This window comes from Solanum dulcamara, chromosome 11 (assembly GCF_947179165.1).
Source record: "Solanum dulcamara chromosome 11, daSolDulc1.2, whole genome shotgun sequence".
Classification (NCBI taxonomy): domain Eukaryota; kingdom Viridiplantae; phylum Streptophyta; class Magnoliopsida; order Solanales; family Solanaceae; genus Solanum; species Solanum dulcamara.
In genome coordinates this window covers 54,937,441-55,077,721 of record NC_077247.1, presented here as the reverse complement: position 1 = coordinate 55,077,721, position 140,281 = coordinate 54,937,441, and the positions used below count along the sequence as shown (strand labels likewise).

The 140,281-nt window shown below is 33.9% G+C and overlaps 17 protein-coding genes and 1 pseudogene across 25 annotated transcripts in view; 7 read left to right on the top strand and 11 right to left on the bottom strand.

The window, feature by feature from the left end:
* The window catches only part of LOC129872155 (LEAF RUST 10 DISEASE-RESISTANCE LOCUS RECEPTOR-LIKE PROTEIN KINASE-like 2.1), a 3,491-nt gene extending 1,385 nt beyond the window's left edge, over window positions 1-2,106 (top strand). Inside the window, exons 2-3 of the mRNA XM_055947033.1 lie at window positions 734-775; window positions 861-2,106. Coding sequence (XP_055803008.1) covers window positions 734-775; window positions 861-1,975 — 1,157 coding nt within the window. The 3' untranslated portion in view covers window positions 1,976-2,106. The remainder of the gene's footprint in view (window positions 1-733; window positions 776-860) is intronic.
* A 143-nt stretch (window positions 2,107-2,249) lies between these two features.
* Window positions 2,250-10,496, bottom strand: LOC129872153 (chloroplastic group IIA intron splicing facilitator CRS1, chloroplastic). 6 transcript variants are annotated; one of them, XR_008762477.1, is made up of 11 exons: window positions 9,501-10,496; window positions 8,413-8,887; window positions 7,295-7,425; window positions 5,807-6,145; window positions 5,566-5,722; window positions 4,788-5,077; window positions 4,636-4,695; window positions 4,159-4,476; window positions 2,974-3,125; window positions 2,784-2,904; window positions 2,250-2,655 (listed from the first exon to the last, which is right to left on the bottom strand). XR_008762477.1 is itself a non-coding variant. In XM_055947032.1 (8 exons), exons 1-8 carry the CDS (start codon window positions 10,425-10,427, stop codon window positions 4,435-4,437), a joined length of 2,421 nt encoding a protein of 806 aa, XP_055803007.1. In that variant the 5' UTR covers window positions 10,428-10,496; the 3' UTR covers window positions 4,158-4,434. The 6 variants fall into 6 exon arrangements, 1 of the variants encoding a protein (XP_055803007.1); XR_008762478.1 differs by having other exon boundaries at window positions 3,037-3,125; XR_008762476.1 differs by lacking the exon at window positions 2,974-3,125.
* Window positions 10,497-11,194: 698 nt separating this feature from the next.
* Window positions 11,195-14,659, bottom strand: LOC129873167 (delta(7)-sterol-C5(6)-desaturase). The gene is made up of 3 exons (XM_055948201.1): window positions 14,224-14,659; window positions 13,057-13,362; window positions 11,195-11,682 (listed from the first exon to the last, which is right to left on the bottom strand). Exons 1-3 carry the CDS (start codon window positions 14,438-14,440, stop codon window positions 11,390-11,392), a joined length of 816 nt encoding a protein of 271 aa, XP_055804176.1. The 5' UTR covers window positions 14,441-14,659; the 3' UTR covers window positions 11,195-11,389.
* A 4,506-nt stretch (window positions 14,660-19,165) lies between these two features.
* Window positions 19,166-22,046, top strand: LOC129872725 (uncharacterized). The gene is given in 6 exon segments (XM_055947644.1): window positions 19,166-19,186; window positions 19,264-19,323; window positions 19,325-19,495; window positions 21,047-21,107; window positions 21,230-21,419; window positions 21,646-22,046. Coding segments are annotated over 6 exon segments (546 nt in total). The 3' UTR covers window positions 21,689-22,046.
* A 586-nt stretch (window positions 22,047-22,632) lies between these two features.
* LOC129873070 (plastidic glucose transporter 4) lies at window positions 22,633-31,239 on the bottom strand. 2 transcript variants are annotated; one of them, XM_055948072.1, is made up of 14 exons: window positions 31,029-31,239; window positions 30,513-30,790; window positions 29,333-29,447; window positions 28,710-28,777; window positions 28,312-28,444; window positions 28,129-28,228; window positions 27,929-28,041; window positions 26,654-26,747; window positions 26,385-26,538; window positions 25,567-25,713; window positions 25,410-25,483; window positions 23,877-23,965; window positions 23,598-23,712; window positions 22,633-23,054 (listed from the first exon to the last, which is right to left on the bottom strand). In XM_055948072.1, the coding sequence occupies exons 2-14, from the start codon at window positions 30,766-30,768 to the stop codon at window positions 22,872-22,874; spliced, it is 1,641 nt and encodes a 546-aa protein (XP_055804047.1). In that variant the 5' UTR covers window positions 30,769-30,790; window positions 31,029-31,239; the 3' UTR covers window positions 22,633-22,871. The 2 variants fall into 2 exon arrangements, with proteins under 2 accessions (XP_055804047.1, XP_055804048.1); XM_055948073.1 differs by having other exon boundaries at window positions 31,204-31,221.
* A 4,868-nt stretch (window positions 31,240-36,107) lies between these two features.
* On the top strand, window positions 36,108-40,126 carry LOC129874901 (chloroplastic group IIB intron splicing facilitator CRS2-B, chloroplastic). Its single transcript, XM_055950285.1, has 9 exons — window positions 36,108-36,297; window positions 36,402-36,606; window positions 36,748-36,832; window positions 36,920-36,987; window positions 38,652-38,702; window positions 38,869-38,942; window positions 39,104-39,162; window positions 39,298-39,374; window positions 39,767-40,126. Exons 2-9 carry the CDS (start codon window positions 36,406-36,408, stop codon window positions 39,881-39,883), a joined length of 732 nt encoding a protein of 243 aa, XP_055806260.1. The 5' UTR covers window positions 36,108-36,297; window positions 36,402-36,405; the 3' UTR covers window positions 39,884-40,126.
* A 471-nt stretch (window positions 40,127-40,597) lies between these two features.
* Window positions 40,598-41,840, top strand: LOC129872349 (uncharacterized). Its single transcript, XM_055947329.1, has one exon. It carries the CDS (start codon window positions 40,767-40,769, stop codon window positions 41,442-41,444), a length of 678 nt encoding a protein of 225 aa, XP_055803304.1. The 5' UTR covers window positions 40,598-40,766; the 3' UTR covers window positions 41,445-41,840.
* A 201-nt stretch (window positions 41,841-42,041) lies between these two features.
* Window positions 42,042-47,507, bottom strand: LOC129872348 (uncharacterized). Its single transcript, XM_055947328.1, has 5 exons — window positions 46,581-47,507; window positions 46,420-46,481; window positions 44,476-46,299; window positions 43,000-43,129; window positions 42,042-42,866 (listed from the first exon to the last, which is right to left on the bottom strand). The coding sequence occupies exons 1-5, from the start codon at window positions 46,735-46,737 to the stop codon at window positions 42,160-42,162; spliced, it is 2,880 nt and encodes a 959-aa protein (XP_055803303.1). The 5' UTR covers window positions 46,738-47,507; the 3' UTR covers window positions 42,042-42,159.
* A 5,242-nt stretch (window positions 47,508-52,749) lies between these two features.
* Window positions 52,750-54,106, bottom strand: LOC129873694 (uncharacterized). The gene has a single exon (XM_055948832.1). It carries the CDS (start codon window positions 53,924-53,926, stop codon window positions 53,255-53,257), a length of 672 nt encoding a protein of 223 aa, XP_055804807.1. The 5' UTR covers window positions 53,927-54,106; the 3' UTR covers window positions 52,750-53,254.
* A 16,263-nt stretch (window positions 54,107-70,369) lies between these two features.
* LOC129873828 (uncharacterized) lies at window positions 70,370-74,058 on the top strand. 2 transcript variants are annotated; one of them, XM_055949017.1, is made up of 10 exons: window positions 70,370-70,791; window positions 70,908-71,003; window positions 71,884-71,968; window positions 72,177-72,298; window positions 72,431-72,455; window positions 72,550-72,633; window positions 72,708-72,737; window positions 72,818-72,923; window positions 73,008-73,072; window positions 73,441-74,058. In XM_055949017.1, the coding sequence occupies exons 1-9, from the start codon at window positions 70,699-70,701 to the stop codon at window positions 73,069-73,071; spliced, it is 705 nt and encodes a 234-aa protein (XP_055804992.1). In that variant the 5' UTR covers window positions 70,370-70,698; the 3' UTR covers window position 73,072; window positions 73,441-74,058. The 2 variants fall into 2 exon arrangements, with proteins under 2 accessions (XP_055804992.1, XP_055804993.1); XM_055949018.1 differs by lacking the exon at window positions 70,370-70,791 and having other exon boundaries at window positions 70,914-71,003; window positions 71,879-71,968.
* A 465-nt stretch (window positions 74,059-74,523) lies between these two features.
* LOC129874156 (elongator complex protein 5) lies at window positions 74,524-80,147 on the bottom strand. Its single transcript, XM_055949400.1, has 9 exons — window positions 79,899-80,147; window positions 79,715-79,807; window positions 79,457-79,623; window positions 79,312-79,358; window positions 77,361-77,430; window positions 75,852-76,078; window positions 75,626-75,715; window positions 75,379-75,454; window positions 74,524-75,232 (listed from the first exon to the last, which is right to left on the bottom strand). The coding sequence occupies exons 1-9, from the start codon at window positions 80,063-80,065 to the stop codon at window positions 75,039-75,041; spliced, it is 1,131 nt and encodes a 376-aa protein (XP_055805375.1). The 5' UTR covers window positions 80,066-80,147; the 3' UTR covers window positions 74,524-75,038.
* A 5,200-nt stretch (window positions 80,148-85,347) lies between these two features.
* On the top strand, window positions 85,348-89,839 carry LOC129872288 (mannose-6-phosphate isomerase 2). Its single transcript, XM_055947218.1, has 5 exons — window positions 85,348-86,047; window positions 86,248-86,415; window positions 87,154-87,366; window positions 88,496-88,762; window positions 89,140-89,839. Exons 1-5 carry the CDS (start codon window positions 85,682-85,684, stop codon window positions 89,446-89,448), a joined length of 1,323 nt encoding a protein of 440 aa, XP_055803193.1. The 5' UTR covers window positions 85,348-85,681; the 3' UTR covers window positions 89,449-89,839.
* A 314-nt stretch (window positions 89,840-90,153) lies between these two features.
* LOC129872289 (uncharacterized) lies at window positions 90,154-93,843 on the bottom strand. 2 transcript variants are annotated; one of them, XM_055947220.1, is made up of 8 exons: window positions 93,411-93,839; window positions 93,052-93,096; window positions 92,758-92,887; window positions 91,891-91,972; window positions 91,759-91,807; window positions 91,393-91,490; window positions 90,678-90,816; window positions 90,154-90,547 (listed from the first exon to the last, which is right to left on the bottom strand). In XM_055947220.1, the coding sequence occupies exons 1-8, from the start codon at window positions 93,747-93,749 to the stop codon at window positions 90,386-90,388; spliced, it is 1,044 nt and encodes a 347-aa protein (XP_055803195.1). In that variant the 5' UTR covers window positions 93,750-93,839; the 3' UTR covers window positions 90,154-90,385. The 2 variants fall into 2 exon arrangements, with proteins under 2 accessions (XP_055803195.1, XP_055803196.1); XM_055947221.1 differs by lacking the exon at window positions 90,154-90,547 and having other exon boundaries at window positions 90,677-90,806; window positions 93,411-93,843.
* Window positions 93,844-95,895: 2,052 nt separating this feature from the next.
* On the top strand, window positions 95,896-102,205 carry LOC129873041 (uncharacterized). Its single transcript, XM_055948032.1, has 11 exons — window positions 95,896-96,168; window positions 97,894-98,086; window positions 98,193-98,278; window positions 98,598-98,682; window positions 99,022-99,100; window positions 99,225-99,358; window positions 99,501-99,587; window positions 99,678-99,781; window positions 100,329-100,459; window positions 101,415-101,525; window positions 101,856-102,205. Exons 1-10 carry the CDS (start codon window positions 96,110-96,112, stop codon window positions 101,522-101,524), a joined length of 1,068 nt encoding a protein of 355 aa, XP_055804007.1. The 5' UTR covers window positions 95,896-96,109; the 3' UTR covers window position 101,525; window positions 101,856-102,205.
* A 377-nt stretch (window positions 102,206-102,582) lies between these two features.
* Window positions 102,583-105,850, bottom strand: LOC129873042 (protein ABA DEFICIENT 4, chloroplastic). Its single transcript, XM_055948033.1, has 6 exons — window positions 105,636-105,850; window positions 104,644-104,875; window positions 103,846-103,946; window positions 103,460-103,588; window positions 103,288-103,376; window positions 102,583-102,867 (listed from the first exon to the last, which is right to left on the bottom strand). The coding sequence occupies exons 1-6, from the start codon at window positions 105,681-105,683 to the stop codon at window positions 102,717-102,719; spliced, it is 750 nt and encodes a 249-aa protein (XP_055804008.1). The 5' UTR covers window positions 105,684-105,850; the 3' UTR covers window positions 102,583-102,716.
* Window positions 105,851-107,966: 2,116 nt separating this feature from the next.
* On the bottom strand, window positions 107,967-112,842 carry LOC129873700 (caffeoylshikimate esterase-like). Its single transcript, XM_055948836.1, has 8 exons — window positions 112,582-112,842; window positions 111,489-111,518; window positions 110,952-111,075; window positions 110,721-110,867; window positions 109,640-109,770; window positions 109,425-109,562; window positions 109,065-109,163; window positions 107,967-108,331 (listed from the first exon to the last, which is right to left on the bottom strand). The coding sequence occupies exons 1-8, from the start codon at window positions 112,723-112,725 to the stop codon at window positions 108,113-108,115; spliced, it is 1,032 nt and encodes a 343-aa protein (XP_055804811.1). The 5' UTR covers window positions 112,726-112,842; the 3' UTR covers window positions 107,967-108,112.
* Window positions 112,843-118,950: 6,108 nt separating this feature from the next.
* Window positions 118,951-122,790, bottom strand: LOC129872724 (caffeoylshikimate esterase-like). Its single transcript, XM_055947643.1, has 7 exons — window positions 122,534-122,790; window positions 121,441-121,470; window positions 120,904-121,027; window positions 120,673-120,819; window positions 119,592-119,722; window positions 119,377-119,514; window positions 118,951-119,115 (listed from the first exon to the last, which is right to left on the bottom strand). The coding sequence occupies exons 1-7, from the start codon at window positions 122,675-122,677 to the stop codon at window positions 118,951-118,953; spliced, it is 879 nt and encodes a 292-aa protein (XP_055803618.1). The 5' UTR covers window positions 122,678-122,790.
* Window positions 122,791-131,395: 8,605 nt separating this feature from the next.
* LOC129875083 (uncharacterized) lies at window positions 131,396-136,214 on the bottom strand (annotated as a pseudogene).
* Window positions 136,215-140,281: the final 4,067 nt, after the last annotated feature.

The window sequence follows — 140,281 nt, the reverse complement described above, 5'->3', positions numbered from 1 at the left end:
TACATATTCGAACGTATACCTAATTTAGAACGTGTATCTTGATTTAGTTACTATTTCACTCTTTTCCTTAGTTCATGTATAAACCATAAATGAATCCTTATATCAATTTAATGATACATGAACTACGAAATTGGCATACGATGAATCTAGCTTATAACCAACATCCCCCTTTAAACTATATTCATCACTTCCAAGAGAAATAATTCGATCTTCAAGATCTTGTGAAAGTATCCAAAACTTGGTCTCATGACTTTCGTGATCAACTTCTTTATTGGAATTTTCCCTGCCTCATTCATGTCCAGTGCATCTTTGATGAGAGCCACAATTTCCATTTTTCTTTCTTGAGAAAACCTTTGCTTGGAAAGCATATACGACATAATGGTTTTGGTTTAATCTTTATTAATGGACTTGCAACGATCGAGCAAGCCCATCAATGGTCATGGTGTTCAAGTCCTTGAACTCTTGTGACATGAGAAAGCAAAAGTTCATGGCGACTCTTCTGGATTGTGAATGACCACTGACTAGTGATTCATCAACTCACCCTTTTCTTTTCAATTCTCTCGATCTATAGGTTTTCCTTCATTCTTAGTTTCTGTGAAAGACAACACCTTTTACCACATTTTGAAATTGTGACGTGGTTCACTTGAGTTCATTCATGATAGACCTTTGTAGTTGCGCTCAGTGGAAATCCTGAAATGAATGATAAGTTCTCAAACTTTGGCACATATTGCAGATTCAGGAAAAAGGCTTAGCATTTCGAAGAAAGTTGGAATAGGTAAAGCATCCCTGTGTGGCTGCATCATTCCCTCAATCTGCTTTTCTGCATTTGTACTTGATCTATTAACAATATCTATATGCAGTTGGCTCAGTTGGTATCGCAGGGATGGTCCTAATATCAGTTACAATGATCTATTGCCTCAGAAGTCGAGGGTCATGCTGTAAGCCACTGATTTGCTGGAAGATCGAATCACAAGATTACAAAATTGAAGAATTTATGAGAAACAACGGATCTCATGCTCCAAAGCTGTACAGCTATTCGGATCTAAAGAAAATAACAAGCTTTTTCAGCCATAAAATAGGACAGGGAGGATTTGGGCAGGTATACAAAGGAAAACTACCTGATGGTCGTGCAGTAGCTGTAAAGGTCCTGACGGAAACTAATGGTGACGGAGAAGAATATATAAACGAGGTAGCCAGTATAAGTAGAACTTCCCATGTTAACATAGTAGGGCTTTTGGGATTTTGTTACCAAAGGAATAGGAGAGCCTTAATCTATGAATATGTGTCCAATGGATCACTGGACAAATTTCTTAACAGTGGACCATCTAGCACAAATTGTTCTTTGGAATGGACAACATTGTACAGTATCGCAGTTGGAACTGCTCGAGGTTTGGAATATTTGCACCGAGGTTGTAGCACAAGAATAGTGCACTTTGACATAAAACCTCACAACATTCTCTTGGACCAGGATTTCTGCCCCAAAATATCTGACTTTGGCCTCTCCAGATTGTGCGAGAGAAAGGAGAGCATTCTATCAATGTTGGGTGCCAGGGGAACTGCTGGATACATTGCTCCAGAAGTGTTCTCTAGAGCATTTGGACACGTCTCTCACAAATCAGATGTCTACAGCTATGGCATGCTTGTTCTCGAGATGGTTGGAGTGAGAAACAATGTTGACATGAGCCAAACTAGTGAAGTATACTTTCCACATTGGATCTATGAACATCTCGAGCTGGGGAAGGACCTAAGTCTACAAGGTATCATGAACGAAGAAGATGAAGAAATAGCAAGGAAAATGATTTTAGTTGGCTTGTGGTGCATTCAGACCAAGCCGTCAGATAGACCAGCAATTGAGAAAGCAGTTGAAATGCTGGAGGGAAGCCTTCACTCCCTACAAGTTCCACCAAAACCTGTCTTGTTTTCTCCAACAAAATCCATCCCAGAGTCGTTTAAATCAACATCCACAACGACCTAGGAAAGGAGGTTCATTTCTGGAGCCAAATATCGCTTCCGAGTAAAAAACAATTGATGCAAATTTGTTAGTATATTTACTCTAATTCAAATGGAAGTGTTGATAAAATTAGTGGGAATATTATCCCAAGTTTGATCACCATTGATAAAGTTTTGGACCCAAGTGGTCAAAGATAACTAAGAACGGAGGCGGGGTATCTGGTTCCCTGAATCACAAAAGTAGCCTCAATGTTGATAAAATTATTGTCAATTGGCACCAAACAGAGAGAGGACATAAATTTCAGATTTTTGTTGGCCTCACCAAACATTCTAACTTATTTAGTTAATCTAGTTGAGTCATACAATGCATGTGTCAACGTAAACGATGTCCAAGGCTGGCGTCCAAATTATATCTGTACTGTCTCCATCTGTACATGAGCAGCCACAACCTGACCACACTTGTTTTGATAAATTACACTAACACCTATGTCATAGTCTTGTGGTAAATGAAGGATAAAGCCATAGGTGCACTACGCCCTGGATTGATGATCACCAAATAACAATGAATCCTCCTGGTAACACCCATCTCATGCTGCATCAGAACCACCTTTTACTGCAGTGTGGAGTAGCCACTTGTCGATTTTGCTAAAGTGAACTTAATTTTACAAGTCAATAAGTGATAAGAACAGGACCTTGTAATGCAATCTGCCATTCAGTAGAAAATATAAAACATGTCAGCAGTAGTTCAAGCCTGGAATTGGCAACATCACAAAGTTGCTGCAGGAGAGGAGGAACAGTGCCCTTAAAAAATCAGCAGTGCAATTAATGTTTACCGATTCCGTGCTGTATGGAACAAATCCCTGTAGTATGTTCATCTTCTCCCTCCTCCAAATGTCTGTTTTGTTGCTTTCAAGTGTAGAGGTGACCCTACCTAATGCTTCAACAGGTATTTTCCTGTAATACAGGTCATGGAACTTGAGGTCTGAGTTCTGGCACCAAATTAAACTAATCTTGAAATTTTACCAGATCATGCAACAAGTAGCAGTTCTTTGAATTTTGTCTATGCTGTAATGTTAGCAGTATTACTCTATCAATCCATTGCTCAAATGCAAGTCCACCACACAAGATACAGATAAGTGAACTACACCATGGTTGAGAATTCGACTGTTCCAGTTCTACAAATATGAAAACGTTCAGAACTATTAAAACCCAAAGCAAAGCACCTTGAGCTAGCTGAGGACATAAATTTTGCTGATCAAATGAGAGTGACAGGAAAAGAAAGCAAGAGAAATGATGAATACATTTATTGAATGACACACCTAATCCAGTAAAAAGGCTACCAAAGGATAAATTAACTAGAAAGTAGCAAATTCTTAAAATTTCTGGAGATTCTTTCAACACCGTGTAACTTTGCAGGCCAAAATGGTTCTACAGTAGTATTTTACAGAAGTCTCACTTTGGAGCATCAAAACTTCCTAAGCATCCGTGTGTACCAGAGCCCAGTGCATGGTGCACTAGTGCTAAGTCCCATGGTGTGGAAGGATTTATCAGCTCTCAGCTTCATTAAGAAGGTGCAGTCCTTGGCATCTTACCATCTACTTGCATTATTTAACACATGGTCACAGGATATGTAGTATCCGCGTTAAACCTTGGGTCTTCTGCTCAGTTTTAGGATTCTAAAGCCACTGATATTATAGATCTCAGACCTCAGTACAAAAGGTTGGAAGCTTAACTGACAAAACTCAAAAATCATATCTTAGCCTCATCAAAGGCATACTTTTAGTAGATCAACACCTCTCCAAGTTTAGATGCGGCTGCATTCTCATATTTTAGAAATTCAAACCTCCATATATCAGACCAGATTTTCCAAATCCAAAATTAAGACGAAACATTATGAAGCAGCTATATCTCTAACTTTAACCAAAAAAAAAAAACAATATTAGGCAACTACATTGCAAGGTTAAGCCAGGATGTATTGGGTCATTGACAGCCAAGGGAAGATGCGAAAATATCCTTCTTATGAGTGGAAGGAATAAAGATGCATGCATTAAATCACTTCCTTTTAAAACAGTTTGGTATTGATTTGAAATGTCAACAAGTCAATAATTTTTTCCGTGCTGCAAACCATCGGTCTAGAAGAGAAATAAAAACAAAGCTAAAATATAATGATACTGACAGCATATCTTTAAAGGTAAGAAAATAAGATACCTGAAAATCTGCTATGTCTCATCAGGGGAATCACAAAGTTGACGTTGAATGCTTCTCCAAGTTGCACAATTATCCAAAAAGTGAAATCCCAAGATGCACTTCCACCTCAAAATTTAACAAGTTTAAGGTCATTATTTAAGGGCTCTCAAAGCAATAGTCCTTACTTACCCATAATACTCAGCTAGCTAATGGGAGAATTCTCTTCGCGTTGATGTATGTACACCATGTCAAGACAGAGATCAAGAGAAATAGTAGTTATGACGGCGCCACAAGCTTTTAGATCTCCTGCATTTGGCCAATTTTTACTGTATATTCTACCTGCAAAAGACAATTATCCATCAAATTTCAGCTAATAAAACTGGATAAGATTCACCTGATATACCATTTCAAAACCAAAGATAATAGTCAAGACTAATTTTAAAAATGGAAGGCAAAGGCAATCAGTAGACAAAGAACTTTAACAGAGACGGAAATTACCAACTTGCACTTAAGATCAGAGATTGCCTGCTCCGTTTGATTTGCATAAAACTTCAATGACTGAAAGAACAAAATAAATCAGAGATCCAGGATTTATAACAGTCACAAAACTAAGGACTAAATAAACTAGCCATAAGACGCAGAAGACTCACTCCAAGTCTCTGCATTTCAAGGGACCGACATAAAGCTTGTCTTTTGTTTAGAAGATTTTGAGGAACCAATTCCGGTCGTCTGTAGTTCTTTCCCCGATAAATTATTATCGCATGGCCTTCTTTAAGTTTGTCTACAGAAATCAGTATTCCACCACTTTCTGCTTCCAGGAGCTTAGCAGTATGAATGACCTGAGAAAAGATTTTCTGCATTGTGATCACCTTAATAACTTCTCTGTGCTTCCAATGCTGATGGAGACCAGCTAAGACACCATCAAAAACACCACGTCTCCCTGAAGCCAAATTGAGAAAGTAGATTTGAGGTGACTGAGTGATCACAAAATAGTTTTATCATACAACAGACTCCAAACTTTCTCAATATTTAAAGATCCTAAAATTTTGAGCAATTAGTAATGATCAGATAGAGGCATTGTTGTCGAGTATTGGAATGAAATGGACCTGAATAAAACGGAATCGATGTGAAGGATTCATATAGTTGGCTCAACTAGTTCGGATTGAGGCATTGTTATGGAGTCGTGAATAATATTGAGGAAAGCAGTTTGTTTATGCAAGTCCAACTAGGGAATATGACAAATTATAGTTCACTTCTTTTTGTGGAACTATTTAAGATGTGTAATCATAACAGAAATTTCAGAATCCGGGTAGATAACGGACAAATTATCAGAAGAAGACTCTCAAGTTTTCAATCGCAACTCAGCTACAGTTTTCATAGTTTGACCAAGAAAGGGAAGACAGGAAAATAGCGCAGAAGTCTGCTAACCAAGAACTAAACTCCTGTCCATCTTCAATCCTATCTGCCTAAGAGATCGTCTCTCTTCCTGTATTAAGATTTCTTTATCTTCATCCTGTTTCGCAGGTCTCCACGCAGCATTTAGCTTTCCCAATGCTATAGATGATTTTTCAATCTTCTTCTTGAGCTGCATGATAGAGTAGGAAAGTGTTTCATTTGCTTCTTAAAACATTGAAATTTGAAAGTGAAAAGAGAACAGCTGATATCTTACAATGTAAAGGCTGTGCTGTTGATTCCCCAGTTCTTTTTCTAATCTTTCCTTTTCAGATATTAATTGAACTTCAACCTCAGATTTCTCCTTTCCGTGTTCTGCAATTGTCTGGAATTCTGATAAAGTCCCAACATTACTACTGCTCCTTGATACTTCAGTAGTGATTGGAAGATTTTCAATTGCTTTGAATCGTGCAACTTCTTCCTCAAGCTGGCATCTTGTGAGCTCCACCTCCCTCTCAGCTACAAGGCTTGCAACTTGAGAAGGAAGAAAATCCTTGCCTCTATATAGGATTATAAAGAACTTATTCCGCAATAAAAGGACTCCTCCTGTAAGATACTGCAAAAAAAAAAATAGCCAGTCTCTCAAGTGATTTGTCAAATATGTTTAATAGATACCAATTATGAGATCATATCAGTCAAAAGAAACCAAAACCCACCACCACCACCCGCTGGCCAAAAATTCAAGTTTTGCTTTCACCACCACCAATTTCCAACATCAATCTCTGAAGCCTGAATCACAGTTCACTGAACACCATCCAGACACTTGGGCTTTTTCCAGTTGTCGAAGAGTTTTCAACACCACACAATTGTTTACTATGACACACTCCCAACATTCATAATCACAATGAAAGTAGTCTTCGCTGAAACATTCACCACCAAGCTTCCTAAGCTCAACTCTGGCAGCAGTACCCTGACATATTCACCAACAAAGCTTTGATACTATCTATATTAGCTGCTTAAGTCCTCTTTTGTAGTTTGCAATTTTGGTAGCTAATTCAATCCTAAATTATTTTTCTCTTCTGCAAAAGAAAAACTAATAGCACAGGACAAGGCCCAATCATGGTAAATCCTTGCCATAATCCAATGGGAAGAAGTGACCTAGCACATTTTCACTCCACGGGGATATGAACCCTGGTCAGGCCCTTCCCCGGACCCCGCGCATAGCGGGAGCTTTAGTGCACCGGGCTGCCCTTTTTTTTGGGGATATGAACCCTGGTCTCCAAGATTTTCACCCAATTCATTGGCTTCTAGGCCGCACCCTTGGTGCACTAGTTAAATTTAATTATTATGTATGAATAAGAAGAATTGAGAACATTAGAAGGATGCAAATGAGTATTAAAAGAGAGCAACTTTAAAATTGAAAAACTTTAAGCCTCGCCAGACCCTGCTCTGCCCTACGTTCATCCCTAATTTCACAGAGAATCAAAATAGGCTTTCAAACTGAAGATGAGTACCTATTTTATTCTACTATAACTAACCACAAGATGAAGCCAAGATAGTTATATGAAACAGAGGGCAGTTTTAACAGCTCTTCTCCTCCCATTTTCTACTCTACTAAAATGATTAGAAATATAACTGATGTCATATAACCATAAAACAAGCTTGCTATCTATTAGAACATACCCATCTATTGCTCAAGAAGTTGACTGTGATTGATTGAGAAAATATAAGGATGTTAAATACAAATTGCTCTGACCAAACTTACCTTCAATTCATTTGCCATTAGCTCATTGCTAGTATTTGGAATTCCCCACTTCAAAGCTATCTTTGCTATATGACATTTCTCCCACAATTTTACGATTGCTGCAGCCAAGCCTTGCAGTTTTCTGTTTCTCCCTTCATGTCATGTCATGAAAAATAATTACTATCTCAAACCGGGCAACACAGTCATAACTCATAGAGTTGCACAAGGTGCACAACCTATTGCATCAAAATGAATGCTCAAAACTTTCATCAAATCATCCACGGTAAAAATGTCAAATCAGTACAATTAGCTAATTTATTATTCATGTGCAGCAAGGACCTAGCAACAGTTGAGAGTGCACATGTATAGTATTCTAGATACGAGGGTGGAAAGGAGGTATCTAACTTGTTTTCTCTTTAACCTCAAGAGGTGTAAAAGGTATATCCTTTTGATATATTTATCTACTATCTCCATGCAAATTTGACCATTTTACTCCTAGGGTCAATTTGACCAGATTTTGGGGGGAAAGCCGAGTTCAGGGAGTGAAATATATAACCTCTGAGAATTACATTAAAGTAATCACAAGTCACAAACTCTTACATCGAGAATATGTAAGAACCAATATGAAAACAAGTCTTGGGCAAAGATGATTCTTTTGACCCTCATACGCAGAAGTGACAATTCTATAGAATAAAAGGAGTTCCTTACAATAAAAGGCATCACATACAAGAACTTGCAAATGACAAGCACCGTCAAAATTCTGATTCAGATATCCTGTTTTCTTTGACGAAAGAAACCCACTTTCCTAATTAGTTTATGATGTTACATGTCCACTTTTTAAATGTCTAGACAATCAAACTCGGAAGAAGCATATTCCACTGTTAATGCACCAATTGGAAATTTTTCTTTCATGACATGAACATAAATGGCATAATATCACAAATAAAAACATCAAACAACAAGCAAACTACAGTTACATAACAGGAATAATGTCAATGATAAAGATGACTCGAGTCCAAATAATCAGTAGAGAGACAGTATAGCAAGCCAGGATATACACAAGCAGCAAACATATGCATAAGAGAATTCCCGGAGCATTCGGCTGCATAAGATATGCATCATCAAGACGAGAAACTTACCAAGGACAAAATGAGTTGGCAAAGAACGAGCAAGTTTCCTCAAGTGTGTAAGTTCATCATCTGTCAGCTTTGATCTTGAACGCGGTGGGCAAAGTCTAAATGGTGGCTTAAATCCAGGAACTACTTCAGGAAGCAAATCTGCATCCACAGGCAAAGGCTTTGGCCACCACCAATCAACATAACGAGGTCCTAAGTCATCCAATAATCTATTAGCTTCCCTCTCATAAAGGGACTCATTCATTGCTAGGCTATCCTCTTCTGAGTTTTCACCACTTATCATTTCATCCTCACTGCCCCCACTTGAGTTCAATGGCGAGAAAATACTTGTCTCTTTAATATTTTCAGTAAATGAAGAGTTCTGTTGACTACATAGAAAATCATGCTGTAGCTCCTTCTGTTGTGAAGTATAGTTACATCCTCTATAAACAACCAAAGCATTTTGATTCCTCCAAACAACAAAGCCTCCAGTCTTCATCTGCAGTACAAGAGGAATAACACACAATTCTATCAAAAAGGACAGAAACTTGACAAAGTAACCTCTACACTTATGATAAATAACTACTAGAAACCATGTTAGTATTATTTAGGAACAACGAGGACTGGTTTATTAGATACAATAGAGAACTGAAACAACATAAAGAGGAACATCTGAAAGGAAAAATAGTCCTGTCATGCCTAATATAAAGAGTAAGAGCAAGTTTCCCTGAAAAAGGAAACAGTTCCAAAGTGAAGTTACCAACTTGATCGTTGTTTGAGGATTCACAACTATGACCCTTTGGACGAACGAATCATAAGAAGTTTGAATACAGAAACAGATTGCATGAAGCAAGCACTTTTACCAGCATCCAAGACAACATGAGAATTCTTGACAACAGATATTTGTTTGATAATGAAACCACACCAAAACTATATACCATTATATATCTCAAACATACAAATTTGTTACAGCAGGATCAGAAAACAAAATATTATAACATCACATACTGAAAAGGTACCTCTGCAATTTCTTTTCACCCCACGAAGCACAAAATATAGAAAGCTTATTTATGGACATATAATCATAGATAAGACGGTGTTTATACACAAACCTCAACAATTTCTCGAGCTCTGTCCATATTACGGCATAAAGGCAGGTCAAATTTGAGCATTGCAAGTTCATTATTCTTCCAAACCAAGTGTATTTGGTCTACAACAGCTCGAGTAACTCCGGCTTTCTTAACCTTAACCCACTTCTGAATCCCTGCAGCCTCACCCCTCAATCTCTCAAGGAACATTGCATCAAGATTTGACTCAGCGGCCGTGAGAACTTTCTCCTTCTTCATTTTCCTATACACAATTCTCTCCTCACTCTCCCATGGCATTTTCACCCCAATTTTTCTATTCCCCTTTCCTTCACTCTCTCTTGATAATATATCAAATTCCACTTCCTCAAGGCTTTCCATATTGCCCTCCTTCCCATATGGGTTTTGCTCCTCAATTTCATGGCTCACATCTTCCCATTCAGCTAAAGATCCTGGTGGAAACTGAAATTCAACCTTTGCATCAGTTTCCTCCGGTGTAAATTCCCAATTTTGCGTTTCTTGGAGTTTATCAATTCCTTGATAAATCTTCTTCATTGCTTTTTTACCTCTTCCTCCACTAACTTTACCAGAAAGTGCATCATTAGGGTTTTGGGTTTTAGCAAAGTTGGCATCTTTCTTCCTTCTTGATTTGGATAAGTCCAAAACTTGATTAGGTTCAAGAAGAAGAGGACCCCTCATCCATGGAGCAGTAGGGCCTTTAATTCCTGAACTTGAATGTGAAATGGGGTTTGATGATGACCCAGAATCTTGATTTTCAAATTCAAGATTGCAGTTGTTGGTGGGATGATTATTAGCATTGGATTTGGAGGAAAAGGTGGTAATTTTAGAGTTGAAAGATTTGGAAAAAAGAAGAGTTTTGTGGTTGATACTACAATTGGAATGGTTAAAATAGAGAGTATTCGAATTGGGAGCCAGAAATGAAGTGGCAGACATGGATATCTTGATAGGAATTTGCTAAGCTCTCAGCAATTCTCCACACATTTAACACTTTCTTTTACATTTACTAATTTATAATGCTGATTTTATTTTTTATGATTTTTGTGAATGTATTTATTCAAGTTTGCGAAGTCAAATTATTATTTTTTAAAATCATTTTCTAACTTTGAAATGCTTGTTTGTTTTTTTTTTGTAATTAACTTTTGAACATTGCTAGCAATATCAATATATGATTTAAATATCACTTATATATATATTGAAATTCATGTGATCAAGTATCTTGTAATAAAGTTGGACGAAATTTTTTTCATTAATTTGAATAACTACAAAAGTTTTGAGGGCCTAATTAAACCAACCAAAGATATTACATTGTTGCATATAACGTACTTTTGTTTGATAGATGCAATATATCATTTACTAACATTTCTCGTTAATTCAAATAATATCAGAAGAGTTAGTGTTTAAATAAATCGGAATTTCTTTTATGGTGTTAGTCTTTAGTATCGAAGTAGGCTGTTGATACTCTCAAATTTTTGACTATATGAGATTTGTAAAATGATTATACATATTCTTCTCATCAAGTCTCGAGCAAATACTAAATAAATATTTTTTCCAGTAAATTCTCAATCTAAAAAAATAAGTTACATTCTAGCAGACTCAACAACCAGAACCTAGATTATTTATGTGCTCCCAAAGTATGTGTAGAAATCACAATGAGTTATCCCAACGAACATATGGGCACCATCAAGAGCTGTGGCATGAAGTTAGAATTGAAATTTTCTTCCCCGTAGATTTTATTGCTTATTAAATATAAGGGAAGAGAAGACATAAGAAATTGTTTTCAGTTTACAACATAAACTACAACCATCAAAATTTACATCCACCAACGATGGAAACACGAGACAAATTACTAGGACAATGAAACAACAAGGAACATCCTTGGGTGCAAATCATGCACATTACATTTTCTTGGCATCCTCTTCAACGGGATCACGAAGAGTTCCAAACATCCAGTCCATCCATATTGTGTAATGACCATAATTATGGCGGTATGTCGTGTGGTGAATGGTATGATAGCCAGCACCCATTACAGGCCACACCTTCCCATGTATGCAGTCGTGAATATTAGCCGTCCATAAGGCTTCAAGAAATATGAGCGCTATGTGTGTAGTGAAATGCATTGGCACCACAAATAGAGCTACAACGTGCGGCACTGCCTGCAGTATTCCATCCAATGGGTGGAATGCCAATCCTGAGTAACAGAACACGTTGATCATTATGAAGCTCTTAGTAAAGAACGATGATTATGGCCAGATAAACCATAAAAGAAGCTAAGGATTTTGGAGGTCAAATTATCTTGAAAGAGTATCAGAAAATTACAACACATAAGTGACACATAAAGAATCATAAATTCAATGGACACCATGAATTAGTTAGCTTGCAATATTTTGATGATTTAGCAACCAATTTCCTAGAATGGGATATGCATTGCAAAGAGTTGAGGCTTATAAAGAAAGTTCAGAATGTCAGATAATAGCATGGTTACAATTTACAAAATGTAGGGAAGAGAAGATAGGGAGGGCTTATGCTGCTGTGCGTGGGTTAGGGGCTGTTGTGCAGAGAGAGTCAATTTAATAATGGAGCTGAACGCGAATGCATGTTGTGGGTGTGATTCGAAGGACCAATCTCATTAGTTGTAACATACATTCTTTTTCTATGTGGTGGAAATATAGAAAAATACCTTTTACCCATTTTTGAAATATTTCCACATTTTGAGATATTTGCTTAAATATTTTTCTGTCCTCAATCCTTTCATAAGTTCTAGTTTCCAACGAAATGAAAGGAGAAAATAAGAACAAAAGGGAGTGTTACCAAGTAAACCAGATTTTGCACACAGAAAAAATTAAACGGTAAGAGACGAAATTCAAATGAGTTGAGTTATTCCCTAGAGCCCGTTTGGATTGGCTTAAAAAAAGTAACTTTTATGTATGAAGTGCTTTTAGAACTTTGAAGTGCTGAAAGTTATTTTTATAAATAAACAGTTGAGTGTTTGGATAAAAGTGCTTATGATGTGAATTTTAAGGTTAAAAGAATAAAAAAAGGTAGTTTAGGAATTTAGTTAAAATATAAGGGATATAAAAGTAATTTCCATGGTCAAAGAAAATGACTTTAAGCACTTTGGAAAAAAAAAGTTAGGAATCTTAACTTTTCATTTTTGACTGACTTTAAGAACTTTATGGCTTAAAGTCAGCATTAGGCAAACACGTTCAAAAGCTAAAAAGAAGCTTTAAGTTGGTTTTGACCAACTTAAAGCCAATCCAAACTGGCTCCTAGTCTTAATTTCACTTCAAGTATTATTCGTGAGGGACTCTCATAGTAGTCCTGGTAAAATGAGTCTAACCAAATACTTAAGTCAACTCCCCTGACCAATAAAGAATGTTAAAATTTACACATAATTTGTTGTCCTCGTGGCTAGCTTCTCAACATTTTAGTCATCACACAGGAGAAGTGCTGTAGTTCAACAAACTATCAATAGAGTATCACAGAGAAACCTAACTGCTCCACCAGCTAGAAGTTGTTATCAGAAATAAGCACCAATATGGCATGACTAGACTTAAGAGCTTACCAGCAAACGGGGAAAGTGTGTTTTGCTTGTTGTAAATATGATGCGTAGCATGCAGATATTTGTATAGAGGCTTTATGTCATGCAACAATTTGTGCATCCAGTAGATTCCAAACTCCACTATTACAAGATAAATAGCCGCATTGATGACGTAGGTAGGCCATCCAACGTCACTTATTCTTGCAAAACATTTTGTCCATCCATTTTCAATCATGTACTCTGAAAGTGATGGAAGGGCACAGTACCACGGCATAGCTTTCATGGCAACTGATATTTGCAAGAGCATTGCTTGCTTTGATGGAATGGCATCTGCAATCAAAATGTTCATAAGCCCATAATTTCTCCTTTGACCAAATGAGCATCACCGGAGAAAATATAAAGCATGAATTACTGCTATCTTTATCGAAGCATAAAAAACTGGAATTGTTACATTCATTGAGATATTGACATCCATGTTTTGAACTAAGAGGACCATCAATTAATATATGTAAACTGCTCTGGTGAAGAAGTATAACAAATATACCAAGGATGTGACCTAGTGGTCAATCAAGAGGGCTGAGCACCATGAGATCTAAAGTTCAAATCCCAACAGAGACAAAACACTAGTGATTTCTTCACATCTTTTCTAGCCTTAGTGGAAGATTTAATTCAGATCCACAGTTATCAAAGCAAAAACTCCACCTTAAAAGGATCTTCTATTGGCAAATTTTTGTTTCCCAGAATTAGGAAGTTCTCTTGAACTTGTTTCTTTCTTTTCCCCTTTCTAAGAAAGATAACTCTCTCTACCTTGGAGGGGCAATGGTAAGCCACTTTGTGACATTTCACTGGGTATATTGTTGTTGTTGTATCCTACACGAAAAAGTTGATAAACAAGAAGTTCTAATTTTTTCAAGGTTTTAATTAATTGATTTACACATCTATACACAATGAAATGTGAATGAATGCTGGGTCTTTTCTTTTACTCTTTACATACTTCCACTACTGTAACACCCAAAAAACGCCAAATATTCAAATCTGAAGAACGAATATTCAGAAACCAAGCTTCAAAAGCTTTAGTAAAATAGTCAACGTTGATTCCATTAACATGCAAATTTTTATTAACGGAAAGAAAGCATCTATACATAAACGAAATTCAAAAAAAAAAAAAACTTAAAGGGGAAAAAAGCGTACCTTTGGGAATATAGACATTGCGCTTCAAGTGATAAATGTAGAAGCACCAGAGGAAACCAGAGATGAAGTAGAGTAGAACACCACCAATGTAGTTACGGAGCCATCCTTGAAGAATGTGAGGAAGTGGTCCCCACCATGATTCCGGCAAGAATGTACCCAAAACCAACCGATTGTAAAACGATGTCTCCTCCACGAACAACTTCAAGTAATCCTCCATCTCCGACGGTATACTCGGGAAAAAGAGAAATATGTTCGGGTCGGGCTTTACCAGACTCCGACGGCGATGTTCCGCCGGAGGAGATGAAGAGGAGGAACTATGGAGCGAGAGTGAGAAGATGGAGAGAGAAGAAGGGCGATAACACAATGTTTGTTGTGTGGTGGCAGTATTTAATGAAAATAGATTCCGTCTGAGCTAATATTGACAAGATTGTAATAACAAAATATTCATACACACTAATATATATAGTGTATAGTGTAGTCTCATAAAACGAGATAAAATATATATATAAATTTTTATTATTATTTCTAATAAATTTTCTAATAAAATATACGTAAATTTTATTAAGTTATTTCCTAGAGTAAATTTTCTGCTCACAAAAAACAATTCAAACTTTAAAGCAATTCATGAAAAAGATAAACGGAAGTCAAAGCATCAAAAAGATTCTAATAAGTGTCCTCATGCAGCTTTAAATGGAGTACTTATGATTTGGAAGATCTTTTTACATATCTAAAAAGAATTATTTTTAATATTTATTATTTATTTTTCAATTATAATAAAATATTTCTATTAATTAATTTAAAGTAAACGGAAATAGTACTTTGTATGTTGTCCAACAAAAATGTATATGAAATTTACTTTTAGGTGGCGTGGTTAATTTCTTTTTAGTAGAAATGTGAAGTCATTTTGGGGCACTAGTAGTAGAGAGGGCAGTGGAGCGGCACTAGACGAAATAGGGCGGAACAAGTCTTGTCTTGTCTCATCTCATTCAGTTTATTTTTTTTATTTAAATTTTCTTTATTAAATATTTTTTACAGAGAGATACTTTGTTAGAGAATTAGTGGTTGTCCACTTTATATTAGTGGATGTTTTTGTGTAGAGCCCATTTAAAATGGACAAGTTGCCCAATATAATTTTTTTTCCCCTCAAACTATAAATTGTCGGATTTTGGCAATAAAATGGAATATACACAGAGTTATCTTCTTTCTTTTTCTCTTATGATTTCTATCTCTTATTAAATTATGTCGTTAGTTCATAACACGTTATCAGTACGAGATTTCATCGCTTTGAACTATATTTTTAAGAAGGTAACAAAAGAAGTAAGAATTTTATTTTCTTAAAATGTCTAATATTTTTAAACTTGAATTTATTGCTCTTGACATATCTAGAAAATGCTATTCATCATGGGCACTAGATGCCGAAATACATCTAGAATCGATGGATCTGGCAGACACCATCAAAGATGACAATACGGCATCTAGTCAAGACAGTGCCAAAGCCATGATACTTCTCCGCCACCATCTTGGCAAAGGATTAAAATTACAGTACCTTACATTAAAGGATCTCCTTAAACTGTGGAATAATCTTAAAGAAAGATATGGCCATCTGAAGTTGGTCATTCTTCCACAGACACGTCATGATTGGTTAAATTTGAGATTAATAGATTATAAAAATATAATCAACTATAATTCTGCCTTGTTTAGAATTATAGCTTAGTTAAATTTATGCGGAGAAGAAATCACTGAGCAAGATAAACTTGAAAAAACATACTCCACATTCCTATTCGCGAATATGCTCCTGTAGCAGCAATATCGCGAAAAGAATTTTAAGAAATATTCTGAATTACTTTCTCACCTTCTGATTGCTGAACGTCACAATGAAAAATCATGATAGTCGGCCCGTTGGACAATTCAAATAAAAGTGAAATTATTGATGAAATACAATTACATAATAAATACTATATCATTGTAAAATTTATTTCATGTACTAAAATCTACTACCCCTAATTCATTTTGAATGAAAAAATTTTAAAAAGTAGAAAAATTATTAATTAGGAATTGAAGTAGTATACCTGTCAATAATTATATTTTTAGATGTTTTATTACATTAGAAAATAATTTCAATTATTAGAGACTTATTTAATGGTCTTATATAATATAAATAATATTAAATTAAATTTTAAATTACATATTTACAGTGATGATTTTTTAAAAAAGAAATAAAGTAGAAAAATTATTAATTCGAAATGAAAGTAATGTAGTTGTCAATAATATATTTTTAAATGTTATAATAGATTTGAAAAATAATTACATATAGTAAACATTTAATTAATGGTCTTACATAATAGAAATAATATAAAAATAATAAAAAAGTGAAATAGAAAGTATAAATAATATTTTTTTAAAAATTTAGAAAATTATTAATCTCTCAATAAATAGAGATTAAAGAATAAAATAGAGATGAATCGAAAACGGTCTAAGAGATTATTTTTTCTCGTTCAGAGTCTCAGACTTGTGTTAAACTGACCTGCCACTTGTAGCAACTAGTGTCACAAATTAATTTTGAAGTTGACGCTCGACCACATTTTAAAATTTCAGAAATTAAAATTTGCCTGTCTTATTGTATGGATGATAAATGTGGCCTTGGCCTTCTTCATTGGATCGTCTGAGGTAAAAGATAAATATAAATAATTTTATAATAAAAAAATTATTTAAAAATAAATTTAAATGTCTTTGTTTGATTAATAAATTTGAAATAAATTATTTTATAATTTATATTATAGTAATAAAATAAGTAATTTCATATATATAATAAAATAAATTATTTCATTTTATCTTAAAATAATTTATTCTTAACGACCCTAATGGTTTGGCCTATTCTACCGTGTCTTTTTTTGTTTCATTATCATCTCCATGATTGATCCTTGTGTGGTTTTTTTTTTTCCTTCTCCATTCCTATTTTCACGCCAACCACCCAAAAAAACAAATCATACAGATGTAAGGAGTCGCTGGGTGTGAGGTTTTAAAATACAAAATTATTTTATTTTATTTTTAGTTGGAGATATTAGACAATTATCAAATTATTTATTTTATTATTTCTACTTTGGTGATAAAATAAATTATTCATATACTTAATGTAATAACTTATTATGTGATAACTTATTTTGAAATAGTTAATCCTAAGATAATACGTTAACGCACATTCCTTCTATGAAAATAGTATCAAGAGATTATTGTTTAAACTTTAACGTAAAATATGTTATGAGATTGAATTAAGTAATTTATTATATCAAATTTCGTATTAAAAGATTATTGTGTATCAAAAATATCATTCTATTTTTACAAGATAAGGATAAAATTATATACACATCATTCTTTCTTAGACTCAATTTATGAAATTATATTAAATATATTATTATTATTATTATTATTATTATTATTATAATATTAAATTTTGTACTTCTCTCTCATGCTAACTATGTCTTTGATCTATAAAATTTGTTGTCAAAATAAATATATATTGTTTATTTTTGCTGAGGGGCTATAAAAATCAATCTATCTTGGCTTTTGCCACAAGGGTCCACCAATATAGCCCGGGGAAAAAACGTGGTCTAATGTCCTTTCCTTTCCGTCTTTTTGTTTTTTTCACTTCCTCCTTTGATTTATTATCAAATTTATTTGACACTTAAATTTTAATTTATTTTAATTAAATATTTAAATATATGATAAAATATTTTTATTTTTATTTTTAAAAAATTATATATTTACTTATTCATCTATTAAATAATTAAATTAATTATATATAATATATCATATTTTAGAGTTATTCGTATTTCGTATAAACCTCAATAAGTAGTAAGACTTTAAGCTTCTTCCAATCAAATTTGATGTGTGTATATATATATATATATGTTAATTTTACGTGATTAACTAAGTTATTTAATGGATACTTGAAAATATATTTTAATAAAAATATTTTATTATTTATTTAGGTGTTTATTTAAAACATGTCTAATTCGAACATGGATTAAGCCTATATATTGTATCCCTCGAATTTTGTGTGCATGTGATGGGAGCAGGTTCCTTATATTGTTTTATTTTAAGTAGTTTTTAATTTTTAAGTTTATTTTTATTTTATTTTATTTTTAAAAATATTTGAAAAAATACAAAAATAAAGTAAAAGTCAAAAATTGAATATGATCAATTTATGATTTTTAATTTTAACCTAATAAGCTACTTTAAAAAAATCAATTCAAACCCCTCACCAAAACGTAATAAGCCTTTCCATGTTGTTTGTCTTTTGTAAATATACATTATTTGTTAAGTATATAAATATATTGGGTGTAGAGAGAGAGAGACTGAATTCTCCTTTTCGGGATCTCAATGTCTTCAAATGGAAATAAATAAATAATGTCTTCACATGGAATGGTATCGGTCTTACGCAACTTTCAACTAAAACTAGTGAACCGGTAATGTCAAAAGTAATTAGAATTTAATAAAAGTTGAGGAAAGTGGATTATGATTTATTTGACCATTTCATTTATTAACTCAATTCAGTTCTAACTTAATAGTTTACCACATTATTGCTTATTGTATTAGAGATAGGTATTATACATTGATTTCTATTCATTTGTCACTTTTAACTTATTGTATTAACAATAATATGTATTAATTTTTTAAAAATTATCCTTTATTTTATTTAATAAAAGAAGAATTTCAGTGACTTCAAAAGTTTTTGTCATGTTGTAATAAATACAATAGAATTATGCCCAAACGCCCACTAAACATTTGGGTACCTAAGATCAAATGTCCAATTCATTTATTTTTCTGGTATTCAAGCAGGTTGTCCAATTTTCAATTGAGTGACTTCAACACTCTATTGGTTTCACTTTTTTTCATGACCAAACGCCCACTAAACTAAATATTTAGGTACCTATTAAATAGTATGGTGCAAACTGAGTGCACGGTAAAAATAAATAAATTATATTGGTATGAATCACAAAAGGTACTAGGAAATTACACTGATAGCCCTGCAAATGAAAGGATCTTGAAATTACAAGGCCCGTGTTGTATATCCTAGGCCCATTCTTGTCTCTGGAACCTAAAGGCCCAAATAAATTGGCACAGCGCGAAACGGGTCAGAGTCGGGTCTCCGGCTGGTTCCATGGAAGAGGACGACGGGAGGAGAGAAGCTGCTATAGCATCAGCACCATCTCTGCAGCCCAATTTCACCACCAAAAATGGTGTCAACCCTGCTCAAATTTCCAAATTTCAAGTAATCTCTTTCTCCTCCTTTGACATGTCTAATTGAACCTAGTTTCCTTGTTTTATATTTCACTCTGAAGAAGCAGTAATTATGATAACTGTGAGTTGAGGAAATGGAATGAAATTGGCCAGAATAGAGCAAAATGGTTATAGAGGATTTGTCTAGATGATATATGTTCTCTATTGTTATGCTAGAGTTTTGGATCTCCCATTTGTTGCACTAATAACCTGCGTTCGCGAATTATAGAGCTATAAGATTTATGGTCATTGTTAATAAAATTTATTACCTCAATTGAGTCTGTGGAGATTTCCAGAGGCATCAATTTGGAATAAGAGCTTAATAGTTATGTGAGAGTTTTAGTATTATTTGGAATACCCTTCATGAAGCCCAGCATCTGATCACCTCTATTATTAAGTAAAACTCCTCCAATATTCCCTACACCGAGGTTACCTAAGGAAGAATCATCAGTATTGGGATTGAGGAGTAGTTGATTGAATATGTCGAGGAAAACCAAGAATTTTCGCTGGTTGTTTGTCCAAGCTACATTAGAGGTTAATGTGTGTGAATTTCACTGTTTTCCAGTGGAGTTGTAAAGCATATCACTTTGTTGTGCTTTGCAAGGACGTTTGATTTGTTCAATCCCCCAGAGAGAAAAAACAACCTTTGGTTGTGTGAATGGCAATTTCTCACTAATATCATGGTAGGTTGATGTGTTTTGGCATTCACATGAACCTACAATGATAAAGCATGACACATCATGTGACTTTCTAGTCACATATATATTAATAACTGATGTGTGGTAGGGACTAGAGGAAGTTGTAGGTCGCTTTAATGGAGGTCCATTTTCTTGTTTGTAGCTATAACTTATAGCCTATAAGAAAGGATGCTTAGCTATCACTGCCATACGTCCACATGTCCGATTTACAGTTTTCCCAACAGTAATATCTAAAGCATGAATTACAAGTTGGAAAACATTGAGTTGTTATTCTTGAAACAGTAGAATTAATTGAAGGACATCTGCCTCACCTAATAAGTATTAGGTATACCAGAGCACACAATTATTTGCGAGCTTTATGTAACACGTGCAATTAAGTATTTGCAAGCTATTTCAGAATATGAAACTATAAGTTAAAACATAGCATGTTATTATGCTCAGAATGATGAGTGACAGTTGGGCACTCTTAAAGTTCTCAATCTTTATCCACATATACAAATTGATGTTCCACTCTATGATCCCTTTAATATTTTTCTCTAAGTCATGGAGTAAAAGTTATTTTGATTATGGACTGTATAGTTGGATACCTAGTTACGAGATGATAAAATCGCTCTGACAAAGTGAACATCAAAACTTTGAATACTGAAGTACAGGCCAGCAACATCATTGATTAAATATCCTGACAAAGGAAATTCAAAACTTGCTTGCTGAGCTACGGGTTAGGGACTACAATATTGAGTGTATGACATTTGGATATAAAGATATGTGTGCGTAGTTGTTTTAGTTTTTTCCATCTTACTTTGACTGGATTGATTTTTCAATATCATATTCTTTGGATTTGCCAGGAGTTGCACCGAAGACGCTTAAAAACAAAAACAAAATCTAAGGTTAAGGATAAATCAAAAGGTATGTAGTTTGATTTTTCAGCACTTTGTTTACATTTTCAATGTTTATTTTTTCCTTTTTTGTTTATATTTTCTATTGAAAGTGAATTTCTAGTTAACATTTTGATGAGGAGAGGTTTTCAGGAACTCTTGTGGAGTCTGAAATGTATAATGGTAAAGATGTCAATGCCAAATGCAAGGAGATCATAGATGAAAAATTAATTAAAACAGCTAAAGATCCGAGAATTACTTTGTCAATAGGCAGTACGACGGACCTTTCATCCTCTCAAGAAGACAACACACTGTCAAAAAAGCGGCAGAAGTTGCATTGGGGGTATGATCCTTCAAAATGTTTGCAATCATTATTTTTAGAACGAACCATTAGAGTTTTAGTCCCCCCCCCCCCCAGCGCGTGCGGAAAAAAAGAAGTAGGGCCAAAGCACATTTAACAGTAGCTTACCTTTAGTATTGTATTTGGTTGGTTATGTTTCTTTCTTTTTGATATTGTGATTTTGTATGCTTTATGTTCTTATGAATCGTGCACTTTTTACCAACTGTAGGCTCGACACCAAGGAGAGATGGGAAAGGAAATCCAATATGTAGAGATATCAGCCTCTTGAGTATGAATTGCTGCTATCATGCCAGACAGCTCCAAGGAAGGCCAGCGTATTTGATCTAGATGTCATCATAATTGATCTATTATGAATTAAGATGATGTCTGACTATATCATCTAAGCTTGTAAACCCAAGGTTAAGAGTGTGAAGATGTACACTGATCCCTAGGTTTATGGGGCGATAGGAACTAAGCCTCGGCTCAGGCGTAGATCAACCAATAACTGATAAATAACTTTGATTCTTATGGCCCTTTCACTTGTAAATGCACATGTTTCATTTGTTAAGCAGTACTAATATTTTTCTTGCAAATAAATAAATAGATCATGTAGTTTGGAAATTCCAGCAAGTAGCTCTTCTTATGCTCTAAAAACTGGTTTGTCTGGAACCTAGACAACCTATATGGTACTTTTGATTTTCAGAGCACTAGCCCCTCTAACACTTGATTAACATTCGATAGATTATACAGCCCGAGCAATCTAAGTTGTAGATTTGGGTTTAGTTTGTTGTCTGATACTTGCTTAGATATTTATTTTGTGATTGATACTTTCTTATTTAGCTGGACAGTACACACATTCGAGGATTTAACTTGTGATGCATCATCCTAGAAGGATTGTCCAAGAGGTTCAAACGGTGTGAACTAGATTCGGGGATTTCACATTTATTAATGGACTCACTTGTATATCAATTTATGGTTAAGTGATTTAATAATTTGAGAATATACACGAATTCTCAGTCATGGTTTATTTATTTATTGAACGAAATCTTGCATGATTACCAATTCCTACGGGTAGAACATAGATGAAAGTGATAAATACATGATTCTCTTGCATGATTGTTTGCTAAGGATTTCCTATTGCTGGACATATATTATCATCTCATCTTGCATGCCTGCGCTTCATTGCCGTCCCAAATAATTAACAGCTGACAAAGACTTCTGAAAATGGGTTCCGAAATACTCATTTATCGGATCATCTTCCATAACAGTTACATGATTTTACAATGTTGCATGATTCATGTTGCCGGAGTACAAGAAAATCAAAGAGACAGCTAAAGCGTAAGTGATACAACTCCAGTCTCGCAATAATAGACTCTCAATGTGGAGAATCTCTTCTATATCAGACCACTGGATGGCGGAAGCTGAAATTACCCTCAGCTGTTCATGTTGTGACACTCAAATTGCTGGACTCAACTCACGTTCTATCTCCTCCAGTGACCGCCCCTTTGTCTCCACAACGTTACCAGCTATATACATGACAGCAAGAAGACAAACGGATGCAAATCCCATGTACACCGTACTGATTCCAAATTTATTTACAACACTCAGGAAGTACAGGCCAATAAAGAAGTTTGTTATCTGTTCAAAGAGAAATACGAGTTAAGAGACAATAATGAATGAATGAACCTTCAATTAATCTTCCAGTGCTGCAAATACCACCACAGTGAAGGGCAACAAATCAATTCCTACCTTTTCTTATTTAGCTTCTTAGAGCTCATGCTGGGAACATATAATAACAATCAAAAGCAAAAGATACTTCTTAAACAAAAGAAGCAAACAATAATACTCAATATCAGAGAACCAAGGGACTACTGTCTCTGGTGCTTCAATAAAATGCATATTCCCCTAAGCACCCTGACATGTCATGTTACCCAAGAGCCGTGGCATTGAGAACTATGCTCAAAAGACATTTGAGCATTACTTCTGTCAGCACACAATTCAGCTTATTGTGATATTAGAGACTGGGGCATAAAAGTTCGCTTCCAGCTAATCATGGAACATCATAAGTGATGTTTACACTAGTTATAAACTTTTATTTGTCAAAAAAAAAGAATGAAATATAGACTGTGTTAACATTTTTAGCAGCAAAAAAAGTACTAAGGTTTCCAAGCAGTAACTCACCCAATGCATCCCCAACGAGAGAGCCACCGCTTTTGCCCTAATTCTGGAAGCAAATATCTCTGGAAGTAGAAGAGCAGGCACAGGACCAGCACCAAGTGAAAAGGACAACACGTAGCTGCAGAGAAAAAAGGTAACCACAAATACATTTCATTTGCATTCCTTACAAAAAAGTTCATTTGCATTGACAAAGGGGACAAAGATGCTGCCTAAAATAGAAGAAATTGCTTCAGTGGAAAAAAGAAGTTATGATCTAACAGCAAGGACGGACGTGATACTTACAGGACAGTACCAAGAACAGACAGTGTGCCAGAATATGGTGTCAGGACCTTCCAAGTGAATGACAAGGAAAGCAACATCATTGATGCAGCCTGTGAAAAGAGAATACAATGAGAATCGGAAACAAAATGGATAGAACAAGATAAAGCTAAAAATAGATTAAATCAGAAACAAGCCAAAAATCAAGAGGATAACACCTAATGTCCCCTCAGGCCTCATCATATGCATGCATGGGTTGCAGCTAAGGAACCATCTTAGCATTGACAACTGGATGCATAAAAGCACGAGTTCAACTGCCAAGGATAATTAGTATAAGACGGTACAAGTCTCAGGCAAGCTATCCCAGAGAGCTTCAGTTGAAATTTTCTCTGCTAGATGATTACAGTTAGGGAGTATTTCAAAGACCTCCATTCAAATTTACCTTTATACCACTAACTTCTCTTCTGGTTAGGAATATTACACTCACTCCTTTATTTTGATTTTTTCATAACGAAACTTGTCTAAATGATATAAGATTTTTATATTTTTCCAAAAGTGGTCTTCAGTGATATATTAAAGTGGAGAAAAGATGAAGATTTAAACCTGAAGGAATATAACCTCTGGACCTTAGCTTCTAATGGATTTCCATCTTGCTTCTATGAAGAGGAGAAATCCAAATTGTGTGAACTACCACACTCAACCTATTTTATTCATTCACATGCTTACAGTTCGTCTATTAATTAGGAGAATTATATGTTTCTCCATTTTATCAGTTAAGGGTACACAAGGACATCTTTGGAATATTACAAATACTTTTATCATGTACATCAATCTTGTTATAAAAGAATCAAAATAAGGGAGGTTAGTGTAAAATCTTGAACTATGAGGGAGGTTAATGTTGCAAAGGTATACCTGGAGAGAGGTCTGTGAAATTTCCCCTTATGGTTAAGATTCCATGTTTTTACATAATCATCTTAGAAGACTAAGACTTACAAAGAGAATAATCAAATTCCATGTTTGGATTAGAAAACAGTTTGGTCCTGTATAGTTTGGTCTCCTTCTAAAAGAAAACAATATTTGTGTTGGGATTTTGCATTTGGTTTTGGTTTTCTGGGAAAAAATAAACAGTGGCTGTTTCTTTTTTCAAATCAAAACAGTTATTTCCGAACATCCCCAAGTAAAGTGATTTAGGTATTGCTCTAGGCAAGGATTTAGGTTTTCAATCACTACTACATAAATGATTTGCATCACATTATAACAGGGTATAGGATTGCTACTTGCTAGTGCTAGAGATAGAATTTCTGGAAGCACAAGGTCGTTCAACAAGCATAGATTTGCTTGTTTCTTTTCCCATGAAGATTTTGCTGTTTTTTCGTAAGTATAGATACATGTGTGTGCGCATCCAAATGGCTACCAAAACCTTCAAATAGAATACATGTAATTTATCACCTAAAAGTAAAAAAATCGCATATTCCTCAAAGGATGAATGCCGATCAGTTGCAAGTTGTAATTTTTTTTTGACATAGTAAACTCCATCTAGGACTAAAAACGACTTACCATTCCAGTATAGCTTATGAGCAAGAGACTCTTCCTTCCTTGTTTGTCCATCAAAGAGGATGCCACCGTTGTCCCTGGATGAATATGTACCCAATTAGAATAATATATTCTATATTTAGCCAGAGATGTTACCAAAAACCTTGAGGAGATGACTAACCAAAGACGTTGGCTGCTCCAACCAGAGCACTGGCTGCTACATCAGATGAAATTCCAGCACTTCGGAACACTGCTGTGGAATAATAGACAACAGCATTTATCCCAGCCAACTGCTGTAACAAGAACATAGCTGCACCAATGCTAACAACTGCAATGATGACAACAATTAGACCATTTTGGTTGTACAATATGGCACAGAAATATCAGGAGCTCAAAATATCACATATATTTGGAATGATGGAATGAGTGACCACAGACTGATATTAGCACATTAGGAACAAACTCCGGTGGAGAAATGCGTGCGCACAAGCAAAAACCAGACATGCTTTTATTCTTTGTAGAACTAATTGAGTTGTAAGTAATAGTTCTCTTCCAACCAAGGAAATTATGAAGTTGACAAATTACGGAAGACGAGAATTAAGGTCCATTGTTCTACATATTGACCAAAAAAAACGAAAAAACAAAAACAAAAAACAAAGAAAGTTGATTAAGGAGTAAAAAGGAGACGCATACCAGACTAAAACCTATGCTTCAGTGATACTCAAGGTTTTGGAACTTAAGCAAAATAACTGACACGTTTTTCTTTATTGCAGCAGAGCAGAACTACACACCACTGTCCGAAATTCCTAATGATGGTGGCGCAGGATGACAGCCAAAAGGCAGATGTTAATAATTTGACGACATGTACAGAAATTTGAGTTCGTTCTTAAAACAATATGTAGCAAACCATTAGACCAAAGGATATAAGAACTGAGCTTCAGACGCTTATTAGACATGCAGCATCAAATTATCTACAACACTGAATGATCAAAGATATACCTTTCCAATAACGGCTACTAAATAGATCAAGCCACCCAGCATCTGGTTCTGAAGAACCCCGAGCAGAAGCTTCCAAATCACCCAATACCTCAGCAACTCTTTCTTTACCATATAGCCTTTTAATAGATGTCTCAGCTTCAGAAATTCTCCCTTGCTGCAAAATAGAATTGGATAGTTTAAGACTACAAGTCTCTAACATGGATTGCAGCAGTAGACAGGATATCCACAATGAAGATTTCAAACTAGAAAAGAAAGATCTCATAAGAAACCTGATAGAGCCACCGAGGACTTTCTGGAGAAAATGCCATTCCTAGTGCAAGTAAAACAGATGGAATAAGTGCGATACCAAACATTGTTCTCCACCTGACATATGAATTGGAGACATGTCATGGATTTAAACCCAACTATTTAATCATTAACACGAGAACTGCAAAGGTTGGAAAAATCCATGCTCGTTAGAGTTTCTGAAGTCTGGAAACTACTAGTTGTAGAACCTCATTCATTTGTGAACAATTTAGAAGGAAAAGTATCATTTAGAAACGCCAATAAGACATAATAGTCATTCAAATGGCTGATGAAAGATATGGAAGTAGAATATGCAATAAGCCCAGAAACAAGCAAATAAGTAAATAAAATAACATTAATGGGTAATCCTGTGAGGAACCACTTGCTCTGGCGTAAATTAGAAAAGTTAAAAGAGCAGGTATACAACTTGATTTTAGTTCTTCCCAATATAATAAAAAATGGTTGATCAGAAAATATTCCCCAAGCATTAACGGTTTGGCATCTGGAACATTCAAAAAGGATCACTAAATGTTAACACTACAGAAACAGAGTACTGCTATTTGCTTTAGAATCCAAAAATTGGAGTACGGCACTGGTTATAGAAATTAAAACCCTTGGGGATAAACAATTATCATTTTACTTCAAATTCTTTCTCAAGGAAAACAAAAACTCAATTCACAATGAAATTCCCTGATGAAAAAGATCATAAAATTAATGCAAAAATTATAAAATTTAAAGAATAATAAAAAAACCTGAGTACTTAATTAATTTTAAAACAATTAGAAGACTGCCAGGTAAGCATCTAAGGGGCAAAGAAAGACATAACGACTTTCATCAAAGAACCAAATAAATAAACTTAAGCTTAACTCACCCCACCACTTTATGAAACAAGAGAAATACACCAGTAACTGAACTAAGGTGAATATTGCATGTAAGTTGTAATAATCAATAGAAGATTCATGAACTACAAAGAATGAAAACATAAGCAGACTAAAGAATCAGGCACCAAAGTGCTAAACTCTGCCATCTACCACCACTTTAATCTCAAACTAGTACAGAATTATGTTAGAACCACCAAATGGGTACCCTATTGGTTCTGGACTAATCAGATCTAGATAGAACCATTCGTGACATCTTGTTGGAATCTTCTTTTGTCAAAATCTTTTGAAAGGCCTATGGCTGACTTCATGTACCAATCATTTAAAATTTACAGAACTCTAAATTGTTTTCTGCTATGAACATACTTAATGAGAAATTACCACAAAGGATTTCCAGACAAAGGCAATCCAACCACTAGTGCAGCAAGAATTCCAATGCAAATGAATAGCTGATTGACCGTTCCAAGTGTGCCGCGAATTTCCGTGGGCGAGATCTAAGCACCAAAAGTTTGTTGCAGTGAAAACGATAGTAAAACCTTTGCATACTGTCTAATAGGTGTAACATTGAGTAAGATATACACCTCAGATATGTAAAGTGGCACAATAGCAGATGAGATTCCAATGCCAATTCCAGTAAGTAGCCGTCCAATGATCATAGCCTGAACACTCTGGGCAGTGGTACTGAAAGTTTTGACATCATATTAGATGCTTGTATCAATGGTAATGGCCTGACATTGTATCTCTGACTATTGTAAGGTACATACCATAGAAACGCACCAACTGCAAGTGGAACTGCATCCAATATAAATGTCTTTGTTCGGCCAAATTTATCAGCCAGAGCTCCACCAGTAAATGAACCAACAAAGGCGCCAGCAAGAACTGTGCTAACAATCCATCCTAATAAAAGCAATCAAATAAAAAATTGTTACTCCTATATTTAGATAACAAACCAAAAGAAGTAAACAGTAAGAAATAGGACATCTGAACAAGGCTTGCCAAATAATTGTTTTCCCTAATACAGCCAAAACATTAACTCTGGGACAGAGCAAAGGCTTCATAAAGAAGCTGACCCTTTTTCCAGCAGCTCATAAACTAGTAAAATAGGATAGTAGTCAAATGAAGCTATATTTCACATTAAAAAAACCATTCAATCAAAACTTGCCTTGTATAACAGTGTTCTCGGCAATCCCAAGATCCTTAGCTAGGTACTCAAGGGCACCATTCACCACCCTGAACCAGAAAATTGACAGTTATCGTGGAGCTTAATAGCACAGTATAAACCAGAGGGTTACATGTATAAACTGCAGGGCTTCGAATGTACCTGAACTAAAATTGCTTATGGCTTAGAAATGCCTGAACTAGAAATGTTTGGTCAGTCTAACCCACAAATTGAGCAGACCGCCAACCAGAACTGAACTAATTCATCTATTTTCACTTTCTAAAGTATGGTGGTAGAAACACTCCCCTATCCCATAACAACTGTCACATTCCTCTTTCAGTGGGTTCTCCAAGAATTATGTCAACTTTATTAAAAGCAACTTTTATCATTCAACTTTCCATACAGTTGGGCCGGCAAGCAAGACCAACTAAGCAAATACTATGCTTGCACTTTTTTTGGTTAAGGTTTGGGTGCAAACCATTAAAGTCCAACTAGTGTGTAAAACAAACCAAACCCGTGGACACACCTATGAGATGCATAAACATGTTGATGGAGAGGCAACTATGATAACATATGTAAGATAAAATACTAGTAAATGAATGTTCTTCAGTCATATAATGTCATACCCTAGGTGATATCCAAATAAAATTGCTCCCAGACAAGCTACACCCACATAGGGAAGTACTGTTCCAGATGATTGCCCTTGAACTTTGAGAGGTGCTGCATCCTCAATATCCTCTCCTGCCACGCATCAATAGACATGATTGTTATTAAGTTTTATGCACCATGCAGGACCTTTGTTGTTATCCTATTGCAAAAGCATACAAAGATAGTGAGGCTTCCATCGCTTAGATTTAGGGCGATAGGGCGCAAAAGAGGCAGTCAGGTTGCAACTTATTTAAATTTCAACAACATTCTTTGTACAACATACTCTGCTGAATGCTGATGCTTGATGCACATGACAGAAAAATTAAAATATTCTTTTTTCCAAAAGAGAACCTAAATACAATATACTCGAACAGAAAGCTCATGAAAATGCGAAGTTTAGGTACATGTTTTGGTTGTTTCAGGAAATGAGATCCAAAACTAAGAATAGGTAATAGAGAAAAGAGAGACTTTTCACTCGGTTCCCATCCATATGAGAAAAGCTAATAATCTTTAACTATCTTCCATGCACTATAACCGTCCACCGGATGTGACATGTCTCACTCGTAACATGCATGCAATCCACAAATTCCTAAGGTTGACCATTCTCCCCAAATTACAACTAACCGTACCACCGTACCAGTAATGCAGTACCATAGCAATTTCACACCCAACTATTATCCACTTTTAGTCTCCCCATCCTTTCCCCTTTACCAAATCACAAATGAGGTGATATACTGTTGTAGCAGACAAAAGAGAACCAGAAATCCCAGACTACCAGTGAACAATTTCTAGCCACCTTATGTTAGCAGAATTTAATTCTCCTTCGCATGCAAAAGCAGAAAGCGAGCCAACTTGGAGCAGTCCCACAAACATATCTGTAATGAGATCAGCAATGAATTGCCTCACGTTTTAATTTAATAGAGTGAATGAGACAAGATTAAACTTAACCCTAAACTCATTAAGGAGGAAAATTACATGTCTCTAAACAGGTGCATATGATACCAAAATGTCATATTTTCATCACGGCACAAGGAGATTCGGATTCTACACCCCAAAAAACAATCAATCAAATATGTCTCTTTCTATATAAATCCTCTGCATCAAGCTATACAGTTGATTTAGTATATAAATACGAAAAAGGAGAATTGTGACATGTACCAGAAGCTCGAACTCTGTGTGATCTGGCCTTTGCTGACGAACCGAAGACACTTTGAACAGTTCTCCTGGCACGGCCAAGTTCGATTCCCATAGAAGCAGAATCCATACTTACTCCGAAGCAACTGTTCCTCTCCGTCATCCGGAGACTTTTACTAGATAAATTCCTACTACGCAAATCACCAACGCCTTGCAAAATCCTTCGATTCTGAAGGCCAAATCCTGTGTTGCCTTTGACTGTGAAAGTTGAAGCTTGCATTTTGATAGCCTTTAATGCTTACCTGCGTAAAAAACATATAAAAGAAAAGTCAACAAAATAAAAAAAGCAATAAATAAAGCAATACACAAGACGCCCATACTGAAACGACTCGACATGAATCGGAAATCGACACCAAATTTGAAGCAAAATAAGAACAAATCACAATCTAAAGAGCTGATTTATGAAGAAATCAAACAAAATCGCAATGATATTAAAAATTATCAGGAAAAATTAAATAAATCGAGAATTAGAATAAATACAGTGGAATTATGCAAAGCAGAGTGTTGAAGGTGAGAGTTTTTTGAATTTGCTAGTTGTATATTGTTCTTCTTCAGTTAAATTTACAGTAGAATATTGTTGTTACGAAGTGGCATTGGGAGGTTCGATGAATTCGAAGAGAGCTGAGAATTGTGATGGAAATAACTGTTCCCTTACTTTTTATTTTAACTGATCGCTTATACTAATCTACCAACGAAGTTGATGGACAAATGCAATTATTTGCTCTTATATGCTCCTCTTCCCGTAATTAAATTACATCACATAAATTAAAAATAAAAATATAATTCTTTAATATTAATTTTATATTAAATATATTTAAAATTAGAAAAATAAATAATATTTTAATATATTTCACCTGTTTTTTATTTGTAATTATAAGTATTGTTAGAGAAAATGGTATATAAAAATTATAATTTGAGTAAGGATTTAAATTTATTTTTATTGAACAAGAGGAAGAGGAAAAGGAAAAAGAGAAAACAGGAAGAGGTTATGGATAGAATACAGTTGGATTGCAGATTAGATTTGGATTACATTACAATTTACACGGGGCCGCACGTGATGTGTTCTTTCTAATCTCTGACGTGTCATTATTCCTTAAATTGACTAATCCACCTCATCTATGGCCCAGGGCTCGGCCCGCAAATGGTACGGGCCTCAGAATTAATTCAAGACTGTAAATTTTCACTTTTGTCGTTCATTTCTGGTAAATTTAGTTGGAAATATTAGGACAAATACATGGTATGTATTTACTATATATTGTTATAGTTGGAAATATTTATCATTTGCAATTATTGTTTTATAAATATAGTTATGTTGATGCCCCTCTTTCCTCTCTCTTCTCTCTTTGCCTTCTTTTTCTGTGGAATATAAATATAAATGGTGACGTCAATTATACAAATACAAATTATAACACAAATATACATGATAATATATAAATACAATAGAAAAGACTACAAATACATGTGAATACACATATAACTTGTTATGAATTACAACAATGATGTAGTTGTATTTGTTGATACAATTATATATATATTCGTCGACATCAATTATATTCATGATACATTTATTGATCAGATATATAATTATTAATTAAATATACAAATTAATTGTATCTCTCTCTCTCCTCTCTCCCAGATCTCGCTCACATCTCGTTTTTCTTAGAACATTTAGATATGGAGCAATTGTGAGGTACCATTCTAGAAAAATCATTTTGTTTGGTTCTATGTTTTTAATTTTAGCTTTTTTTGATTTTTTTTTTTATAGTGTATGTAAAGATGATTTAGAAAGTAATTTATAAGTTAAAAATGATAAATTAATCGTATTCAATTTTTATCTTTTAGCTACTTTTTTAATCTAAAATTAAATGGTTGAAAATATTTCTTTTTCTTTCTGAAACACCATTTAAAATAAAGAAAGAGTTTAAAAGCCAAAAGCATTCAAAATAAATACCTTCTTAGACTCAACCTTTTTCTTAAATCATTATGCAAAGTAGTCTCTCCTTTTTTGGGGGGTTGAAGGTGACAAAATCAAACTCAATTAGTCTAATTCGTTTAAGTTTGACCCATCCACTTATTACCCTTGTTATCAAACGGATTAGGTGTTTGACATTAAAACATGAATCAAAGGTAGGTTGTGTTAGGGCCATTCAAAATCAAATCGTAAATAAGAAGTCAAATCGAAAAAAAGTTATTGATGTATTGGTAAGAAGTTATTAATTTAGTAGTTTTGATAACAATTATGATAAAAAAAATTATATCGGATTATCAATTTTTAACGGTTTAAGTTTTTTTTCTTAACGGATTAACTAATAAACCCGATAGTAAATTAATAAATTATATTATACTATTCGGTATATAAATTCATTGATTTAGGATTTAGGTTCATACTTACATTTCTCACTGTCTTAAACTCTCGTTGTTCTACAAGATGTTAATATTTGCTTCTGACCAAGTATCTGCCAACTCATGTGCATAGTTCATAATTGATTTGTAAGTACCGAATGTCATCTTGCATTTAGAAAAAATGTCAATGTTTAAATCAATAATCAATAAATGGATATAATTTATTTAACTATCACTATAAATAATAGTTTAGTATATCTATAAATCAATAATTAATAAGTCGAACAAATCAACTTCAAAATCGAACCAATTGATACAATCCTAGGTTGAGCCCATGTTTAATCGGTAATGAAATCGATAAAAACATGGGTAAATTACCCTTTTACACATATTTCCCTAATATATTTACTTTTATTCCCATATACATCAAAAAAATTCCAAATTCCCTCTTTTTCCTTTCTCTCTCTATACCTCACTGATACATCCGTCTCTTCCTTCATCCTTGCCCTAATTTGCTCTAGTTAATTTGTTATTCTTCAACTGTTAATCAATTTCAAGGTTCCAAATAAGGTATATTTCAATCTCCCCTTATATGGAATTTTACTTCATCCTCATTTAATCTGATTTCTCCTAAAATTTGTATATTTTGATTTCTTCTGAAAATCTTTGAAAAATCTTCTAAATTTTTATCATTTGCTTTCTTCTGTAAATCTTTCTATTTTTATTTCTCATACCTTCAATGATACATATGGAATCCGTTCATGGTCTCAAACAGTCCAATAAAAATCAACGAATTCTTGTTTCTCCTGGTTCTGATTCGTCTTGAGAAGGTTACGACGAAGTTAGATCCAAACATCGTAACGATCCAGCAGTGATGAATAAGCTACGTGAGAAATTGAAGTCGAAAGCTACAGTTAAACATGCACCCAAAGAAATAGACAACAAGATTGAAGGGGTTACAACATGCCCTAATCTCCCAAAGGTATGTGTTCAATTAAGTTTTTATTTTAGAATGAAAATTTTGTGAAGGTTTTAATGATTCTGATACATATCATTTATGTATCAGATACATAATATCTTTTTAAAAGGAATTTTTTTTGGAGATTTTCTATTTCTGATACATCATGTTTAAGTGTCAGTTTCTGTTGTTTTAATTTTTAATGATTCTGATACATATACATTTATGTATCAGATACATAATGTCTTTTTCAAATGTAATTTTTTGGAGATTTACTATTTCTGATACATCATGTTTAAGTGTCATTTTATGTTGTTTCAAGTTTTAATGAAGCTGATACATATCATTATGTATCAGATACATAATGTCTTTTTCAAATGCAATTATTTGAGATTTACTATTTCTGATACATTATGTTTAAGTCTCAGTTTCTGTTATTTCAAGTTTAATGATTCTGATACATCTACATTTATGTATCAGATACATAATGTCTGTTTCAAATGCAATTTTTTGAGAATTACTATTTCTGATACATCATCTTTAAGTCTCAGTATTTGTTATTTCAAGTTTTAATGATTCTGATACATATACATTTATGTATCAGATACATAATATTTTTTCAAATGCAATTTTTTGGAGATTTACCATTTCTGATACATCATGTGTAAGTGTCATTTTTTGATGTTTTAAGTTTTAATGATTCTGATACTTCTACATTTATGTATCAGAATATAATATATAACTGTTTCTGATACATCTTCTGTATGTATCAGAATCTCATCTCATGGATCAGATATTTTAATGCATATGATACATCGTATTTATGTATAAAGTTCAAGTTGTATTTAACCATTTTCATGCCAATGCAGGGAATGAAATACGTCATCAAGAAGATCTTGTCCCACCCATTGAGATTCGGAACGGCATATAGGGCTAATTTTCTTGATGATTTTGAATAATCAATAGGTGAAGAAGGTATAAAGTTATTTAGGATGGAATTTCTATTCCAAATACTGGACTACATGCCGAATTCTTCCGTTCAATATATGCCACACTATTGTGGAATTTTGGTTGTCGAAAGGCCAAGGATGGTTATGTTAGCGATACCGAAGATCCTAAAAAATCTAAGAGAGATTTCATATCTTCTACTCAAGGAGAACCGATGGACGTAGAGTAGTTTTTTTTTTGAATTTTGTATTAGAAGAATGTACAATTACCAGACTTTTAAGTTTTTCTCATGTATGAAACTCTAATATAAGATGAAAGTTTATATATCATATTATCAAGCATCAAACTTGACTGCTTCTTGATTCTGATACATACTATTAATGTATCATATTCTAATGTATAAAACTTGACTGCTTCTGATACATATTGTTAATGTATCATATTCTAATGTATAAAACTTGACTGCTTCTGATACATACTGTTAATGTATCATATTCTAATTTATCAAACTTGATTATTTCTGATACATACTGTTAATGTATCAGATTCTAATTTATCAAACTTGAATTCTTCTGATATTGTATATGTATCAGCATCTTATGTATCAAGATTTAGTGATTCTGATACATCTTATTTATGTATCAGAATCTCATTTATGAGCTTTAATGAATCTGATTCATCTTGATTATATATCAGATTATCATGTATCAATATTTAATGTTTCTGATACATCTTGTCTATGTATCAACACCTCACGTATCAATCTTTAATGTGTCTGATACATCTTGTTTATGTATTAAAATTCTCATGTATCAAAATATAATGATTCTGATACATCATGTTTATGTATCAGATTCTGATACATCTCATGATTCTGATTGAATTTTTTTTCGCACTGATGCTCTGTTTTTAGAATTTTCCTTGATCTTCATAACTATTTTGTTCTTAAAAGGATTATTTACCTTATTTAGCACTTTAATTGATTGAAACAATCAATCATAACTTAAATTACGTTACTATCCATAAATAACTCACAAGCATTAATTATTTTACACCCAAAAACTGATGTATCAGGAAGGTGAGTAATGTATCAGAAATTTGAAAAAAAAGGGAAATCAGGTAATTTAAGAAAAATGAGGAATACATTGTAATTGAGCTTTTTCACTATGAGATTTAGATAAAGTTTACTAAAAACATGTAAAATATAATTTATTTAACTATCACTATAAAATAATTTAAGATGATACTTATTTTGAAATTGAACGTAGTAGTCTCTACTAATAAAAAAATTGGTACCAGTACTTATATCATATCCGTAAAATATCATCTTTATGACTCCTATCCAAAACTCTGAAGAAACATAAATGGTGGTGGCGGGCAAATTCACTCTGCCCAACAGCTCTTCTTCGAATCATTTTCTCGCCCCGTATTCTTCGTGTATTTTCTAGAAAACAAAGAGAACTCTTTTCCTCCATTCCTCTACTACAGAATCCAATCGAGGTATGTTAAAGATTAGTTTTTTTTCCCCAATTTATGATTTTGTTGTCAATTCTACTACTTTTAATTATACCCATGATGTTTTTAGCAATTTTCGTTGTTATTAGGTCAATGTTGCATGCCGTATCTGCCCCACAAAGTTGCAGTATATCGTATTCAAGAATCCCTTGTTATCAAAAACCTTTTGCCACTGCAGGGCTTAGAGTGTCTGCTTCACTTCCAGAGCCTAATGGGGTTAAGGTTGAGTACACTCCTTGGTTGATTGTTGGATTGGGAAATCCCGGAAACAAGTATCACGGGACTCGCCACAATGTAAATTTAATTTCCCCCTTTTTCAACTTTTTTCAAAGTTCAATATTGTGTGAATTTGTATTTGCGGAAGCTTTTTTCACTGACTTTGTGTTTTGAACAATGTATTTTGCTGTTTCTTCATGATGGGGTTTTGTTAATTAGGTTGGTTTCGAGATGATTGATAGAGTTTCTCAAGAGGAGGGCATCATGTTAAACACAATACAGTCGAAGGCCTTGATAGGGATAGGTGGTTGTTCGAATCTGTTTGTCCTAATTTGTGTTTTCCTTACCAACGTTGAGTTTTGACGGGTTCTTGTTGATGCGCTTGGTACAGGTTCCATAGGGGAGGTACCTGTTGTATTGGCAAAACCTCAAGCCTACATGAATTTTAGTGGAGAATCAGTATGTATTCAGCAGCTATTGTAGTTTAGTTGCTCGGTGTTATAACCATTAATTAGTTATTCAAAGTGAAGTATTGAGTACTTAATTGTCATATGGACAACATCAAATGCTTTTCTATCATTGGTTTACACATGTTTCTTCTTTACCATTTCGATTGACATGGATAGTTGCTAATTTGCGTCACAATGAAAGAGGCTACTTTTAGTTTTCTTTCTATATAAGCTAAAGATACAGACATTGTTAATTTAGACTGTCCCTTCTGATAACCTGTATAACAAACTTGTCACCTTCGATTTGGATCAATATATAAATGTTCTTTCAGCATTATGGAACTCCACTTAGTGGACTTCTTTTCTCTATTTCAATCAGCTTCTACTTGCAACGAACAGACATGTTGCCTTTTATGCTTGTGCATCTGCTACTTAGAAAGAGCTGAAACATGTTAGGTTCTTTGATCAACTCTCTGATTGCCCTAACATAAAAGGCTTGGTGGATGTGGACCAAAATTTCCAGTTAACCAGATGTCATCTGGTGCATATTGACCCTTTGAATAGAAACCTGCATTCCAATTTTCTACTGAATCTGATAGCAAAGTTCACAGTTTTAGCCCCCTATCAAATGCTAGCAAATGTTATGTAGACATACTATTCAATCAGACAGTTTTTATTTCCATTTTACTATATTTTGTTAGACCGACTGGTTCTCTGAAATATTGACCTTAGAATGAAAAAGAAAAAGCTTTTAACCGATATTTTGACTTCCTCAATATTACTGTTTCACAACTAGCTAAAAGGCAGGGGCTCTAAAGCAACTTTGTTCTACTTACTTTCTTTTGAACTGTTTATTTATACTGGTGTTTCGTGTTTCACATATGTAATTGATTAGAGATGGTGTGGAGTTTGCTTCAAAATTTTTGAAGAAGGGTTCAATCATAGAAAAATTCAATTTTCTGCAAAAATGTAAAAGTAGTTTTTCAGTTTTTGGAAATGCTGGAGAACTTTTTCTTGGTATTGGTTGAAAAAACAATATTTGGAAAAAGAAATTGAAAAGAATTTTCAAAGCAAGTTTTTCAAATTTTTGAAGTAAACACAAATTTGCTTATGTTTTCAATATTTTCACACCTTTCTAGAACTTTTGAGACCTTATTTTTCTTGTGAGTTTGTCATTTTATTTTGAAGACTTTATTTTTTGATAAAGGTCATTTATTTAGAAGGTAGCACAAAGTTGGATATAGTTATTTCCTCTGGTTGGCTAATTAACCAAGATAAAACATGAACGAGAGAAATCATGCTGCTGATGGTTCATTACAGTTACATGTATATGTGATATAATAGATGCTTTAATTTGGTAAAAGCTTGATCTGGTTGTTCCTTAGTTTGTCATCTGAAAGGCGCTTCTTGTATATATCTTTTAGCTCTTGTGTTCTACTTTCCCTTTTGATTCTCATTAAATGTGTAGTTTTCATATTTTTGCATCTTCTATAGTTCTTGCTTTTATTAACAAAAGTAACAAAGCAATTCTTTTTTCTCTCTTTCCTTTTCCGTGTTCTCTTTTTTCCGTTTTAGGGTGATCTTTATCTTTCTGGGAGGAGAGGGCTCTTTATTCCTCTTTGGTAAATATGGACCTCATCCAAATGAAATGATAATTTTTTCTTATCGTACTAGGTTGGACCGCTTGCTGCATATTATCAGGTGCCGTTGCGTCACATCCTTCTGGTATGACTTTTTTTTTTTCATTTTTTGATAACTGTAGGAGATAGTTTTTCCTTGCCTTTTTAAGGGTTGAGATTGGTGTGCTATACTGGATAATTCTATGTACGTGGTGCTCCAAATAATCTTTTCCCATCTTTGAAGTTTATAGTGTTTGTACTCATCCTTGTAGATTTACGACGAGATGAGCTTACCGAATGGTATTTTGAGGCTCCAGCCAAAAGGAGGACATGGTCATCATAATGGGTATTGTTCTTGAGTAGTCAAATCTAAATGACACTGATTCTGTAATCTTACTGTGTGTAATGTTAGCTCATTTTTTCTTTCTTATGGACAAGTTATTAAGAGCTCTATTGACTCTGCAGAATATATAAAATTCACATTTGATTTCTTTTTTATTTTGGCAGGGTGAAAAGCGTGATGGAGCATTTGAATGGTCGCCGGGAATTTCCACGATTTTGCATAGGTTCCTCCTGACTGCTTATCATTTGTTGTGAAAGCATAATCACATAATTACCAATGGAAACTATGTGTTCACATACAACAAAATTGCTCTACTAAATCCCCAGCTAAAAAGCATGTTTTTAATGTATTTATGTAGGCATTGGAAATCCGCCTGGGACTATGGACATGAAGGCATATCTTTTACAAAAATTCAGTGATACAGAGCGGAAACAGGTACTTGTACTTCTTGATGCTTGTCAAAGTACTATAATCTTATCCCATCATGAAAGGCATTCCAATGGATGGGTCAAGTTGTCTCTTAAACTTCACTATCATACAAGATCCCCATATATTCCTTGTTTGTTCTGCAAAATATTTATCTCCTCTTGTAAAATAGACATCAGAATAAGGTGGAGCTGATATAGCTATTTATTTCTTTGCCTTGTATGTATGCATATGATGTACTGCAAGGAACTGCCAATTGGTCTAATTACCCTTCATTACCTCTACCACTCTCCCTACTTATCCACAGAGTAAAAAGGGAAATTCAAGCTAAGCAAGAATAACAACATGAGTTCTTGATGTTCAACAATACTTTTCATGTTTCTCTTGTTGTATGCAAACAGGTGGATGCAGCACTTGATCAAGGAGTTGGGGCTGTCAGGACGGTAGTATTGGAAGGATTTGGCAGTAGAATCTCGCGATTTAATATAGGGCAGAAATACAAGTATCACAAAGTTTGATGTAATGAAGCTAGAATGAATGTATGAAAGACCACAATAGTTAATTACTCAAGTCTAGGTAGTTGCGCATTTCTCTGGGATCTACCTAGAAAGTTTTGGAGTTCGATCAATGCTTATAGTTTCATGCTGGCATGCAGCATCTGTAAACACTTGTAGAATAGACTTATTTCAAAGGAAAAACAACACTTGTAGAATAGAATTCCATTTTGCAAATTTGTTATCGAACATGTTTTAAATATGTAATTCTTGCTTTTCCCCTTCTCTTACAACGATTGATTCCGTCCAAATGCTAAATAAGAGCGAGAAAATCGTAAGATTAATTGCAAACCGATAACAATAAGATCGGTTTAACATAAACACACCCTATTGTTATTAGAAGAGAGTATTAATACTTCATCATTGATGGAACTATTTAGAAGATCGCTTTAATTGCATTATTATTGATGACTTCATTTTCCTTGATGAAATCACTAGAAAATAATGTTATTAATTTGGAACAAAAGGCATAAAAAGTATTATAGAAGGAATATTGGTATATCCACGTGTGATGCTGAGAAATTGCCGTCTGGTTTGTAAAATTCTTATAAGAAGAAAAAGACCCTTTCTTTGCCTTGGAATTTTCCGGATTCCAACGTTAATTATCTTGCTAATTTCTTTTCTTTTGATTCATAGAATCCCAAAAATATTATGGTTTATTTAGACTTTTGACCCACCTTTTCAATACGAACGTTGGAAAAACATAGCATTAGTCCTGTATTATTATTAGACCGTTGGAGGCTCAAAAATCTTTTGAAAACAACAAAAAAATTCATCAAATCCAAGAACTCTTCTTAACTCCAAACACAAAACTCCACAAGAATTTACTGTCTAAGCAACATTCACCATGTCTGGGACCAATGAATCTCTGATTCAAACTCAAACCCTTCATTCTCTCTACGCCGCACTCGACCCCAAGTCCTTAATTCTCTCACAATTTTCAAATTCCGATCAGCCCCAATTCCTTCAACTCACTACAGATTGCTTACTCATGGAGAGGGGTTCTCGTTACAAAGCCTATGCTGATCTTAGAGAAAAGAAATTGCGAATAAAGCACATGAAACAATCGATTCTCAAAGAAGAAGAAGAATTGGAATTTCAAGAGGAGTTTGTTGTTACTCCGCCGAAGAAACAGGTGAAATTTCAGGGGAGTTTCGTAACACCACCTAAGAGGGCAAAAGGGTCATCGATTTTGGCTCAATCAGTGCCTGATTTTTCATCTGCATTAAGGAAGGAAAATCGAAAGCCGCCACCCACTATGCTGCCGACTTTGAAGGAGAAGTCGGCTACCCCGCCTCCGGCTGGTTCGAAAAGTGGGAAATTTTATGGGAGTATTGGAGGTAGCAAATCGGTGAATTCAGGGGAAAAGAGGATTGGGGGTTTGATGACTAGGAAGAGTTATGCTAATGTTGATGAACTAAAGGGATTGGCTTCTGTGGCAAGGAGTGCTATTAATGGAGAAAACAGAGTAGGAAGAACGAACAGAGTTGCTGGCAAGACTGTTCTTGGATACAGACAATTATGAATTCTTTTTTCTTGTTTTCTCTTTAGGGGGTTTTGATTATTTGATTTACTCGGAAGGTATGGCTTGGCGTAACTGTTGATTTGCTCAAATGGGGTGCCTTGGTAAAGTTCCATAGAAATAGCCTCGTGATACAGTTCTTTTTCGAAATCTCGCATATACCAAGAGTTAGTGTACTGGGGTGGTGTTATTTTTTATTTGCTTGAAAGATTGGTTTTTGATTTACTTTTTTTTTTTTTTTTTTTTTTAAAGAGGATTGATTTTTCAAATTTGGCTTAGAGTTGTATAGTTGAAGTCTAAATCCATGCGGACTTATTCATTGTAACCTACTGGGGAACTATAGAAAGTACTTTGCTTATGGATTGATTAACATTGAAAATCATAATAATAGATTTCTTCATATGCATCCATTTTGTATACTAGTTTTAATGGCCAAACAAAAGAGGTTTACTGGATTTCCCTTCAAATTGTTCTTACATTTCAATTATGTTTCAAATTGTGCCTGTCAATTGGTGCAGGGGATTGTTCTTAAATGCTCAATGTTCATTCATAAATGTGAAAGCAAGTACAATAAATAGGAATCAGATGCAGAATCTATGATTTGTACAAAATACTTGGCTTGAAATTATTGAGGCCAGAGTTATCACATGAGAACACTGATAGCGGCTTACTACAAACTCTCAAAATCAGGAGCTACTGCTTACAGTTCCATCCAAATTTAGCTAGAATTGTAGAGGTCTATAACAACTTCATCTACTAATACTTGGAGGATATGCCTATCAACTTCGGTGCCACATTCAAATTCTTCAATCTCGAAATCCGTCCACTTACCCAAAGAATGACTCATATCCCATTCTATTAGCTCGTCCGGAATCAACCCAACAAATTCTCCCCACTCTTTAACTTCTTCAATAATATCAGCAATCAGAATCTCTTTAGTCATGCTTGATGGTAGTTTAGACCAGATTCCGAAACCAGAATCAGAGTATCGACCAAATTTTGAGTCTAGATACTCTAATAGACAATCAAAGGCAAATCCTTTAAGCTGATTCATCTGTTTGGGGTCGTTACAGCCAAGCAACTGACCAAAAGTCATCCATAGAAGACTAGATAGCATTTCAAGTTCATTGAGGAGAAAATGGCTAACAGAGAACCCATCGTCTACAGGTAGAGCATGTTGTTCAGGTGTAGTTCCAAGCATGAGTTCAGTATTCAAAATGACCTCTTTTGCGTAACTGAGTTTGCTTCCTTTTAACTGATTAATCTTGCTTAGCACTCCAGAAATGTTGTTAACATGGTCTGTGATCAGTGCTCTGCAACTTCTGGTGAATAATGAGGTTGCACAATCCAAAAGATCTCTATCAGGTTCTGGAAAGAGTGGTTCATCATAAATAGAGTCCACGGATTCAGCAAGCACTTTGTCCTCTGGAGGTAAACAAGCATACATATTAGATGCATGAAATTCAAATTCAGAATTGTCCTTTTTTATTATTTTTATGTATTTTGAGGGAAAGAAAGGAAGTATGAAAATAGTAAAATGTTGAACAATGGATCATACTTGAGCTACTATTGGGACTGCTGGAGAGGTAGCTGTCAGTTGAAAAGGTAGCTTCAAGAACACATCCTGGACTATGGTGATCATTATCAAGTGAATTCCCAACTAAATCGATTGCCGAATCTGGTGCTTCCTGAGCACAAATTCAAAATCGATAAAAAGATTCAGACTAATAACAATAGGTTTATAACTGAAGCAAGCGCATTTAAAAAATTTCATGCACTTAAAAAACAAGGAAAGAAATTATTGAGGGGAAAATGCTGAATGCTGAATCGTGCAATAACTAAACCTCTCACTAACACTCTTTAGCTGAGTGAGGAAAGAAGATAAAGCCTACATGATGACAACCAGAAAAGGTTTCATTTGATCTTGTGTGTCAAAATTTAGTGAGGCAGCTGCTAAATATTTTACTATCATAATCAGGTGCCTAACCTGGGAATATAGACTTAAGGAAAAAATGATATACTGTATTTAATGCATTAAGGAAGATAGTAAGAACCATTAGCATCCTCAAATGCTATTTCCTGACTACTACTAGTACGGTTCCAATGGTTACCTGTGCTTCACATTTATTAAGAAGCCAAAAGCAGTTAATATTCTAGCTTTGGGCAGACTAAAGGATGTAGATTCTCTGATAGAGATGATATTAAATTTGCACAATCTGCAACTTTTGACGCACTATCTAAGTGTTGTTCATATTCTTTTATAAAATTAAACCCTTATCAAAAGAGAAGTCAAAAACAGTTGAATAGTGTGTGTGTGTGTGTGGAATATATGCACTTCTCATTTCTAATGGAAAACAAGAGAATGAATGGGAAGAAAGATCCTTCTATGCAACTAATCAGGGAACGCTAAAGTACACATCTGATACAATCGAATGGTACTTCTTTTTTTTTTTTTCTAAATCAAATGGTACTAAATCAACCAAGCAACATTGTGGTTCTTTGATGCTTAGACACCATGATTGTACTAAGTATTTTCAATCAGCTAGTGTTGATGCTACCAAGTCCTCTCATAGGCAATGAACAGTTCAACTCACTCAGCTAAAGCCAAATTAGTTGGCTTAACCAATCATGAAATTTAGCATGAAGTCACCAGTATGAAAGACTGCTCCATTAATTTGCAGTATTACTAGGTTTTGCTTGATATAATCTTTCTAAATGTTATCTACTATTGAATTTTTCTCTGTTCTCTGATTACATATTATAAACCAAACGGAAGTGTTCTTCCATAATATACTGTTCTGTATAAGTAATCTTGGCGGCACTAGCACCAAGTATTGGTTTAGTAATCACAGAGGCAAGAAGAGAACTAGTTTCATCAAATGTATGTATGAATTATCCACAAGGTCCAAAGCTGTTTACCCTCTTAAGAAATCATAAGATATTTATGTCGCTCAAGCTTTAAAAAGGAAAATATTTCGCAAGAGATCATTCAGTATTTCATTCATTGCAAAACAGATAGTTAACATTTAGTTACCTGGAAATGCATGCAAGTATTTCTAGAAGACACGTCACCATCATCACATATATCTTCTTTTCTGCTAGGTCTAACAGGCAAACCATCCAGATGAAATTGTCTCTCTGCATTCAAAGCAGTTATTAGCTCCTGAAGGATCGTTGCAGTGCTTTTTCTAGGTGCAGCACCCCCTTCTGCGAATTCTTCTTCACTAGTCAATTCCTTTAGCTTTTGCTCCAGAAGTGCTCCTAAAATGTCCCCTTTCAAAGGAAAGGATTTCTGCAAGCATGGTGCTTCATCATTTCCTTTAAAGAAGGATCTCCCTGAAGTAGCATCAAAACTTGAGCTATTTTGAGACTTCCTTTTTGTGACTTCTGGATGAATGCCAGCTTTCTGCTTCATTGCAGATTTAAATGTAAACGAAACAACATTACTTCCCTCAGAACTATTATTGGTTGCACCACTCTCTCGCAAACATGGCAACTTCAGTTTAGTGGAGTGACTACAAATTGGGAAAATAACATCTTTTTTACTTGTTTTGTCAGAAGGAGGACTTGATTCTCTTCCGAAATTTGCATTCACAAAACTAGAACTTTCACCTTGTCTAGAGACATTCATCAATCTCTTCTTCCGCACCGGAGAGAGGGAATCACTTCTCCTTGAGTAAGGTTTTCTTTCAGTTTCAAACTTGCAGCCGTCGGCTGTGGCTGGCATCCTCAATCGGGTAGATGCACCTAACCTTCTGTTCTGTGCAACAAAATTTTTGGTATTATTCATAGATTCTGCAGCAGCTAAAACTCTGTTGCTCTGTAAACTACTTGGCATAGGCTTCATAAGACCCCTCTCTCTATTCTGAGATGTTTGATTTTGCTTCTGCTTAAACACATGAGTGGCAGATGATGCATCCTTCTTCACGTTGCTCCCTTGGTGGGTGCCATGCATCTCAATTCGGCTTCTGCTAATAGGTCTCTTGCCCAATATGAGTTCTGCACAATATGATACATCATCTATTTCAGCAGCTGTGGCATCTGAGGACGAACCCTCAGAAACTCTCTCTAATTGATCCCTGCTGCTGAAAATGGGCAACCTTGGCATATTTCTTCCTGGACCATGACAAGGTTCAGAGTAACTAGAGACAGGTGACGAGACAGACGATGGGTGTTCTTCCACATTTGGTGTACCGTTCTTACTATGAAGCATATAACCACAATTTTTACATGAAGGCACAGATGCCCTCACTTCCAAAGTCTTTGAATCCACATAAGAATTAGGGCCTTCCAAATGATGCAATGCTAAATCTGCTTTATCTTCCAAAGGAGAGAAATATTTAGGATAAGTGAGAGCACATTTTGCCCTACTCTTTTGCAAACCCGGTTCCAAAATCCTAGTTGCAGCCCCAATCAACCTAGAAGCATTTCTACCAGAGACATTCCTAGGACTTTTTACTGGAGAAGTCAATTTAGGCTGATGTTTCCTTGGCCTTGACAATACAGTCCTCAACTGCAATGCTTCAGCACTAAATCTGCTGGCTGGACGTCTCTCGCTCATCCCTATCTTCTGAAGCTTTTGAGGCCTCAATTCACGCTGTATTTCGGCCTTCTCAAAATCCATATCTTCTTTATCAGATCTGCCAGGCCGAGCACCAAGTTTCTCTGCCACATTGCTCCCAATTTCAGAGGCAGAAACCTTTTTGACCTTACCGCCTGGTCCTGCTGGCATTGATTCCAAACCCATAAGCCTAGCAACCAAACTTGGAGCTTTCATTTCGCGCTTGCTTTCACAACGAGTATTAGTCATTCCATTGTTCTTTGCATTTGGAAAGCCCCCACTGTTCTCATTAGCAATCTACATTGTTCATACAAGAACCAAAAACAATAAAAACAGAAACTTTATCAGGCTAACAGCTGAGACACTAGAAAAAAAAAACAAAGGTAAATGTGGCAGTATTGTTCAAGAAATGAGTACCAAACGATGCTTTGGCTGCTTCTCATCCCCTCCAAACTTCTTCGAAGCTTGTTTCAAGCGAGCTATAAGAATGCCACACAAACAAAGAAATATTTTATCCCTCTAGCTAGAATGACCTTCAGGAAAGCAACCATAAAATGAATGGAATGTAGTAGCTAAACCTGGTGAAAGCAGTTTCTTTGGAAACAGCTTCTTCTTGGCAAATCTACGGTTCCAATCAAAGAGCTGAAAGAAAATGCCTACACAACCCCCAGGCCTTTGAGGTTTTTTCTCAGTAATGGCCAATGATGATGCTGTTATGGCTAAACTGTCATTCATTTCTCTACCTGAGCTAACAATTATCCTTCAAAAATCCTTTCTTGAATTTCTTCACCTTTTTCTCACACTCTGCTGAATGTGATTCACATACTTTAGCTTCTATCAAACATTATCTGCACATTAATTGAAAAAAAAAAATCCACTGACCCCTCTGCCCACCACATCACTCACACTCCTTGGCCCAAAAAAAGAAAGGAAAAAAAAACTCACATTTTCATGCAATAAACAAAGCAAAAAATATCAGAAACAAGAAAATAGCAATGAACAGCAACACCCTGAGCTGTGTTCAATTATGACAAAGTTTTCACAAGAAACCACTGTCAAACAAAGAAAACCCAGAACAAGAAAATACAAACAGCAATACCCAGAATGTCTTCAACTTTCACGCAATGTGCTACTGTTCAAGAAAACAGCTAGAACTGACTATAGGAAGATGAAAAAGGAAACAAAGAAAAGGGGATTGACTGAATCTTGAATTTCCAGATTCTTTTGTGAAAAAAGCAGAATCATTTGTACACTAGAGAGGCACATGCTAACTCACGCAACCATAGAATAAAAAATCTTTTCTTTAGCCTATTGAGGAACCTCAGAAAGTGAAACCTTCTGTTGTTCAGAGAAAGAAAGCTGTTGTGGTGAAAACGGCTCTTCCTTCCTCTTTTTTCACAGCGAAGAGAGCAGAGACAGAGTGTAAGGGGAGATGAGACAAGTTAGATGCGTAGGATAAGAAAGACTGGACAAACTGAGCAACCCCACACTCCCTGTAAGGATGGTCAACATGCCAACATCTTCGTTCAATGTTTCGAATAAGAAATATTATATATTCGGTCTTCAATATTCTAGTTACTCATGTAGGTATGATATTTTTTTGTGTCTCAATTTATTTATTTAATTTTAATTTAATATTAAATTTAACAAAGTAAAAATATTTTTGATTATTGTGAATTTAAATTAAAAATATATAGCAGTAACAATACTATTATACTCAGTATAATTCTATTAAATTATGCTTAAAGAAAATAAAATGTACTCAGATTTTATCCTTAATTCAGTCCTTTGAAGATAAAAAAGTTGTGTAAGATATACCATCAGCTCAAGAGAAAGATCCAAAGATACATAAAAGATACGATTATGATCTTTTAATCTTGTGATCTTAAATGTCTACGTGAAAATTAGAATCGAAGAGTTATTAATAAAAATTAAAGAAACATTTGTAACCTCATGATTGTAACCTCATGAGCTACGTGAGTAGTTAGTTTCTTCATGAGGTACATGAGTAGTTAGTTATTTGTAACCTTGCGAAAAAAGATCAGATGATTATGTTGACAGTTGACCCTCAGGAATATTTGGTCTTCATTTTGGTTTTAATTATGAAAATAATATTAAAAAAAAATATTTTTTTCTATTTAAATTATAAGTAGCTATTTTATTAGAAGACCATTTCCTCCTCCTGTTGCGTTATGGCAGGATGTTACGTAAATTTACGGGGTCGTTCGATACACACCTATTGATCTTCACTCCTTAATTTCGGATCATGAAAAACTTACTACACTATATTCGGATCTACCCTGTATATTAATGAATTATGATAATTTCAAAAGATATAAAAAAAAAAGTGGATATATGTTAAAGTAGGCTATCATTCAGAGAAATGTATAATTCCGTAATCCATTGCGATAACTCAAAAAAATTGTTATTTTGATTTTGCTAATCATTGAAAATAGCACAACGACGATGAACAATTAATCTAGTAGTCAGCTTTACATTTTAAAACAGGCATAATATATAAATATGCACAAATAAATATTTAAATTTGTATAAAATTGAATAAATATATATACGTGATATAAACCACGTATGACATAAAATTATCATGTAAAATGTCACGAAAGATGGATGCATCCATTTGTTCAGATTTTGAATAGTTCAAGTGTCTACTTAACTTGTGCACTAATAAAATTAAATATCATAATTGTCAATTAAAAATAAGTCGAGAATTATATTTATGAATTATGTCTTTAAACAACTTATCTACACTACTAACTGTATCAATTCTATTATACTTAACCAAATAACGTTCCACAAACTACTCCTTGCATTCATATTTATTTATTTTGTATTTGACTCGACGCACAAGTAAAAAATAAAATAAGTCAGAATTGAAAATAAATTGCACATAATTATAGTACTTTACAGTAAATCAGTAAGAATAAAATAAATATAAATTAAAAAATTATCTGTTGATTTTTTCTATTAGCAAGTACAAGTGGACATTACATTTAATACAGTAACAAGTAAATGTGGACGGGGGAGTACCTTTCAAGCAAAACATTTTCATGAAAAACAGTCAAACATGCCTAGCATATTTGTTCTCTTAGGATCGTTTCCATGGGTTGTGACACTGTTGATTATTTTATCTCATTTTTTATATAAAATAGTATAATCATTTTAATATAATTATTGAAATAAAACAATTTTAAAATTAACTAAATTTAAATCAAACATAAAATAAAATTAATTTTACATTCTATTTTGAAAATATTATTTTTACATCATCTACCGACGAACGACTCATTAAAGTAAATATTTGTGTAAAAGCTGAACTGTATTTTCACTTTGATGAGCACAGTATCGTCGAGTCTACGTCTGTCTGTTATACTAAGCTGTCTTGACATGGAGGTTGGAGCGTAGAATTTGAATTAATGTACACTGTAATCTTACGCGCTAAATAAACTGTGTACGACACACTCTCCAAATATCTGTAGTGGAAGGACCACATGGTAGTTCGATGTAGCGAGTGTTGTTGTATTTCGTACTCGAGAGAGTTGGATAAGTAAAAGTTACCGACACGTGAATGTTAAAGTGCCGGCAATGATTTACCGGACCAAGGATATTGCTTCTCGTTCAACAATGTGGGTTTGTCCGATCTCCTATATCATGACAAAATAAATTAATTAAAGTGCTAGTACAATTTACATAGGTTAAAAACTTACAAATCACCTTTTGGGTCCCTAAAAAATTATTAGATCCCCACTAATTGTTTGAAAATAGTTATTGTTTTCATTCTTATGGACATAAATTGGCACGTTTAGTTTATTATGATAAGTAATTCGTTTGATATTCCATTAATTTTAATTTATTTATCTAATTAAAATAAGACAAACAAATTGAAACATAGAAAATATCATTTAACTCAATTTGAAGCTAGAAAATTTTTTGATAATTTAAAACATATTTTATTATATTATTTATGCGATTATAAGAACTTTTCAATTTAATATACTGAACGTATGAGGTAGTGGTAAGGTTTGCATACATCCTACCCTATTCAGACTTCACTTGTGGAATTTCACTGGATTTGTTGTTGTTTTTGTAAACGTATAATGTTTGAGCGAATATTTAAAAAATATAAAAGAAAAAGGAAAAAAACAAATAAAATGATAGAGACCGGAGAACCTGTTTGGATGAACTTATTTTAAGTAACTTATAAGTTGAAAACTGCTTATAAGTTAAAAAAAATAGGTGTAATCCAACTTTTTTTTTTGACTTATAATCTACTTTCAATTTATAAGCTGCTTAAAATAAGTTCATCCACACAAATTCAATTATTTATTGAGGCTTATTTTAAGTATAAAATAACTTTAAATTGATCAGATAAATACTCAAAAAAATTAAAAATAACATATAAATAACTTATAAGTCAATCCAAACAGACTATTAGTGATCAAAATTTCTCAATTTTCTTCATGATCATAGTTTGAATAACGACTCAGAAAGATAGGCAACCAAGAAGAAAAAGGACAAAATAAAAATGAAAGCTTGAAAAAATATTCAGAACTAGTCAACTTGTACTCACAACATCGTACGTCCAATTATCTCTTACTATAATCTATTATTTATCAATTTCATTTGATCATGACACTTTTTTTTGTTAATTCTTTTGGGAAAAAGAATACTCTTTCTAAACTATAAATTAATTTAATTTAAGTTTTTCATTTTATTTTTAATAATAAATTTTATATTCACATAAATATTTTATATATGAGATATAAATTTCAAGAAAATTACAAACATAAATAATATAATATAATTTATTAAAGGCTATAAATTTTAATAGTTTTTCTTTCAAAATTGAAATGTATGCACCGATGGAGACATTAGCATTTAATATGTTGTAACACGACAATATTTCAAGCTCTGAAGTCCAACTCATTGCCAACATTTTTCTTTGCCTTTAGCTGGACACCGGCCGAACAATATAAATTGTGGTAGTATGATTGAGATTTTTTCAAGTTTGAGTTCGAGCTTTTTAGAATGATAAAAAAAAAATCTCTTATAAGCACCGTTTCAAGAAATGAGCTTTCCAATACATGAATTCAAATTTAAAATGATATTAATATGAATGTTACACTGATAAAATAAATAACTCAAAACTCATAACATATCGCGAGGTTGAATTTTTATTCCTCAAGTTTAACCCAATGTGGATGTAATTAACAACCGCGAATCAATGTGGTTGCCCAACTACTTGGTTAATTTACTTTTTGTCCATTTAATCGCTTTAGGTTAGTGTATAGCCGTTTGATTGTTGGTTAGAAGGTGATTTATTATATATTAAATTTTGTATAATTTATACCATGCTTGATACATAGCATTATTTTGTTATATATGAAATTCAACACACTTAATACGATGTTTGGTTAATAATTTGAAATCCCGGCTTACTAATGTAGAATTTATAAGAAAATTTATGTATTATTTTATGTAAGATGAAGTATAAAATAACCAATACATGAATAACTAAATATTGCAAAATCCCCGCATTATGAATATTTGCATAATTCTAATTAAGAAAGTTATTTAAAGTTTTAATTTATAGAGTTTTTGTCTAAGTTATTCCTTTAACCTCTCGTTTTATTGAAATTCACGAGATAATAAAACTACTTCAAGTAATGGCGTAATTTTTTTGAACACACCAAAAATAATTTGAAATAAATTTTATTTATATAAATAATTAATATTTTCAACTTAAATGTAGCGAACCAAAAAAAAATTGAAGTAAAGTTGGGCCATTGGAGTAGTACATTTTTCTTAGATTGGAGACCTCATTTGGTCTCAAGTCTATTGTGGTTATTATTCGTCTTTAACGTATCACATTTGCTCTAATGTCCTTTATTTTATCGTAGCCAGATTTATAGAGACACGAATATTCACACTAACCGACAATATGAGATACAACTTGTAACAAAGTCGTGGTGATACTCAAGTCTTGTGGCAAGGAGTGTAACTTTATAACAAATTTACGAAATAATTTGTACTAAATTTATTATGATCCATAGGGATTTGTGGCAAGGCAAGTCTTTGTTTAACCAAAAATTGACTAATCAAAATAGAAGAATATATCTCAATCTTCAAATCCTGTCAAATTTAACTTTATTGATCTTTTTTGGGTTCTGCTTTTGAATTCTCAAAAGTCAAGAAACTAGGGCTTAAAATAGACATTAACTTGAAGTCCTTACTCTCCGTTATTGTGATACGTTTTATAGATTTCATTTGAATCGGTAGTTTGGTTTGGAGATAAGTTATGCTAGAATAAGTTATTCTAATTTTATTTTTTATTTATTAATTAAAAATAACATGTATTTACACATATTTCTAAAAAAAAGTTAATTTGTTAACAAAAATAACATTCACCTTATTTAGTAGAAAAATGATTCGAGGGACCTTATAAATATTTTATCATTTTCATTATTTTATTCCGAAATAACAAATTTCCTATATGACAGACAGAAATAATTTATCTCAATATTAATTACTAATTTTAATATAATTTATTGCAAGACTAATAACCAAACAAGATAAAGGCAATACTAATTTTTTTTCGTACAACTATCTCTGTCTTTTCAGCATACCAACTACCAAATATAGTTGCTATTAGTCCTGCCATCCCAAGCAAGAAACAACTAAAAAGTAAACACATTATTGTCAAAAGGCAAGAAAAAAATAAAATAAAACTTATGTAATTCATCTTTATCTTAGAAGAAACAATTAAAAATATTCAGAATGAGTAATAAACAACCAACTAACAACTAGTATACTTTTCGTCATTGTCTTTTGACAGAATCAAAAGAAAGGAACCAAATTCCAATTAGATAGAATTAGAATCCCAGCATGTGCAAGCAACCAAAAAGCACAAAACCAAAATATCAAAGCAGAGAATGGGACACACTCTGATAGCAAATTATACCTGTTCTTCCATACAAAAAAAACAACATGAAAATGATTTTTTTTTGTCCATTCCTTGGCCCCAAACAATGTTAATGTAATTGAAAAAAAAAAAAGAGACTAATTAAGGAACATATACTAGAGGCTAGTAGTTAATCTTTACAGTAATCAATCACTAGTCTCGACTTATGGAAAAATCCTTGTGAGAGATGCTTTTTCTTCAAATGAGCGTTACGCGACGTAAATCTGAATTAGTCGGCTCTAATACGGCCAAATGGGAAACCAAATAAAAAAATCACCTCTTCTTGTTCTTTTCCTTGCCACTGGAAAAGATAGAGGTGAAACCAAAGAAGTTTGCTGGAGGGACATTTAATACTGGGCTGATTTTAATTCCATTGATGTAACCTGAAACTTTCCTCAATGGAGGTTTTTGATAATAACCATTAGAAGAAGAAACAGAGGAAGATGATTTCTGAGAATACTGTTTGTGCTTTACATTTGGAGTTGAACCAGTTGAATTACTTCGAGATAGAATTGGTAAAGGACATAAAGTTCTTGCATAACTACTACTACAACTACTACTATTACTACGCTTGAATCTCCAAAATGACTTTGAGCTCTGTTTTTCATCTGAAGATAAAATTTCATTCTTGAAGCTTGTGTTACTGTGAGGGATAACCAACTTACGACTTTTTGTTGTCAGCAGCTTTATATCTGACTTCTTGTTGGGTGGAAGAGATGGAGGTATTTTTCTCTTCATTTCAATAGGGAGGATTTTGCCATCACAGAAAAGCTCATCAGCTGAAGAAGATTCAAGATCAAAGTTTTGATGAAACACACAAAAATCAAAATCAACACTAGAGGAGGATGAATTAGTTGATGGAATTTGAACAGTATCTGTTTGAGAAATGTCCTGAGAGAAAGAAATGCGAGGACTTGAATCATCTGAACATAGTTCAATCGTCATTTTAATTGGCTCCAAAAAAAATAATTATTCTTTCTTACTGTAAAGAATTTGAAAGCCCAAGTTGTCGAAAGGATCAATTTAAACAGATAGGGGTCGTAATGGAGGGGCCAAGGCCTAGCAAAGTTTGAAAAGTCCAAATCTAGCTACTACTACTATTAATTAAAATTGCAACCGTCAAACTGACCCCATGCATTGAAAAAACAAGTTTGATTAATTTAATTTACTATTTACTAGGGAAAAGTGGAGTGGAATATTCAATTTTGCTACGCGAAAAGCTTTTAATTTATTTTATTTTATATAATATCAGAAGTCTGATTAATTTTAATTTGTATTGAGTAGAGACTTAGAATCCATTTGAAAAATATGCTCTCTAATAAAGATTTTTTTATAAATAAAATTTAAAATCGAGATCTCGATTAAAATAGCAGTAACCCTATCTGCTGAACCATATTTTGTGGTGGCGTTCTACATGAAAAGCTTGGAGAATGTGTTTTGGGAAAAAAAAAGGTGAAGAAATGAGGAGGCATCGAAAGGCGAAAGGCAATCGAAGATGGATTCCTGGAGATTTGACCCCGTTTGGATGGGCTTATTGATTTTGATATATAAGTCAAAAATTATAAGTTAGAATTTTTATCAATTAGATTTTGGTTTATTTTTATTTTTTTGGCTTAAAACAAGTATTTATAAGTATTTTTTTAAGATACCCAAACACTACAAAAGTACTTAAAAAACTAAAAATAAGTCAATTCAGACAGGCTTTATAGTTGAATCGATTTGACTTATGCAATCAACACAATTTTAAAAATAAAATAAAATTAATGACGTGGCCAAATTATAATTAGTCACATGTAAAAATGGTTTTGCAAAACCAGAATTAAAATATAATGGAATGGATGTCCCTTTTCACAAACAACAATGTCATAGATGAGCCAAACTTTTAACGGATGATATAAATGAGTCTTTTCTCAAAATTTACATATTTAAGCCTTTTCCCAAGTACGTATAATATTATTAATATTAGTTAACAATAACTGGTGAATTTTCATACATTATTGGAGTATATGAGTTTAGTGCACCGGGCTGCCCTTTATTGGAGTATATGAGTTATATTATGATATAAGTGGATGTCTTTTTTTTATTTGGGGCCCACTTAATGTGGTTGCCCACTAATTTTTTTCTCTTTTTTCTAGCTTCTTTCTGGCTATAAATTGCCAGTTTTTTTGGCATTGAAAAACATATACACAGATACGTTTTCACTCTTCTACTCCTCCTTCTTTCTCTTATTCTCCTTTCCTTCTTATTTTGCTAAGTTAGTTTATTTTATAACACATTATCAGCACGAGCCTACATCATTTTGAGCTATATTTTTAAGAAACTAACAAAAGGGGTAAGAATTTTATTTTCTTAAAATGTCTAATATTTTTAAACTTGAATTTGTTTCTCTTGACATATCTGAAAAAAAGTTACTCATCATGAGCATTAGATGCTGAAATACATCCAGAATCGATGGGTCTAGTAGACACTATCAAAGATGACAATACAACATCTAGTCAAGACCGTGCCAAAGCCATGATATTTCTCCGCCACCATCTTGACAAGGGATTAAAATTACAATACCTTACATTAAAAGACTCTCTTAAACTGTGGAAGAATATAAAAAAAGATATGACCATCAGAAATTGGTCATCCTTCTACAGGCACGTTATTATTGGCTTAATTTGAGATTAATGGATTTTAAAAATATAACTTAATATAATTCTGCCTTGTTTAAAATTATAACTAAATTAAATTTATGCGTAGAAGAAATCACTGAGTAAGACAACTTGAAAAAACAAACTCCACATTTTCACCCTCGAATATGCTTTCACAGCAACAATATCGCGAAAAGGATTTTAAAAAATATTCTGAATAACTTTCTCACCTTCTTATTGCTGAACGCTATAACGAACTGCTAATGAAAACTCATGATAGTTGGCCCGTTGGTTCTTTGTCACTCCCTGAAGTGAATCAGGCAAACTATAACCAACGAGAAAGAGGTCATGGCCCCAGTTGTGGTCGTGGTCGAAAAAGAAATTATAATCATAATGTTCGATTGACACCGAGAAATGATCAGCAATATAAAAAGAAGAGTGAAAAGCCAGAAGCTATACCAAAGAAAAATTCAGAAAATATATGTCATAGATATGGAGGTATGGGGCACTGGTCACGAACATGCCAGTTATCAAAATGTCTGATTCAACTATATCAGGCATCCTTGAAGAAGGAAGAAAATAATTCAAAGACAAACTTTATCTCTGAAAATAATATTGAGCTTATATATCTCGATGTAGCTGATTTCTTCAATTTCTCAGAAGCAAATATGAATATCGATAACCCATATAATATTTAAATAATTTTTTTTTATTTATCTGTATTAAGTATTATGTTTATATTTTTCTAATTCATGTAAATAAATAAATTTTGTATAATGATCCGCGTTTTAATTATAATATTTACTTTATTTCTTTTTAAAAAAAATATGGATATGCCTCAAATTTTTTTTGGGTCAATGATCAATCACGAGGATATTTGTGTAATTGATAGTGGAACAACTCATGCCATTTTTAAAGACGAGAAATATTTTTCATACTTGCTTAGAAGAAAAACAAATATTACTGCAATTTCTGGTAATTCGAAAATGATTGAAGTCTCCGGAAGAGCTATTATATTTCTACCAAAGAGGACAAAGATTGTTATAGAAGATGCATTATTCTCTTCAAAATTTCCAAAAAACTTGTTATGTTTTAAAGATATCCGCAGAAATGGATATCATGTTTAGACACTATATGAAATGAATACTAAATAACTTGGTATAACCAAAAATGTCTCAGGCCAGAAATATATTTTGGAAAAATTACCAACTTTGTCGTCTGACCTATATTATAAAAAAATTTGTAAAATTGAAGCACATTTAATCGTAAACCAGAAGTTTACTAATCAAAACATATTTATGCTATGACATGATCGAATAGGTCATCCGGAATCAATAATGATGAGATGAATTCTTGAAAATTTAACTGGACATCCGTTAAAGAACCAGAAGATTCTGATGAATGATGAATTTTCATGCGTTGCTTGTTAACAAGGCAAATTAATTGCCAGACCATCGACCATGAAGGTTGGCATCTAATCTCCTGGGTTTTTAGAGCGTATGCATGGAGATATATGTGGACCTATTCATCTACCTAGTGGATTGTTTAGATATTTTATAGTCGTAATAGATGCATCATCTAGATGGTCTCATGTGTGCCTCTTATCATCTCGTAATCTGGCGTTTGTGAAGATGTTAGCACAAATAATAAGATTAAGGGCTCAATTCTCAGATTATCCAATTAAGACTATTCGCCTTGATAATGCTTGAGAATTTACATCACAAGCTTTTGATGATCATTGCTAATCAATTGGCATAAAAATTGAATATCTTGTTGCTCATGTTCATACTTAAAATGACCTCGCAGAGTCATTTATTAAGCACCTACAATTGATAGCCAGACCTCTACTAATGAAAATAAAATTGTCAATTACTGTTTGGGATCATGCTATCTTACATGCAGCAATATTTGTATGTCTCAGACCGACACATTATAATAAATAATCTCCGTCACAACTAGTATTTGGTCATGAGCCAAATATAGCCCATCTACGAATTTTTAGTTGTGCGGTATACGTGCCTGTAGCATCACCACAACGTATAAAGATGGGCCCTCAACGAAGGTTGGGCATATATGTTGGGTTTGACTCACCCTCCATAATTCACTACCTTGAACCGTTGACAGGAGACTTATTTACTGCTCGATTTGCAGATTGTCGGTTTGATGATAATTTTCCCTCCATTAGGGGGAGAGAAAAAGGACCCCACAAGGAAAATTGCGTGGAAGGTTTCATCACTATCTCATTTTGATCCACCTACCCGCACATGTGAGCAAGAGGTCCAGAAGATCATCCACTTACAGAACATAACAAATCAAATGTCAGATGCATTTATTGATTTGAAATGGATAACCAAGTCACATATACCTACAATGAATGTGCCTATCCGGATTGATGTTCCAAAAGGACCATCTACTAGTATCATAACTTTTGAATCTCAAACACGCTTGAAGCGTGGTAGATCATTGGGTTCAAAGGATAAAAATTCTAGAAAGAGAAGCGTAAGGAATAACAAAAATGATACTACAAATGAACCCCCCGAAGAAGGTCAAGATTTGAGTAATCCTAATATTCTTGAAGAAATCAGTGAACTCGAGACTCAAGTGAATAAAAAACTTTCAATAAGTTCTACCGATGATGGGATAAATTTAGATCGATCGAAAATTATGGTGGATAATATTTTTGCATATAATGTTTCAATTAACCTCATACAAGATAGTGAAAGTCTTGAGCCTAATTCCGTCGAAGTATGTCGACGTAGATATGATTGGCCAGCATGGCAAAAGGCAATTCAATCAGAATTAGACTTACTTGCTAAACGCGAGGTTTTTGGACCTGTAGTCCAAACCTCTGAAGGTGTAAAATCATTTGGCTATAAATGGATTTTTATGCAAAAAAGAAATGAGAGAAATAAAATTGTAAGATACAAGGCACGCCTTGTTGCACAATGATTCTCTCAAAGACCTAGGGTCAACTATGAAAAAACATATTCGCTTGTTATAAATGGAATAACTTTTTGATATCTCATCAGTTTAGCTGTACATAAAAATCTTTAAATACATCTAATGGATGTATTTACAACTTACCTTTATGGTTTACTTGATAATGAAATTTACATGAAAATTCAGAAGTATTAAAATTGCCTGAAGCATGTACTAAGTTTCGGGAGATGTACTCAATGAAACTGCAAAGATCATTATATGGTCTGAAACTAATCAGGGCGTATGTGGTATAATCGCCGTAGTGAGTACTAGATAAATGAAGGTTATATAAATGATATCATTTGTCTATGTGTTTTTATTAAGAAAACGGAATCAGAGTTTGTTATACTTACCGTTTATGTTGATGACATAAATCTCATTTGAACCCTGAAGAGGTCTAAAAGGCGATTGAATATATAAAGAAAGAATTTGAGATGAAACACTTTAGAAAGACAAAACTTTATTTTGGTCTGCAAATTGAATATTTAGCAAACGGGAAAAGACCCTAGAAAGACAAAACTTTGTTTAGTTCTGCAAATTGAATATTTAGCAAACGGGGTCTTTGTCCATCAATCTGCCTACACTGAGAAAATCTTAAAATGATTTTATATTGACAAAGCACATCCATTAAATACTCCAATGGTTGTTCGATCACTTGAAGAGGAAAAAGATCTATTTCGGCCTGCAGAAGAGGATGAAGAACTTCTTCGTCCTGAATTACCATATCTCAGTGCTATTGGTGCATTTATGTACCTTGCTAATGCAATCAGGCCTGATATAACATTTTTTGTTAATTTCCTGGCAATGTATAGTTCATCCCCAACGCGAAGGCATTGGAATGGTATCAAACATATTTTGCGATACCTAAAAGGTACCATTGATATGAGTTTGTTTTATACTAACAAAGATATAAGGTTGGAATGCGTCGTCTCCAAAATATCAAATTAAGTTTTCATCAGGGGGAGTAAAATACGCATTGCACTCTTTTTCCCTTAACCAAGATTTTGTCCCACTGGGTTTTCCTGGTAAGATTTTTAATGAGGCAACACTCAAGGCGTATTACCATATGTGTGTACTTTTTTTCCTTCACTAGGCTTTTTCCTACTGGATTTTTCCTAGTAAGATTTTTATCGAGGCACAACATCTATGGATATTGAAAATAACTATATATATACTTATTTTTTTACTAGAATTTTTCTTTTATATGGACATCCAAAGGGGAGTATTATGATATAAGTGAATGTTTTTTTCTTATGTGGGACCCACTTAAAGTGGGCAAGTTGCCCACTAGTTTTTTTTTCTCTTCTTTGTTGCTTATTTCTGGCTATAAATTGCTAGTTATTTTGGCATTGAAAAACATATACACAGATACGTTTTCACTCCTCTACTTCTCCTTCTTTCTCTTATTCTCCTTTCCTTCTTATTTTGTTAAGTTAGTTTATTTTATAACAAGTTACAATTTATAAATTTGATTTGAATTTAGTAAAGAGAAAAATGTCTATTAAAAAGTTCAATAAAAATCATTTTCCAATAAGACAAAGTTGCCCAAATGGTAAACACTTTCTAAAAGAGGAGTAAAATAATAATAATTTTCCCTTGTTAAAAAAAGGTCGAAGCATCTCTTTATGATTATATCCCAAAAAATGTATATTTAAATTCATGTCTAATTTTATTCCCTTAATGTTCTATTTTAATATTATTATCAATTCTGGCAATGGTAATAGACTATTAATGAGTCATGATGAACCATTAACTATTCTTTATTATTCATTGACATTTACTACTTTTTAATGTCTATTATTCATTAGCCATCAATCCATAACTTTGTCATTAACTGCTTATTAATGCTAAAGGCCCTTCAACCATTTTTGATGAACTTAGATGAACATAAACAAATTATTGCTCTCATTTCGTTCTTATCATGAATAATACTCCACTGCTTATGTGACTTTTATCCCTCTTTTTCTCTGTTTGCTTATGAATTAACCATTACTTTTTTGAAGAGTCGGCTATACATGGAAGTCTCAGCTCATGCATCGATTTATAAATTGAAATAACCTTTGGTCTCTCACTTCCTTCTATTCAAAAGACAAACAACTTCTTTAAACAAAAAGGCCCTAAGATGGTTCTTCTAAACACTTTCAAGTTTTTTTGCACTTGTAAGTTTTGCACAACATAGGATCGGATGTATTTTCAAGAATCCTGTTAACCAAAAGTTTCTACATCTGCACATGTGATGACATTTTTTCGAATAAGCATCCTTATATGGTCATCATGAGGATCAATCAACTTTTATTTTGGAGAAGCTACTTATGAAACATGACATGAAGTACTATTATACAAAACAATGAAACATGACACATGAAGTATATAATCTAAAGCTATGAGACATGACATGATTATCCACAAAAATAATTCTCACAAATGATATCATTTGGAGTTGATTTAGATCAATTTGAATCAAAATTGTATTAAATTTTTACTCAATAAGCTACGTTATCAATTATGACAATCTGCAATAATTTATGACCAAATTCCGGTTATTTGTTAGGATTTAAGACAAGACCAGGTTGCTCATCAATTTGAAATCAGTTAGAATTATCCGTGACCAAGTTGTGTCAATCTGATATGATTTGTGAAGTATGTTTTGATCATGAATTAAAAATTCAGTTGATTTATAAGATTCTGCACCTAATATTGAAAACAAATCTATTTTTATATAGAACTTTTTGAAAATGAAGCCAAATTCTCTTCCGCCTTTTTCTTTTGAATAAGCATTCTTCTTTACCACGATTTCTACAGTCTTCCTATTTATCCGTCAGGTAAGTTCTTCAAGAGATAACGACGCATCACTACTTTTTTACATTGGCACTTTTTTCTTTTTCAAATATGCTAGGGATCATTCTAGCATGATGCTTTCCCGTTTTCACAAAATTTACTTTTGTTCCACGTAAGTATCTCATTAGTTGTTTATATCAAGCCTAAACACAAATCAGGTATATCTGAAAAGCAGTTCACCCACAATTTCTTGATGATTATCAACAAAATTAATTACATGTATGTATCGTGAGAAATTTGAGTGTAGGTTTGATTGTTTGATTATTTTCCATGAAGGATTACAGGGAATCAAGTAAGATTTTTGAATGTACTGTTTGTATTTTATTGGTTATATATTGTGTGTTCAGTATATATTATTTTTTTTTTTTACTTTCGTCTCTTAGATTTCAACCTTTTGCTTGAATAGAATTGCTTAGAGGACCTCTATATGATGTTTTAGTGCAGTTTGCTTTTGGGGTGAATCACCGGTTGAAGTAAATTCTGTTTGGGGGAGGAAGCACCACAACTAAAGTTTGATATGATGAAAATAATGAAAATAAATTGGACACGAGAATTTTACGTGAAAACCCCTCTAAATGATAGAAGGGAAAAACCACGGGGTAGAAGGATCTCACTATAAAAATATGGAGTACACAGCTCTCAAATACAAGGAGAAAACAACAATTAACACTTCTCTCTTGTAAAAGGAACAACTACTAAAGAGGACACTCAAGACTACAATATTTATCTTGGTGTATAACTCTCTTTGTATTCTTACTCTCTCTTTCTGGGATGGGATAAATGAGAGCAAGAGGTCTTCTAATTATAGGAAACTAGAAACGCGTAAAATCCGCGTATTGAACCTTCCTTTTTGACTACGCGTTCAAAACGCGTTTTGTTGACTACGCGTTCAAAACGCGTTTTGACTATCTTGCATTCTCCCACTTGAAGATTTAATTGAGAATCAATTAAGTCTTCACACCATCCTTTCTACCCAATTATTGCAATGTTACGTTTCTGCTAGGCCAATAGAAGATCGACACCATATGAACTTGTTACTGTTGATCGGCTTCATAAACATATCTGCCAGGTTGTCATTAGTGTGAATTTTCTGAATATCCACACTGCCTTCTTCCACCTTCTCACGAACAAAGTGATACTGAACTCGTATGTGCTTTGTCCTTGAATGAAATGCCGGATTCTTTGCAAGATGCAAAGCGCTCTGACTGTCACAAAACAGAGCAATCTTCTCTTGTTTATGCCCGAGCTCCTCCAGTAACATCTGCATCCATATTGCTTCTTTGCTAGCTTGTGTAGCTGCTACATATTCTGCTTCCGTCGTAGATGTAGCCACGATAGATTGCAGTTTTGAAACCCAGCTTACAGCTCCTCCAGCAAGAGTAAATACATAACCTGTGGTGGACTTCCTTTTATCAAGATCACCTGCATAATCTGAATCAACATAACCTTTAACAGTAAAGTCTGATCCTCCATAACACATTGTAACATCTGAGGTACCCTTGATGTATCTTAGGATCCTCTTAACAGTATTCCAATGCTCTCTTCCAGGATTAGCCATGTACCGACTAACCACTCCCACTGCTTGTGCAATGTCAGGTCTTGTACATACCATAGCGAACATTAAACTTCCCACTGTTGATGCATACGGTACTCGAGACATCTCCATCCTCTCTGCTTCATTGCTAGGACACATACTTGAGGATAACTTGAAATTAATAGGAAGTGGGGTAGAAATTGACTTACAGTCTTGCATCTTGAAGCGTCTCAAGATTTTCTTCAAGTAGTTCTTTTGAGAAAGCCAAATCTTCCTATTATTTCTGTCTCGGTGAATTTGCATCCCTAGAATCTTGTTTGCTGGTCCCAAGTCCTTCATTTCAAACTCTCTAGCCAACTGTGCCTTTAAATTTGTGAGACGATCTTTGTTGGGGCCTGCTACCAACATGTCGTCAACATACAACAGCAAAATAACAAAATCTTCATCACCAAATCTCTTGTAATAAACACAAGGATCTGAACTATGTCTGTTGTATCCAAGGCTTATAATGAAGGAATCAAATCTCTTATACCAACATCTCGGCGCCTGTTTGAGACCGTATAGAGATTTGTTCAACCTGCAAACCAAGTTCTTTTTTCCCTATTCTTCAAAACCTTCTGGTTGGAAAATATAAATTTCTTCTTCAAGTTCTCCATGAAGAAATGCAGTTTTGACATCTAACTGCTCCAAGTACAAGTCAAATGTAGCACACATCGCCAGGACCACTCGAATTGTTGTGAATCGAACCACCGGAGAAAATATCTCATTGAAGTCTATACCTTCTTTCTGAGCGAATCCTTTCATCACCAATCTTGCACGATACTTCTCCACTTGATCATTACCATTGCGTTTGATCTTGTAGACCCATTTATTTCCAATGGCCTTCCTTCCTTGTGGTAATTGAACAAGATCCCATATTTTATTTTTATGGAGAGCTTCAATTTCTTCTTGCATTGCTGCCACCCACAGAGATGATTCTTGGCCTTTTATAGCTTCTTGAAAGGTTGAAGGCTCTCCATCTTCTGTTAATAGACAGTATGCAATATTACTCTCCACAGAATAATCTGAGTGCCAAGCTGGTTCTCTTCTCTCCCTAGTTGACCGTCGAACTTCTGGAGTTTCGATCTCAGCTTGCTCTTGTTCTTCGTGCTCTGGTGCTGCTTCAGAAGAAACTGGAACTTCTTCTATTTCTTCAACTTCAACTGTAGTAGTCTCTGATTTTTCTTTTGAAGTGCTACCTTCTTTTGCTTGTATCTTGTTTTCAACAAATACAACATCCCTGCTGATTACCACCTTGCGGGCTGTGGGATCCCACAAGCGATATCCCTTGACTCCATCAGCATACCCTAAGAAAATGCATTCCCTAGATTTTGGATCCAACTTTAATTTTTCTTGGGTGTTGTACATAACATAAGTAGGACTTCCGAATATATGTAAGCGAGAATAATCAGCTGGTTTTCCTGTCCACATCTCCATTGGCATTTTCAGATCAATTGCGGTTGATGGTGACCAATTGATCACATAACAGGCGGTTTTGACTGCTTCTGCCCAGAATGGTTTTTCCAACCCTACAATTGCCAACATAGCTCTTGTCCGTTCCAATAAGGTTCTATTCATCCGCTCTGCTACTCCATTTTGTTGTGGAGTATATGCCACCGTGAACTGTCTTTTAATACCTTTTTGTTTACAAAAGTTATTAAATTCATCACCAGTGTATTCTCCTCCATTATCTGTCCTCAAACACTTGATCTTTTTCTCAGATTCAAGTTCCACCCGCGCTTTGAATTCTTTGAAAACTGAAAAAACATCTGCCTTCCTCTTAATTGGATACACCCAACTTCTCCTGGAGTAATTATCGATGAATGACACGAAATACTTTGCTCCTCCTAGAGACTCCACCGGTGCTTGCCAAACATCAGAGTGAACCAGATCTAGTATTTCCTTGCTTTTAGCAGAGGAACTGCTAAACTTCAGTCTATTTTGCTTACTGGTAACACAATGCTCACAAAAGGGTAGTGAAACCTTTTTGAGCCCTGAAAAAAGTTTTTTCTCAGCAAGAATCTTCAAACCTCGTTCCGACATATGGCCAAGTTTACGATGTCACATCATCGTTGATTCTTCAAATGAACTTGCTAACGCGGTTGATGTTTCTCCTTCTTGGTGTGTTTCACCTTTAAGCACATATAGGTTTGCCGCAAGTTTTTCCGCTTTCATTACTACAAGCGCTCCTTTGGATATTCTCATGACTCCACCATGAGTCTTATATGAACATTCATTATCATCTAGTTTTCCTAAAGACAATAGATTCTTCTTCAAGTCTTTTACATGTCGTACCTCCTGAATGGTGCGAACTGTGCCATCATATATTTTTATTTTGATGGACCCAATACCAATAACATCCAAAGCATGATCGTTTCCCATGAACACAGACCCTCTTGAGATAGGATTATATTGATGGAACCATTCTCTCCTAGAAGTCATGTGCCATGTTGCTCCTGTGTCCATGATCTAGACATCAGCGAAACATTTTCTGCCTTCATTATTTGATATTGCCTCACTACATAAAATATCACCATCATCCGAGGTACATACAATATTCCCTTGAGCATTTGATGGCTCAGGGTTTTCACTCTTCTTCTTGAACCGACAATCTTTCTTGAAGTGCCCTTTTTTGCTACAGTTGTAGCATTTGATATTCTTCTTACTTCTTGATTGAGATCTACCGTGATTGTGACTCCCACTAGGGCTACGTTCCGTTGGTCTTCCTCTCACCATCATCAAGGCTTCAGCTTGCTGCGAACTTGCTTGTCTGTCTTCCTTATTTTTGCGCCGATTTTCTTCTTCCAAGACAGCGACTGCAATTTCATCGAAAACTAGATTGTCTGTATTGTTCGTCAGGTTGATGATGAGTTGATCATACGAGTCAGGCAGACTTTGAAGTAGAAGCTCTGCACGTTCAGTCCCCTCTATTTTGCAACCCATTATTGTAAGTTGCGAAAACAGAGTATTCAAAGTATTGATGTGCTCAGTAACTGACATGGATTCTGCCGTTCGAAGAGTACACAATCTTCTTTTTAAGAAGATTTTATTATGTAAAGACTTGGCCTCATACAACCCCGTAAGAGTATCCCATATTTCCTTCGTCGTCCGCTTTTCCGCCACACTAGACAACACTTGATCAGCTAGTGCCAAGTGTAGATCAGCAACTGCATTGTTGTCTATGTCGTTCCACTTGTTGTCGTCAACAAAGTCTGTGGGCCTGCCTTCAATTGCAGCTAAGCAATTGTCTTTTCTCAGTATTGCTTTTATTTTTATTTTCCACAATGAGAAATTTGTCCCATTGAATTTCTCAACGTCAAACTTTGTTGTACTCGACATTGTTATTTGCTTCACACCCTTCTAGATCGTTTCCGAATATTTTTGCGAACAATCGTGACAAACTGTACTGTCACTGAATTTTACTATTCACCTGAATAGTACTATTCACCGAATTTTACTATTCACGAAAAGTTACTATTCACAAATAGTACCTTCGTATAAAATAGACAGAATAACCGAGGGCTCTGATACCACTGTTGGGGGGAGGAAGCACCACAACTAAAGTTTGATATGATGAAAATAATGAAAATAAATTGGACACAAGAATTTTACGTGGAAACCCCTCTAAATGATAGAAGGGAAAAAACCACGGGGTAGAAGGATCTCACTATAAAAATATGGAGTACACAGCTCTCAAATACAAGGAGAAAACAACAATTAACACTTCTCTCTTGTAAAAGGAACAACTACTAAAGAGGACACTCAAGACTACAATATTTATCTTGGTGTATAACTCTCTTTGTATTCTTACTCTCTCTTTCTGGGATGGGATAAATGAGAGCAAGAGGTCTTCTAATTATAGGAAACTAGAAACGCGTAAAATCCGCGTATTGAACCTTCCTTTTTGACTACGCGTTCAAAACGCGTTTTGACTATCTTGCAAATTCTTATATTTAGGTTCGAAGTTAGACTCTGAAAGGCCGATTTTCTTATTGCAACATTTTTATTTCTATCAATCAAGTAGTATTATGTGCAGATTTGTTTTGATCACTATTCTTCAATTTTTTCTATTACCTGTTGAGTTCTTTTTGGAACGGTTGAACCAAAATAGAAGAACTAAGTACGAAGAAGAATCTCAGTTTTCTTAACTATTTTATTAAAGTGAAACCACAGTTTCTAAGGCATAAGAGCTTATATTAATATCTAATGATAAATATTACTGCATCTTGGACAAAACAATTAGCGAGGTTTCTTAGTTATACATCATAAGTAAGATTTCATTGTTCCATATCTTTTATGCAGAAATCTCCTTCTCGATTGTTGATAATTTTCCTCTTCTCTGGAATGGAGTGAATACCAGTATCGATTTGAAAGATTTAAGGTATATACTCTTTATCAAATTTGGTTGAAGCATTTTGAATCTTTGTCGTGTCGTAAATGTAAAACTCACTTCTGAATAGAAGTATAACCAAAGTTATGAGGAATTTAAAGAAAGGAACTATATCTCTTATTGAGTGTGAAACCTTCAATACGACGCAACATTTGATACAAAAATTAATGAGAATAGTGGGTCTTACCAACAGGAGCAATATAATGAACTTGAAATTGAAAATAAACAATAAAAATAACTATGAAAGTGAAAAAGAAAATAATTTCTCATGCCTATAGAAACTTCAAAAGAGGACAAAGATAAGAGCAAATTGTGTAATTTATTTTTTTTATTGGAAAATTTATCTCTGGTTCTCTAAAATTTCACAAAAAAGTTAGCTAAATATTGTATGTTACAGATGAGTCACATTGATTTTGCTAAGACAAATGGTTGCTAAGTTCAATAGTGCTCAGTTCAAATGATAAGGGATGTACTTTAAAATTTTGAACAATCTTGAAAAATATGACGAATGAGGCAGAAAGCTTTTTATTTATTCAGTTTTTGTTTATATTGTAATTAGTCTTAGTGACTTAGAAAATTACGTTTTATAGAGAAAGTGCATTTATTATCTACAAGTTTTAGTAGCTAAAATTCATCTTTCTTATGTATTCCTCTCTGGTCTTTTATTTGTTGTTGTTGATTGTTACATTTTTATTTGCAGATTTCATAGTAGATGGTGGAGCACAGATACCTGATGAGGATGATGTCATCTCAATCATATACTTCTTATATACTTCTTTTAACTTAAGATGAGCACTCTCTAGATCAGAAGATTCTGCCATCCGAACAACTATTACACTTCTAAACAATTTAGAAACATATTCGGGATATTTCACAAGATAGTAAAATACTTTGAGTCCCATTCTTGTGTCTTATGAATACACTAGACAATTTATTGCTATGCATTGTACTATTGTCATCAGAAGACACTCTTCCAACACTCAGTTTGATAAATAAATTAGTGTTAATCCACTGCAACAACCAATAAAATAAAGACTTATATTTTCTCTTATGTCTTTCAATCTTATATATGTTGATTAGAAAAGCAGAACATGAGCGAGGAGTGAAAAGGGGGAATGAGGATTATATATAGTTGAACTATTTTTAAAGATTTGCTATGTTTGCTTTGAAAGTTTTCAAGAGCTGGTCGATGAAGCATATCCATAAGGAAGTCAAGAATTGGTGCGATTTGTTTTTGCATAAAAATAATGATCGGAGGTCGAACATTAAGCTTGTCTTTGTTGATTATTGGTTTATTTCTTAAGGAATTGGTAATGGTCTGTTTTGGACTTTAGTCTACTGCCAGGGACTTGAGGATCTGTATGCACTAATTGTTGATACCTTAAATGAGTACACCAGAACTTTTTAAGTGAAATTTAAAGTGCTGAAATGTGAAATTTAGAGTATTTAAATATGCTGAATTGTGCAAATTTTTATGGTGAAGTTTATAGAGTCTTAAAAATGTGCAGAATTTGTGCTACAATATGACACATTACCAGGCAAAAATGCTCTGAAAATGTGTTGAAATCTGAATTTTTATGAAGTGTAGTGTGCTGAAATGTGAAGCTGATTTGTGGTGAGAGTATTCTGTAATGTGGAGATGATTTGAGGTGAAAGTGTGCTGAAACTTCACTAAAAAAGTGCAGATTTTTTCTGCCAATTTTCACTAACAATTTGGTGTTCAGTTGAAACTTTGCTTGCAAATTTTTAAACCAAATTAACACTAGCAAATTTCATGGAAATTTTGTAATGTTAGACATACATGATGGAAGTAGTTTCCATTAAGTTTGCTGAAATAATAAAATTACTTCCAAATCAATACAAATAAGTTGCGAACAACATTGCTGTCTTTTTCACAAATAAGTTAGGAAGAACATTATTGTCTTCTTCACCGGATATATTCTCTCTGGTCTGATAAGAGAGTTGGAGACATTAGGAGGTGTATTGTATATATGTCAAGGTTACTGGAATCCATTTTTCTTTAGAAGTTCTAATTATTTGACATTACTTGATAGGATCATATTTTGTAAAATCAGCTTAGAGTTGAGATACTCTAAGCTGATTGTATTTTTTTTTACTGTCTTGCAAAGCGTAGTTACTTTCATTATGTAATGGATTTCGTTATTTTAATTATTAATAAAATTTGCCCCTAAGCTCACTGTTTAGTTGTATATTAGTTAAAAAATAATATAAGAGAGTTGTTTTATCTAATGCAGGCAATATTAATTTATTAAGGGGATGAGATTGGATCCGTTTAGGATCCATTGAAATTACTTTGGTTGGGATGTTGTTGCTCTTCCTTGTGGCCATCGCAACAATTTTGTGTAGATTAATGCATATAATTGACCAGAAGCAAAATAGACTGGCAATTATTCTCTTACTTCTCTACATAGACAAATGTTGTTAAGACAAACTGATAGTTGTATTAACTTTGTCTACGTATTTCTTTAACCTGTTTATGTTATAAGTTAAAATAAAAAATAAGTTATTCAATATATTCTCTTCTCGGAGTTGTAAAATCAAATAGATTAAGAATGTAGACACATGTTGACAAACTTTTGTAAGTTAGAGATGTCTCAATCAGTGTATTGTAAAAGCCTTAAATGTGTTATTTTTTTATGCGTATATCATGAGACATCATTTAATCGAAATAATCATACGTTATTTCATCAAACTAAAAAAGATGTGCTTTTATATTTTCATTAACTTAATCAATTACACAACAAATTCAATAAGATGTAAGTTTATTGGGGTAGTTCACCACCGCACAAAGCGCGAATAATTTATCTAGTAAAAAAGATAAAACAAAACTGTATTACTAATTAAATCTTCTCTAGAAAAATATATTATTCTCTTAATAATAATAATAATACAACCTACTATTTTAATTGAACTAAAAGAAAAAAAGAGGAAAAAGGGAGCCTGGAGGAGACTGTTGGACTAAGGTGGGCCAGGTGGAGCAAGAAATAAAGGCGGGAAAAACGGAATGTTGATTCAAGGGTCCGTCTTGTTACTGCCTCAACAATGTGATCCAACAAAGACAATAAAACTCTGCCGGTAAAATCAAAGACGAAGAGTCACCGGCCGGCCAGTAGGAGGAGCTCTACCAACAAACGCCGCCTCCTTCTGGCTTCCACTGACTCGGGATCTCATTGTTAAAGCGTTACGTGCAAATGCACAAAACCTAACCAATTTCAACAAAAGCCTCTTCGTTGAAAAACTAGAGACGCCTGCGAATCGTCAGGTGACATAATTAAAGAAGATGAAGGCGAATTGGGAGGTTAAGGATTGCTGTAACCACGACCAAGTCATCTTCCTTGTCACCATTGGTGTCTACACCGTCTGCATTTTTGTCGTAACCTTCTCTCCATCTCTCTAATTCTCTTTAATGTCTTTATCTAATACTTTTTGTTTGTTTCTTCCTTCAAGATTTTTATATTCATTGCTTGTTCCTTTTAACAATTGAAACAGTTATGGAGAACATTTATTATAACGCCTTTCAAGCTCATTACTGTGTTTCTTCATGAAGTAAGCCATGCAATTGCTTGTAAGCTCACATGTGGAGAGGTAATCTCTCCTCGTCAATTCTATAGATGTAAATAATTTAGGAATTTCATCAAAACCATCTGTACTTTTATATCAATCCAATTCCATTCTACTAAGTGACAGTCTTTGGCTTCAGTGCAATGTATATGTATTGCAATTTAGTAGGATTTGGTTAAATTGTTTTGCTCCTTGATGCTTAGAAAAAGAGATTTAAGATGTCAATTATTTCAGAAACTCTTAAGTCAGACTTAATTACATCAGATGTTGATATTCCATTTGAACTGTTGTGCAAGTCGAGTGGTAATCTTGCTGGGATGGTCGAGTTCCAGAATTTCTCAAGAAGTCCTATCTACTTAACAAGACTTACTAATTCACAACGAGAAGTTTGGAGAAAGATATTATCATAGGATAAATAAGATTTAAAGAGAATAGTCTGACCTCTAAAGTTAACTTGGGCTATTAAAATGAGACAGAACTAGTATTTCTCTATGATGCAGCCCATGTAACAGAATTTTCATCTTCAGAAAGGTGCACATGAGTTTGGGATAATCATCCATAAAGGAAAATAGAATTCGTTTGGGACAAAGGAATCTGCTTTAAGAAATGTAGTGGTATGGTTCAACCATAGTTAGTTGTCAAGTCAGACAAACTATTTATACAACATGAGATTCACTATTTACACCAAAACTATAAATTAAAAAAAATGAGTTGCCTTAAAAGTTAAACCCTGGTATCATGTGACTTGTGGTAAATGATAAGGCATGGTTTGGGTGCTGCTTCATGCTAGATTGTCACATGCAGAATTGGTTGCCCAGATCAATACAAGTTATAATGTAATAAATAATTTACACATTAGTTTTTATATATTCTGAACAACCCTTTTTCTGGTTTACTAGCACAGGTAGTGGGCATAAAAGTTCATGCCAATGAGGGGGGAGTGACACAAACTCGTGGTGGTCTTTCTTGGGTGATATTGCCTGCTGGATGTAATTACCCTTCCTTGAAACAATTTCAAATATACTTTTAAGCGCTTAGCGCTTCATTTCCTAAAAGACAAAATGAAGTATCTTCTTAAATTCCAAATTGATATGCATTTCAAAGTTAGCTCCTCCACTGTAGTTAGCTTTGTCTACTTAACCTTTTCTTTCACTGACTATTATTGTGCTCTTTGTATTTATTTTTTTTGGCATAAAGATCTGGGTTCGTCTTTTTGGGGAATGGTTCTCATACTCGCATCAACAAATGTTCTCAGTGCAATGATAGCAGCTGGTTGTTTTATTGCCGCTTTGCTTATCGTGCTCTGCCTTGCAAAAAATGTATGAAACTAAGAAAAAACTTGCATTTATATGTTGAACCATGATTGCAGATAATCAGGTCTTTAAATTTATTGTATCTCAAGTTTTATTTTTTACTTGTGTAGTCTAACCTTGCTTTTCTTTCTTGAACAGTGGACACTTCGTGGACTTTGCATCGGTTTGTACATTCAGGATCCTGATAAGTTTTAGTACTTGATATACAATTGCTATTTTGTCTTCAGTCATTGATCGCAACAGACTGGATTTTGCAGGATTTATCATTTTCATTGGTGGAATTTGGGCTCTGCAAATACAAACGGAAGTTCGTATGCTTCGTTATGTAATTCTCTTCATAGGTATGAGCTTATCTTCGTCCTTTCTCCTTTCTATTTTGTTGTGTTGCTTATAAGGGTTTTCTCATTTACTGCAGGTGTTATGAACAGCTTGTTTTCCGTTTATGGTATGACGTATCCTTTCTATTTGTGAAATATGAATTCTCCATTGAAGATGTGACATGGCCTAACAAATATGACAGTGCAGATATCTATGATGATTTAATATCTCGAAGAGTGAACACAAGTGATGCTGAGAAATTTGCTGAACTTTGTCCCTGCTGTTGTGCTGGTCCTTTTTGGGGAGTCCTCTGGTTAGTCATAGTTTTAAAGAGGAGCTGATTCTTCTCATCATTTTGTGGTTCTACATTATTCACTTACTGTGAACAATTTTATAGGGGAATGATATCTTTTGCATTTCTTTTTGGAGCTATGTACCTTGGCCTTGCCCTTTTATCTTGAGGTATTTTCTTGGCTGCAAACTTCCTCTTTTTATCTTTATGGTTTTATCAGTTCTCTCAGACGGGTGTTTTATGGGATTTGTATATGGCCTTCATCAGTTCTGAGTATTACTCCTAGTTTTGTTAACTTGTAATGCATTAGTGATCACCTTTTTTTGTTTTAAAGAAAGGAATTGAAGTGTTAGACCTGCCAATTGTTAATATAGAAACATAGAAGTGATGTTATGAGAAAGCTTGATTTGTTCTTAGGTTCTCAGTGACTTATATTGTTTTGTATTCTTCTCAAGGACCAAAGGGGCTAGACTTATGTGCATTATGATACTTTTAGCTTTGGGTTTTCCTCAGAATCTGATTCTTTTCACCTTTTTAGGTCTTTCAATGGGTTTAACGTCCTTACAATATGGCAGTGCAGAGTTCCTGTCGTCTCATCAGTCTTTTGGTTATTTAAATGGCTGTTGTATAGTATTTCATCAACATTAGATGCGACATTCATTTTTGCCCAGGGATGCACTCTTGTCCTCAACCCAGTGGGCACATTCTTTTTATCCCTATTAGAGGGGGTTAGTACAGTTATGACTTGTATTTGTATAGCAAAATCAAATACCATGGTTTCCAGGTCAGCTGATTCATGTGATAGAACTTCTCCAGACATTTGTAATTCGACAACATCATAGGAGTTGCTAAGAGTAAATTCAAGAAAAGAGCCTATTGTGTGGGAAATCCTTCAAGAAGTGCAAAGACATCCTCTCTTGTTGAACAGAGCACTAGGCATACAGGCAGTCTAGCCTGTTTTAATGGAGGGGACGCGTCTTTTCACATCCATTAGTTCATAAATTGGGAAATAGAAAATTGTTTTGAGTCTACCAAGTCTCCATTTCACTGTAAATAAATTGAGTACAGTGGGTTATTTGATGCCCGAACATGAATTGTACCCCTTGTATTTTGTTCAACTAGATTCAAGCGAGTGTAAAGAAGTTGATTTGTTTTCCACTGCTGTTATGCTTGCACATAACTTTGAGGTCAAAAGTGTGGTTTTCGGGAAATTGGGAGTTGTGGAGGATGGTCTTTTTCCTTCTGCCCCCCCCCCCCCCCCCCCAACAATTGATTCTTTCGAAATGCTACCCGCAAAATCTCCCAAGTTCTGATAATTTCTCGTTTTAGCATTCTAAAACAACCATTACTGAGGGTTTATGTACCATACCAAGTTGTTTTAACAAAAGGACTGAAACTATGCACTCTTATTCTCAAGATAATATTCTAGACGAGAGATGCATCAAGATACTTGTTCCATTTAGAAATCTTTACATTTTTCCAAGATCCTTGTTCCACTTCACTTTGCAAGAGTTGAACCAAATAATAACTGAGATTTTTAGTCATATCCTTCCCGTCATTCTGATTTTGAAAATTACAACCAATAGATACTGTATATGCAAAGAGTAGGGCAATTGAGATGGATAAAGTAGCACACTACCAAACTTCAGATAACATATGTAACAAACCAATGTATGGTCAAGTCGTACAAGTTACAAAGGTGTTAGACAATTGTATATATGAGAAAATTATCCCGTAGCAATCCCACCAGCCGGAAAACCACCAAACAAACCTAAACTGGTTTGGTTCATTGATTCATTCTACTACAACCTCTTGCACCCTTATAAAGACGGTCAATGGCTACAGCCATGACGCAGTACACACTACAACTTAGGGATAAGTTGCACTTAAATACTCGCAGGGATCAATTAAACCTACTATGTAGCTGGTCATGCCAGTCAACCAATAAACTTGGTTTGGTCAAGAATATTCCATTTCACCGATTTGTATTAATATACTTCCAGCAAAACATTTGGGACATGGACTTGGTGATGGCTGCCTGACCTTCTGACATAATTTAGATAGTAGGTTGGCCAAAAAAAGCCTTCATCTTAAAAATCTGGTATCATGATGCTTGGAAAGTGATAATACACACAATCATATGTCCAAATCATCATCAGGGTCCTCATCTGAATCTGGCATCTCATCATCTGAATCCCGAAAATATATTATTTCACCCCTCCCAGAATCCTCCGTTTTTTGTGGTTTATCAACTGAAGCTTGTTTCTCCTCGGTTTCGCTCTCATTAAGGGATTTGCGACCATCATAGATTTGAATGGGTTTACCAGTTCCTGAGAGAGGCAAACCAACATTTTTTACTTCCAAACTGAAAGATAAACAAACCAAAACGAAAAATATGTTTCTGGGCTGAGTTCTCATTATATCCACCCGTTGGCTGAATCTATGATAACAAGCTAAACTGAAGGTCCATTCATACCTTGGTGTTCAAATGGGAGTACGACTTTTGCCCGGTCCAATCTCTCCTTCTCTGACAGATCTAAATTGAATTGCACCTACACAACAATTATTTTGACATAAACGTAAATGAGCCCACTTCTAATTCCTCACAAAATCCGTGCATGTATCACAACAGGAGCTCATTGCAGCTGTATGCTTGGACCAATTAAAGGAAAGGGGAAGAAACTAGTACTATTGTATTAGGTTTGTACTGCAAAATAACTCACCTTAGGAACAAGACTTTGGGCAATGATTCCATCTTCAGATGAAACTTCTGCAAATTTTAAGCCTGATCCCTCAACATAAAGCTCTTCCCTCTAAGAACAGATTTTTAACAGTTTAAGATAAAGTGCTCATGCTCTTAATTTACAAAGGAATAATAACTTTTCCTTTTTTCCAATATTCTATGTTCTCTTTTTTTTAGAGGGGGGAGGGGGAGTTAAGAAGGTTTACCATCACTCTGACACGTCCATTTCTGCGTTTAAGGCGTACATGAACCTTCCCTCTTTTAAAGCACTGTTCCACCATCGGAAGGTCCTCTGAGGTGCTTCTCTGTTTATTTGTTCTTGGAATTATTGGCTCCACATCTGCATGCATAGTGGACAAATATTCAAGAGTGGCAGCCACCTTGGCCTCGTGAAGGTCGACATGCAACAAACAAAAGATGCATGAGACCTGGTCTGCAAGAAAAATAAATTCGTTTAGGCAACCTCGTGATACAAACAAGAACAAGCAAAGACTATTTGGTTTCCAAAAAAAAAAAAAAAAAGCAAAATGGATATTCTCGGCAAATTCTTCCAATCACAAATTTCTCACTCTTCAATTTTTAGGAATTCTCTTCAGGGAATTTTTCAGTCAAGACAAGCATTTCCATATATCAGGCGACAAAGGCCATGACTAATTTGGTTTCCAAAAAAAAAAAGCAAAAAAAGACATTCTTTGACAAATTCTTCCATTCTCAAATTTCTCCCTCCTTTTAACTTTTAGGAATTCTCTTCGTGGAATTTTTCAGTCAAGACAAGCATTCCACATATCAGGTGACAGAAGAAATTGCCTAATACCTTTAAAATAGGAGATCAAGGTGAGCAACTGATAGTTTCACATCTAACCTTTGAAGAATGTCCATCCTTATTCCAAAAGTTACAAGTGAATAACGAATAAAAGGATTAACCTTTGTGAGACTTTGGTTTTCTGATTTCTTAACGCAGATAGTAATATCTAACAGACTCCGAGAATAAGTTAATCAATTGAACTGATGAGGACCTTAAGCCTACTTCAAAGATCAGTTATACTTGAACCAACTCAAATTAGATGCAACTTAACAGAAAAAAGAGTTCGGCAAATTACAAGGAAGGCTCTTCTGCCAATGTCTTTTCCAGACATAAGATACTGGACACTATCAATACCAACCAGACTTTTAAGCTGTAAGAATTGCAATACAGAGTAATGCTCATATGCAAACTACATTCAGTAGTTCAAGGCTGATGCCACCTGGCAATTCAGATTTCATTTGAGCTCTGTTTGACGGCATTAACAAAGTTTGATGACTTCATTTTTCAGCTTTCTCAATGTGTTCTACATCATGTTTATGCCAGGTAAACAAAAATAAAGGATAACTTTTTTCCAGAAAAGCAGACAGTGATGAGAACAAATTACAATTTGCTAGATGGCAGAGGCACCACATAGAAATCAGAACAGAGTTATGAAGGCAGCATGACATCTCCTAAAACTTACCATGACAAGGAAACTGCATACATCTAGCATAAGGAAAATTTTGTCATCGTGAATTTTCCAGCAGGAAAATCTAGTTGTTTAGGTTAACATATAATTGTGGCGTGGAGATTATAAAAGATGGAAGCCAACAGCAAATCTTGATTTCATAGACAAGTGGCATAACACTTGCAACACGGTTTTTTTATCAATACGCTACAACAATCAATGGCCAAAAGCAACTGTGCCTACCATGACTGCGAAGATGACTTAATATTCTTGCAACAGAAGGTAAAGATGAATGTCTCAAGATCTCACTTACCTGGAAAAAAGAATAGAAAGTTAATTCGACGGTATTAAGAGAAATGGAGGAAGCATGAGAAGGGAGAGATTTGCTCTTTGCCTGTTTCGAAATGAGTATTAAAAAGTTATACATGACCAAATCTTAATGCGAAATTCAGTTAGTCTCTTCCAATAACTGAAGTTAAAAAAGTACACTTCTTCATTTTATCATCATAGCATTCAAACTGTATGTGCCTAGGTATCTATTTGTAATTATGAAACATTTAACTAGTTGATTCACTGCTAATCGGCTACGATAAGCAATCAACCAAAGGTGTAACATATTTAAAGTGATTAATTTGGAGCTAAAACTTAAGTACAGCTTTAAATGGTCTGGCTTTTTTCTCATAATTTCAAATTTACCTTTTGGTAGCGGAAAAACTTTGCATCAGAATTTCAGATGAAACATCACAAATCAGAACATCATATTACCTCAAAAAAGGAGGATATTTCTAGCCTATAAACACACTACCGAATAGCAAACCAAAATGTACTGCCTCTACTTAATTCTCAAGAGAAACTATTACATTTTTGGAGCTTTTAAGCTGATTTAAGATGAAAATGAAATATATCAGCTTCTTTTTTTGAGAAGTTAAATAGACAGAGTAAGACTGGTAAATCAAAGGCTTCATCATGTCCATGTAAATGAATTACTGTGGCACAGTGAAATTCCAAAAGCAGGTGTACCTGCTATGGACCATTGCATTCTAAACAGAACTCAGTTTCACAGAGCTGGTGGTACTATTTTGAATGAATTAAAGCATGATCTAGAAATGCAAAGTCCAACAGATAAATTAATCTTCACCTCCTATTTGTTGAAGACAAGTAAATAAACTTAAAAGAACTGAAAAATCTAATAAAACACCATGTTAAAGTGAGTTATAAATACCTTTATCAACACATTTTCCATTTCTAAAGTATCAGTTTCTGCACAAACTCATCGTAAAATATCTTGATCCGGTCAACTGAAACAGTTCTTCTGAGTAAGAAAGAGTTCAGAGTTTGTTTAAAAGATTATACAACTATTTAGGAACCGTATCTTATTTACTTTCAATATGGTGATAGTTGAACCAAGAATGATAAAACTATAATTCTCTGAACCTAATAGAGGTATATCAAGAAATTTGAATAAGCAACTGATGTTCGACTGCATATGCAAAAGATTTTTACAGTTTTGGTCAACTAGACAAGGAAATCGTTATATCTTCCATAACTTGACACATTCTGGAACCCAAACTTATTATACCCAAAAATTTCTATGGTTGCATTCAGCATCACTCCCAATGCAAAGAAACATTGACATTCACTAAGGGAGAGGAGAACTTTCAAGCCTTGTAACTGGAAAGCAATGCAGAAAAACTAAACAAAAAAAATCTAGGAAGTTTCCCCAACAAACTTGCACACAGTTCTAATTGCCATAGACAGCAGGATCAGTAACGTACTGACAAAATAAAAGGTACAGTGGTACTTAAGTATGCCGAGTGTCATGTTTTAATGTGATTGATATGTCATTCTTTAGAGAAATGAATACAATAAATTTTCATCCTTTTGTAGAAATTGATGACTAAAGGCGTAAGTGCTTTTTGCCTAGGTCAGGCATCCCATTTTGCAGTAATAAAAGAAGAGAGCCTTTTACGTGAATGCAGGACCAAAATTGCCTACACGGTTTCTGAGAAGTTTCCTTCAACAAAAACTAACTAGGACAAACTACTTTTTTGTTGCTCACTATCTAGTGATCACTACACATCTTTGCAACAAACAGTATCCAGAAGTGAAATAAAATCAATAAAGAAATCACTTGACACATAAGCAACATCCATTTTCAGCTCACTGAACCAAAACTGACGTTAAGTAGCATTACCGAGTCTATTGCAACTGCAAATCTCCCTTTTCCCTCTTCAACAATTTCTGCAACAATTGCAACGAACAAGATCAGTTTGAAATTTTGAATTATAATTTTTTATCCTAAACTTTGGGACTATCCAGATTAACAAGCAAAGCCTTACCTTTTCCAAGTTCAACAATGGAGGACAAAACCTTGTCCAATTCATTCAAGTTCTTACATAAACTAGTTTCCAGTACAGTCTCTTCGTAAGGATTTCGTACAGCTCCCCTCTCCATTAACTTGTTTTTCCATCCAAGAGGATCCGAATAGCAATCTAAAATTCTTAGCCTACTTTGTGAGCAAAATTCAGTACATAAAAAAATCATGCATTTTATCCTCATAATTAAAATTTACTCACTAAAAAAAGGAAGATTCTAACCATTTACTTGATGAAGAAACGTCGAAACCTTTATACTTCAACAGTTCAGCATAGAAAGATGGAGGCCGAGATAAAGCGACCAGCACAACACCTCTGTACGAACCATCAATCAACGAATTTATCAAAATATCACATAAAAGAAGTTTGATAACTATTAGTGAATTTCGTGAAGAAGTGAACTGACCGAGCTTGTGATTTACCGGCGAGAATGTTGGAAGTGAGTTGCGTAAGAATATGATTAAAGACGAAGGAACCGAGAGGCGTGTCGATAGTATCCTTTATCGTTAGAGCGGGAGCGTGTTCTCCTTCGAATGCTCCATCACGGAGAGCTCTGCAAATTGTTTCAGCCATTGTTGAACGCCGAGAACTGCGAACTCCGGATAGGGAAAAATGGCGGAGAAAAACCCTGGGTTTGAAGAAACTCGTAATGTTTATTTTGGCCCCTTGGGTTTTGATACCATTCACTCGACACCCAATTCTTTTTCTCTTTTAACCATTAAATTAAAATGTCTTTGTACAAAAAAGAAAGAAAAATATATAAATAAATAAATAAATAAAAAGAGATTTTATAAGTTTAAAAACTTCTTTGGTCCTACAAGTTATAATAGAAAAGAGATTAAGCTTATAATGATGTATTGTATCAATTTTTAATTTTCAACATTGTAGATGCACTCAAAAATATAGTAAATATTCATAAAATTAAACACAATTTGAGAAAATAAGTAACATTCTCAATGGTTATTTACATCTTGTTATTGCGAATGATAAGAATAATTCTAGCTAGCATATGACATTTTCGCATGCCTAAAAAGCAAATTGAAGTACCAATCACCTTTATCTCCCAAAATTATTAGTTGTTTAAAGTAGTGACAAGATTAAACTTTTCTCAGAACTTAATTAAAACAAACACTAACCAAATTGGCATGATGACTTTCTTAATAGTCTTCTTTTTTCTTGATGGATGGATGGATAATTAAAGGTTTTCGTTGATTTATGAATTACTTCATGAGACCTTAATTACTTTTGGTGTCCCAAAATAAATAATATGTTTACCTTTCTACTCTTTCGGAATGTTACTTTCTTTCTATTTCGGTAATAAAATTTGTATACACGTATGTTAAAGAATTATAATACAAAATTGACTCTTCAAAGAGTAACGAGTGACATAAATAAATTAAAGATGAGATTTTTGTCCCCAAAATGTGCAATTTTGACAAGAAAATTCCAAAAGTATGTAATTTTTGCGAAAACTTTTAAAATATGCAAAATACATATATATGTGAAAGATGATTTATTTGTGTTATAAATTAACTAAGGTAAATGTATATAATAGACAGTCTGAAAAATATAATTAACTTAAATGATAAATCACGTGATACAAATATAAAGGTGAGTATAATTATGGTGACATATTTGAATCATCGAAATTGACAGTAATATGCCATTTTGAAAGTTAAATTGAATGGTTTTAGAATATTGAAAGTCATGAACTCAGGGTAAAATGCACTTGTCAACTTCTTTATTCTGTGTGAAACCTCACCAAACAAATTACTTAATTAGCTAAGTTAAAAACTAACTAATTATTAGAATTAGATGATCTATCTATTTGGTCAAAATAATGTCTGCTCTACTGAAGACCATATCTACTTTGACCCTTAGGGGCGTTTGGTTACTGGTTAGAGTTATGCAGGTACTAATTATGTAGGAATAAGTTATGCATGTATTAGTTATGTAGGAATAAGTTATGCAGATATTCGTTATGTAGATATTAATTATGCAAGATTTAGTTATGCAGAAAGTATAATTCATGAAATGTAGCCCATAAATCCTCTTAATAACATCAGCTTAAAAGAAAATAGGTTCAAGATAACCTCACATATATCTTTGGTCCACAAAACTAACAGGTTACCACAAAAACACAAATCAACATTCTTACTAGCAAAATACTTAAGACTAAAACTAAGCTCCTTCATAGAACATAGTAGATTAACGGGAAAAGGGTCAAAAATATCCTTAAACTATTTGAAATGAACAAAAATATTCTCTGTTAATAGTTTGGTCCAAAAATATCTTTGTTGTCAATACTTTGGTCCAGAAATGCCCTTATTATTATTTAATGGGTCAAAAATGCCTCTATTGTTACAAAATGGATCAAAAATGCTCTTTTTCAAATAAATATATCTTTGTTGTTGTTGTTGCAAGTTCTCCAACGTTTGGAAAAGTCAATGTAAAATTTAAAATAAAAATCTATCCATTTGTTTAATGTAAAAACAGACACGTGATTTACATTACACCTCGCTATTTATTTTATTTTTAATCAAATATGCACTAATAAAAATATATTTACTAAATAATTATATCACGATTTAATCTTCATATTATAATCTCGAAAAGACTAACTATTCCCCTGCCAAACAACCCCTTAAAAGTGTACCCTAATATTAGGAACACATGCCATGTTTTCTTCCTCAATAATGAGGTTGCTTGAATGCATTGGTTAAGAGAGTCCATCAAATTATGACATGATTATGATAGAGTGGAATTTGTAAATCAAATGGTGAGACGGAGATTATCATAATGTATTTTCACCATATACAAATTTGAACCACAATGCGCAATAGTATGTACGTGAGAAACATGCCTTGGATACAACTTGGATAATATTAATTTTAGATTAAAATTTTGTTTTTTTATATATTATTTTCTTTTACTTGATTTTTTTTGAAATTAAATTTATGTTAATTCTATTATAAATTTGAATTGGATATAAGTATAATTAACCTTGATAAAAATTAAATATTCAAAAATATAAAGCTCGACATAAAAAAAAAATTAAGGACAAAGAAGCTCATTGTGAACTACATAATGCATTGATAGATCATTTAGGGGAGCACCGTAGTGATCTTCAAAGTTGAATATTCATGTAGAACTTAAAATAAAATTTTCAATTGTGTAATGTTTATTTCATTATATTTCGTTAATGATTTTACTTTTATTTGTGTTATCCATTATTATGTATAATATGTTATATTTGCTAGCAATTTATATTATTTAAAAAATTATGATATAAAATAATTTTATATTAAATAACTATAATTTAAAATACTATGAAAATTATATATAGTGAATGTTTTTTAGCAAGAATTTTATTTTATGAAATAAGAAATAATAATATAATAATGAAGAGAGAGAAAAAATTTTGATGTAAAATTTGATGCAGTGATTGTTTTTTTTTTTGTAAAATTTGGTGTTAGAGTAGGAGATGCGCTTGGAAATTTATAATAAAAAGTCGTTAGAGAAAAAAGCATTGTACGTAATAGATTACATGTAATATTAATTTAACACTTGATGAAATTTTTAAGAATCAAATTGATAATGCTCATTTAGAAGGAATCTTTGTGGATGAAAGAAGAATATGATGCTAAAAGAAAGATGAAATCGAATATTAAGTTGATTTGTCGGAATTATAAAGCAAAAATAAATTATAAAAAGTAAAGCGACGAAGCTAGTAGTCATTTGTCAAGATTAATGTACTCTTCTATATACTTCATGTGTCGCATATACGTAATTTCCTAAGTAAGAATATAGAAAGAAAAGAGATATACCAAAGCAAATCTAATAAATCCAAAATATTCCAATTAGTCTTAATTGGAGTATTAATATTCACGACCAAGATTTGTGCAATTTGCAGTACATATTGGTTGTTGGTGTACCACGTCGATGGTCTCTTTATATTATGTTGAACAAACCTTCTTTGATAAGTTAAGTTTTTTTATTTGAGTTAGATTCAATGTCTATTTTTTATTATGGTATTAGAGTCAAGTCTATTTAATATTTTAATTTATTTATTTTCGATATTGGACCTCCTTCTTATATTGTCCACACTCTACAAGTTTAGTTCTGGGCGTGAGGTGGGCTTTTGGGTCCCACATCAGTTTTGACATTTTTGATAAAGCACAATAAACACGTGTTCATACTATTATTTTTTTATCTATATATAGAAAGGATTTCCTCTCATTTTTCAACAACGAATTTTCTGAACTTCTTCTTTTTCTTCTACACAAATAAATTCTAGTGTTCTTTACTTCCCTTGATTTTAGGTATTGATACACCAGTGAGTGAGATCATTCCATTCTGAGAGGAAATATTCCATTAACATCGAATACTTGAAGATAATAATTTTCTTAAGGAAATACTGTGCATTCAGTGGACTCATTTTTTTTTTGAGAAAAACATTTTCAGATTTTTTGTGTTGATTTTAAGTTTTTTGATTTTGAAAATACTCTTTAAACCTTATTTCTTACTAAATTTTTCAAAGTTTATGTTCTTAATATTTTAGTAATACCAATTTATAACAAGTTGCTGCTAGCTTTGCTGCTAGCTAACTTTGTGAATTGAGTTAGTATCAAAATTCATTTCTTTGTCATTAATCGAATATTAAAGAGATAGTCAAAATTATAATCCACATCATAAATTGGTGGAAGATATGAAAAAAAATCCTTGTTCTATAAGACTCAAAATTTATTTTGTGCAGAGCCAAGGATGAGGCGTAGTGGCAGAATACCAGGTTCATCTGAATCTAACTGACGTTTTCTATGTCATTTGTCCATTGCTTAAAATGCCAACTATATTTCCCTATCGTTTTCTCAATTTTAGCAAATTTAGCTTCTCACATCTCAAGAGGGCACATTCTTCTATGTCAACACAAGAAACATTTGACATCATGTGATCATTTCTGTTTCCAGTCTGAAACAAAATTATACAGTATAAGAACATTTTGTTTTAACACAAAAGAGTAATTTATAGATTCCTTATATAAAAACAATTTGATTAACACAAAATTATATTAATTCTTCATTCATTCTTAAAAGAGTAACGAGTTTGTATTTTGCGCAAGCTATAATTAATTAGCTAAGAGTCATTTGAATCACGTTGTAATTGCGCTAAAATTATACTACAAGTCTACAACAATTACATGAGCTGTCCATTTTAACTTATTTTTTAAATATATTTACTAAGTACGTAATACATATATTTTTATTTTACATTTTTATAAGTTTTGGATCGTGAGTCGCCCATATAAATTGAACCTGACCCGATTCGATCCGACCTGGCCAAACACATATTTTCTGAAGAAAAAGATCAGATAAAATTTATCTTTATTTTTAAAAAGAACCTCTCCTTTTAAAAATACTTTATCTAATCATTTTTTTCAGATCGGATCAGTCAATATAAACGACCCACTATCCAAAACTTACAATTATATCTCGAATGTACGATGCATAATTCTAAGTTACTAGCACATAGGAGTGAAAAAACAAAGGTTGAGTTCCGTCATTTATGCTGCAAAAAAATTATTGGCAATCCAACTTTTATGTATTAAAGTATTAGTAGTAGTAGTATAAAATGACCTGTTGCATGAATAATAAGAATATTCATTTTATTTAATTTCCCACAAATCAAACGAAATCATGGATCTTGCGTTAGATTTTCCGACTATTGCCAATTCACATTAATTAAGACTAAAATCACAAAATTATTAATGTTTTTTATTTATTATATTAAAAATATATTTTATAATCAAAATCAGAGCAACAAAAATTGAGACGGAGGCAGTATTCTTATTAGAAAAAAGTGACGACCACATAAAGATGATCCCCACCGACCAAATTGTGATGAGATGATAGCGGCGTGCGTGACTGTTGAGCAAATGGGAATTTTTTGCTTTTTCTGAGTTGTATTCCAGTCGTCCTTACAACCCATAACCGCCTATTCAATTTACTCTCTCCCATCGTCACTTGCTTTGTCCAAATCCTATACTCTTTCCCTCCTCCTCACAACACTCTTTGCCCCTTCAAAAACTAACCCCCCGAATGGAAAGTAGAAGCAACATTCAATTCCATACATTCACTTCAACTTCAACTTCATCCTTTCTTTATATACTTCTGCTTCTTTCTTTCTCTTTCCATGGAGGCTGAGGGTCTGTCAACAACAATGGAGAAAGGATTTAAGGGGTTAGTCAGGTTAATGGGTTCTGTCAAGAATTACGATTGGGGACGTCCCGCGAAGGAATCTTGTGTTGCACGACTGTATAGGCTCAATTCTGGCGGGAAAATCGATGAAAATCAGCCATACGCCGAGTTTTGGATGGGAACCCATGACTCTGGGCCGTCCTATGTTGTGGAAGAAGGAAGAAGAAGTGAGAATGGATATGCTAATGGCGGGGGAATTAGAGAGAAATGTACTTTGAAAGATTGGATTGAGAAGAACCCTAGTGTACTTGGTGAAACTGTTCTTATCAAGTGGGGTACCCAACTTCCCTTTCTCTTCAAGGTGGTTTCCTTTCTTTATTGCTTTTTATTTGCTCAAAGTTTTGATTTCATTGCTTTTAATTTGCTCAAAGTTTTGATTCTTGTTATGATGCTAATACAATAATGCAAAATAACAACTGGATTGTCGGCAAATTATGATTTCTGATATTTGGACTAGATAAGGAACCGGATTTTTGATCAATTCAAGGCTTTGTGTTATAGGTACTCTCTATTGAGAAAGCTTTATCTATACAAGCGCATCCGGACAAGGATCTGGCGATCCTTCTGCACAAGGAGCAGCCACTAATCTACAAGGATGACAACCACAAACCTGAGATGGCTTTGGCCTTGACCGAATTTGAGGCCTTGTGTGGCTTCATAAGTCTTGAGGTACTTCATAAGTTGTGCTAGGTTTTTTTTTTTTGATTAATGGATATATCATTATTTAAGCCTCTGCAAAAAGTTCCAATAGAGTTAAGCAACTTGTTTTACTGGATCTATGTAGTAATTGGTGGTGCAATCTAGAGGCTCTAGTGCCATTGTGATAAAAGATCACTTGGCTGAGATTAGCTTCTCATGTTTGAATCTGATTATTTATCAGGCACCAGCTTATTGGGAAAATATTCATTATAAAAGTTTGATGGGGACTCTAAGCTGACTGTAGAGGTGTCTGACTTAATTAAAAAAAATGATGTGAAATTTTTTAATATTGGAATTTGTTTTGTTTGCCTTTACTGTTTGAATAATAATTAACTGGCCTTTTGTTTCCAACTACTGGAATAAAGTAATGGAAAAGGGTCCCAATTAGCTTCTTTGTCCTCCATAAATAAAAGACTAATTACTGGTTGCTCTAGTTGAACACGTGTGTATTGACTAACATGTATATGTTTCATTATTCTCTATCGGTTATATATCTATATTTGCAAATTTTGGTGGGATCAACTCTATAAAGATCCAGAAATTGGGGCTGGCCACTGGTTTACTTAACACTTCATCATGTACTGGTTCTCAACAAGCAAAAACCTTGCCTTTTGGCTTGGCATGATGGAGTGAACTTACAATTCCATGTCTATTTGACCAAAAAATAAAAGGACACTGGATGTGATGATGACTTTTTTTTTTAACCAGGAGCTTAAAGTAATTGTTCAGACTGTGCCTGAGATTGTTGAAGTGGTTGGTAATACGCTTGCAGAACGAGTATTGGACTTGAATGAAGATGATGAAGAGGAGAAGATTAAATCAGTGCTCAGAAAATTATTTACGGAGATGATGTCAGCCAGCAAGGATGTGATCAAGGAAGTGCTTGCTAAGCTGATTAGTCGTCTAAACATTAAAAATAAGGTAAAGCCTAATCGTTCCATGATTATATGAAAGTATTTTTTCACCATGATTATATGAAAGTTTGAGACTTACCTTTGGAATTTAATCTCTCTCTGTGCTTCTGCATGGTAGTGACTCATTTATGTGGCAGTACCTCTCGATAAATGTGAAAACTTATTCTCTTCATTGTCTTAGTTAATTGTTTGTGTCTTTTTACTCACCTCTCTACCCATCTCTCAATTTACAGACACTATCCCAATGTGCCCCCTGATTACATTTGTTTTGGATAACAGTGGTGTTCGGACCAACTTTTGAGCACCTCTATTCCAATGGGTACTTGCTGCCACCCATTGGGTAACTTTGGCCACCGAGGTTTATAGACGGAAAGAAATCATTTAGTAGCTGCACCTCAGCTGGACCACCTATATAACACCAGTCCGTCTTCCCGACTGTCTTGGCCTTTTCATCTCCCCCCTCCCCCCAAATTCTTTTCCTTTCTAAAAATCCATCTCAACTGATAAAAAAGAGTGATTGAGAAACAACAGAAAACAAGGTAAACAAGGATGGACGGTGATGATCATGAACTGATCTGGGCAGTTTCTTTAAATTTCAATGTTGGTTAATTCTCCTTTATCTTGTTTTTTAATGGTTAAAAGTGAAAGTTAGGCTATTGGTGGCACTATGGATATTCCCGGTGATGAGTGGGCAATATGAAGATTGAACTTCTAATTTTGATCTATTTTATCACGGTTTAGCTGGGACCAACTTTGGCATAACCCTACAATTAGTTGCATTTGTTCAATTTCCTCCATGGAGCTACCTCCAGTTTAATTATACTATTGGGTTGGTGGTGGTTTGATTTTGATGTATTTCCTGCTTTACTTTAAACCTTGATTTCATAAACAAAAATACAATAACTTTTGTCACATTCAGGAAGCTGAAATTGGAAAGACTGGACACAAGCAAACTATATTTTCCAGTATTTCTGCTTTGACATGAGACACATAAGATTATCTTATACAAATGATTTGTTGGAGTTTAATTGCATATTGTGTTGTCTTCTCAAGCATATCTGGAACTGTGCTGTTTAAATTCATGATGCTTACTATCATTTATTATTAAGGCAGTTGCTTACACTTTGATGTTTTAGGTAAGGGAGCTGACCGACAAGGAACAACTGGTCCTAGGACTTGAGAAGGAGTATCCAGCTGATGTTGGTGTTTTAGCTGCATTCTTGTTTAATTACGTGAAGCTCAATCCTGGGGAAGCTTTATATTTAGGGGCAAATGAACCCCATGCATATGTATATGGCGAGTGTGTTGAATGTATGGCAACCTCGGACAATGTGGTACGCGCTGGCCTAACTCCCAAGCACCGGGATGTTAGAACTCTCTGTTCAATGCTCACGTATAGACAGGTACCATCATAGTTGCTATTAAAGGCTTTCTTTCGTTCTCCATGTTTTATTAACCTTTGTGGTATAGTGGAGACTGAAGTTCATTTGAAGGTGAATATCCTTCAGATTGAGCATACTATAAGAGCCCAATATCTACCAAGATAGTGCTAAATTCATGTTCAAATCATTTGTCTGTTGGATTGAGGCAAAGAAGTTCCAAACTAACAACACTTACGGAAATTGGTTAGCAACAGTTAGGATACCCGCCAGTACACCCTAGGAGGTAATTTTATTGTCTATGGAAAGCAGGCTAGATGTCTGGCAAGACCACCTAACATGCAGGTTAAATGGCATTCCCTATCTCTGATCTATGATCTGAATCAGTGTTTCTCTTACAGGGTAACCCTGAAATTCTGCACGGTACAGCAATAAATCCGTACACAATGAGATACCTCCCTCCTTTTGATGAATTTGAGGTGGATCGTTGCATTCTTCCTCCGCATTCAACTGTTGCCTTCCCTTCTGCTCCCGGTCCGTCCATGTTTGTGGTCATGGGAGGAGAGGGAACAATGACCACATCAGCAGAGGCGATTGTTGCTGAAGGTGATGTCCTATTTGCACCTGCAAACACCAATATTACCATTGCAACCTCCTCTGGTTTGCACTTGTATAGAGCAGGTGTAAACAGCAGATTTTTTGAGGAATGATAGTTGTAGGCTTGTAGCCCCTTATGTTTGCTAATAAAACAGTGAGTTTCTGTTACAATGGCTGTTCCATCTTGTATTATTCGCATGTGCAGGTATATAACCGCTTCTAGTAGTGTAGTTTTGTAAGTCAAAATATTATCGGGAAGGTGGAAATTTTGCTGTACTTTGTCTCTTCTATTGTCTAATATCAACTTTATGAAAACAGAGATCCCAAGGATGAGAAAAGTGCAAACGCAAGAAAAAGAGTTGTACTCAAAACTGGGACTAGGTAGGGTAAGGTTTGCATCTACTCCCACCATTCGGGATCATACTAGATATGTTATTAAATTGGGATCATCCTGGGTATGTTGTTGTTAGATTCATGATGACTTGTTAGCATCCAAATTCCATCTATTTCTTTTCTACATTTTAACCTTAATTTTGTGATAAAATCCTGGCTGATGTATTTTTGATACTATTACTGCGATTGTCTGATGGATTTTGCCCCCTGTTCTCCCTTTGGCATTTTCATTCATCTCTGCGGGATACAGAACAATAGTTGCTCTGCAGTTGAAGCACACTCGTTCGTAACGAATGCCAGTATTCTCATGAAAGTGAAAGCCCAAGCCATGTAAGCGTTTCTTTTTCATGATGGGGCATATTGGAACCAAACCTGACATTTTGGACAGCTGATAAATATCAAAGGCCAAATCAGGAAGTTGCCGATTTCGGACATATTCTAACAAAAAAATTGATGTTACTGAACGCCTGAACCTACTGTTTCTGTTTTGCTGGTTTCTTGCCATCGATCTATATATCCAACGTATCTCCAAAAGCAATAAAAAGTACAAATTCAGTTCTATTCTAAACCTCTCCATTGTCCATATCTTGATTGAATCAAAGGCCAAACGTTCTCAACTAAACAAAAATCGAACATAAACACGGATGCAATTTTCCTTCATATTTGTGTCCCAGCTTTATTTAAGCCGTTTAACCATGATAGGATCGATTGTGCACCCTTTCTCCATGAACAATCTATCATTATATCATGAGCAACCCCTTCAATACAGACTGTTGGGACGCCATAGAAACTTCCTGTTTCATTGAGTCCTTCCATGTCCTGAGAGAATCACATTCATATGTTACTTTCGGAACACCAGAACTATTTAGCTCTCACAGAAAGTTCTCAAAATGCCTCAAAATTCAAAAAATTCTTAACAAATACTTTACGAAATTGTCCAAGAACTTACCACAATGAAATCATCCTTTGCACCCACTACGAATACTTTAAATGCAGGATCCTCAAGTCGAGGGACAGGAAGAGATGCGTTGAGCTTTCTTAGATCAAACAAAGGCATCCTTGAGCTTTCAATCATTAGCTGTTGGTAACTAAAAAGGAGAAAAGAAAAGGCAAATGTTGCCGTAAGAAGATGTTGAATACATAGTTGAATTTATCAAGGTATTATTCCAACATATAATGCTCGGAACAAGATGCATTGCGAGATCATCTGTTCTGTTTAATATAAAACTAAACGCTCACGATAGATATTCAAACAAACTTACAAACTTAAATCTACCAACTTCACAGAACAAAATGTTAACAAAAACTCAAGGACTACTATTTGACCTGGATATTGATAACTCAGGAAAATCCCATTAATGAATTGTTAAAGAGGAGGAATCCTCAAGCGGACATTAGAATAGTGTTATATGCATCAGTTACCAGGTCTTTACAATTCGACCAGGAAACTTTTAGTCCAAGCTACTGATATTTGGAAAGTGGTATGAATAACTCAAGTCGGTAACATGTTAAAAATTAGACACAGACATCTTCAAATCCTCCTAATACTGTGATAGCCGAACATAGAAATGTGTTCTATGGAAAAGGTCTCTTTCTATTAACTCATTTTCTCTTTCATCTGATATCTAAATAACAATAACCATACAAGTTCTAATTAGACTGACCGTGCAACCAGCTGATCCTCCATTGCTGCTGAGAAAAATGTTTCTTTACAAAGAGGTAAAGATGTTTGAAAAGCTTTGGCTGCCAGGCTCCAAGTTACCTGCTCGAAATATCAAATTCACTGATTTGAGAAAAACAAGGATGTGCAGAAAGTGCAAAAAGAAAACAATGATATTTCACCCACTTAATGAGGATATAACCACCTTTAATCATTGATAGTATACATGGAAAAATTGAAACAGTAAGAAGGGGCCAAAGTGGCTTCAATATGTACATATGTATGCCTTTGTAAATGCTAGCCAATCAACTTTGATAGTTCGTAGCTGAGATAAGTGTGTATATGGTTTCTTTAAACTAAATAGACAAACCTTGAAAGCAGCAAGAGGCTTGGAGAACAGATATCGCCATACTAAGCCACTGAATAAAGTAAAAAGGAAACAAGTTATTGAGTGAAAACAAAATTTGTATGGAAGACATGTTTTTTCAGTACAGGAAGTCACCTATTACCCGAAGGGGGTACCGAGCAAATGAGCACTGCTCCAGAAAGATTGGGGAATAAGGTTTTCTTTTCTGAATCGGAACCTGTAGCACCAAAAGAGGAAAATATATGAGTAGAAATAACCACTTTAAGGAACTTTTGGATTTGCTTACTGATAATAAGATTCCCAAGAAACAGCTTAAGAGTTTACTGTGGTTAATGATACAAGTGGAGTAAGCACCTTACATAATACTTCAGGGACTAGAAAACCTAGGTCTACAATGTCACACATTAATGGACAGATAAATTCCACCCCTTACATATGCAAACAAAATGAGGTAAATTCAACAAATAACTGGAAGTTTGAAATGAGATAAATTGATGAGGGCACCAAGAGGGTGGGAGCACAGCACAGCACAAAGCTACGCAACCCAATGAGAGTAAACAGTGAAGCTAAAAAAACATATGATGTCTTTAATACCACGAGTGCTGCTCTTTTTTCAACTACCAGGAATTAGCTGGATTGTGCTTACACCAATTTCCTGATTGAAAGAGATAAGAAGCAACAGATCTGCTGTGTTTTATTTATTTATTTATTTGGCAAAAATTAAGTGTTGGCTAAATTAACCAAATAAAGTTTTGAGTATGAAATAGTTAACTCTACAGTTTGATCAACTAAGGTCTGCACAAAATGTCGCAAACCGCAGCTCCAAGTCAACAAAGACATACATTCCCCCCTTCTTAAGTTCCTGTGTGGTGCTTCTTCCTTTTGAAGAACTTGAGTTCATAACAGGAATAACTTCCATTGGAACTAATATATGAGGTAGCGGGTAATCCCATGACTGTAGTATGCCTTAGCTTGGTAATCTATAAACTAAAACATGATTACCTTTTACTGCTTCTCTTCTAATATTTGCAATGTAATACTGAACAATAAGCCCCCCAAATGAATGTCCTAGCAATACTGGTGGCAACTTGATCTCTTTGTGGATGAAGTCAGCAATATCACCTGCATGCGTCTACTGAAAGCAACAAAGTACAGAATTAGAAGACACTGAAAACTGTTTCAGTAATGCACTGAGAGAAACATGAATGAGAAATGTCAGCTCAGCTTAAAGTCATTACTCTGGCAACTTCCTAACTGAAAATCAACAAGAATCTAACAGAAAGAAATGTAAAATACCTGGAGGGTACCTGCAACTGCAGCAGCAGGTGAATCACTTTCTCCCTGGCAATGCCAAAAAGGTGTGTATATATATTAATAATGTACCTTTGCTACTTAGATAGGGCTGCATTGCCATTTCATCATTTAAATGATAATGAAATATCATCGCGAAATAACTAGTGGAATCTAATTAAGTACATTAAAGTCTGTCACCTTTCACCAATAATAACAGGCACCAAGTAACTCTGTCCATATTCATTCACTTTAAAAATCAATTGACACACATTTTAGATATTATGAATAGCTCAATTTTAATGAGATCTAAGAATTTCATCGTATTATCCATGTAATTGCAGTTGTTGAAACATAAAGAGTACCTGTCCCAGCAAGCTGAGAGCATAACAATCATATCCATTTTGGGAAAAGAAGGGCAGCCAGTGTTCAGCCCAGCACCAAGATGCATGAAAGCTTCCATGAACAAATACTAAAGGTGGGTTTTTAGTAGATCTTTTCTGTTCTTCATCTGGGTCACTGCCCCTCTGGAAGAGAACCTCCATGTCCAGACCAGATGGGAGCTTGTGAAAAAGACGAGATTGTCCCGGCTTCTGTTCATAAGGAACCTTCATTTTGGAATCCCTCGTTAGGACAGCACGAGTTGTTGATATTCCTCTGGATTGAGCAACTTTGGGGAAAATCAAAGTGCAGAGCGTAGCCATTGTTTCTCAGTAGAATCTCCAATTTTTCTGTTACCCTTTCCTCCGTCTCACTTTATCTCTTACGAATGTCTTGTTTCTTTAATTATGTATTTATCCCTCTCGTTCTTTTCACAATTACATGAGCGGTGCATTTCTTTGATAATCACAGAGGTGATACTAATTTTTTACTATGTTAATCTTTTTTTACAACTATTTACTTATATCCAAAAAAAAATAAAAAATTGTGACCTAGATTAATATACTTGCTAATTTCAATATGAACGTTGAAATTATTGTTCGACCATAAATATTTGGAAAAAAAAACATAATAAATATTGTTTGGTCATATAATTTATCACTATTTAACAAATAATTAAAAGAGAAAAAAAATTCTTTTATTACTTAAGTGCCAATGTGAGATGAGTCTCAATCACAATTTTGAACGAGAGAAAGAACTCGAGAGTTCTCAATTCGACTTTGACTATTTTTTTTACAAACAATTCAAATTTTTAAATACTAAAAAAAAGGTACTATTTGGGTCTTGAGTACTTTAATTTTTTTAAAATTATCTTAATTTTTAATATTTTTTAAAGGCAAAGGCTCAATAATGCCATCAAGCATTGAGAAAATGTTCATTTATATCATCCATTAAAAGTTTGGCTCATTTATGCAATTTTCGTTTGAGAAAATGCTCATTCATGCCATTATTTGTAAACTAAAAATATTTTTCGTTTTACAAAATTATTTTGTACACGTGGTCAATTACGATTTGGTAACGTCATTAACTAAATTATTATTAAAAATGAAAAAGGTTCAAATATGTCATTAAACTTTGAGAAAAGGTTCATCTATGTCATCCGTTAAAATTTTGGCTCATCTATGCCATTTCTGTTAACAAACAATGACATGGATAAGTTTTTCTCAAACGAAAATGACATAAATGAGCTAAACCTTTAACGTATGTCATAAATGAGCATTTTCTCAAAATTCAATGACATATTTGAGTCTTTTTCTTTTTTTTAAAACACCAACCAATTATATTTTTGAATTGGATTTTAATCTATGTTGGTCGTACATAATTTATACAATTGTATACATATTTTATACAGTTTATATCTGGGCTTGCTTTCTCAATCACTTTTAATTACAATAATAATTGTAGTTTTTCGTATATAAATCAGTGATTTTTTTTGTTTTCTTCCTCTTTTTTCATATTCATAGTAGTTGTGTTCACTATTATGACTTTTCACGAAACATGTTAATTATTAAATGTTAATATAAACTTATGTATATTTTAAATTATTTTTTAAAACTTATGAATATAAATCATATTTGTTTAAAAGGTTAAATATATATTTTAAAAAAAATTATGACAGACACGTGATAAAACTCCCCCCAAAAATGGCTAGCCAAAAATATCGGAGAATCTATTGTGAAACATTGAGCTAAATTTTGAAGGGTGTACCTCGAACCTAAATGTGTATCTGAAGTTGGACTTCATTGAAACTGAAGCCAATTCTAAAGATTAGATTGGTAGTTTAAATTCAGATACTTAGGTCTGAAATCGAGGACTATCAAGCCTCTGATCTAAATATTTCAAACTGCACAAATAATATGTTAAACTAAAGTTTGGCTTTGATATTTCTCAACTTTTAAGTCTGAAATTGATTCTAAAATGATAAAATACTGTTCTATCTAAATTTCATAATGATTTTTTTCAATTATACTTTATTTCTATTCTTTTAAAAGATATTTGAAATTTCTTTTTTTTGGTGAAATTTGAATACATCACGTACTTCATGATATTATAATGTATTCAATCGATTCATCACATAAAGTGATGTAGAAATGATGTATCTGATCGATATATGACATACAGTGATGTATTCGATGTCATAATACATCATGTAAAGTGATGTATTCGATCGATACATCGCGTATGTATCAGAGAATAAGAAATAGTAGAAATTTTTATAATTTTTTTTAAAGAATATGATAAAATAAAATGTGTATTTAAGTAATTTTAGCTAAATATAGTTTGCAATATTCGGCCATGCCTAAATAGCGGTCTTTCAAGAGTGTATCTGTGCAACTTGCCCGGCTGAGATGGGCCATTAACGTGGTTGGCCCAATTAATTAGATCCTATTATCCAACATTCAGCCCAAAGCTCCACGTGAGCGGATCGAGGGAGGTTCTCGTTGTCGAGATCAACATCGTCTTTCATGGACTTGCACTCCTTCACCAATCAATGAGTTTTCTCTATTGTTTTACTCATCGATTCGCATTCAGTTTCTTCTTCACTCTGCATTTACCACTAAACTCAGTTTATTCTCAATCTCTTCATTGAAGCTTAAAAACAGATTAATTAATTGTTGCAAAAATGATGTCTCCGAAGCCACTTTCAGAAAATCGAGGATCATCTAACCCTGCTACCATGAGGTATGTCAAATATACTTTTGCAATAGACACGCATGTTAATCATATTTTGATTTTCTAAAATTATTGTTTTTTTAAATTCACTGCATTTCTGCTTACTTTGATTTGGCCTTTTCTAATACTAATTGGTGCTTTGTTCGTTAAAAATTAATCTCCTTGAGAAGATTCAAAGTTTAGGAGTTAATGTGAATTTTTCCTACTTCTAAGACTCAGGTAATTGAACCTCCCTTCCCTCTCATGGCAATTTTTGTGTGGGATATTTCTCTTTGGAGTAACTAAGAAATGTACTGATTCAACGCCCAATTCACTCCTTGTATTAACTGGTTAATCATTCGATTGTTTTTCGTGAATCAATTTATTTGTTTACGGAGGCAAACAAGATTTGGAAGCATGCGTATTTTGACCCTGTATAATGTAATTTTTTTTTAATCTTAGAGAGTTATCTCCTTGTTATTTTCCAGCATTTGGTTAGGCATAAATATGGTTAATTTTAGTAGTAGTAGATAGTTGGGGTTGGGATGATGCATATTTGTTTGGTAATAATAGTTTGCAGGAAAGAAAGAAATAATGGTTATATGTTGATAGGAATAAGTGAAATCTAGAGTGGAGGGGAAATGTCTAAGCCTATGACTGGTGTGTATTTTTCTCGTTTGGTGAAACTTTTTCCCTTAAGTACTCAAGCACTGCAAAATGATTTCGCCAAGAAATGTTTTCTTTTCTTTATGTCATACCGAAATAGGGCCATTGTTTTCATCAGCTGATTGAATGCTGGAGTTCATCCTGCTAAAAGCTGGTTGAAAATTGGCCAAGCGGATCCTTCCAGCAATATTATGTTTTCATAGATGCAACCTTCGTTATCATAATGAACATCAGTGTTATCCAAGGCGCGCTTAAAGCTCACTTAAAGTGCGCTTAAGCCCTAATGCGAGGTTCAAAACATGTTGAGCGCTTCGCCTCCCTTAATGTGCGCTTCAGTGTCATCATCAAGGTTCTAAGGCATACTTTTCCTTGCCAATTAACCTCTTCTGAAGAGACAACACTAAACAATTGATATCACACTTTATTGTAATTATTTTCAGTTTCTTTGTTCATCTATTTGTCATTCATGCTTATAAATTATTAGTCTTGGACTTAACATATATATTTTCTACTTTTTCTCCCTCTGTGCGTTTTTTCATTAAAGCCCACGCTTTATTTGCGCTTTGCGCTTAAAGCCCCAATGGACCTTAGAGCTTTTTTGCGCTTTTTGCTTTTGACAACACTGATGAAAATACTGTCTTTTTATCCAAATCCTGGCTTTCCAAGATTTTTTTATGACAGTGGTGTCTGGGTCAGGTTGTGCATACTTCAACTATTCTACCGGGTACCTGTTACCTCCCACCATCACGAAATCACCTAGTGTTTTGGCCTCCATTGGGATTTGAACCTAAGACCTCTGGTTCTCCTCATTGTGGCTTCCCAAGATTTTGCTAAGTTCATGAATAGTCAGAAGCACAGATGGATAAACCCGTTGTATTATTGGTTTTGAGTTCTAAAATTTTAGTTAAGCAAGTTTCCTAACACTCTAATGTAAATAAGGCTATCAATCGTTGATCTTTAAGAGGAAATGGTGGAAAAAATGGACTCATTAATTTAGTTTTGATTCATGTGTTAAGCTTTGCCTCCTGTCTGTGGGGCTTGCTCCGTATTACATCAGAAGTTATTACTGACATACTTGTATCAATGTAGGCAAGCCCCCTTGCAGATAATCCATGTTGTTGGGAACTTTATGAGAATATGGTCAGTTTACTCCATGTACCGCTATTTGTCTCAGACAGGGGCTTCAGTTGTTCTATTTATGTTCTGCTGTCTTCTTCCATCATGCATCTGGTTTCTAATAGCGCAAAAGCCTTGGAAGGGCAGGGCACTTGCTAATACACAGGTCTAGTAGAGCTATCATTTTCTTCCTTTAATAAATGTCAAAAAAGTAACGGAAGGTCATTTCATTGTCACTTATGCGTTTTTGCTGATAATCTTTCTTTCGACAGGTGGTACCTTCAGTTGTAAATGGTGGTATAACAGCTCTTTACTTCGTCTTGTGGGGAAAGGGCCTTAAATCTTGTGGTCCTGTTCGGTAAGTTCAAGGTTGAGTGATATTTTTACTGTCACCTTTTTCCTTTTCTGAATTCGATTTTTGTATTGTCCTTTTTTTTTCCTATTCAGTAACTCTTGGCACTAATATACCTCAAAATCCTATTTGTGTACATCGCATAACCACATGGTAGGTAATTTTGGTATGCAAATTCTGTGGCAAATCATCATTATGTCTTGCCCTTGTGGCTGTCTATACATGAAAACATATGATGGTTCTGCTTGGGCCATCTGTCTGTTTTTTTTCTTCTTATTTTAATTAACTAGTACCTCCTTGCGATTAAATATTCTTATCCAATCAGGGCCATATTGGGTGAGTATTCTGGTGCTGCTCTAGGAGTATTATCCGGGGTACTGTATGGCAGGGGGGGCCATGTTTGGAAAAAGGTATAATTCTTGTTTAGCTACTGTGTTTATTTATTGGCTTTGAAATTATAAAAAATCCTCATACTTTCATGTGATATAATTTTCTGATTATTGAAAGCATGAACTTGTTGTGGATCTGTCTGTTTTAAATTTGTTGCATATCTTTCATACAGGACTCACACTAGGAAACTTAATTTCTTCTCTTTATGATCTAGTAGCTATAAGTTTATGTTATGTTAGAAAATGGGATCAAGCAATTGAAATTCTCTTACTTATTAGAAAGAAAAGCAGTTGGAAAATTTTCTATTTCACTCTGCATTTTCTTGGGTGGTAATTCGTTGCTATTTTCCCCATCATCAGGTTGGTGGACTCCTTGCAATGCTTGCATCTTTCTACTTTTTATCACAAGGATGGGCGATGGCTACATATTCTCCATTTCATATCCTTTCTATAATGAACTTTTTGCTCTAGCAAACTCATTCTACATTAGCACTCCGTTCTTCATTTCCCTTCTCTGCTTGCTAGATGAATCTTATGTAGCAACCAACTTAACAAACAAATACCATTTAGCAATGCCTCCTCCTCTGATGAAGCACATACCGAACAGCTAGTAGGAATGAAGGAAATGCTATTTCCCATTCTTGCTGGAGTCTTGTCAGCACTTCGGAGGGTGATCGCAAGACGGGTCTCACTTAAGGTTTGTGAAGTCCCATCAAGCTATTTGATCCAGTTAACTTTCTATTCTCTGGTACTTAAAGGAGGAAGTAAAAGCTACCCTTGAATATTTGATCCAGCACGATGTGGGATTTCACTGGGTTGTTGTTGTTGTATTTACACAGAATCAACTGAAGAGGCGACTCCATGCCATAACCCTTACTTCTGCGACATGCTTTTTGTTTCCTGTTGCCATGTGGGACATGATTATAGTGAGTACAGTTTGATATCTTCGGTGGCTATGTTGTTAAGAATCTCTTCTTCTTTTAAATTGCTTTCCCTCTTTGTGTGGAGACATTCAGGGATCTAACAATGTAGAGCTGCCCTTTTCTGCCTGGGCTTTTTCAAGCACCATTTTATTTGGGATGATATTGATATTTTACATTGATAGCATCGCAGAGGAGAGGTAACATTTTGTGATCTCTTTCTGATCCTTGTTAAATTTTTTTAATTTACTTACTCTTAACTGATTGCTATTGCAAATACTGTCTGGTCCTTATCTGACCTTATTAATTTATGTTTAGCAATTTTAACTGATTGTCTAAAGATCTCTATTTCGGCAAGGAATATGAATTTATTTATATCTTCTCCATAACTTTTATCTTGATGGTGTACCATTACTGTCAGCATTGATTCATGACTTCTTACTTTGCATGCATTTTTCCCTCTCTTCTGCTAGCATTTCATTTTTCCATCTTTACTTTTTATGTCATGGACCATTACAAGGTAAGAACAACTGTTGTTGAGTAAATGAGTTACCTTCCTGCTTGGTAATTACTTTTGTCGTCTTTGATGGAGATCAAGTAAGAGAAGCATATATTGTGGTCTTTGTTACGTCTTTGGGTATGTTAGATCCTATCACCAGAAATGTTCTTTGAGTTCATTTGATTTCTTCACTAGACCTGCAAGTCAACAGTCTCATATGGAAATTCTACATTATTATCCATTTGTAGGTTGCATATGGTTTTCTCTTCTCCAAAGCACTTAATGGTTGCAGGTGGATGCATCATTGTCATGGAGATATTATATAAAATGGACTTCTCGTTACTCGGCTTTCTTGTTTGTGTCGCCATCTTGGGAATTGGTATGATGCATTTTTTTTTTGGGTGGGGAGGGGTGGGAGTTCATCTTTTCCAATTTGTTCCTGCACAGCTGTTTCTGCATATCCGACTGCTTTGCTAATCGAATCTGTCAAATGATGATTGTTGAACATGAATAAGTTCGGAGACCTCAGTTTAGTCATCCAGATTGTAGTATACTTACATTTCAGCAGAAAAAAGAAGAGATGGTGAAGATGAGCATTACCACCTAAATGATTAAGAAGCATTTTTTCAAATTCTATTCCTTAGAGACATATCTTAACTAGTTCTTCGATCAAAAGAAAGATACATGCAGACTATTGTAATATTAGAGTTCACAAGCTGGACTGACTTTAAAGGCTTGAAAGTGGACACCCGAGAGTTCAGGTTGGATTTGGTAACTGCATTTAATATGACTATCCAAGAGTTGCTCTCCAACTCTGATGTGTGATATATTCCATCCATCCCAATATTGCTTCTCAAAAATGCTTGGCACTGAAATTGAGTTTGACCTCATAAAAAAAAAGGAGTTTTGACCTAACTATTATAACATGTTCATTATGTAATCTCTTCTATTTTGTTTCTCATAATGAATTACTTTAACTTATCAAAAAGAAAGAAAAAATTGTTTGCATAATGTTTTTACTCAAAAGCTTCTCTAGGGTGATAGTTTTTGCATCACAGGTATGAATATGAGGTAGAGTGGTGGAGAATAATCTGAAGAATTGAAGGTTGATCAAGCATTTGTTTCTTTATGTTGAGATGTTTTATCAAACCTGCAATCCTTTTTGTTGCTTTTATAGTCGCTATCAGTCATAAATTTCTTTTGTCGAATCATCATATGTTATCGCATCCTCACCTAAAATTCAAAAAACAAACAAACATATGTTATTGCATGATACTTACTTTGCCTGAGTCATTTATTGGTTAGTGAGTTGGTCTCACTTCTAAATCTTGTAGGCATATATGAAGCTACATCCTTGGATCGTTCTAGGAGAGATTCTTTCCAAGGCTCAAGCTCCAATGGCATCTTGGACGATCAAATTGAAATGTCTCCACTTCCTACTTGATGTGAGCAACCATTTCTCAAAGAATTTGGTTACTTCATTTATTTTTACCTTTGTTCAGCTATTACCATCTCTTTCCGGAAGATGGTGACAAGGCTCTGCTTTTGGATAAATTAGTGTCTCTAGATTATTAACCAATGAAGTTAAAAGAAAATTTTCTCAACTAGCAACATAGTGTTTCTTAAGCTACTGAATATATAATTAGAATGATGTTTTGGTGGCATTTAGCTTTGCTTCATTGAGAATTATGAGGCTACAGTAAGCAGTAACGAAACTCAAATCCATGAGAATACTGGTGCTTCCTTCTGAACTTTCATTGTTTTTGTTTGTCTAGGTGAAACAGCAATCATACTTTTGACTCTGACAAGTGATGCAAATGAGGAGAAACACGTTTTCTGGTATACTCCTTATTGTGTCGTGGTAATTGGCCTGAAACTATTTATAATATCAGTACTTCCCATGTTATGCCCAAATATCGAGTGCCTGGAATCGTGGAAAGCACCTCAAGAATATATATAACAAGCAGAAACGTTCTGTGCCCATTCCCGTTGATGGTTGCCATGTTGCATCTACATTGAATGTGTTATGATTTGATTTATATGACCAACAGGGTTAGCGAAATATTTGTACAAACAGTATATGTACCTTTCCATTTTTATGGACTTTTTCTTTTCTTCTCTACCAGTTCTTGATTATTATGAATGAAAAATGAGGAAGACTAGTTGTGAGGCAACAATATAGTGAGCATGTGTATGAACCCAGGAGTCGACCCAAGCGATTCTTCCGAGGCCAGAAAGAAGACTCAACTTTTTACGAAGAGTTACTGTTCACTGATATTAGAACAAATTTCAACTTTCATGTCACTTAGAAGTCAATTATAGGCAACGTTTACAGCAAATATGAGATATGAAGTTCTTATTTTGCATCCTATCAGTAGTTGGATGAGAGAAGAAGAGGCGCTTTTTTGTTTTCGTTTGGCAGGAGGAAGATCCAAGGAAGAAACTCGACATTCCGCCATCTTAAAAAGAATTTGGATTTACTGAAAAGTAAAAGTAAGCAGATTTCGATTTTCAACTGCTTCAAGCAGTGTTGGATCAATGATATACAACTTGCATACTTATATGTAGTTGAATGAAAATTACACTTTGTTCACTGTTACATTAGTCAAAAACAGGCAAAAATTGTTAAATCTCTGTCAGTGAGTTCTCGGCACTGTTTTTTCTGCACTACTTTGTACAGCTTTGGTGAAGAGATGAATAACAATTCCAATGGGGCAAAATAGCAAGCAGAGAGACACAGAATGCCGCGTTTCAACACCATTTTGCAAACCATCATGATAAACCTGCCTGTTTCAAACAAAAAGAAGCATTAGAATAGTTCAACAAGGCACCCTCCTCCCTTTTCCTCAACCCAATAGGACCAGAAAGCAAACAGGCTGCATAAACATACTGTTAAGAAAACGGCCTTGAATCTAACTCAAATCTTAAAAGCTAGCTCAAGAATTGAGAAATGGCCAAGGTAATATGATGGAGCATGGATAATACAACATAAAAGCCTAACATTGAGTAAACCAAGAATCTGGATGAGTACCATGTAAAGGAAGATGGACCTTAGCTCCAACACAACCCCAAACACTAGCTCATAAGGTGAGGATTTGCCAACATGGCAACACCTTATAAGGAGACAACTGGCCATTTCCTCAACTAACATGGGACAATGTAACACATATACAATAAAGTGTGTACGTAGGAGAGAAAGAGAGAGACCTTGCAGCAAAAAGATCTACAGCCAATAGGTGAATCCAAGCAGATGCTAATGTCATCTCACTGGAGAACATCTTTGCTATACCAGACAGCTGAACAGAATGAAATGTCAACAACCCAAATCACGGAATCAGCACAAGATTACAACTATCATTTGTTAAGCACAAGAACAAACCTCTGGAAGCCAGTATTTACTAGCAAATATCAGCCGAATTGTATCTGGTGTCCAAGACAGGTGCAACAGATAAGCGTACAGAAGTCCAAGCACAACATATGGTATGGCACTTTCCATCAATTTTCTGGTCTGCATTAATTATTTAATTATGCCCTATTACAATATATTTTGGGAAGGCACAAAATCAATGCAACTGAAATCATGCCCCATGAGTTCTACTTTTGTGCATGACATAAGGAGAGAGAACTTGGCAAGTAAAAGTTTTTATGTCTTCCAAGAAAAGAAATAAACAAGAGCTACTTAAGTTGATAATATAACCAGAGAGCTTACTCTCTAGAAAAAGAAAAAACAATAGAATGTTGCTTTACAGGACTGAGATAACTTACAAGTTCAGCTTTAGGTGCTGCAACCATGAGGGTGTAAAACGGAAGAACGCCTGCTGTTCCTAGCGTAAAGACACTACTAGCTACTTGAGAACTAGGCAACCCTGTAAAAACAAGACATCAGTTGTCCCAAAAGTCCAAAATTAATGATACCGAAACATTTGCAAAGAGAGTAAACAATAAGAAACTTCACAAATATTTATTCATACATATACATATTTATTTATAATCAAATAGATCAATTTCATATTTAGTTTGATATTCCATATACAATACATCAAAACTGTCTCTTGGGATAAGATGCAACACTGGCAGTTCACACATCTACATTAACAATTAAGAATACTCTTTCATTGACATGAGATAGAAAATCCAGCAACGTAATGAGAGAAACAAGATTTCAACGGAACATGGAACATGTACTTGTACAAGTTCTTTTCTTTTTTTAATCTGTTTTCCCTGGTTCATCTAAAAGGAGGATAATAGGTTTGAATATTAAGCAAAGTGGCACGTTTAGAAAAGGGCACATAAAAGTATTTTTACAAAGTTAATAAGCATTGTAATAAATTTTCTCTACTGAGTGTGGTTAATTAACATTTGTATTGGCAGGAAGGTGTCATAATAACCTAAAGCTCATCATTATATGATGACTGTAAATTAAGATGGATAACCAGATTCCTGACCACATATAGTTGATACCCAAGAATTATCCAAAAAGAACCAAAAAGAAAGTAGCAAGACACAAATTGAGAACTATAGATAAATGATAAAGACTATCGAAGCAATGAAAGAAAAGATTACACATAGCAGACACTCTGTAGCTTCTTCTTTGTGGAAGAATTTGGAGGTTAGGCTGACACATTACTCTTGATCCTCCGAGGAAACTCCACTCATTGCCATGCTTGGTTCTTTGTTTCCGAACTTGTTGACTTAAAAGGTCAGGGTTTATTGTTTTAAGTGTGGAGGCTGGAGGCTGGTTCCTCCTGATATAACATAGGATATTTGATGACAGAGCAGGTGTCCAGCTGTCCATCTACAGAAAGTAGTAAAGATTGATTACTTCTAATTGCATAATCGTTTAGCAGGGTTGGCGTTTCATTTTAGCTTCAAACTTGGCAGTGTTTAATTTTATTGAAGCTGTGTTAAGCATGATATGCAATTCACTAAGCCTCAATACTCCCTTTGTCCCAAAGGGAGTGTCACTTTCTATATTTAGTAAGTTTTCCAATTCCAACATCCTACCGGACAAGTTTAAGACCACACGATTTTCAAAGGACTACACATATCTTAGGACAAAAGTCTTCTTTATTTCTCAAACTCCATACCCAGTCAAACTAAAACACTTAGATTGGGACGAAGTGAGTAGCATAATTCAACGATACCAGATTGACACTCAATTCAGTAAGCCTCCAAACACTAGCGACCTCATTCTTCAAAGGTTTTCTTCCCAAACACCCCAATCCCCTTTTCTTTCACCTCCTAATCCCTATAGCCAAAAATATCTTCAAAGTTCAAATGATAGAAAAAGTTGATGTAATCTCTTCTGATTGCTTAGTTGCTCATCACTGTCTCTACCTGGAATCTTCACTAGCTTTTTAACTGCTCTCAAATTTGACAATTTCTTTTTCAATGGGAAACTTCAGATCCAACCATACAGTAGTAGTAGTAGTAGTAAATAGTATGTCAGTTTAATTCAAAAACTGAGAACAATAAACACCAATTTAATTACCTACACAAATGAAGAACAACATATATTACAAGCTATGAATAGAGTAGTAGCAGAAAGGGTATACCTTGAGTGAGAATTGGGAATGACAAAAGCAAGTAGAAGATAAGGCCATGATTGATGGGTATGGGAATTTGGAGCAACAACAATAAGAAAAGGTACAAAATAAAATTAAACATAGCAAAGTACAACATCTGTTAGAATAAGAAAAAGAAATGGGGGTCTAAATTGATCACTGAACAGTTCTACTCTCACATAAAGAGTGAAACTGGCCAACTTCAAATGGCAATGGGATTTCACCAAGTTAAATCTGAGAAATGACAAAAATGGCCCTTTATGTTTGATATTTGTTCAAAATAGTAACAATTTTGGTTCTTTTAAGTTTGCAAAAAAGTCAACATTTTATTCTCTATCAAATATTTAACAATTTCTGTTTGTTAGATTTGACAAAAATAATTGAAAATAAAGATGTAATCATAAATACCAAAAAAAGTCTCATCAAATTCAAATATATTTACTTTATTAGACGCTATGACAATATAAAATAAAAAAATTAGCCAAAATTGCCCCTTAAAAAGCTGCACTAAACTCTAAAAATAATAATAAAATAACAAAAACTACAAAAAATAAATAAATAGGAATCTCTAAATGTGATGTGAGCTCTTACCAGTTTCCTCTTCTTTTTTTTCATAGTTCCCGCTAAATCTAATACATAAAATTTGATAAATATTTAGTGAAGATTAAAAGTGTTAACTTTTGACAATTTAAAAGACTAAATTGTTCTGTACATATTTAAGAGACCATTTTGAAAGTAGCCTCAAACATTGTCATCTGTTGGTTTGTTTTGTCGGAGCTGATGTTTTTGTTCGTACTATATATATAGGGTCATTAATCTACTTCTGATTGCCATTAGTATTCAAATTGAAAGAGTATTTCCAAATCCACCATATCTATAACATATGTGAGTTCCTTTCTATTCCGTTGCCCAAACCATGCAAACATAAGAAAGGGGATTCTTTTAAACTAATATACATATTTTTCTTCCTTTTACTTCTCTTTTCCACTTTCAAGATCAAATATTCTATTAATTTCCATTTATATGTCCAGAGAAATAAATAAAGCCTCATAAATAAGACAAACGTGGACCATTATAAGGAAGCATTCTGGATTTACATAACGCTGGATTGTCCAACTTCTGACAGATTTATCCTTTTTCCTCTTCTCCGGATTATCCTAAACTTTTCGAAAAGTAGGGAGAAATAGTTTAAATATATCATTCATTATATTTTTGGACTAAATATATTCATTCCGTTATACTTTAGATTAAATTTATCCTTATAATTAACGAAGAGACAATGAAACGGCTATAATTAAAATAATCAATCTAATTTAAAATAAACCTAATTCGGATATAACACACCCACCCCAATAATATAAACTGATCCAATCAATAATATTAACCCACTCAACTCACTCTCCAAAGTGCTGTCAGTGTCTTCCATTTTTCTGAGTAAGATTAAGGAAAAACTCAGTGCCACTTTTTCCCGCACCTTCTTCAAATACTTACTGTTTTGCAGTGTGATGTATATGTCATGCAATGAGGAGCCCCTATGGATGAGCTTTTAACACACATGGAGTGGTTGTTAGATTGTTGATAATTTGTTAAATTGTCTTTGTATTCGCTCTCTTTTATCATATAAAATCTGTGGTAAAATTATCTTTTAGTGTGCATCATTTCAGGTCCTTTTACCTCCTTCCCTTTGAACATACTGCCTTTCTCAAATTATGTCATATATTCTCTTCTCTAAGTTGCCCCACAACTCTGTCTACTTTGCTTAAAGGGTCACCTTTACTCTGTTATCTTTAGCACTGATTGAATCTCTACGTTGCTGCTGCGTTTTGTTTTTCCTCCTCCTTTATTTTTCCAGTTCGCAGACCTCTTGGTTGGTAGAGAAGGAACTTATTTGTGCAGTAGGTTTTTCTTGTTTGAAGAGTGAGTTGGGTGGATTAATATTATTGATTGGGTCGGGTTATATTATTGAAGTGGGGTGAGTTGTTTTAAATTAGGTTGATTCTTTAAATCATAGCCTTTCATGTGTCGCTCCGTTAATTATAAGGGTAAATTTGACTCAAAGTATAACAGAAAGGATATACGAGAGGTATATTTAAACTATTTTCAATAATACAAGGGTATATTTGTTCTTTTTCGAAATAAAATTGATAAATGGGTTCATCCGAATTCCTTTGCCAGAAATCATACAAATATATTTTTCTAGTAAAATTAAGATGAACCTTTTGATGAAAATTCTACCTCCACAAAAGAGTATAGTGCTCTCTCATTTCTCTTACCGTAGTCGTATTGTATAGAACACATTGAGAAATTAAAGAAAGCCTTGATTATGTCCTGAAGAGTTAAAATTAGAATGACTGCATTGCTTTTATTTCATGTACAACTCAACAAAGGTCCACCAGGGTCTTTCTACCATACAAATCTTACAAGATAAATTAGCAAACAAACATAAAACACGAAAATTGCAGAAATGGCTAGGAGGAGATGGTATGCTCGTCCAGCCATGCAATAATGTCAGCAAAGACTCGAAGTATCATTTCATCCGGCTCACCCTCGAGCAAGGCATGAAAAGCATCTTCATAAAGGAACAGTTTCTTGTCCGAACTACTTGACCTCTCATATAGTTCTTTGCTAACGGATGGATCGGTGACTACATCACTCTTTCCGTGCAAGATTAACAATGGCAGAGATACCTGTAAAATAATCAATATGTTGATCGTAACAATACGATATACAAAGGCTACAGACGCATATTGTGTTGGAACTCAGTCATATGCTTATTACTGTAGAATCATACACACACTTTTATCCTTCAGGTGCATAGTAACAGGGACATCAATTTTACTGCTCCAATTCACCTCTGCACAGGCACTAACAATCTTATTCTTAAGCAGAGAACTAATTTTATATATCTAACTAGTTGGTATATAAGATCCTTTTACTTTCATTGTGTTATATTATAAAAGATAAACCCCATGAATCATGATGCTTCCCTCCAAGTGATTCCTACCTCCATTAAATAACCTTCAATCATTATATTATCATATCTACTGATGGTCACAACTTCTCCTCTATATATCTATGCTACTTGTTCTTTTTTGCAGAAAGAACAAGTTCTACAAGTTGATCACAGTTATGGACAGTTCTCGACGCTCTTTATCAAGCTAAATGAGGACAAGTGTTTCCTAAACTACAAGAGCAAAATATGATACACCAACTAGAATAAATTACACAGACAAAAAATAGAAAAGTTTTCTAAATATCAAGAAACAACTGGAACCTCATTAAATACAAACACAGGGCAACACATTCTGACTGTGGAGCAACTCCCATAAATGAAAAATATTCACATATCAAACTTTAAACAGTTAGCATGGCAATGAATTTTTACACAAATTCAAAGAAAAGTTGAAACACGTGACATACCTTTTCTAGTAGCCTCTCTATCTCTCTTGTGGCATTCAGTAACTCCAGGGCGGTCTGTAAACGGGGTTTATGTTTGTAAGAGATGACATTATAGGCAGTCTGCACAGAGAAGAAACAGGTTACATCTTATATGAGAAATGAGCGGGTTGTATCTGCGCATCTAATTATGATGTTCAACCAAACAAGATAGTCCTACTAGAAGCTAGTCAACATCACTTAATGCAATTGAGATAGGTAACACTGGCATTCCAGACACAAGCATTATTAGCCTCTAATATTCTGTATCCATCACTTTCCTGATCTTCTAAAACATATTACCATTCAGAGCTGTTTTATTACAGAAAACAAAGAGATACGTACGTGTTCTTTCTTCTTTGCATCTCTGACTACCAAATCTCCTAAATCCTGTGTTGGAACTAGCTTCTGTGTTGGAAGAAACCTTGCGACGCCAATTAAAATTTGTGTTACTAACCATGATGGAATCATGTTATCTGCAATCTATAAGACAAACCAGTTATCAGTCTATATGAATCAGAGCCATCAGTAAGAATTGAGAAGCATTTCCAGAGATATACTTTGCACATAGGTGCAACAAGAACAGCACCGTCCCAAGAATTAGGTTGCTTCTGGTGCACCTTCAAAGCTATTGCTCCACCCATGGATTCCCCAAATAGGAAGCTTGGTAGATTACAGAACTCTGGCTTTTCTGCAATCACCTATTAACTGTCAGATTTTTCTCCAGTAGAGGGTCAAGAAGAATAAGAAAATGCTATGACATTCCATTTCAAGTCATCATGTTCCGGCTATCTTGCTTGATGCTTGTCAAAATAGCAACAATTACACGGAGAACTAGCAGCTTGCTTTACATAAATAATATTTTACATTTTTATCTAATGCAGGACACAAATTTTTCCGGCATGAAACATGTATATGTTCTATTTACTTTCTAACACTCAGCAGTCGACAGATGAAGATTCTATGAGGGTAACAACAACCAGGTTCAAATAAGGTCAGCCATACGATTATGCTTCACAAGCTCGTGGAGTACTTAGGTCATTCAGATGACCACTATTAACTGGCCCTCTTTTAGCCACTTAAACAAGTCTCCATCCCAAAAGAAAGATTATTTCATTTTACTTGTAGGTTGACCCTCGATAATCTCTACTTACTATAAATGGGAACTGTCTCCCTCACACTTTACTCTTTGTCCCCATTAAACTAAGACTAAGAAAATGAGCTGAGGGAGTGTAGTTTCATACAACTCTGCCATAAGTAGTATGTTGGTAAGAATTTGATATTTCTTTTGATTTGTAAACATAAGGAATTACATAAATGAACAGCAATAAGATGCTGCTTCACATTTACAGGAGGGTTCCAAAAGTAACATCAGACTTCACTAATTCATCAGAAGACAAGCTAACAGCCGTTCTCCAGTTTTAGAGATGGCCAAAGCCCTTTATCAGTCAGGCCTAAAACATCTTCAGCTGACTATCAGCATCAACTGAGCTATCTGCTTTATACAAAAATAATGAAATGAAAACTTAAGCTCACATGGTTCACACCTTCACATGTAAGATATTTTGAATCCAACTTATACATATTATTTGTGTCTTCATGACCCTCTCAGAAGAATACATTTAATTGTGAAAATCATACCTTTAACTTTTGAGTAATTCTCGATGACGTCATCAACCAACTTGTCAAAACTTGGTATGTAACCATGAAGACCTTCTGAAAGCCCAAATCCGGGGTAATCCATGGCAACTACTCCATAACCAAAAGATGCTAATTTCCTTGCAATACCTACAGATAAGGATAACTATTACAAATTCTTTTATAAAAAGATAACTTGTCGAGAGACTTTAAATGCTTTTGCAAGTCACAAACCTTCACCAAAAAAAGTGCATGTATCCCCATAACCATGACAAAAATAGACAACAGCTTTTGGATGTGTCTCTGGAAGCCAACTTTTGGAGAAGATTTCAAGCCCTCGAGAATTAACCTCATAAAACTGTACCATAGAAAATTATACAATGTAAATCACATCAATATTATGGCTATAACATCCAAATGTCAATAACTTGTACACTAAAATAGACTTTTCTCGCTTTTCCTTAGCATCCTTGAGGGACCAAGTCATCTTTCTCAAACTATCCCCTTTGCCACTTGCTTTGACTTAGCATCCTTGAGGGACCAAGTCATATTAGCTCCATCTGTTTTTATTTCTATTTATTTTGTTTTTATGAGCTATTAAAATCATCTCTCATTTTGAAAAGGAAAAGTAGAAAGAAGCCATAACTTACTAGACTACAAAGTACAGAACAAGCTAACAACATTGGTGGTTTAGTAAGGAAAATCATGCAATGAGGCATCAACATGTTTCCAACAACATTAGAAAAAAGGAAATAAGAGCACAAGCTTTACCTCCGCCATCTTCAATCCAGCATGTGGCACCTGGTGCAAAGATAGAAAAAGCAATCATTAAAAGAACATAAAAGATCAGTAAGAAACACGTTACTTCCACGTAGGATATCACTCCCATTTGGGAACATTCAGTCCTCCATTACAGTAGACAATAAAGGTAAGATATGTATACAAGCTTCTCAACTGTGAACACTTCCAAAAGCTATAACAATCTTAACAAAGACAACATAACAAACTTTCAGTAGAAGGTGCATTCTCAATGATACATTGATGTACATAAAACAATTTTAACCAGATAAAATGTTTACTTTACGTTAATATCCTAGTAGACTAGCATTCAGGTTCGATATGTTGCAAGCTATGACTCCAGCATAAAAAAGAGCACATTATTCCCTAAGCTATAGAGAGGTTGTTTCGTAGTATTGAGCAAGAACCATTTTATTTATATAGTATCCCACACAAATACTTGATTACCTTTGCAATTTGCACCATAGACCAATATGTTGGGAAAATGTGGACTAACACAAAAATATATATGGTCAAAATAATAGAAATAAAATGGGAAAATAATAGAAATAAAATGGGAAAATAATGACACCAAGAATTTACGTGGAAACCCTTTTACCACACACTCAAAAGGAATAACATTCTTTTGATCTCCACCTTACTAAAAAATATCGCTCACACTCTATTTTTTCTTCACAGACTATTTTTTTATATATATATAGACTATAGTCTATAGAAACCTCACGGCTCAAATATATTTCTCTCTGCCTTGGTGTGTATCAAATGAGGAGTTGAAGATCTCCTTTTATAGGAACTCTTCTAAGCTACCTCGCCACTTTCTTTGATAAACAACACGGAGAAACTGCAATTCACAATTGCAAATTGCATTAATTTTTGACAAAGAAAAAAAAAATTGGCCAGTAACTTTTGATAAAGAAAATGTAGCAAACAACTTTTTGAAAAAATAGGTGGGGACTGGACCCCACACAATAATATTCCATCATTTATATGCAATAAAAATCCAAACTTTGAAGCTAAAAGTCTATCTTTATATCAACAATGGGCAACCAAGATCACGAACTTATACCTTGAATAAGATATGATCAATCGAAAGCTGAATATCTTTGAATGCCTCCCTAGCACAACGCCTGGCGTCCACGTTGTCCATATCTGCATCTAATATCTTCTGCAGTTCCTCACTAATACCTGGAAATTTCACCTTATTCCCCATTACAGAGCCCTCTTACTCTCACTGAAATAATGGACCTTCCGGTTTCCCAAAGAAAATACTCTAGGCAGATAGAAAGTGAAAAAAATGAGGAATTTAATGCACATAGGATCTGATGAATGGCTTTTATAAAAATGTAGCAGTCAATTCAACACTAACACTTCTCTAGAAGGTGTAAAATTTAGAATAAAAAGAAAAGTATTTGGGATTACACAACTTTGACAAAAATAAATAAATTAGAGATCAAAATTGAAATGTGTTCTTTACTTTTACTTTTCAGGCCAGTTTAATTATTGACCATATTGAGAAATTTCTATGTGGATTGGTCGCTCGATTAGGGGCATGACTTGGCCAAATATAGGATGGATAAGCTTAATGAATACGGTACTAAATATCAATCTAGAAAAAAATAATACATTTAATATTTAATTCAGAGTGAGAAATGCATAGTGTATTTTATTTTTCTTACATTGTTAAAATTTAAATATCAAAATATTAAAATATCATAATTAATTTGAAATTCATCATCAATAATACCTACACTTCAATTTCAATTAAGTTAGGATGACTAATTGAAGATATTTATTTAATTAATTAATTTATTAATGAAGATAAAAAAATTCCAAACGAGGAGCTTATTCCAAGCCAATTTCCCCCCAAATTATTTATGTTTCTTTCTCCTTTTTTATTACCACCTATCGCCGTCAAGAGCCATGGACAGTTGTTTTTCCCTTGCTGCCGGTTGTATCGGTTTTCAGGTGGATTAATTTCTGATTTTGACGATGTATTGTGGCACTAATTCTACAATTTATGTTGATTTGTCCCAAACCTAGCCGAGTAAATTGAAATTCTAAATGTGTTATATATGAAGCTTTCTTTCAGGTGATTTCTCTTTCTCCCTCTCATTTTTTTTCTAGACTATTAAATGGTTAACATTTAGTATTTAATTTGGCGTTTTAGTGGAGGAACAGTAATCAAGCTGAGGCCTTGGATTCAAAATCCACGCAAAAGTATTTTTGGATCTCATTCTCGAAGAGGTACTACTTCTGGCCTGAGCAAATTAAATTGCATTTTAAATCTCTATTGATTTGAACTACTTTGTTTGTTGCAACTTAAAATATTGAATGATATATCTTGTATAAAATTTGAATTAGCCATTTCCATGTGTTAGAGGGAATTGTAGAAGAACTGACGGTTTTAGTAGGGTTTGGAACCTCTGCTAGGTTATATGAGGAATACAACCTAGTGTACGTAATCTCATAAATGCTGGGATCTAGGGTAAACATCAATACGTGGTGTAATAAATCTGTGTAATTCATAGGAAAATTGAAATATACTAGTAGTTATTGATGTGTAAATCACACGATATATAAAAACCCTATGCCTTGTGCCCTCAATAGGGATTCAGCCATTTGTTTTCATTACCTTAAATGTTTATATATAACTGTCTTCTTCATATCAAACTTCATCAACTTGAGTGTATAGATCACCTGTTTGCTTACCAACTGTCCCACTTGCCTTTTCTGTCCTTTCTACACCGATCCTGCCGGTGTTTTCATTTTTTTTTTTTCATACCACAGCTTCAAATGTACGCTTCTATTACATAATGAAAGTTTAAGAGATTTAACTTATATCCAATACCGGCGTAATGAATTGAACTGATGATGTGATTTTCTCTTTAATTATTCATGCTGGTATGTGGTGTAGCAGGATGATATAACTTCAATGCTATCATCATCTACTCCTTTAATGGGTCACCGCCTAGCCGAGCGATGAACCCATTATTTCATGATGTGTGCTTTGCAAATTATGGAAAGCAATTAACCTGTTTATCATCATCACCAATTATATTAGTGCATTTACTTCAGCTTCACCTAATTCGTCATCATTGAGGTGTAAGGGCAAGATTACTGGGGCAAAATAACTCAAGCACTAGCTAGAGTTGAAGGCTTTGATTGCCAAAACTCTCATCTGGTTGCTATGGCTTGAATCTTCCTTAATGAACTGTAAATAACAGAAACTTCACCAGCTGAATAATCATTTGACTATAAAACATGTTCAATAAGGAAGAAAATTTTACTAGAAAAGAAAAAAAGAAGACAAATTTTGAACATTAATTAGCAATAGAGGGAAGTTTTTGAATTTTCTTGTATATTTATTATGCATCTTAAGCAATTTTTTTATGCAAGGATTCAGATTGATAGTTGATCAATTTTGTTTATTTACCTTCTGTAAATGCACTCGAGTGGGTTTTCACAATTTTTGACAATTTGAAAATATGTAATATTGTATAGAATGGATTCTTCTCCACTCATCTGCTTAGGATTTCTGTATCATTCTCCGTAGAGATCTACGGCACTGGATGTCTTGGTTAATTAAGTTTCATTTGCCCAATTAGCATATAGCTAGGTTTCACTTCATGATTTAGGTTCCTCTTCTCCAAATCAATAAAGAAGGGAAACGTAACTTTACTCTATCGAAGAAGAATCAGAAGCTAAGTGCTACACTGGTGACGGTCATGAACAAAAACCCTGAAAAAGAAAATAGAATTCTTAATGCTCAACAAGATTCGCCTATTTCTAAAAGACTTGCTTTCATAAACTTCCCTTCAATTTAGTTTCCTGTTTCAATATTGTGAAAATAACTCACTCTCTATAATTAATGTTCCAACAGTAACAATTACAACACATATAATTCTACGTTAGCACTGTCATTGCCACATAATCAGTTAATCTCCTTGTACTGTTTCAGAGGAGTAAAACCAAAAAGACTGAACTGTAATTATCTCTTCGTTTGTATGTCAAGTATGAGACAAAACTGGCACATACTTTTAGTACTCTACAATCATCATTCACGACACATGGATACTGCTTTAAGAATCTTTAAACTCTGAACTAGCAAAAAAAAAAATAAACAAATAAAAAACAAACGTTCACATTGTAGGTTGATTTGATTTGGTTTATAGCAAATAGACATAATTGATTTAGTTATTTTTTAATTAAAAAGCAAATTAAATCGACCTATGTAGTATGTACCCCTAGTTGAAGGCTTTGATTGCCAAAACTCTGATCTGGTTGCTATGGCTGAATCTTCCTTAATGAACTTTAAATAACAGGAACTTCATCAGCTGAATAATCATTTGACTATAAAACATGCTCAATAAAGGGGGAAAAAAAATACTAGAATAAAGAAAAAAAGGAAGACAAAAATTTTGGACATTAATTAGCAGGGATGTTTTTGAATTCTCTTGTATATTTTTTATGCATCTTAAGCAATTTTTTTTTATGTAAGGGGCCGGGTTTATAGTGATCAATTTTATTTATTGCCTTCCGTAAATGCACTTGAGTGGGTTTTCAAATTTTTTGACAATTTGAAAAAATATAATATGGTATAGAATAGATTCCTCTCCACCCTTCTGCTTAGGGTTTCTGTGTCCGTTTTAGTTAAGTTTCATTTGCCCAATTAGCATATGATATAGGTTTCACTTCATGATTTAGGTTCCTTTCTCCAAATCAATAAAGAAGGGAGACGTAAATTTATTCTATCGAAGAAGAATAGGAAGCTAAGTGCTCATGAACAAAACCCCAGAAAAAAGAAAATAGGATTCTTAATACTTCAATAAGATTCGACTATTTATAAAAGACTTGATCAACCATTCCTTAAATAAAATTGCTTTCATAAGCTTCTCCCTTCAATTTAGCTTTTGTTTCAATATTGTGTAAAAAACAACTCTCTAATTAATGTTCTAATAGTCACAATAACAACACACATAAATAATTCTACAGTAGCACTGTCATTGCACACTATCAGTTTATCTCCTTGTACTGTTTCAGAGGAGAAAAACTAAAAAGACTGACGCGATGACAATAGAAAACCACCAAACTGAACTGTAATTATCTCTTAGTTTGTATGTTTAGTATAAAACAAAACTTGCACATACTTTTAGTACTCTAGAACCTTCATTCATTACACATGTATACTGCTTTCAGAATCTTTAACCTCTAAACTAGCAAAACACCAAAAAATAAAAAGCAAACGTTCACATTGTAAAATTCATCCAGGTGCAAAAAAAAAGTGGTTGGTAATTTTTGGAGAGTTCTTTACCTTTTCTCATCTGGGTGTTACAAGATTTCAATACTATGTGCTGGTTTCGTTCCGGCAAATTAAATGATCTTTGTGGAAAAAAAATTGAATTCTTTTCTTCCTAGGGATAGCGCGTAAGTTGAGTTAAATTATGACCAAAATTTCAGTGACACACCTTAACTTAAGTAGGTCCTATTACTCCCGAACTAATTATTTTTGTATTTTCGTGCAATTTTTGTGCTGACGTGACACCTTTAACCAATTAAATTGGTTTTGTTTGTACGCACGCGCCTGCCACGTCAGTAAATATATTTTTAATTTTTTTAGTTTTATTTTTAAATAAAAAATTAATTTTTTAAAGTTTTTAAATCATCTTATTTTCTTTATCTTGTATTTGAATTAAGTTAATACACATAATTCTTTGTAAACTAGCTTTATTATCTAAACTAGCTTACTTTTTAGACAACTCTTCATTTAATTTAATGCATATTACTTGATTATTGTAACGGTTACATGTAATCAGATTTATAATATCAGTGGGAGAAAAAACCACTTTGTTAATAGTGTGTGTGTAATTATGTGCTGAGTCATGCATGCACATATAATCCAAAGACCATAACCTTGCTTCCCTCGCTATATATTCACTCACTTCTCCCCTCAATTGAAGCACAAAAAATCTTCTCTTTTTCTTCCTTTGCTTTCTCCGTTTTTTCTTCTTCTCTCTATTATCATGGGTTCTCTTCGTAACGAGGGTGGTGTTGAGGAGGTTAAAGTAGACATAGAAAATGTTGAGGAGGAAATGAAGAGAGAGTTGGAAAAAAGTACTTCAGTTGAAAAATCGAGTGAGGAAATTCCTCCCTTAGATGCTAAGGCTTTCGAGGAACTGGGGACGATAATCGATTTGGGGAAATTAGGTGAACCTAGTTACGAAAATGTTGACGTTAATTTTAATCCTATGTTTTCTGTCTTTTTTCCTGAAAATGAAGAGAAGGTGATGGAAATTCCCCCTGCAGATGGTGAGGGATCAACCTTAACTACTAGAGCTGATTGGGATTTTGAGCTCATGGAATGGGTTTGGTCACCTTACAGTTATGATGAGTATCTCCGCTTCTACAATCAAGCATAAATCCCCTCCCCCCTCCTCCACTCACAGCTTGTGGACTTGTGCATGCATGTTTTTATTTCTGTAGGTTGAATTGAGTCCCTGGTGTGGGCAATTAGGGTTCTTGGTCTTGGACAATTCTCCTGTCATGAGGTAGGATCAAATTTTATTTCTTTTTATCATTGTCTATCAGTGTCTTTTTTCTATGTATGTTATCATGTACAACTTATATTAAATAAAAAAGTACCTTAATTTTGTATAAACTTAAATAAGTACAACTTAATTTAACAATGAGATAATTAATGAAACCAATAAGCAGTCTGTTACTACTCCTGAAGCTGGAGTAACGAAAAGCTAGTATAAGAAATCGATCGAGCTGATGATTACTAAAAAGTGTTGATTGATCAAGTTTTGTGCAAGTTTTGTGCATCCGCAGTGTCAAACAAATTATGTAGTCATTTAAATATGGTGCTAATTAAATTAAGTTTTGTGTACAAATGTGTCAGAAAAAATAATATAGTTAAAAGCAATGCTGAATTAATTTTTGCACACTAATAGTGTCAATTTTAATTTTTTTGGTAATAAGTGTCAAAACTATTATCAAACTATCTAGTCATTCGAAAAATATTTATAGATATAATATTCAATAAAATGTGAAATTCGAAATTTTGAAAACAAAGAGATGATGCGAGGTTTGGAATACTTCAATTAATTACAAAGTGAAAAAATGCCGATTGTATTTCTTTCTTCTGCAAATTGAATTAGTTCTCCAGCTGATTAATTTCTGATAATGAATTTTGATACTAATCATACGTCTCAAGTTGCTTGTCCCAAATCTCGTCGAGTAAATTGCAACTCTAAATTGGTTACGAAGATCGTGAGGTAACAAAACAATGTTTTTCATGAATCGAGAAGATCAATGCGATTAGGGTGTTTAATTAACGTTTGTGCAACAATCGTGCCAAAAAGTTATGTAGCTATTTAAAAGCAATGCTTAATTAACTTTTGTTGCACTAATAATGTCAAAAAAATTATATAGTTATTTAAAACCAGTGCTTAATTAACTTTTGTTGCACAAATTCAAAGAAAAGTTGAAACACGTGACATACCTTTTCTAGTAGCCTCTCTATCTCTCTTGTGGCATTCAGTAACTCCAGGGCGGTCTGTAAACGGGGTTTATGTTTGTAAGAGATGACATTATAGGCAGTCTGCACAGAGAAGAAACAGGTTACATCTTATATGAGAAATGAGCGGGTTGTATCTGCGCATCTAATTATGATGTTCAACCAAACAAGATAGTCCTACTAGAAGCTAGTCAACATCACTTAATGCAATTGAGATAGGTAACACTGGCATTCCAGACACAAGCATTATTAGCCTCTAATATTCTGTATCCATCACTTTCCTGATCTTCTAAAACATATTACCATTCAGAGCTGTTTTATTACAGAAAACAAAGAGATACGTACGTGTTCTTTCTTCTTTGCATCTCTGACTACCAAATCTCCTAAATCCTGTGTTGGAACTAGCTTCTGTGTTGGAAGAAACCTTGCGACGCCAATTAAAATTTGTGTTACTAACCATGATGGAATCATGTTATCTGCAATCTATAAGACAAACCAGTTATCAGTCTATATGAATCAGAGCCATCAGTAAGAATTGAGAAGCATTTCCAGAGATATACTTTGCACATAGGTGCAACAAGAACAGCACCGTCCCAAGAATTAGGTTGCTTCTGGTGCACCTTCAAAGCTATTGCTCCACCCATGGATTCCCCAAATAGGAAGCTTGGTAGATTACAGAACTCTGGCTTTTCTGCAATCACCTATTAACTGTCAGATTTTTCTCCAGTAGAGGGTCAAGAAGAATAAGAAAATGCTATGACATTCCATTTCAAGTCATCATGTTCCGGCTATCTTGCTTGATGCTTGTCAAAATAGCAACAATTACACGGAGAACTAGCAGCTTGCTTTACATAAATAATATTTTACATTTTTATCTAATGCAGGACACAAATTTTTCCGGCATGAAACATGTATATGTTCTATTTACTTTCTAACACTCAGCAGTCGACAGATGAAGATTCTATGAGGGTAACAACAACCAGGTTCAAATAAGGTCAGCCATACGATTATGCTTCACAAGCTCGTGGAGTACTTAGGTCATTCAGATGACCACTATTAACTGGCCCTCTTTTAGCCACTTAAACAAGTCTCCATCCCAAAAGAAAGATTATTTCATTTTACTTGTAGGTTGACCCTCGATAATCTCTACTTACTATAAATGGGAACTGTCTCCCTCACACTTTACTCTTTGTCCCCATTAAACTAAGACTAAGAAAATGAGCTGAGGGAGTGTAGTTTCATACAACTCTGCCATAAGTAGTATGTTGGTAAGAATTTGATATTTCTTTTGATTTGTAAACATAAGGAATTACATAAATGAACAGCAATAAGATGCTGCTTCACATTTACAGGAGGGTTCCAAAAGTAACATCAGACTTCACTAATTCATCAGAAGACAAGCTAACAGCCGTTCTCCAGTTTTAGAGATGGCCAAAGCCCTTTATCAGTCAGGCCTAAAACATCTTCAGCTGACTATCAGCATCAACTGAGCTATCTGCTTTATACAAAAATAATGAAATGAAAACTTAAGCTCACATGGTTCACACCTTCACATGTAAGATATTTTGAATCCAACTTATACATATTATTTGTGTCTTCATGACCCTCTCAGAAGAATACATTTAATTGTGAAAATCATACCTTTAACTTTTGAGTAATTCTCGATGACGTCATCAACCAACTTGTCAAAACTTGGTATGTAACCATGAAGACCTTCTGAAAGCCCAAATCCGGGGTAATCCATGGCAACTACTCCATAACCAAAAGATGCTAATTTCCTTGCAATACCTACAGATAAGGATAACTATTACAAATTCTTTTATAAAAAGATAACTTGTCGAGAGACTTTAAATGCTTTTGCAAGTCACAAACCTTCACCAAAAAAAGTGCATGTATCCCCATAACCATGACAAAAATAGACAACAGCTTTTGGATGTGTCTCTGGAAGCCAACTTTTGGAGAAGATTTCAAGCCCTCGAGAATTAACCTCATAAAACTGTACCATAGAAAATTATACAATGTAAATCACATCAATATTATGGCTATAACATCCAAATGTCAATAACTTGTACACTAAAATAGACTTTTCTCGCTTTTCCTTAGCATCCTTGAGGGACCAAGTCATCTTTCTCAAACTATCCCCTTTGCCACTTGCTTTGACTTAGCATCCTTGAGGGACCAAGTCATATTAGCTCCATCTGTTTTTATTTCTATTTATTTTGTTTTTATGAGCTATTAAAATCATCTCTCATTTTGAAAAGGAAAAGTAGAAAGAAGCCATAACTTACTAGACTACAAAGTACAGAACAAGCTAACAACATTGGTGGTTTAGTAAGGAAAATCATGCAATGAGGCATCAACATGTTTCCAACAACATTAGAAAAAAGGAAATAAGAGCACAAGCTTTACCTCCGCCATCTTCAATCCAGCATGTGGCACCTGGTGCAAAGATAGAAAAAGCAATCATTAAAAGAACATAAAAGATCAGTAAGAAACACGTTACTTCCACGTAGGATATCACTCCCATTTGGGAACATTCAGTCCTCCATTACAGTAGACAATAAAGGTAAGATATGTATACAAGCTTCTCAACTGTGAACACTTCCAAAAGCTATAACAATCTTAACAAAGACAACATAACAAACTTTCAGTAGAAGGTGCATTCTCAATGATACATTGATGTACATAAAACAATTTTAACCAGATAAAATGTTTACTTTACGTTAATATCCTAGTAGACTAGCATTCAGGTTCGATATGTTGCAAGCTATGACTCCAGCATAAAAAAGAGCACATTATTCCCTAAGCTATAGAGAGGTTGTTTCGTAGTATTGAGCAAGAACCATTTTATTTATATAGTATCCCACACAAATACTTGATTACCTTTGCAATTTGCACCATAGACCAATATGTTGGGAAAATGTGGACTAACACAAAAATATATATGGTCAAAATAATAGAAATAAAATGGGAAAATAATAGAAATAAAATGGGAAAATAATGACACCAAGAATTTACGTGGAAACCCTTTTACCACACACTCAAAAGGAATAACATTCTTTTGATCTCCACCTTACTAAAAAATATCGCTCACACTCTATTTTTTCTTCACAGACTATTTTTTTATATATATATAGACTATAGTCTATAGAAACCTCACGGCTCAAATATATTTCTCTCTGCCTTGGTGTGTATCAAATGAGGAGTTGAAGATCTCCTTTTATAGGAACTCTTCTAAGCTACCTCGCCACTTTCTTTGATAAACAACACGGAGAAACTGCAATTCACAATTGCAAATTGCATTAATTTTTGACAAAGAAAAAAAAAATTGGCCAGTAACTTTTGATAAAGAAAATGTAGCAAACAACTTTTTGAAAAAATAGGTGGGGACTGGACCCCACACAATAATATTCCATCATTTATATGCAATAAAAATCCAAACTTTGAAGCTAAAAGTCTATCTTTATATCAACAATGGGCAACCAAGATCACGAACTTATACCTTGAATAAGATATGATCAATCGAAAGCTGAATATCTTTGAATGCCTCCCTAGCACAACGCCTGGCGTCCACGTTGTCCATATCTGCATCTAATATCTTCTGCAGTTCCTCACTAATACCTGGAAATTTCACCTTATTCCCCATTACAGAGCCCTCTTACTCTCACTGAAATAATGGACCTTCCGGTTTCCCAAAGAAAATACTCTAGGCAGATAGAAAGTGAAAAAAATGAGGAATTTAATGCACATAGGATCTGATGAATGGCTTTTATAAAAATGTAGCAGTCAATTCAACACTAACACTTCTCTAGAAGGTGTAAAATTTAGAATAAAAAGAAAAGTATTTGGGATTACACAACTTTGACAAAAATAAATAAATTAGAGATCAAAATTGAAATGTGTTCTTTACTTTTACTTTTCAGGCCAGTTTAATTATTGACCATATTGAGAAATTTCTATGTGGATTGGTCGCTCGATTAGGGGCATGACTTGGCCAAATATAGGATGGATAAGCTTAATGAATACGGTACTAAATATCAATCTAGAAAAAAATAATACATTTAATATTTAATTCAGAGTGAGAAATGCATAGTGTATTTTATTTTTCTTACATTGTTAAAATTTAAATATCAAAATATTAAAATATCATAATTAATTTGAAATTCATCATCAATAATACCTACACTTCAATTTCAATTAAGTTAGGATGACTAATTGAAGATATTTATTTAATTAATTAATTTATTAATGAAGATAAAAAAATTCCAAACGAGGAGCTTATTCCAAGCCAATTTCCCCCCAAATTATTTATGTTTCTTTCTCCTTTTTTATTACCACCTATCGCCGTCAAGAGCCATGGACAGTTGTTTTTCCCTTGCTGCCGGTTGTATCGGTTTTCAGGTGGATTAATTTCTGATTTTGACGATGTATTGTGGCACTAATTCTACAATTTATGTTGATTTGTCCCAAACCTAGCCGAGTAAATTGAAATTCTAAATGTGTTATATATGAAGCTTTCTTTCAGGTGATTTCTCTTTCTCCCTCTCATTTTTTTTCTAGACTATTAAATGGTTAACATTTAGTATTTAATTTGGCGTTTTAGTGGAGGAACAGTAATCAAGCTGAGGCCTTGGATTCAAAATCCACGCAAAAGTATTTTTGGATCTCATTCTCGAAGAGGTACTACTTCTGGCCTGAGCAAATTAAATTGCATTTTAAATCTCTATTGATTTGAACTACTTTGTTTGTTGCAACTTAAAATATTGAATGATATATCTTGTATAAAATTTGAATTAGCCATTTCCATGTGTTAGAGGGAATTGTAGAAGAACTGACGGTTTTAGTAGGGTTTGGAACCTCTGCTAGGTTATATGAGGAATACAACCTAGTGTACGTAATCTCATAAATGCTGGGATCTAGGGTAAACATCAATACGTGGTGTAATAAATCTGTGTAATTCATAGGAAAATTGAAATATACTAGTAGTTATTGATGTGTAAATCACACGATATATAAAAACCCTATGCCTTGTGCCCTCAATAGGGATTCAGCCATTTGTTTTCATTACCTTAAATGTTTATATATAACTGTCTTCTTCATATCAAACTTCATCAACTTGAGTGTATAGATCACCTGTTTGCTTACCAACTGTCCCACTTGCCTTTTCTGTCCTTTCTACACCGATCCTGCCGGTGTTTTCATTTTTTTTTTTTCATACCACAGCTTCAAATGTACGCTTCTATTACATAATGAAAGTTTAAGAGATTTAACTTATATCCAATACCGGCGTAATGAATTGAACTGATGATGTGATTTTCTCTTTAATTATTCATGCTGGTATGTGGTGTAGCAGGATGATATAACTTCAATGCTATCATCATCTACTCCTTTAATGGGTCACCGCCTAGCCGAGCGATGAACCCATTATTTCATGATGTGTGCTTTGCAAATTATGGAAAGCAATTAACCTGTTTATCATCATCACCAATTATATTAGTGCATTTACTTCAGCTTCACCTAATTCGTCATCATTGAGGTGTAAGGGCAAGATTACTGGGGCAAAATAACTCAAGCACTAGCTAGAGTTGAAGGCTTTGATTGCCAAAACTCTCATCTGGTTGCTATGGCTTGAATCTTCCTTAATGAACTGTAAATAACAGAAACTTCACCAGCTGAATAATCATTTGACTATAAAACATGTTCAATAAGGAAGAAAATTTTACTAGAAAAGAAAAAAAGAAGACAAATTTTGAACATTAATTAGCAATAGAGGGAAGTTTTTGAATTTTCTTGTATATTTATTATGCATCTTAAGCAATTTTTTTATGCAAGGATTCAGATTGATAGTTGATCAATTTTGTTTATTTACCTTCTGTAAATGCACTCGAGTGGGTTTTCACAATTTTTGACAATTTGAAAATATGTAATATTGTATAGAATGGATTCTTCTCCACTCATCTGCTTAGGATTTCTGTATCATTCTCCGTAGAGATCTACGGCACTGGATGTCTTGGTTAATTAAGTTTCATTTGCCCAATTAGCATATAGCTAGGTTTCACTTCATGATTTAGGTTCCTCTTCTCCAAATCAATAAAGAAGGGAAACGTAACTTTACTCTATCGAAGAAGAATCAGAAGCTAAGTGCTACACTGGTGACGGTCATGAACAAAAACCCTGAAAAAGAAAATAGAATTCTTAATGCTCAACAAGATTCGCCTATTTCTAAAAGACTTGCTTTCATAAACTTCCCTTCAATTTAGTTTCCTGTTTCAATATTGTGAAAATAACTCACTCTCTATAATTAATGTTCCAACAGTAACAATTACAACACATATAATTCTACGTTAGCACTGTCATTGCCACATAATCAGTTAATCTCCTTGTACTGTTTCAGAGGAGTAAAACCAAAAAGACTGAACTGTAATTATCTCTTCGTTTGTATGTCAAGTATGAGACAAAACTGGCACATACTTTTAGTACTCTACAATCATCATTCACGACACATGGATACTGCTTTAAGAATCTTTAAACTCTGAACTAGCAAAAAAAAAAATAAACAAATAAAAAACAAACGTTCACATTGTAGGTTGATTTGATTTGGTTTATAGCAAATAGACATAATTGATTTAGTTATTTTTTAATTAAAAAGCAAATTAAATCGACCTATGTAGTATGTACCCCTAGTTGAAGGCTTTGATTGCCAAAACTCTGATCTGGTTGCTATGGCTGAATCTTCCTTAATGAACTTTAAATAACAGGAACTTCATCAGCTGAATAATCATTTGACTATAAAACATGCTCAATAAAGGGGGAAAAAAAATACTAGAATAAAGAAAAAAAGGAAGACAAAAATTTTGGACATTAATTAGCAGGGATGTTTTTGAATTCTCTTGTATATTTTTTATGCATCTTAAGCAATTTTTTTTTATGTAAGGGGCCGGGTTTATAGTGATCAATTTTATTTATTGCCTTCCGTAAATGCACTTGAGTGGGTTTTCAAATTTTTTGACAATTTGAAAAAATATAATATGGTATAGAATAGATTCCTCTCCACCCTTCTGCTTAGGGTTTCTGTGTCCGTTTTAGTTAAGTTTCATTTGCCCAATTAGCATATGATATAGGTTTCACTTCATGATTTAGGTTCCTTTCTCCAAATCAATAAAGAAGGGAGACGTAAATTTATTCTATCGAAGAAGAATAGGAAGCTAAGTGCTCATGAACAAAACCCCAGAAAAAAGAAAATAGGATTCTTAATACTTCAATAAGATTCGACTATTTATAAAAGACTTGATCAACCATTCCTTAAATAAAATTGCTTTCATAAGCTTCTCCCTTCAATTTAGCTTTTGTTTCAATATTGTGTAAAAAACAACTCTCTAATTAATGTTCTAATAGTCACAATAACAACACACATAAATAATTCTACAGTAGCACTGTCATTGCACACTATCAGTTTATCTCCTTGTACTGTTTCAGAGGAGAAAAACTAAAAAGACTGACGCGATGACAATAGAAAACCACCAAACTGAACTGTAATTATCTCTTAGTTTGTATGTTTAGTATAAAACAAAACTTGCACATACTTTTAGTACTCTAGAACCTTCATTCATTACACATGTATACTGCTTTCAGAATCTTTAACCTCTAAACTAGCAAAACACCAAAAAATAAAAAGCAAACGTTCACATTGTAAAATTCATCCAGGTGCAAAAAAAAAGTGGTTGGTAATTTTTGGAGAGTTCTTTACCTTTTCTCATCTGGGTGTTACAAGATTTCAATACTATGTGCTGGTTTCGTTCCGGCAAATTAAATGATCTTTGTGGAAAAAAAATTGAATTCTTTTCTTCCTAGGGATAGCGCGTAAGTTGAGTTAAATTATGACCAAAATTTCAGTGACACACCTTAACTTAAGTAGGTCCTATTACTCCCGAACTAATTATTTTTGTATTTTCGTGCAATTTTTGTGCTGACGTGACACCTTTAACCAATTAAATTGGTTTTGTTTGTACGCACGCGCCTGCCACGTCAGTAAATATATTTTTAATTTTTTTAGTTTTATTTTTAAATAAAAAATTAATTTTTTAAAGTTTTTAAATCATCTTATTTTCTTTATCTTGTATTTGAATTAAGTTAATACACATAATTCTTTGTAAACTAGCTTTATTATCTAAACTAGCTTACTTTTTAGACAACTCTTCATTTAATTTAATGCATATTACTTGATTATTGTAACGGTTACATGTAATCAGATTTATAATATCAGTGGGAGAAAAAACCACTTTGTTAATAGTGTGTGTGTAATTATGTGCTGAGTCATGCATGCACATATAATCCAAAGACCATAACCTTGCTTCCCTCGCTATATATTCACTCACTTCTCCCCTCAATTGAAGCACAAAAAATCTTCTCTTTTTCTTCCTTTGCTTTCTCCGTTTTTTCTTCTTCTCTCTATTATCATGGGTTCTCTTCGTAACGAGGGTGGTGTTGAGGAGGTTAAAGTAGACATAGAAAATGTTGAGGAGGAAATGAAGAGAGAGTTGGAAAAAAGTACTTCAGTTGAAAAATCGAGTGAGGAAATTCCTCCCTTAGATGCTAAGGCTTTCGAGGAACTGGGGACGATAATCGATTTGGGGAAATTAGGTGAACCTAGTTACGAAAATGTTGACGTTAATTTTAATCCTATGTTTTCTGTCTTTTTTCCTGAAAATGAAGAGAAGGTGATGGAAATTCCCCCTGCAGATGGTGAGGGATCAACCTTAACTACTAGAGCTGATTGGGATTTTGAGCTCATGGAATGGGTTTGGTCACCTTACAGTTATGATGAGTATCTCCGCTTCTACAATCAAGCATAAATCCCCTCCCCCCTCCTCCACTCACAGCTTGTGGACTTGTGCATGCATGTTTTTATTTCTGTAGGTTGAATTGAGTCCCTGGTGTGGGCAATTAGGGTTCTTGGTCTTGGACAATTCTCCTGTCATGAGGTAGGATCAAATTTTATTTCTTTTTATCATTGTCTATCAGTGTCTTTTTTCTATGTATGTTATCATGTACAACTTATATTAAATAAAAAAGTACCTTAATTTTGTATAAACTTAAATAAGTACAACTTAATTTAACAATGAGATAATTAATGAAACCAATAAGCAGTCTGTTACTACTCCTGAAGCTGGAGTAACGAAAAGCTAGTATAAGAAATCGATCGAGCTGATGATTACTAAAAAGTGTTGATTGATCAAGTTTTGTGCAAGTTTTGTGCATCCGCAGTGTCAAACAAATTATGTAGTCATTTAAATATGGTGCTAATTAAATTAAGTTTTGTGTACAAATGTGTCAGAAAAAATAATATAGTTAAAAGCAATGCTGAATTAATTTTTGCACACTAATAGTGTCAATTTTAATTTTTTTGGTAATAAGTGTCAAAACTATTATCAAACTATCTAGTCATTCGAAAAATATTTATAGATATAATATTCAATAAAATGTGAAATTCGAAATTTTGAAAACAAAGAGATGATGCGAGGTTTGGAATACTTCAATTAATTACAAAGTGAAAAAATGCCGATTGTATTTCTTTCTTCTGCAAATTGAATTAGTTCTCCAGCTGATTAATTTCTGATAATGAATTTTGATACTAATCATACGTCTCAAGTTGCTTGTCCCAAATCTCGTCGAGTAAATTGCAACTCTAAATTGGTTACGAAGATCGTGAGGTAACAAAACAATGTTTTTCATGAATCGAGAAGATCAATGCGATTAGGGTGTTTAATTAACGTTTGTGCAACAATCGTGCCAAAAAGTTATGTAGCTATTTAAAAGCAATGCTTAATTAACTTTTGTTGCACTAATAATGTCAAAAAAATTATATAGTTATTTAAAACCAGTGCTTAATTAATTTTTGTGCATCAATAGTGTTAAAAAAATTGTGTATTTATTAAAAAGTGGTGCTTAATTAACTTGTGTGCACCAACCGTGCCAAAAAAATTGTATAGTTACTTAAAAGTTGTACTTAATTAACGTTGTTTAACAGAAAAACTCTTTCAATCAAGCAAGCCAAGCGTGCACCAACGAGGAAAAATTGCATAGTTACTTAAAAGCGGTGCTTAATTAACTTTTATGCATTAATAGTCTCAAAATATAAATTATGTTGTTATTTAACCGGTGCTGTATTAACTTTGGTACATCAATAGTGTCAAAAAAATAATGTAATTATTTAAAAGCGGTGCTTAATTAACTTTATTGCACCAACAATATAAAAAAAATGACCTTTTTTCTCCCTTTTCTCCTCTTGGGGATTCCAAGTTTAAATACTGTGTTGTTTTCCGTTCCGTTCCGTTCTGATAAACTAAATGACCTTTTTATCCGCTCTTTTGAAAGAAAAATTGAATTCTTTTTCTTCCTCTAACAATTTAAAACTATTTAGGAGTTAACTTATATACATTTATATTGTAATGTAAAATAACTTGCACTGTTGAAGACTGATGTTACGGTTAACTTGTTCACACCTTGACTAATTTTACAAAGCACTCATTATCTCCTCCCACTGGTACAGTCTACTTAGTAATTTTGTCCATCAACCAAACAGACATTTGCAAGCAACCAGCTTGTATTTCGGGTTACCTGTTTAAATTCTTTGTGTTTTCCATTCTAGTAAATGACCTTAAATTGAATTGTTTTTCTTCCTCTAACAATTAAACTATCCAATATATTTAGGATTTAAAACTTAGACACACCGATATTTTAATATAACACTATTGATCACCGTAATGTTCCGACTAACTTGTTCACATCTTGACTAATTTTACAGAGCACCTTCTATCTTCTCTCCCCAATATCATGGATCATGCCAAGGATCACATTGAGCATATTTCAGTTAGATGGTCCTGTCCTAGAGCTGGTGGATTGAAGTTACATTCAGATGGATGTTCTAAAGGAAATCCTGGTCAAAGTTGAGGAGGAGGTGGCATCAGAGATGAGAATAGCTTCATCAAGGTGGCTTATGGAAGATCTTTTGGTATCAACACCAATAACATGACTGAATCTTTAGCTCTTGAGATTTGTTTAGAATGCTGTGTTGCAAATGGAGTCAGACAGTTAGAAGTTGAACTGGACTTAAAAATTGTGAGTAAGCCACCCTGGAATATATGGAGCTCTAAAAGGAGAATAAAGAATTTACTAGATCAGGTGGAAAGATGGAATGTTTCTTATTGTTTAGGGAAGGCAACAAGGTTGCCGATGGTCTTGCCAACTGGGGAATGCAACTCACCAGATCTATTACTCTCGACAATTACCTAGGGAAATTAGAGGAGCTTTGAACATGGATAATGAGTTATCCCTTTTTTCGGAAAAAGTATCTTAAAACATGTATAGGAACTACACTTATGATGTACCTTGATGGTCCCTCTTGTATGTAGACTTATTCTTATGCAGATAACTAATTTTATCCAACTAGTTGGTATAAAGATGCTTTTACTTTCATTGTGTAATATCAAAAAAGATAAACTCCATGGTGCTTCCCTTGAAGTGATTTTAAGTCTACCTCCACTTGATCACCTTCAATCATTATATTATCACATATCTACATAGGGTGCTTTTGGTGGTCTATGTAAGAAATGTCACATAATCTAGACAACCTTCTCATATGATGTCCTCTATATATGCTACTAGCAACCATGTCAAATGTGATTACTTCCTACCTTTCTAGTTATGTATAACTACATATTTATCTTAATATTTGCATTTCTACGAAATTCATTTAAACTTCCTATTCACTCCAATTTTAACAGTAGTGATTGCACTATGGAACATGTCTTTCACCTTGTTAAGCATTTTTATGTTGCATAACACTCCCATAGCATTCATTCAAAGTTTAAGTCAGCAAGAGAAAAGATCTGCTTTAGGGGAAATCTTTTCAGGAAAGAATCAAATTCTAGCAAAGTTGTTACTATCCTACACTAATCAGTTCTCAAAGTGATAGTGGGAAGAGTTTTGTGGATAGGGGGTCATCCTTTGTAAAGAGATTCAAGTAATTCTGAATCACGAGATAGAGAGCTCAAAAAGGAGTTAAAAATGAGTCATGTGACATCCTATTTTGGAAGGATTAGCACAAGTTAATGTTCCAGTGAGTATACTCTTGCTCTTATTATCCATCCCTTCCCATCCAAAGTACTGTTCTTTTTTGCAGAAAGAAAAGTTGAACAATTTTTTTAATGTTCCAGTTAAGGTCAGTTCTCGGCCTCTTTATCAAACTAAATGAGGACAAGTGTTTCCTAAACCTACAAGAGAAAAAGATGATACACTTGCTATAGTAAATTACAAAGTCAAAAAATATAAGCTTTTTAATATCATAAAAACAAACACAGGGCACTACATCCAACCGTGAAGCAACTCCCATAAATGGAAAATATTCACATATCAACCTTTAAACAGTTAACACGGTGATGAATTTTTACACAAATTCAAAGAAAAATTGAAACACGTGACACACCTTTTCTAGCAGTCTCTCTATCTCTTTTGTGGCATTCAGTAACTCCAGAGCAGTCTGTAAAAGGGGTTATGTTTGTCACAGATGACATTATAGGAAGTCTGCACACAGAAGAAACAGGTTATATCTTATATGAGAAATTGAGCAGGGTGTATCTGCACATCTATTAATGCAGTTGAGATAGGTAACAGTGGCATTCCTGACACAAGCACTATTAGCCTCTAATATTCTGTACCCATCACTTCTCTGATCTCCTAAAACCTATTACCTTTCTGAGCTTATTTATTACAGAAAACAAAGATACACGCACGTGTTTCTTTCTTCTTTGCATCTCTGACTGCCGACTCTCCTAAATCCTGTGTTGGAACTAGCTTCTGTGTTGGAGGAAACTTTGCGGCACCAATTAAATTAGTGTTGCCAACCATGGTGGAACCATGTTATCTGCAATCTATACGACAAACCAGTCATCACTCTATCAAGATCAGAGACATAAATAAGAATTGAGAAACGTTTCCAGAGATATACTTTGCATATAGGTGCAACAAGAACAGCACCGTTCCATGCATTAGGTTGCTTCTGGTGCACCTTCGAATCTATTGCTCCACCCATGGATTCCTCAAATAGGAAGCTTGGTAGATTACGAAACTGGCTTTTCTGCAACCAACTATTAGCTGTCAATTTTTCTCCAGTAGAGAGTGTCAAGAAGCACAAGAAAATGCTATGACATTCAATGCCAAGTCATCATGTTCGGGCTTTCTTGCATGATGCTAGTCAAAATACCAACATTTACACGGAGAACTAGCAACTTTCTTTACATGGATAATATTTTACATTTTTATCTAATGCAGGACGCTGATTTTTTCGGCATGAAACATGTATTTATTCTATTTATTTTCTAGCACTCTCAGTTCACAGATAAAGATTCTATAGAATAACAGCAACCAGGTTCAAATAAGGTCAGTCATACCCTATGCTTCATAAGCTCGCGTACATTATTTAGGTCACTCAGATGACTAACATTAACTGGCCCTCATTTTGCCATTCAAACAAGTCTCTTCCCAAAAGAAAGATCATTTTATTTTACTTGTAGGTTGACCCCAATAATCTGTAATTACCATAAATGGGAACTTTCTTCCTCTCACTTTTTGTTCATTTTAAAGTTATATGCTTCACAAGTTACACAGATGTGTGAAATGTGGGCAAACATAATATCCAATTCTGGACTAAATGCTGTTGACAACTATATAGTCTTAATTACCCTTATACTTTGTCCCCGTCAAACTAAGACTAAGAAAACGAGCTGAGGAAGTGTCTGTTTGGCATATATGTCACTTGACTAATATTCTCAGAAATTTCAATATATAAATTAGCTTGTTTGTTTCATATGCCACAAATATTATGTTGGTCAGAATTTGTACTTCTTTTGATCTGTAAACTTTAAGAAGTTCATAAATGAACAGTACTAAGATGATGCTTTACATTTACAGAAGGGTTCCAAAAGTAACATCAGACTTCACTAATTCAGCAGAAGACAAAATCTAACAGCTGTCCTACGGTTTAAGACATGGTCGAAGCCCCTCTATCAACCAGATCTAAAACATCTTCAGCTGACTATTAGTATCAGCTACTCTATAGAAAAACAAGGAAATGAAAACTTAAGCTCACATGGTTACACCTTTCACATGTAAAATATTTTGAATCCAATTTTTATATATTATTTGTGTCTTGACCCTCTCAGAAGAATCCGTTTGATGATGAAGACGATGAAGTAGGTTATCCAATTGACTCATACCTTTAACTTTCTAGAAATGCTCAATGACGTCATCAACCAGCTTGTCAAAACTCGGTATGCAACCATGAAGACCTGAAAGCCCAAATCCGGGGTAATCCATTGCAATAACTCCATAACCAAAATGTGCTAATTTCCTTGCAATGCCTACATATAAGGATAGTTATTACAAATTCTGTTACAAAAAAATAGCCTGTCTGAGACATTAAATGCTTTTGCAAGCCGCAAACCTTCTTGCTTTGCCTTAGTACAAGCAAGGATAAAGCACTAATACTCAAAGCATCCTTGAGGGATCAAGTCATCTTTCTCGAACTATCCCCTAGTATGATTTATAAGAATGTTACATTACTGATAATATGTAATAAATTTTGGAGCTTATAACCATATGAACCAAGCATTTCACCTTCCAATGTGGGTACGACATTGTCTCATAATCAAAATACAAGGTTGATAATTAAATAAGGAAACTAAATCCCAATTTAATTCTTCTTATGGAATCCTGTCATTCCTACGCTAAATTTCAGTTTACTAAAACTGCTGAACCAATACAAAATTCTCGCATTAGCTCCATCTCTTTTTGTTTCTATTTATTTATTTGTTTATTTTTATAAGCTATTAAAATCATCTCTTATTTTGAAAAGGAAAAGTAGGAAGAAGCCATAACTTGCTATACTACAAAGTATAGAACAAGCTAACATCATTGACGGTTTAGTAAGGAAAATTAGGCAATAAGACGTCAACACGTTTCCAACAACATTAGAAAAAAGGAAATAAGAGCATAAGCTTTATCTACGCCATCTTCAATCCAACATGTGGCACTTGATGCAAAGATGGAAGAAGCATTCATTAAAAAACATAAAAGATCAGTAAGAAACACGTTACTTAATTTCACGCAGGGTATCATGCCGTTTGGGCACATTCCTCCATTACAGTAGACGACAAAGGTATGCATACAGGTCTGAAGGTCAACGCTTCCAAAAGCTATAAAAATCTTAACAAAGACGACATAACAAGCTAACAGTAGAAGGTACAAGGATGACGTACATAAAGTGTGAATTCACTTTGGACCACTGTCAGCAATTCAAGGACATTTCAAGATTTCATTCCCTTTTCTGTCAATTAGTGGTCAATACATTAATGGCATATTTTCCCAAAATCCAGGCAAAAACTTATTTATGGATTTAAGAAACCGAAAAGACCGTCAGCAAAATAAGTTTCTTCCATCTTACATCAGATTGGAAAGCTATTAATTCTGCTCATCAATCATCATTCGGCTCCTGAAAAGGTGAAAGGACATTTGTCGCTTGTATGTTCTTGTAAAGTAAGCATTTACCTGGTTAAAATTATTTTATGTACGTCATCTTTGTGAGTTCGGTTCTAGAAATGGTGAAAGGACATTTGTCATTAGTATATTCTCGTAAAGTAAGCATTTATATGGTTAAAATTGTTTTGTGTACACAGTACATCATCTTTGTGAATGTACCTTCCACTGTAAGCTTGTTCTATCGTCTTCGTATAAGTTGAGATTTGTATACTTCAAATCTCCAACTGCACACTTAATAAATCTCCAACAGGTTATAAGAGGCAGTGCGTTTAGTATGGATGAAAGCACTTCCCTCCAAACAAAATTTCCTTATTGTTTACTTATCTTTAAGTCAGGAAAATATATTCTCCGCACACGATTTTCCACCAGAAGAGTGGAAATGACTTCACTCACTTATTGGCGGAAGTAATTTTCCTTAACAAATATCCTAAATCTTACTCCACATCACTTACTTCGATTAATGGTATTTTTCTATATCAACCTTCAATATTCAAATTTATGTCGAAACACTATTCCCATACTTTATCTTATACACTCTGCAAAATTACCATATATCACCAAACTCTATATCCAATCATACACAAGAAAATGATTCAAACAAGTGATTTTTTAGGGTAAAACAATCCATGTCATAGAACTCCATATCAAACACACCTTAAAGGTAGAACATTACACAAATTTGCAGTCTATTGAGTAAGAACAAACAACATCAACAAACCGAGTGTAAATCCACAAGTGGGAGTGAGGAGGAGTGTGGTGTATATGCAACCTTAACCCTACCTTGAGAAAATAAAGAGGTTGTTTCCGACTCTTGAGCAAGGACCATAAAACATAAACATACATTCAAACTTGGCCTCAGACGGTAAGTAAACACTCCAACTTTGAGAGTGCACATCTAGACAACTTAACTTGGTCTAAACTAACAACTATACAGTCCAACTCATCTTCATTGTGTCTTGTGGACACTTGACGCTGATGTGACATATAAATTTTAGAGATTAATTTCTAGATGATTATCGGAGTTCACATCTAGACACCTTAATTTGGTCTAAACTAACAACTAAACACTCCAACTCATCCCATTGTGTCTTGTGGATGCTTGACGCTGACGTGATACATAAATTTTATAGGTTAAATTTCTAGATGACTATTTTGTAAGTTGGAGTGTTAAACTGATAACAGTGGAGACAAGTTGGAGTGCTAAACTAACCCAGTAAAGACGAGCTGTGGTTTCTAGTTTATGTATTGTTCCTTTTATTTATGCAGAATCCCACACAAACACTCGAGTCCCTTGCAGTTTGCACCAAAGTCTATCTTTATATTAACAATGATAAACCAAAATTAAGACATTATACCTTTAAATTGAAAGCTGAATATGTTTAAATACCTCTCTTGCACAGCGCCTGGCGTCCACATTCTGCAATTCCTCACTAATACCTGGAAATTTCACCTGATTCTCCATTACGGATCCCTCCCACTTCTCACTGAAATGGACCTTCTGTTTCCCCCCCAAATTCAGAATTCAGATGTCTTCTTAATTTTCTTTATTTCTGCTTTACGGGTTTCAAAATTAATACTCAAACACACAATTAGAGAAGTAAAAAAGATATGGGAAACTGTAGGGTTTTACTCATAAAATTGTTATCGCAGTAAAATTGTAATTGCCTTTTAATAAAAATAAATTTACAAGATTCACGAATGGAATATAGAAAATAAAAAAAATACTCACATTTAATGTTTAAATCAGAACGAGAAACAAATGATGTGTTTCATTTTTTTTACACAGTTTAAATTTAAATATCATAATAATTTGAAATGTATAATAAAATTCATTATCAACCCAAGAAACTTATGGGTCGTTTGATAGAGTGTATTAGTAAAATTAATATATGCATTAATTAGGTGTATTAGTAGTATCTTGTTTGGTACACTTTTTCATATTATGTATAACTAAGTGTATTAAGATGTATATTACTAATACCATGAATTTCTAAGTATTAGTAATGCAAGGGGATTTAATACATGCATTAATATGATTAAAGACCCAATAACCCCTCAAAATCCTTTTTAATAATGCAAGGGGATTTAATACATGCATTAATATGATTAAAAACTCAATAACCCCTCAAAATCCTTTTTACCTCTTTTCCATCCTAATTCTTGAGAATATTTTTATAAATAAATATTTTTATACAATGCATAAGAAATATTCTGTCTATAATTAATGCAAACATAACTAATGCAAGCGTTACTAATCATTTTTCTATTTAACATTATTTTTATACACTCTACCAAACGATTCCTTGTAGTAATAATAATAACTGCATCTCAAATCGAAATAAATTAGATCAACTATGTTAATCATCACTTATAAGTAGAACATATGGCTTAATGTTATTCTAAAAAAAAGATATGAATTAATGTTTATTTATTATTTAATAATTTTTCATTATTTAATAGGTGTATAACCTATATAAAAGTTGATTTTTATGATTATACTCTTTCCGTTTCAATTTATTTGATCTACTTTCTGTTTTAGCATGTTTAAATAAGAATAATCCTTTTCATTTATTTTTTTTAGCTTTTTTAATGTTAATTTTTCACATGACATGTTTAAGACTACAAAATTTAAAAACATTTTGATACATTTTACATATCTTTAACTTTAGACCATGATATTCAAAATCATTTTTTTTTAATTTTCTTAAACTCGTATCAAACACATTGATCAAACGGAAGGAGTAATTATTTATTAATGAAGATTAAAACAATTCTAAACAAGGAGCTTTTCCTTTGTTATAAATTATCTAGTCTATCTCTGAGCAGTATTGTATTAAGCGAAAATATAATCGAGGGGATTGGGCGTGACCTCAAATACAACACATTATATGGGGATTCCATCACCATTAATAAAAAGGCTAGAAGAGGCTAAAAAGAGTCAAGCTTCTGTCATACTACCACCTAACTAACATAAAAGTTGCATTGTCAAATTGGACCAAATATAAGGTATTTGCCACTTGATCAAGTTGAAAGGAGCCTTTAGAAGTTCTGTGCAAATCAAAATAGGAATATATAACTTTATTTTAGTAGGTAGGCTACTTGATTGCACTCCCGGTAGTAGCAGTGCTTCAAGTTGTAGAATTGTTTGTATTTCTTTGATCTTCTGCAAATTGAATCAATTTTCCGACAGATTACTTTCTGACGATGAATCCTACGTCTCAAGTTGCCAAACCTCGTCGAGCAAATTGCAACTCTAAAAGGGTTATGAAGCTTCCCTTCAGGTGATTTCTCTTTCTCTGTCAATTTTTATTTTTTTTGATAGACTATTAAATGTTTAACAAACTGGAGGAACAGTAATCAAACAGAGGCCTTGAATTCAAAATCTAGAACAGAGGTACTTTTGGATCTCACTCTGAAAGAGGTACTTATTTCTAGATTTTCATACTGTTTATGAAGATGTAATCATGAATTGCACTGATGGTGATGTTGGTATGTTGTGTAACAGGATGGTATGGCTGCAATGCGATCATTATCATCATCCCCTCCTTTCTTTAATGGTTCACCGCCTAGCCGACCGATGAATCCATTAATTCATGATGTGCGCTTTCTAAATTATGGAAAACAATTAACCATCAGTGCTGCATCTACTTCACCTACACCTTCTCCATCGACAACTTGCAATGCAAGGGGCCAAAAAAATCAAGCACCAACTAGAGTGGAAGGCTTTGATTGCCCAAAAGAACTCTGATCATCTGCCTGTAATTAATGACTTGAAATGTACTGTAAATATATAAATGCTACTTTATTAGGGAAGTTTTTTGTGAATTTTCTTGTATATTTATTATGTATGGATGTCTTAAGTAAGTTTTTTATGTAAATGCACTCGAGTTGGTTTTCACAACTTTTGACAATTTGAAGATATGTAAGATATATTATACAGAATGGATTCTTCTCCACCTATCTGTTTAGGGTTTTTGTGTGCATCTCGGCGGAAATCTCCATCTTCGCTGCACTAGATGCTTAGTGAAGTTTCATTTGCCCAAATTTCGTGATTTAGATTCCTTTTCCCCAAATTAAATCAATGAAGAAGGGAAACTTAAAGTTAATTCTATCAAAGAACCAGAAGCAGCTAAGTCCTATGTCGGGGCCGTTTGAGAACAAAAAAAAAAAGAAAATAGGGTTCTTAATGCTTCTTCATGCTCAACGAGATTTTTCTATTTCTAAAAGACTCGATCAACATTCCTCATATAAATATCCTGTTTCATTGTGAAAAAAACTCTTGTAACTAATGATCCAACAGTCACAATTACAACTTCATTATTTACAACACAGATCAGATAAATAATTCTAGTACATTAGCAGAGTCATTGCCACACTATAAGTTTATGTCCTTGTACTGTTTCAGAGAAGAAAAATCAAAACGACTGACGCCATGGCAATAGAGAACCATCAAACTGAACTACTTACGACTTCCATCTCAAATACAAACAAACTGTAATTATCTCTTAGCTTGAATGTTAAGAATGAAACAAAAATAGTACATACTTTCAGCACTCTAGAACTTTCATTCATGACACATGTTCCGGCATGCACAACCTTTAACCTCTAAACCAGAAAAAAACCAAAAAAGAAAAAGCCAATGTTCACACTGTAAAGTTCATCCAGGTGCAAAAAATGTGGTCGGTATTTTTTGGAGACTTCTTTGCCGTTTCTCATCTTGGCGTTACAACGTTGAATACAACGGGCTGGTTTTCCGTACCGCCAAGTTAATGACCTTTTTATCCTTTTGAAAAAAAATGTTTTCTTCCTCTCCTCTAATAATTAAACTAACTAATATATTTACAATTCAACTTATATACACTGATATTATAAATTTAAAACAAGGCTAAATACATAATCAGTCTCTTAAATTTGTCAGAATATTCCATTTATACAGTTGAAGTAGGCTTTATTCCAATTAAACACCTCAACTTCAATAAAGTGATCCAATTAGACATTTTCGATTGTCTAATTGAATAATTAAGTTAATCAAATAAAATATTTTTTAAAAACAAATTATACGTATCAACCTCAAGTAGAAAATGTGTAGAAGTTTCCTACTTATTGAGGTGATAGTATATAATCAAAGGAAATGAAATATCTTATTTAGTTAATATAACTACCTAATAGAAGAATGAAATTACACGCAAAAAAAATAATCTCAAATTTAAACCAAAAGTATTTAATTAATTAATTATTTTATTAAAGAGTGAGGTGTTCAATTGAAACAACGGATCAAGCTACTAGCTAATCCCATATTAATTCTTATTTTGAAGTTAAACTCAACTAATCTTAATTATCTAAATTTAACTAAGCTTACTTTAGTAGTACTAGCTATATTTTAGACAACTCTTCATTGAATCAAAATGATAATACTTGATACTTGTAACGGTTACAAGTAATTGTTAGATTTATAATAAGGGGGAAAAACACACCACCTTGTTAATAGTGTGAGTGTGTGATTATGTGCTGACTCATGCATGCAGGCATATAATCCAAAAACCATACATTGCTTCCCTCACTATATTTATGCACTCACTTCCCAACTCAATCCAAGCACAAAATAATCTTCTCTTTTTCTTCCTTTAATTTCCTTTGCTTTCTTTCTCCGTTTTTT

Excerpts from the sequence above, each read along its gene's own strand:
- LOC129872153 (XM_055947032.1), bottom strand. The coding sequence starts at position 10,427 with ATGTCTGCCACTTCATTTCTGGCTCCCAATTCGAATACTCTCTATTTT. Across the intron at positions 8,888-9,500 it reads GAGCTCGAGAAATTGTTGAG|ATGAAGACTGGAGGCTTTGT; the intron begins GTTTGTGTATAA and ends CTTGTACTGCAG. Across the intron at positions 5,723-5,806 it reads AACAGCACAGCCTTTACATT|CTCAAGAAGAAGATTGAAAA; the intron begins GTAAGATATCAG and ends TCTATCATGCAG.
- LOC129873167 (XM_055948201.1), bottom strand. The coding sequence starts at position 14,440 with ATGGAGGATTACTTGAAGTTGTTCGTGGAGGAGACATCGTTTTACAAT. Across the intron at positions 13,363-14,223 it reads CAATGTCTATATTCCCAAAG|ATGCCATTCCATCAAAGCAA; the intron begins GTACGCTTTTTT and ends TTTTGATTGCAG. Across the intron at positions 11,683-13,056 it reads CACACTTTCCCCGTTTGCTG|GATTGGCATTCCACCCATTG; the intron begins GTAAGCTCTTAA and ends TCTGTTACTCAG.
- LOC129873070 (XM_055948072.1), bottom strand. The coding sequence starts at position 30,768 with ATGCAAGCTTCAACTTTCACAGTCAAAGGCAACACAGGATTTGGCCTT. Across the intron at positions 28,778-29,332 it reads TTATTTGGATATCACCTAGG|GGTGGTGAATGGTGCCCTTG; the intron begins GTATGACATTAT and ends TTTCTGGTTCAG. Across the intron at positions 23,966-25,409 it reads TCATAAGCTATACTGGAATG|GCTGCATCAATGATGTTGCT; the intron begins GTAAGTCGTTTT and ends CTCTTTTCACAG.
- LOC129874901 (XM_055950285.1), top strand. The coding sequence starts at position 36,406 with ATGTTGCATGCCGTATCTGCCCCACAAAGTTGCAGTATATCGTATTCA. Across the intron at positions 38,703-38,868 it reads CGTTGCGTCACATCCTTCTG|ATTTACGACGAGATGAGCTT; the intron begins GTATGACTTTTT and ends TCATCCTTGTAG. Across the intron at positions 38,943-39,103 it reads GGACATGGTCATCATAATGG|GGTGAAAAGCGTGATGGAGC; the intron begins GTATTGTTCTTG and ends TTATTTTGGCAG.
- LOC129872349 (XM_055947329.1), top strand. The coding sequence starts at position 40,767 with ATGTCTGGGACCAATGAATCTCTGATTCAAACTCAAACCCTTCATTCT.
- LOC129872348 (XM_055947328.1), bottom strand. The coding sequence starts at position 46,737 with ATGAATGACAGTTTAGCCATAACAGCATCATCATTGGCCATTACTGAG. Across the intron at positions 46,482-46,580 it reads AAAGAAACTGCTTTCACCAG|CTCGCTTGAAACAAGCTTCG; the intron begins GTTTAGCTACTA and ends GCATTCTTATAG. Across the intron at positions 46,300-46,419 it reads AGCAGCCAAAGCATCGTTTG|ATTGCTAATGAGAACAGTGG; the intron begins GTACTCATTTCT and ends TGAACAATGTAG.
- LOC129873694 (XM_055948832.1), bottom strand. The coding sequence starts at position 53,926 with ATGACGATTGAACTATGTTCAGATGATTCAAGTCCTCGCATTTCTTTC.
- LOC129873828 (XM_055949017.1), top strand. The coding sequence starts at position 70,699 with ATGAAGGCGAATTGGGAGGTTAAGGATTGCTGTAACCACGACCAAGTC. Across the intron at positions 71,004-71,883 it reads GTAAGCTCACATGTGGAGAG|GTAGTGGGCATAAAAGTTCA; the intron begins GTAATCTCTCCT and ends TTACTAGCACAG. Across the intron at positions 72,634-72,707 it reads TTATGTAATTCTCTTCATAG|GTGTTATGAACAGCTTGTTT; the intron begins GTATGAGCTTAT and ends CATTTACTGCAG.
- LOC129874156 (XM_055949400.1), bottom strand. The coding sequence starts at position 80,065 with ATGGCTGAAACAATTTGCAGAGCTCTCCGTGATGGAGCATTCGAAGGA. Across the intron at positions 79,624-79,714 it reads GTTTCTTCATCAAGTAAATG|GCTAAGAATTTTAGATTGCT; the intron begins GTTAGAATCTTC and ends CTCACAAAGTAG. Across the intron at positions 75,233-75,378 it reads ACTCCCATTTGAACACCAAG|GAACTGGTAAACCCATTCAA; the intron begins GTATGAATGGAC and ends TGCCTCTCTCAG.
- LOC129872288 (XM_055947218.1), top strand. The coding sequence starts at position 85,682 with ATGGAGGCTGAGGGTCTGTCAACAACAATGGAGAAAGGATTTAAGGGG. Across the intron at positions 86,416-87,153 it reads GTGGCTTCATAAGTCTTGAG|GAGCTTAAAGTAATTGTTCA; the intron begins GTACTTCATAAG and ends TTTTTTAACCAG. Across the intron at positions 88,763-89,139 it reads CAATGCTCACGTATAGACAG|GGTAACCCTGAAATTCTGCA; the intron begins GTACCATCATAG and ends TTTCTCTTACAG.
- LOC129872289 (XM_055947220.1), bottom strand. The coding sequence starts at position 93,749 with ATGGCTACGCTCTGCACTTTGATTTTCCCCAAAGTTGCTCAATCCAGA. Across the intron at positions 91,491-91,758 it reads AGCCTCTTGCTGCTTTCAAG|GTAACTTGGAGCCTGGCAGC; the intron begins GTTTGTCTATTT and ends TATTTCGAGCAG. Across the intron at positions 90,817-91,392 it reads GAGGATCAGCTGGTTGCACG|TTACCAACAGCTAATGATTG; the intron begins GTCAGTCTAATT and ends TCTCCTTTTTAG.
- LOC129873041 (XM_055948032.1), top strand. The coding sequence starts at position 96,110 with ATGATGTCTCCGAAGCCACTTTCAGAAAATCGAGGATCATCTAACCCT. Across the intron at positions 99,101-99,224 it reads GGCTACATATTCTCCATTTC|CATTTAGCAATGCCTCCTCC; the intron begins ATATCCTTTCTA and ends ACAAACAAATAC. Across the intron at positions 100,460-101,414 it reads TGTCGCCATCTTGGGAATTG|GCATATATGAAGCTACATCC; the intron begins GTATGATGCATT and ends TAAATCTTGTAG.
- LOC129873042 (XM_055948033.1), bottom strand. The coding sequence starts at position 105,683 with ATGGCCTTATCTTCTACTTGCTTTTGTCATTCCCAATTCTCACTCAAG. Across the intron at positions 103,377-103,459 it reads GTAAATACTGGCTTCCAGAG|CTGTCTGGTATAGCAAAGAT; the intron begins GTTTGTTCTTGT and ends CATTCTGTTCAG. Across the intron at positions 102,868-103,287 it reads GTAGATCTTTTTGCTGCAAG|GCAGGTTTATCATGATGGTT; the intron begins GTCTCTCTCTTT and ends TGTTTGAAACAG.
- LOC129873700 (XM_055948836.1), bottom strand. The coding sequence starts at position 112,725 with ATGGGGAATAAGGTGAAATTTCCAGGTATTAGTGAGGAACTGCAGAAG. Across the intron at positions 110,868-110,951 it reads ATGCACTTTTTTTGGTGAAG|GTATTGCAAGGAAATTAGCA; the intron begins GTTTGTGACTTG and ends CCTTATCTGTAG. Across the intron at positions 108,332-109,064 it reads TAGAGAGGCTACTAGAAAAG|GTATCTCTGCCATTGTTAAT; the intron begins GTATGTCACGTG and ends ATTATTTTACAG.
- LOC129872724 (XM_055947643.1), bottom strand. The coding sequence starts at position 122,677 with ATGGGGAATAAGGTGAAATTTCCAGGTATTAGTGAGGAACTGCAGAAG. Across the intron at positions 121,471-122,533 it reads TTGATCATATCTTATTCAAG|GTGCCACATGCTGGATTGAA; the intron begins GTATAAGTTCGT and ends TCTTTGCACCAG. Across the intron at positions 119,723-120,672 it reads GAATTACTCAAAAGTTAAAG|AAAAGCCAGAGTTCTGTAAT; the intron begins GTATGATTTTCA and ends AGGTGATTGCAG.